This window comes from Hevea brasiliensis, chromosome 16, assembly GCF_030052815.1.
Source record: "Hevea brasiliensis isolate MT/VB/25A 57/8 chromosome 16, ASM3005281v1, whole genome shotgun sequence".
NCBI lineage: Eukaryota > Viridiplantae > Streptophyta > Magnoliopsida > Malpighiales > Euphorbiaceae > Hevea > Hevea brasiliensis.
Genome location: NC_079508.1, coordinates 62773092 through 62882064, shown reverse-complemented (window position 1 = coordinate 62882064; position 108973 = coordinate 62773092). Strand labels below are relative to the sequence as shown.

At 33.0% G+C, this 108973-nt stretch overlaps 8 protein-coding genes and 1 pseudogene across 11 annotated transcripts; 4 read left to right on the top strand and 5 right to left on the bottom strand.

Annotated features, from left to right (window-relative positions):
- Positions 1–932: 932 nt before the first annotated feature.
- Positions 933–2347, top strand: LOC110637881 (probable carboxylesterase 17). Its single transcript, XM_021788252.2, has one exon. The coding sequence runs from the start codon at positions 961–963 to the stop codon at positions 1984–1986; it is 1026 nt and encodes a 341-aa protein (XP_021643944.2). The 5' UTR covers positions 933–960; the 3' UTR covers positions 1987–2347.
- Positions 2348–5408: 3061 nt separating this feature from the next.
- LOC110637862 (protein SWEETIE) lies at positions 5409–52802 on the top strand. Of its 3 annotated transcripts, XM_058137407.1 has the most exons (48): positions 5409–5696; positions 5775–5982; positions 6296–6402; positions 7726–7962; positions 8133–8222; positions 8332–8419; positions 10451–10515; positions 11121–11225; positions 11585–11674; positions 11759–11839; positions 13078–13146; positions 13610–13735; positions 14370–14473; positions 15674–15806; positions 15884–15990; positions 16820–16930; positions 17125–17292; positions 17414–17500; positions 17734–17827; positions 18463–18531; positions 18619–18741; positions 18820–18888; positions 19045–19149; positions 19318–19406; positions 21397–21553; positions 22101–22250; positions 22469–22518; positions 22923–23022; positions 23114–23170; positions 23273–23340; positions 24093–24186; positions 24417–24643; positions 25287–25428; positions 25536–25604; positions 39763–39819; positions 40182–40268; positions 40361–40489; positions 40679–40882; positions 41001–41456; positions 42393–42458; positions 43343–43440; positions 43550–43640; positions 43764–43908; positions 49249–49556; positions 49654–49788; positions 49876–50040; positions 50131–50256; positions 51394–52802. In XM_058137407.1, the coding sequence occupies exons 1-48, from the start codon at positions 5532–5534 to the stop codon at positions 52222–52224; spliced, it is 6702 nt and encodes a 2233-aa protein (XP_057993390.1). In that variant the 5' UTR covers positions 5409–5531; the 3' UTR covers positions 52225–52802. The 3 variants fall into 3 exon arrangements, with proteins under 3 accessions (XP_057993390.1, XP_057993389.1, XP_057993388.1); XM_058137406.1 differs by lacking the exons at positions 5409–5696; positions 5775–5982; positions 6296–6402; positions 7726–7962; positions 8133–8222 and having other exon boundaries at positions 8284–8419; positions 43550–43658; positions 43770–43908; XM_058137405.1 differs by lacking the exons at positions 5409–5696; positions 5775–5982; positions 6296–6402; positions 7726–7962; positions 8133–8222 and having other exon boundaries at positions 8284–8419; positions 43550–43658.
- Positions 52803–53057: 255 nt separating this feature from the next.
- LOC110637863 (uncharacterized) lies at positions 53058–54065 on the bottom strand. The gene is made up of 2 exons (XM_021788224.2): positions 53885–54065; positions 53058–53573 (listed from the first exon to the last, which is right to left on the bottom strand). The coding sequence occupies exons 1-2, from the start codon at positions 53981–53983 to the stop codon at positions 53154–53156; spliced, it is 519 nt and encodes a 172-aa protein (XP_021643916.2). The 5' UTR covers positions 53984–54065; the 3' UTR covers positions 53058–53153.
- Positions 54066–54711: 646 nt separating this feature from the next.
- LOC110637877 (T-complex protein 1 subunit gamma-like) lies at positions 54712–60666 on the bottom strand (annotated as a pseudogene).
- Positions 60048–61969, top strand: LOC110637876 (30S ribosomal protein 3, chloroplastic). Its single transcript, XM_021788248.2, is given in 3 exon segments — positions 60048–61209; positions 61404–61559; positions 61562–61969. Coding segments are annotated over 3 exon segments (555 nt in total). The 5' UTR covers positions 60048–60983; the 3' UTR covers positions 61735–61969.
- A 2084-nt stretch (positions 61970–64053) lies between these two features.
- Positions 64054–66016, bottom strand: LOC110637875 (uncharacterized). The gene is made up of 5 exons (XM_021788246.2): positions 65720–66016; positions 65545–65648; positions 65292–65463; positions 65092–65214; positions 64054–64990 (listed from the first exon to the last, which is right to left on the bottom strand). The coding sequence occupies exons 1-5, from the start codon at positions 65903–65905 to the stop codon at positions 64334–64336; spliced, it is 1242 nt and encodes a 413-aa protein (XP_021643938.2). The 5' UTR covers positions 65906–66016; the 3' UTR covers positions 64054–64333.
- A 3209-nt stretch (positions 66017–69225) lies between these two features.
- LOC110637878 (uncharacterized) lies at positions 69226–71317 on the bottom strand. Of its 2 annotated transcripts, none has more exons than XM_058137999.1 (5): positions 70866–71317; positions 70678–70781; positions 70392–70563; positions 70227–70319; positions 69226–70139 (listed from the first exon to the last, which is right to left on the bottom strand). In XM_058137999.1, the coding sequence occupies exons 1-5, from the start codon at positions 71049–71051 to the stop codon at positions 69414–69416; spliced, it is 1281 nt and encodes a 426-aa protein (XP_057993982.1). In that variant the 5' UTR covers positions 71052–71317; the 3' UTR covers positions 69226–69413. The 2 variants fall into 2 exon arrangements, with proteins under 2 accessions (XP_057993982.1, XP_021643941.2); XM_021788249.2 differs by having other exon boundaries at positions 69226–70136; positions 70866–71313.
- A 2283-nt stretch (positions 71318–73600) lies between these two features.
- On the bottom strand, positions 73601–79328 carry LOC110637880 (ubiquitin receptor RAD23c). The gene is made up of 12 exons (XM_058137924.1): positions 79107–79328; positions 78104–78265; positions 77062–77115; positions 76482–76561; positions 76290–76337; positions 75877–76054; positions 75529–75672; positions 75384–75449; positions 75254–75301; positions 75041–75147; positions 74877–74955; positions 73601–73900 (listed from the first exon to the last, which is right to left on the bottom strand). Exons 1-12 carry the CDS (start codon positions 79170–79172, stop codon positions 73784–73786), a joined length of 1149 nt encoding a protein of 382 aa, XP_057993907.1. The 5' UTR covers positions 79173–79328; the 3' UTR covers positions 73601–73783.
- Positions 79329–94435: 15107 nt separating this feature from the next.
- On the top strand, positions 94436–97709 carry LOC110637847 (cytokinin hydroxylase). Its single transcript, XM_021788200.2, has 5 exons — positions 94436–94833; positions 94938–95164; positions 95530–95771; positions 95949–96330; positions 97084–97709. The coding sequence occupies exons 1-5, from the start codon at positions 94554–94556 to the stop codon at positions 97504–97506; spliced, it is 1554 nt and encodes a 517-aa protein (XP_021643892.2). The 5' UTR covers positions 94436–94553; the 3' UTR covers positions 97507–97709.
- Positions 97710–108973: the final 11264 nt, after the last annotated feature.

Here is a 108973-nt window from a genome sequence, read left to right as displayed (position 1 = left end):
CAGTATGGTAGATGTGTATCTATCTAGATCACTCATCTGTTTGTGTGCTTTTTCAGTAAATGCCAGAAACATGTCATTTCATAAGAAGGATGTGTATCAATCTCGTAAAGGTATTTTTTGAGAATCTTTATCGAAAAATGTCAACAAAATGTTTGAAGGAATAAAATAGGAAGAAATTGTTACTGAATTTCTTGTGTTGACTCTATGGTATGAATTGCTTGATCAGCATCTTTTCATGGAAACTTGGAGAATAAAATTCAAATGTATAATGGTTTTATTTTTACCATTGGTTATAGTGAAACCCACCAGAATCGACAACTAAAGTGTATCCATTATATTTATTATAAATTTAAGGAATTCTGCTTCGTATAAACATAAAATTTGAGCAAGATAATTACCAGCATCAACTGTGTAGAAAATGAGGAATTCAAAAATATTTACTTATGGCTATCCAATCATAAAAAGTAAATCATTGCAAGTTGTGTTGCTACATGCTTATCTTCCTCTGGCATATTAAGTGTTCTGAAAATGCTAATGGATAAGTATAAGATTTCCATGAAATGTAAATATATAAATAGATAGCTAATCACATGTCAAATGGATCGAGTAGAACAGCAAATTTCGGACTGAAAATTTTTTCTTGAACAGTATCTGTAAAAATGACTAAGGCTAACTACTTTTGTATATTAATGTTATAACCATGAGTTCACAAGTGATATAAAGAATTTGAAAAGTGATATATCCCACCTTACATGAGAATCTGTATGTGATGACATATGATGAAATCAACTGCCTACAGTCTACTTGTCAAATAAAGGAAAGGGATGCTTCCTTCCCCGTTGAAGCTTTTCCTTTAGCCTGGTCTTCTCAATCTCTATATAAAGACATCTTAAGTCATGACAAGCACACCAAAACATACCTTCCATGTCTCATCGATCCCACATATTATAGAGACGAAAAATGGCTACCATCTCTTGTGATCCAAGGCTTCACCTTCAAGTAGGCAGGGCCAATCATGGAGTTACAGTTGAAGAAATTGAAGGGCTCATTAGAATTTACAGAGACGGGTGCATTGAAAGACCTCCAATCATTCCTCACATTCCTTGCACTGGGGTTCCAGAAGATGGTGTCACGGCTAAGGATGTTGTTATTGATAAATTCACCAACTTATGGGCACGTTTTTACGTCCCAAGGTGCTCTGGCGGTCTGCCTTTGCTTGTTTACTTCCATGGAGGTGGATTTTGTGTTGGCTCAGCTGCTTGGAGTTGTTATCATGAGTTCTTGAACAATCTTGCTTCTAAAGCAGGTTGCATGATCATGTCTGTAAACTACCGTCTAGCCCCTGAAAATCGTCTCCCTGCTGCTTATGATGATGGCGTCAACACTCTTATGTGGCTGAAACAGTTGGTTGTAATTGGTTCTGCTGAGCATAAGTGGTGGTTAGGCCAGTGCAATTTCTCTAGATTGTTCCTGGCAGGTGACAGTGCGGGTGCCAACATAGCTTACAATGTGGCCACAAGGCTAGGATCCAACGTCACATCTGAATACAGTTTAAAACCATTGTCTCTCAGAGGTATCATCCTTATCCAACCTTTCTTTGGAGGAGAGGCACGAACTTCATCTGAAAAAAATATGATTCAACCAGCCAATTCAGCACTAACTCTATCAGCTTCTGATACATACTGGAGGTTGTCACTGCCCTCAGGGGCTAACCGCGATCATCCATACTGCAACCCTCTGGCAAATGGCACGAATAAATTGCGTAATTTGCAGCTTCCTCCCATAATGGTTTGCATATCAGAACAAGATATACTCAATGATAGGAACCTAGAATTTTGCACTGCCTTGGCTAGTGTTGGCAAGAGGGTGGTTAAAGTGATCTACAAAGGAGTTGGACATGCATTTCAAATCCTGCACCCTTCTCATTTCTCACAAGTCCGGGTTCAAGAAATGATGTCGCATCTCAGGTCTTTCATCGATCAATGATGAGTGGACTTCTTGGCATTTTGTTTTTCACTTTTTTCTTTATTGGTATCCTGCCGTACTTTTGTCAAAAAAATGTAGATTACATTAATTATGTTTATTCACAAGTCAGCTATTCAATAGGTGTATATGTATGCAGTCTTTTTCAATCTGCTATTGAAATGTGCTGTGTTTGAACTCCTCATTTTCTTTATTACCATAGCTTCTGCATGCTTTGCTGTTGTCCTTGCCTTTATATCTGAATTTTTCCCTGTTTAAGTCAGTTTATTCTACATTCTAAAACTTTTATCTTGATGGTCTCAGTATCAAAATAAAGCAAATAACAATAGCCTTGCTTCTTCTTTTGACCAAAGCATCACCCTTTTTTTTTTCACATATTTTAAACAAGTTATGGACCATATTTTTTAAGGATCCAAAGCAATGGCCCATATTTTGGACTGTCAACTCTTAAATGTGCTATGTATATATAAATAAATATATATGTAAAATAGTGAAGCCTTGAACGACCACCAATGTTGGAATATTATTAACACTAGGAGAAGTGGAGCATAATTTCATTACAACCTCAAAACACCAACATAAGCATATGTAGCAACTTTATTTATACTTTTAGACTACACAGGAACTAAAGAAGTGGGCAGTCAAAGAGTACATGGTAGTGAACCATTTTTTTTATTATTCTAATTAGAATTTAAATTCAAGAAGACGACTCTAAAACAGTAAAACTTATTAATTATTTAGTGGCTCAATTTAGTCTATTTGAATTTCACTTTATGATTTTACTAAACTAGTAAAATTGGGCTCAAGAAATCTCGCAGTGCCTCTCCGTACTTGAATCTATTAAAACTCAATCACAGTCCCATCTTGACCAAAAAAAAAAAGTTTATAAAGAGTTTGAATTTATATAAGGATAAATGGATTTTTATTAGGTTAAATTTTTATATATAAATTTATAAATTTTATATATATTTTAATATAAATATTTAATCTAATTATAATTAAACTCATTTTTATATATATTCAAAGTTTTATCAAATGCATAAAAAAAATAAATAAAGGCCTCGTTGACCGGCAGATGCACCTAAGTAGAATTGGACCGATTGTACTTGTCGACGCTACGATTGCGTGTTTTCATATTTGCTTTATTTAGTTCGTAGACAATAACAATCAATATAATTATATATATGTCTTGCAAGAAAAAAAAAAAATATATATATATATATATATTTTTTTTTTATATTTATATAATTATATATATGTATTCAAACAAGAACAAAATTTAATTATATGTATTATAAAAACAAAACACTGAATTTAATTATATTAAAAGAATTTAATTTAAATAAATTTATTATGCCACAACTCAATTTCTAAATCATATTGGCACTAGAATTTCGATCAGTATAAGACTCTTAAAATCCATAGTAAATCTAACTTTCTAAGCTTATAACTGTAGTCAAATTTTAAAAAAAATCAAATGAACAGAATTTAATCATAAATTAGACTATGAAATATTAACTCATCAAACCTGTAAACACAAAAATAACTCATTTTGGAAAGCTTATCTCACTCTCACAATTCTCAAAATAATAAATAATTAAATAAGAACTCAACTCCCTCATGCAAAGTGGATACTCATCTCATAGATTCTAATATATCTATATAATATATTTACAATTTCAAAATAAATAAATTATTACAATTTCAAAGAGACTAGAACACCACTAGCATATAAAAAGAGTTTACCTGTCACCTGAGGAAAAATAGTTGAATAAAGGTGAGTGTTCAACTCATAGAGTAAGATACTGATTTTAATTATAATTTATATAACTATCTAAAACTAATATATTACTTGGATATGAAATGCAACATAGTCCTATAGTATCAAACAATTCAAGCAATATTTGCACAAAAAATAATTTGGAGTACGCACACACTCGTGTATCTTATCAACATATATACGTATGGAAACTAGTCTCTTATATAACTTTTTTAATTCCAATACTCACCAGTGAGATCAACTCAAGTCGGACTCTCGCTCAATAATATAAGTGCGGGGGTCAGCGAGATCAATCAAAGCTATACTTACACTGACTTATCCATATATAAATATCGAGACCCAGCAAGTCAAGCTCCAGCCGCAATTATCCATCCTACTCATATCCATATCTACACCACACACACGTCGATATACGCATACAAGTGCAAGTTAACTTAAGGCGACATTCACAATAATTTCAACAAATAAATATGCAATAAAAGTTGTGTTTATAATTTAACTATATACATATATTTATAAGTGAATGTATGGGCATGCGTTGAATATATAATAATATTGAAGTTATAAATAAAATCAATATTTATTCACAGATTATTAAAATGTCACCAGGGAGGCTAAGAAGATGAGGGAGTTTGACTCGGATCACCTAAATAATCATATTTAAGAAATTTATCAATATTGACTCAAAATAAAGAATTAAAGAGTTTAAGACACCATAGGTTTACATTGAAAATTCGGTAGAGTTTTTCCTGTATTTAGAACCTACCCAACCTGTAAAATAACTCAATTAACACTTCTCAATCCAAAAGGCCTTGGATCTTATAACACAACAACTACATAATGACCCTCTTAGACCTTTTAAACCAGTCAATTCTCACATAAAATAATTATTTAAAAATTCAAGATATTACATATTGTGTATAAAATAATTTTTAAAGTAATAAAATTTATTTAAATTTAATTATTTATAATAATAGATGAATAAAATGAATTTCATTTATAAATTAAAGTATGAGTATTTGGAGTTTTTAATATAATATTTTTATTAGATAACTTTTTTTTGTAAATTTCATCACTTCATGACATATTTTTAACTGAAAAAATGTATTAATTTTAAACATTTTAAACATTTTTTTAAAAAAATTTTAAACTTCTCAAATACACTCACAAAGAATTATAAAACTTAAAAATAGATGAAAAAGTTGATTTTTTTTATAAATTGTTATCGTTTTATTTTTTTTTTCTTAAATTTGGCTGTGAATAGTAAATGAAAATATATTAATCATACTTTAAAAATAAATTATTATTTTGTTCATAAAATTTATTATTATGAACACTTTCGTTTATAAATTTTTACTATGGTTAACATTTTATTATTATCACCTTTTAGTCTCTTCTTTAATACTTAAGTGGATAATAAGAATAGAGGGACAAACTATATATAAGAATCAAAATTTAGAGAGGTGTTAATATATTTTCTAAAATTTTGGGATTTAGGTGTTAACTGTGGCATATTATAAGGATGAAAAAGTAATCTACCACAAACAAAACTGCTAAATCCCACGTTCGACCCGATTAACTACCCGGGCCCGATAATACGAAGGTCCAACTATAACGAATTTTATTAAGGAAGAAAGGGAAAAAAAACAAAAAAAAACTGATTCCGATTTCAGATCATTTGGTAGGATAAATCGAAACAAGAAAACAAGCCACTGTCCATTCTCTTCAACACTGGACTGCACTTTGCATTTGGAATATCAGTTCTTCAATGGCGAAGAACTATGTCAGAGAGAATGTGCCACTCTCGCGATTCGGCGTGCTGGTGGCGCAGCTTGAGTCCATTGTCGCGTCCTCCTCTCAACAATCCCCGGATCCTCTCCTCTGTTTTGATCTCCTCTCCGATCTCATCTCCGCCATAGACGAAGAACCCAAGGTCTTTCTGTGGATCTAATACGATGCGTTTTCGATTTGTTTCTTTGATTGATTAGGATTTTTTTTTTTTTGGTTTCAGGAGTCTATTTTGTTGTGGCAAAGAAAATGCGAGGATGCATTATATTCATTGCTTGTTCTTGGGGCGCGACGGCCGGTGCGCCATTTGGCGTCAGTAGCCATGGCGAGAATTATGTCTAAAGGGGATAATATTTCTATATACTCGAGAGCTAGCAGTCTCCAAGGGTTTCTTTCTGATGGGAAGAAGAGCGAACCCCAGAAAGTTGCTGGTCAGTAGACTGGCTTGCTTTTTAGCTACTTGCATATGTGTCCATGTTTTGCAAATCTTGTATGTGTGTGAATATGAGTTTTTGCTTGTGTTATATAACACTATATACCGAAGTTAATAGTAAAATGAGTTTCACAATGGATGCATTCGTTGTCCCTGGTTGAAAATCCTTGTGGCATATTAGAATGTGGCTACAAAACGGTATCATTTGATTGGAGTTCATTATTACTATGCACTGATTTCTCCTCTATTTTATTTTTTGGTATACATTTAGCTAGTTCGTCTTCAATTTATTATGACTTGAACAATTGCAGGTGCTGCACAATGCTTGGGAGAATTATATCAGCACTTTGGAAGAAGAATTACATCGGGATTGCTTGAAACAACTATTATTGCAACCAAACTTATGAAGTTTCATGAGGTAGTCCAATCCAATTACAAGTATTTTTATACTAATGCTTATCCAAATTCACACACACACATGAACACTAATTTTATGGAAAAGAGTGAGAACATAAGAAAAGGATTTTCCTTCTGTCAGGCCTAAGTGGAGACTAGTTGTTCTATTCCACCTTCGTTAGCATTTACTAACTAGATGGTGATTTTGCCCTACCTTGATGGTTACCCACATGCTTGCACAGTTTATTAATGGGAAAGGGGTGGGTATGAAAGTGTGTGTCTATATATATGTATATGTATATGTATGTATTATTTATGTAATATTTGTGCTTTTTTTTTTCTATTAAAAAAATTAAGGTAATAGCCAATCTGCCATGCCAGAACCTGCTGTTCCTCACCATGAAATTATATGGGGTGGGTATGTGTATGCCAGAATCTGCTCAACACTTGACATGTTCCCAAGTTGCTATTCCAATCCCTTCTACCACATGAACCATTATGGCAGCTGCTGCCTCCATTGATACTGTTGTTGAACTACTACACCCCCACAGGCACGGCTACCATACTCTCTGGGATCATATTTAAGAAAAAATCAAAATTCAATGTTGCAGATGTTACTTCCGCACTCCCATTTAAGTCCCGTATTAAATGCAACCTTAATTGAATAGTTGAAAGTTATAGAGAATACAAACAAAATTTAGCATCTTTTATGCTTTTCAGTGGAAAATGAGAATTGGAAATAGAAAGCAAAGCTGGAATTGGAAAATAGACAACTGTTTTTTCGTGACTAAACAAAGCCTTGATTTTCCATTTATAAACCCTTGTGAACATAGATAAGAACTTCCCTTTAAGGATATAACAACAGAAGTATGATATACATTTCCAATTTTCCATTACTTTGTATTTCTTAAATAGACATCCAAACAACAAAAATAAGTTTAATTAACTATCCCCTCCACACCCCCCCCTCTCTTTGCAGTAGAGGGTAATGCTTTATGTTGGCAAGAGTGCAGGGATGATAAATTGCAACTGAAATGTTATAGTTTTGAGGGTAGTTGATTGGAATGACTTTCATGCAGAAAACCATTGTGCTTAGTTCTTGGTTCAAGAACAACTGGTGGAAAATTGTTGAATATATTACTCCATTTGCAATTTGCTTGATAGGTGTGGATAATGCTTTTTCATTCATCTCAGTTCTTTGTTAATTTGAGGAATTTCTTGAACCATACTTGATTGAAAACTTTGTGGCTTATTGGCATTGCTTTGCGTATTTTTTCTTCCTTTCACTTTGTAACTTAATTTTCGTTTGTTGTTTAATCACCTGTTTGTATATAATAAATATCAGGAGTTTGTGAGACAAGAAGCTTTACTGATGCTCCAAAAAGCTTTGGAAGGTTGTGGTGGTAGTGCTGCTTCATCAGCATATATTGAAGCCTTTCGTCTCATCACACGTTTTGCTGTTGGGGATAAATCATTTGTTGTGAGAATAGCTGCTGCTCATTGTCTGAAGGCATTTGCCAGCATTGGAGGACCTGGTTTGGGACTTGGAGAACTTGAGAATTCAGCATCTTATTGTGTCAAGGTGTGTGTGTGTGTGTGGGTGTGTGTGTGTGTGTGTGTGTGTGTGTGTGTGTGTGTGTGTATTTGTTTTATAATATTTTCCACATTTCTTTTTTACTTGTTAGCTTTTTGAAATTTGAGACGATTACATCAGAAATACATAGAATTCCATATTATTGTTGCTCTGAATAGGCCCTTGAGGATCCTGTATCATCTGTCCGAGATGCATTTGCTGAAGCTTTAGGTTTGTTGCTAGCTCTTGGAATGGATCCTGAGGCACAGGTTATCTCTTATATGATTAATTTTTTTTCTCTGTTCCCCTTGTCATGCTTTTCCTTTTTCTTTGTCTAATCACTTTCTACATTCTCTCAAAATTTTCATCCTTTGCTAGGTTCAACCCAGGGGAAAGGGTCCTTTTTCTCCTGCAAAGAAACTAGAAGGTTGTTTGCAGAGGCATTTAGCTTTGCCCTTCACAAAAGGTATTTACTGGCTCATTAGTTATATGTTCAATGGTTTTTATTTTTCAATCTTCTTAGGAATGATTGTTTTTAAATCATAGCATTTATTTATTTTTTGGGAATGCTTCTTTAATGCGAGATAGTTTCAATATTAAGGACTGAGTGATATAGATCAAGTTATTTCTATGACAAGAAAAGTGCCCTGTATTTGTCCATTGTACTTGTGTATCATATATGAGTGTTACTTTATTTGAAGGAAGGAAATAACCAAAGCAAAGTGCAAATCAATACCTTAAGAAAGTATTGTTTCTTAATTACTCGAAAACATTCAAATTGCACGATATGTCACTCAAATATTTTTTAAACATGGCAACCATTTTCTTCCATTAACAATCTGTGAAAGATTCCATTAAAATGGTATGGTGGTTTATGTGCTTGTAACCAATCCTTGTAGATGTGAAAATGCATGGCCTAGGTTCATAGTCTTTACATTCTTCATTATTGTGCTGAATTGATGAAATTATAGCAATAAACTTTTTCCAAAATATAATATTTTATTCCTTTTTTTTTTTGTTGGGTGGGGGGGTTGGGTGGGGGGGGGGGGGGATGCGCCAGGATAGTAACTTTTTTTTTTTGGGTTTCTTTTTTCTAGAGTGGCTTATGGTCATGTGCACTATGCATGCAAAGTTAATTAAAACTCTGACAAATCGTTAATGGAGGGGCCCAATTGTTAGTTTGTTACATCCGGCGAAGTTTGAGGACAACGTGGTGCATTTGAAATTTTGGGATTTTGTAGCAAGATTTGGTTCAGGGATTGATTGGTGCATACTTTTTAATTTTGTTATGTGTGCATAGGTGCATTTTTATTAAAGAGAAGTATGCTTATGTGGGAGAAGAGTGGCAATAGGATTCTTGCACTAAGGGGCCTACAACCTGGATAATGCATATGTGCACTAGTATGAGCTTTTGGGCTTCCTCATTGCAGGTAGGCCTGTGCAGTTTTCAGTGTAAACTGAACCGAACCGAGCCATTTTGGTTCAATCGGTTCGGTTTTTTAGTTCTATAGGTGCAGTTCGGTTTGAAACTTTTAGTATTTTCGGTTTGGTTCGGTTCGATTTTTTATCGGTTAAAACCGATAAAACCGAATAGTAAAATAGTCCAAGTAATTTTTCAGCCCAAGATGCATAAGTGTCAAGGCCCTTATTCAGTCCAATGATCCATTCAAGCCCATCCCAGAGAATAGAAATTAACCTAAAATATTTTCGATTTAATGCACATTTCTGAGGATTTAACCCAAAATCGTTTAGAGTGGAGAAAGCGAATCCATATAGCCTACCCCAAATTTTTGGGATAAAGGTTTAGTTGAGTTGAGTTGAGTAGAATGCAATGGAACCGAACCGAATCGTTATTTTTCGATTTGGTTCAGTTCGGTTATTCTTAAATAATCGGTTTGGTTCGGTTTACTTTTTTAACTGATTAGATTTTTCAGTTTTTGGAGTTCGGTTTGGTTCAGAACTAAACCGATTGAATGCTCCCCCCTAATTGCAAGAAACAATGTAATAGCATATTCTTAAAGATACAACTATTCTGATGACTGAATTGAATTATTGAATGTATTCTCAATTTTTCACTTTCTTCTACAATCTTCAGTTAAAATTGCTAAAGCAATTAGCATCTCTCTAGCATTTTTACTTCTTGAACTTTCTGGGTAACCAAACATGTTTAATCCATGTGTTTCTTTTCTTTAATTTATTTAGCTTTTTAACTTTTTTAAGGTTTATTATAAGCTTGGCCATTTGACTTATGTGGCAAAAAAATTGATTATTTTTAATAATAATCGAGTCGTTAAAAGTTTTGGGCTTTGATTGAACGTAATTAAAAAGAAAAATGAAGGGCTCAATTGCCCATTTGGCAAAGCACATGGGTCTTTTCATACATTTGGGCTTTTTCTTTGTAATAGGTTGGATAGCTCATAATATTCATAGAATTGCTAGCGAATTTTCTCTTTGCTTATTGGTGTTTGTTACCTCTGACAATTGGTTCAAATTGCAGTGAGTGGAATTCGGTCGAAGGACATTAGAATGGGCATAACCTTATCTTGGGTATCCTTTTTACAGGTGAATACTAATATTCCTTGCCCCTCTCTCTAACTGCCATCTTTTTTGTCCCCTCTCCACCAATTTGTCTTCCCTATTCTCCTTTCTTTGGGCACTTCTAATGTTTGTGCTGCTTTCTCTATGTTATACTAAATAGTGTTATTGAAAGAAAATAAAGAAAGCAAAAAAGCGTACTTTTACCTTGAAATTCTGAAGAAGCCACTCGATCTAAAAGCTCTAGTTTGTAGTTGAGGGTCTCAGGAACAGTATTATATCTCTCACACGTACACACATGAAAGCCTTTCAGGCTTGAAGTGTGAACAAGTACAAGCTCACCTTAACTTATGCTGAAATTTTTTAATTAATAAATGGGGGCGTAAAAAATTCGAACTCTGGACCTTCTAGTTTGAGAGGGTTTGATACAGTGTCAAGAAAATAATTAACCTAAAAGCTCAAGCTTAATGGCCTCAATAATAGATTTATCTCTACCAAAAATATTTCTTTAGTGGTACTGGCTTAATTATCACTTGGAGATGGAATTTAACTTTGTTAAATTATTTTAAGTGGTTATCAGAGCCTTTTTTTTCGGGTTCTAATATTTCTTTTTAATCCGCTCATCCTTTCAGGCTATTCGTCATAAGCATCTACATCCAGATAGTGAGCTTCAAAACTATGCTGTGCAGATTATGGAAATGCTTCATGTAGATGCTTCTGTTGATGCCCATGCACTGGTAAGTCTTTGTCAAAATATTTGGTTTTTATTGCTTCTTATTGTGTTAGTAAGTTTGACGCACAAAAAGTTCTTTTTTGTGGCGGATAGTCATTTGAAACTTAGTTATGTGTATATTGTAGCCAACCTTTGTATTGAAGGCGGGTTTTAAACAACAATATTAGTCATAATTAAAAGCCCTTACAGCTGATGCAATTGTGATATCATAATTTATGGTGTTTTATGGTCTCACCACAGAAAACATAATTAGCAAAAATTTGAAGGTGCAAATGTGAATTTTCTATTCAACTTGAAAGCTTTGTATGTTGAGCATGAATGTAGCACTGAGATACTAACCAATTAATCTTTTATTGTTTGAAGGCATGCATTCTTTATATATTGCGCGTTGGTGTAACTGATCAGATGACTGAACCTACTCAAAGGGGCTTTCTGGTGTTCCTTGGAAAGCAGGTTTGTTTGCATAATTCAAATTAGGTCTGTCTCATCACCCTGTTTCAGGTACTGTATTGACACTACTCATATGGAAACCTGCAGCTTGAGTCTGCAGATGGCAGTCCTTCCATGAAAATTGCTGCTTTACGAACTTTGTCATACACATTGAAAACGTTGGGTGAGGTGAGGCATAGTTGTACTGTTCTTTTCAATATGGTTCCTCTTCGAGGTTTTGTACTCTGAAATATGTATTTTTTGCAATATGATGTTCATGGCTCCATGCTGAGATTCATGATGAACATGATTTAGACAATGAAAATCTTTTTATTCAATAAGCAAAAGATTAGGCGTAATTGGAAACAATGAATTTGATCTATGAGATATAACTTGCGCAAATAATTAAGCTTTATCTTATTTACTGGCTGATGGATGAGAGCGTTTGTGAAAGTATATGATGTGAAGTTGGGAAATGTGATCCATTTGAAAATCAGCTTGGTTCTTTATGAGATGTGTTAATGCTATAACCTCTTCTATACATTAGTATATGGAATAATGTAGCATAGATTGAGTTGATGCTCTTTCCTTTTTTCTTGTCCCTCTCTTTTTGATGTGTTGTTGATTATCCTTGTTTCTAGGATTTATGTAAGTGCCTTATGGCTCAAGCTTGTTTGCTGTGGGGCAATAACATTATTTATTATTATTTTCATCTGGAGTGAATGGTTTTAAATGGGATCATTTGGTCAACTGGGACCAGTTTTCAGGCCTACAGTTGATGGGGTTTAGGTCTTGGGAATTTGATATCTAAATTTGCAGCTCTTGTGGGTAAATGGTATGGTGATTTTGTTTGGCATAAGTTTATCAAATGTAAGAATGGCTTGCAATGAGAGGGGCACCTTGGCTATTGTTATTCAGGATGACTGGAGATTTTTTGAGTTTCTGTTCATGTTTCTTTGTCACTTGTCTTCTTGTGTTGATTGGTTTGGGAGTTTTATCCTGAAAAGTTGTTATTCTTTTTCTTTTCTTGGTATAATTTGTTCTGCTATCTTTTTTTCCTTGAGTTGTTTTAAGCCTCTTTGGTTAATCACTTTCAAACTTTGTGAAATAGATTTACTGATCTAGTTTTTCAGATATTAACTTTACCTTCCTGTGACAGTGTTTTAAGTTTATCATCTTGGGTCTGAATAGATTTACATCTTCTGTTTGCTTGAGTATATATATGTTGCTTATTATCAGTGGTTATTATTTGACTATCCACAGATTTTCAATTCAATTTGAGAATCCTAGCAGCATCACTTTTGCATGTTGTGGGTGGGCTTAATGCTTGTGTTGTCTGATAATTTTACAAGTCTTTTGTTTGTGATGTCATAGGATAGAGACTTGTGTTGTTTTACTAGGGTGGTGATTGACATGTCCATTTACAGGTTCCATCAGAATTCAAGGAAGTAATTGACGACACAGTTGTTGCTGCTGTTTCTCATTCTTCACAACTTGTAAGTACTTGAGCTTGTTATTCTTGATCATTTGAATGTTAAACGTCCTTGGCAATGTTAATATAGATCCTCCAATTGTTTTCTATGAACTTCTTGTGAGTTGAATTGAGAAAGACCTTTTGCTTTATGAAGGTGTGAAATACATGTTAAAGTCCTTGTACATTGTGATTTTAGTTGTCATCCATAACTCTGTAAATCTTCTAGTTTTGGTTATGAATGGTGATTCAAAATAATGGTTCAGAATACTGTTGAAAGTGATGAATTTGGATAGTGCTATCAGTGCTGAGGTAGCTATTCTTTAAGCAATTCAGGTTAAACGTATTTTATGTCAAAGGAAGTAAGGTTAGTATGGTATGTACACATTCATTGTGGTCATCCCATTCTTTCAGAATAATTGAACTGTGTTCATGATGCAGTGTTCTAACTCTTTTGTTATCTGCAATAATTGAAATTTTGTGGTTAGGTACGCATTGAGGCTGCTTTAACATTGCGTGTATTGGCTGAGGTTGATCCTACATGTGTTGGTGGTTTGATTTCCTACGGAGTAACCACACTAAGTGCTTTGAGAGAAAATGTTTCTTTTGAAAAGGTGCATTTAATATTCTTGGTGTGAGACTTCCGAGTTTTGCTGCGTTTATTTTAGTCATACTCTGTTTAAATTATAGCTCTCTTAATTAATCTGGAATATCTTTAATACTTTTTGTGAAAAGTGATGGGTAACCGTAATTACTAACTCATAGACATGACTGGCACATGAATTAATATGAAAATTAAGAATATCTTAATTCATGCAAGCCATACAACTATGCAAATAATTAATGCCTATATATATGTTTGCTGCATGTTCTCTGTTTCACTAAATTGTTTATGTTTACTTGTTACTAAATAGCAAGTATTTGCTTCACTAATGTTTTTCAAGTGTTTATAATTGAAATAACTGTTTACAATTACTTTGTTTATGACATATGGGAAGCTTTTGATTACTTTTTACTTTTCTGAATGGAAAATAAGGTTGCTCTTCTGTAACATAGTGGCCACGGATTTAGACCACTGAAACAACCGCCTTACAATATAAGGGGAATGCTGCATACATGTGACACCTTGTAGAACCCACATTTTGGAAAGCCCTGTGCACTGGAACACCCTTTTCTAGAAAGAGTTTTGTTTTGCACTTTCATTTTATTTCTAAATTCTTTTAACTAGTTAGCTCTTGTTGTCTATAGGGGAGCAATTTGAAAGTTGAGCTTGATTCTTTGCATGGACAAGCTACAGTCGTGGCAGCTTTGGTGTCCGTTTCACCCAAATTACCTCTTGGTTATCCAGCTAGGTAATGGCTATATTTTATTTGGTACCGTCAAGGAACTTACTATACGAGTTTGCTTATCAATCTCATGGTACAACACACTCTCTGTCATTTTGGGTTGAAAATGGGATATAGACTTAACAAGTCTTCGCTTAGGGTGAATCCTTTATAATAGGATGAATCCTTTATAATTGATTTGTTTTCTCTACATCCCACAAATATTGATTGCTTTTGGTGTTTGGTAGTCTATGGTGATCAAACATAATTCAATTTAATTACTAAAAAGATTTGGTATAATTCACACTTTGGTCCTCCCTTTTCTGACTTGTTCTAATTGCAAGAAACACTCCTCTTTCCATCCTTGTATTTCTGCATCTTGCTTTAAATTTAGAAAGACTTGAAAGAAAATTGCATGTTGCATAGGTCCAACCAAGAAAGGCATGGAGTCTTTGGGCATTACTTTGGCCAAGTTATGTAAAGATGGGCTATGTAGAAACTAAAGTACTCATGAAAGCTTCCCTCTTACTTAACAGCAATAAAAACTAATTTTTCTATTTTTCATTTTGTACTCTATCTGAGACTGTAGTTCTCAAGAATATATTAAAGCACTCCTTGGGAATGGAGTCCCTTTGAACACTATTTGTGCCATATTGGTGGTTGTGCTTTGCAATTGTGTATAGCTTTTCTAGTTACTTGCTTATGAGCAGTTGTTACTAAATCTGTTTACCTAGAATATTTGTGATCTCTATATTGTTCTGGATCTGTTTCTACGTCTGGGTTATTAATAAAACATTTTGGTTATTGAGTTTTCTAAAATTTGATACTTTAATCCTAAGTACATAATTTTATAACCAAATTTTGGTGTTTAAAGGACCAAATAATCATGCTATGCATGCACTGAAAATTTACCAGGTTGAAAGAAACTCATAATTTCACTTGCCTAAATATTAACTAATGTATTGCACTATTGATATCTGAACCATATCTTAATGCATCACCTGATAAAATGATTTTCTATACACAACTATATTAGGATTCTTCGACACCAAATATTTCATTCAAAACATAAGTTCTGGAAATTACTATAAAACGGTATTGCATGAGATAGTATTCAGCCCTTTGGTTGCTGAGCATACATTTGTATGGCCTTGGTTCTGTTGACTTGTATTTTTTCTCAGATATTGGCTGTTTTGCAAACCTGTATAATCATGTTCTTGTACTCAGATTGCCTAGATCAGTGCTTGAAGTTTCAAAGAAAATGTTAACAGAACCTAGTCGCAACCCTATGGCTGGAACAGTTGAAAAAGAAGCTGGATGGCTACTTCTATCGTCTTTATTATCTTCTATGCCAAAGGAGGTATACAATTATTTATATATTCATCAGTTGCTGTAGGCACTGTGTGTATGTCATGGTGCTATTATTGTTACTTGTAGGAGCTTGAAGACCAGGTCTTTGATATTCTTTCATTGTGGGCTCCACTCTTTGGTGGAAATCCAGAACAAGATATTAAGCAAATTGGGGATTTGACATCAAGAATTAGGTAAGCCAATATCTACAAGGATGGTTATTCTATAATTTTTTTGGTTTAGATTAGCATTACCAAATGCGAGTTTGGCCTTGCCTGGATGCTTGGATGAGGTAAATTGCTATAATAGTGTTTCTCAAGTTTCCGGGCAAGGCAAGTTAATCGAGGCACTTGGCTTTAGTGATTTGGCAATTGCCAGATGAAAAGGGCAAGGCTCTTGCCTCAATTGCCTTTGGTATGATTATGAAGCTATTTTGAGGCCTGCAGATTGAGTAAATAGTAATATTGTTCAGAAATTTACTTAAGCAGCCGTAGTGTACTTTTTGGGGCTATTGATCTAAAATATTATGAACTTTGCACACTTTGTTGATTGCATTGCTTACCAGGTGTTGAGAACTTGAGATGGAAGACAACATAGACATAACTTGCTATCTTGGAATAGAGGGACCAGACTTGAGCCCTAAGAGCCATCACACTATTATGTATTGCAAAATTTGCCTCTCTCATCTCATAAAGCTGCTTAAAATGTGTTTACACCCCTTTTGGAGGCTCTTTGAGCCTAGGAGGGACAGATATCATTCAAGTAAATAATTTTTATTTATATTGGAAATACTAATGAGTACCATATCAGCAATTGCTCACGACCCAAAACCTATTAGATACAATTGAAATAAAATCGGTCATTTATAAACCAAATTGAGAAGATTAAAATGCGGGTACAATTGAAGCACCACTCAAATTTGAGGATAAACAGGATCATTAGGATTTAGGACTACTTATAACTAAGCACATCTCAGTCTTTGATTTTTTGTTATTATTGATCTCTTCTTTTTGTCTTTTGTAGCGTGTGGTCTTCTGCTGTTCATGCACTTACAGCATTTATAAAATGCTTTATTTCTCCTAGTGCTGTGAACAATGGAGTCCTACTTCAACCAGTAATGGTATATCTGAATAGGTACAGTTATATCATGTCCACACCCCCATCTCCCCAACCCTGCCTGTGCTTTGTTATTGTTTTTAATCTCCTCATTCTTTTTTTTTTTTTTTTTGAAAATTTTATTCCCCCCATTCTTAATCTAACCATTATTATTTTGTAGCTTCAACAAATTGTTGGTCTCATTGTTGATTTTTACATATGTTTGAAATCAGTGCGCTGTCCTATATACTACTGCTGCAAAGCAAAGAACTAGCAAACATTAAGCCAGCATTTGACATATTCATGATCAGAACATTAATTGCTTATCAATCAATTCCTGATCCAATGGCATACAAAAGCGACCATCCCCGGATTATCCAATTATGTACAGTTCCATATAGGTAACTATTTCCTATACCTATGTTGTCTTCACATGCAAATTTGTACTTTTCATGCACACACGTGTGCACATGTGAGTCATGTATGACTGATCTCTGGCTTCATGTTTGGTTCTATAAAAAGGGATGCTTCTAGATGTGAGGAAAGCTCATGCTTGAGGTTGCTGCTTGACAAAAGAGACGCATGGTTGGGTCCTTGGATTCCTGGAAGGTGTCTGCTTTTCATTTCATTGGTCATTAATGATCTTCTTCACCTAATTATTCTGTCTTGTAATATCTGTTGATTGAGCATTATTAACATGTAGCTGACTCCAAATAGATTAGGATTGAGGCTTAATGTGTTTAATTGGTTTCTTTTTTTTGAGGCTCCAATTTTAGTATTTTTCTTTCTCCTTTTAAACCCTTTAAGTTAATTGACAAGTTTTTGTTATTGCCTTCAATCAGAGATTGGTTTGAAGATGAACTTCGTGCTTTTCAAGGCGGGAAAGATGGCCTTATGCCTTGTGTGTGGGAGAATGAACCCTCAAGTTTTCCTCAGGTTGTAACTGCTTCTAAGTTGATTTTTTTTTCAACAATTGAACTGGATATTGCAGTTTCCATTTTTCTCAATAATACAGTTGTTGGTTCATTGTCACTAGTTGGTGTAACAATTATTCGGAATTTTTTTTTTATTTCTCTCACCATACAGCCTTGCATTGCCATTGAGAAAAACACTTCCTTAATATGTTAGTTAGAGAGTATTAAAAATTAGTTTAAAGTTAAATTTGACATGTTTTAGTCATAAGAACTTCCAAACAATTAAATAACTTTTTCCATAGCATCTAAAATGGTGCTTTTTGAAAAAGCACTTTTGGGGCATTCCAATCTCAACCCTAAACGGGGCCGAAAACCACCGATTATCACAGCAAATTATGGACAGGTTCTTGTTTTTGGAAATTTGTGAATTCCTTTTTATTCAAATACGCCATAGCACCACAAAGAAGCCATATGTTTAAATAACTTTAGCCTTTTCTTTCTTCCACCCAAAGTCTTGATCTTGAACCTACAAAAGTTTTTAATGGCTCTGAAATATCTAGAGTTGCATTAAATTGCTGTATGCTTGCTGTTTCTCATTGTTAATCTACCAAAATCCTGTCCTGAGGATTACTTTTTTGTTATTTTTTTTGGTTGAAGCCTGAAACAATAAAAAAGACATTGGTGAACCAGATGCTCCTCTGCTTTGGAGTCATGTTTGCTTCTCAGGTTTGGAGGTTGGGTGTGTGTTTTTCATTGTTTCAGTCAAAAGTGGATTTCTAACAGTTGTTGCTGTATCCATGATTTTCTCTCCAGGATAGTGGTGGGATGCTGCAACTTCTTGGAATGGTTGAGCAGTGTATAAAAGCTGGAAAAAAGCAAACATGGCATGCAGCCAGTGTTACAAATATATGCGTGGGATTGCTTGCGGGGTTAAAGGTGCTCGCTAACCTTCTTTGCTCTGCTTAGAGTTCTGTATAGGGTTTAACATTATATCTGATTTCATGCTCCACTCAGGCTTTGATAGCTTTACGTCCTCAACCTTTAGGATCTGAGATATTAAATCCAGCACAAGCTATATTTCAGGTACTGAGTTTTCATTGGGATGCCATATTCTCCATGCTGTAATTGCTGTTTCTTTTCTGTAATAAAATATCCTTTTATATTAAAATACAATGTTACTGTTCGAGTTTGTCTTTTCCACTACCTGTTTTGTTTTCATTTATTATTTTAATTTTACAGAGCATTTTGGCAGAGGGAGATGTTTGTGCTTCCCAACGTAGAGCATCATCGGAAGGTCTTGGTCTTCTAGCTCGCCTCGGAAATGATGCTTTTACAGCCAGAATGGTTAGTTGCATATTGAGATGTCTGTGCAGCAGCTTGTTCTACGTTATATATTAAAAAGAAAATATTGTATTGTACTGCTCTGCTATTGTTCCTAAAACCTTTTCTAAGTTTGAGTAATTATTTGGTAGTTCTGACCCACACTTCTCTCTTGCTTATCATAATGAACAGACAAGATTGCTTCTTGGTGACCTTACTGGGGCGACAGATTCGAACTACGCTGGATCACTATCTTTTGCACTTGGATGCATTCATCGCAGGTGAATAGCAAATTCTGTGAATGTCTCTCTTTCCCTCTTTCTACACTACATATTCTCAGACTTTCTGAAATTTCTGCTGGTCATATCTGGTTGCTGCTGACTTTGTATATTCTTTTAGTTTTTTTCATTTAATGAGAGAGTAATTGGATGGTTTCTAATACAGAGAGTCATAATGCATATTGATAAATTGCTTTTCCGTAATACATCTGGTCTCCATTCCTATGACTATTTTCCATCTGTATTTACTAATGAAACATAAAAAAAGGACACTTGCATACTTCAATTCTTATGACCTAGTAATCAACCTAACTGAACTCAACCAAACATTAATCTTGAACTAATTGGGATTGGCTATACGAATTCTTTTCTTCCATACCACCTTGTTTAGGAGCATATTTTAGAAAAAATCCATAGATTGTATATGTTTCTCTATACATACTTCCCCTACCCTAGATCTATCCCATGTTTTCTTATGTCTACAACTTCAATGTGCTCAACCTTTATCATCAATCCTTCATGTGCCCATCTTAATCTCCCTTCTCTCAAATTTTCCTTATTAAGTATTTTTTACACCTTCCCATGAGTGAATTCATCCATTATTTGATCCACCATTGTATTTCTGCTCCTCCAGGTTAGCATTCTCCTTTTTGCATTGTTGATCTGCATAGATTTCTTTTTTTCACCGCTCAACACTCATTGCCATATACGTCATAGTTGGTTGAATTGCAGTCTTCCAAAACTTCCCCCTCAACATAACTGGCATTTTGTAATCAAATAGGATTCTCGTTGCACTTTGCTTCAATTTTCCTGTTTTAGTTCAATGGTTGACATCCTCCTCACTTCCCTTGTCCCTTGGTGTAATGGGACCTCTATGCCATCTAGGCTAATCCCATTTCAATAATTTCCCCGTCCATCATTAAAAGTGCAGTGTAGACAGTCTGTTTTAGTTCTACTTAGCTTGAAACCCTTAAGAGGTTATTGAAAATAGTGAAAATTTTGGATGCAACCAGGGTGGTATAAACCTATTAGACCACAGAACTGTACTGGGTACATGTTGATGACAGTTTAATCCATCAAAAAGAAATAATTAGTCAGATTTGGATGGGCAAAAGAGTTTCCTGCTCAAAATATTACTTTCATTCACGTTATATATATATCTAAGGATGTGTCCTATCAAGTTCTGCCATTCCTCTGATGATGGGGAATATGATGAATGCATGGCATATTTTTGGTGGAATTGGATGTACTGGTTGGGAAATTTTCCATTTTTGATTGCTAGGTACGTCGGCTGAGAACTCATGATAATATGGTATAATGGTAATCTGTAGAAAGCTCTTGTTTTGTAGGTCTTGGAGAACTAAAAAACAAACGTGTTAGATGAACTTCAAAATATTTTGTCCACTCAGATTCTTTCAAAAGTAAGCATTGATGATTAACTGATCTAGTAATCATGAACTGTGAACATCTTTTTCTTTATTGATTGTGTCAATGCATGTGTAAAAATAGATGTATCATTAGATTAAGAATAAGATTTGTCTTTGGTTGATGAAAAGGATATTTAATATAGTTCAATTTAAAACAAGTCTGGTTGTCATAAAGCTTTTATGGAGGTTGAGTTAGTGTAGTTTATCTGCACTTTGCCAACAACACTTCATGGGCTGAGATTGCAGCCTCTTTTTTAATAAGCTGCTTTCCTGGTAGAAATTATGTAAGTTTTAATAGCAGCATACGGTCAAATCATGTGGAATTTACATTGTTGATGAGAAGCTGTAAAATAATAGTGCTGGCTAGGTTTTTCATCATAAATTTTTACAGTTATCACTTTTAAATTGTCTTGGAATTTGGAATATAGTGCTATTTGTATAAGCTTTAAAATCTTATATTTGTCTTTTAAATTCCCTGTGATATTAATTGTTGGCTTTGTTTATGTGAACCTCAGACGTTGATTGCGTTTTATACTCCATTTCTTATTTAATTATCCTGCCTGCAGTGCAGGAGGAATGGCATTGTCAAGTTTAGTGCCCGCAACTGTGAGCTCAATATCATCACTGGCTAAAAGTACCACCACTGGTTTACAGATCTGGTCCCTGCATGGACTTCTTTTGACTATTGAAGCTGCTGGTTTCTCGTATGTATCTCATGTTCAGGTAATTTTTTCTTTCATTTGAATAATTACATAAAAGAAGGTTTAGGGTTGTACTGTGCAAGCTGGGAATAAAACTTTTCTTCTTTTTCTTTGAGTATTTACTTGTCTGTATAAAAGCATAAATAGAAACCCTAATTATGTGTTTTGAATATCGACATAGTTTGTTCAGTGTTTTTCGTAAAGTAAATGCATATCTGTTTGAATTATTAGATGATTTTGCTCGAGGGAACCTTTTGAAACTTTCAATGTGATGCGTATCAATCTTAAATTTTGGTTCTGGCTTTCAGGTGCTCTTATTTTGAATGCTTTATTTATTTTTTATTTTTTATTTTTTTACTTTCTATAGCAAAATATAAGTTTGTCTAAATTGTCCTGTGGTAATGTATCGCATTTGCATATAATTCTTGGAGTTTAAAGTGTTTTGCAGCAAAAATAATAATTTTTTGCTTTTTGTTAGTTACTTTTTTATTTGATTTTGCCATGCCACTTATTATTGATTGATTTTTCAATATCATGTTCTTTCCTGTTTATTTTCCTTTCATCTGCAGGCAACACTTGGCCTGGCTATGGACATTCTTTTTTCTGAAGAGAATGGATTGGTTGACCTTCAGCAAGGAGTTGGCCGTCTTATAAATGCTATTGTTGCTGTACTTGGTCCTGAACTTGCCCCTGGCAGCATTTTCTTTTCACGCTGCAAGGTGATTCTTACAGTTTCTGAACTACTCTATGTTTTGGACTTTTTTTTTTTTTTTTGACAAACTTATTATTCATCTGTCCCCCTGTAACTTATTTTTTTATGACATATTGATGAGAAGTACTCATTTCATAGTATGAAATGTATTGCCTTTATTCTTTCAAACTTTGGCATTCTATTTTATGATAGTGTATTAATTCAGATTATAAATTCTGTATCCAGTCTGTCATTGCAGAGATAAGCTCCTGGCAAGAAACTGCAACATTGCTCGAGTATGTCAACAAATAATTCATTCCTTTTCCACTTTTTGTTTATACTTTTTGATGCATCGTAACCGGAGGCGTTGCTTGTGAAAGAAGTAAATTTCATAATTCCTCAGTGTCATTGAAATTTTCTGAAGTCTGATAATGTGTTTTCAATTATGGCATGTTCTTTGAAAATGATTGATTTTAGCATATAATTGAGTCATGAGGTTCAATCATAGGTGGATAACCCCATGATTACAACTCATAATTGAATAATATGCTACAATTTATTGTTTTAAAAAGACATCCATGATTTTAAACTGTGATTAAGTACATGAATTTCTGGTGGATTAGCCCAAACTCCATTTGCGCCTATTTTTTCATCTATTTAACTATTATTTATTATTTATTTTTTTTAATCAATCTGGTAGGAGTGTCCGTTTTACTCAACAACTTGTTCTTTTTGCCCCACAAGCTGTTTCTGTGCATTCTCATGTGCAAACTCTCCTCTGGACTCTGTCCTCAAGACAGGTTTTGTCCTTTACATGATGAAATTTATTCCTGAACAAGTGGATATATTTGTTTCTTGTTCTTCTAATGCTAGTTGGTTTCATGGAAGCAGCCAACTTTACGGCACCTTGCTGTCTCCACCCTACGACATCTAATTGAAAAGGATCCGGTGAGTAGTTACGATATAGGTGTTATATATATCTATTGCATCTTCCAACCAACAACCTCATCCCAATGTGGCAGGTGCTTGTGCTGATGCTATTTGTAACAGGTCTCCGTTATTGATGAGCAAATAGAAGATAACTTGTTTCGCATGCTAGATGAGGAAACTGATTCTGAGTAAGTCAGCAATAACCCTGGTACCTTGGTGTTTGATCACTTCTTAGGTTGGAACATCCCTGAAAAGTGGATGTGCTTGAAGATTATACGTTTGCATGTTCCTTTTTCATTTCTTGAGTTAAAAATTATCCGCATGTTGTTGCCATCGCATTCACATTGCCCCTGCACTTTCCACATACTTGGTACATAATTTTTTTCTCCCCAATGTTAGAGTTGTGTTTCTTAAATAATTTGGATGAGCAAGTAGAATTCCATATTTAATCTACCAGAGGTCATTAGCCTTATAGACTGTCAAGCAATGACATTTAAAGCCCTTCTCTAAAGGATAGCTGTTTTACCTGTGCTGCAAAGACATCGGAAGGTGATGTTTCATTGCTTGGGTATTTGAATTGGAAAGGAAATTGAGGGGTAGCATTGCCAATTTGGGAAGATTATCATATAGAATTGACATGAATGGTATTTTGGTACAAAAAGTGTATTTTTGGTCTTAATGGATCAAAGTAATTGTGTTGTGAGTTGTGACCCATTACTTGTATATGTTTCTGATAGAATAACTTTTTTCCCTAGAATATTAATTAATTATCCCTGTTATTTTCCATATAAATGGATCCAATCTCTAAATGATGTGATGTCTTTGGCAAGACTTACTTAAAAGGTTCTTGTTATGTTTGGAGAGAGAGAGAGAGAAATTTTGGTATATTATTCATTTATTTTTGTTGTCCTTATGTTTTGAATTGCCTTCATTATCATAGGATTGGTAATCTGGTACGTGCCACAATTATGCGTTTGCTGTTTGCATCATGCCCTTCTCGTCCATCTCACTGGATATTGATATGTCGTAAAATGGTAAGCTTCTGATCCATGAAAATTGACATTTCTTTTGTACTGGATAGAGAATTCCTCATGAAAGACACCAAAGAATAGCATGCACCTTTGTTTTCCGAAACTTACAGATTCAGAACTTGCAAGGAAAGCTGTGAATTATTTGGATATTGGAAAAATAAGGGCACTGATTAAAATAATTATTGCATAGCAACAAGATAGCAAATTGAATGAATTCTGTAAGCCTTGTTCAGGTTCTCTCTACATTAGCAAGACAACTTACTGAAGACAATAGTGACACAGGAAATTATAATCTTAATGGTCCAGACAGTGACTCACAATTAAACTTTGGAGAAGATGATGAAAATATGGTCTCTGGATCTAAGGGCACACCAGTGCAAGGTTATGCATATGAAGCTTCCAACGTTAACCCTAGTAGAGATAAGCACCTCAGATACCGAACAAGAGTTTTTGCTGCTGAGTAAGTCTTTTTTCTTTTCCAATACATTTTCTATTGTTGCTATGATCTCTCTCTCCCTCTCTCTCCCTCCCACCCAACTTATGTTTCACTTCTTGGCGATACTGTCATAACCAAACTAATTGGTCTGAGGTTCTAAATTACTATTTTAGTTTTTCATTAGGTATATCATTTTTATGACTGTTTCTTATAAAATTTAAAGCTGAACTTCTGAATGATTTATAACCTCCAAAATGGAGACCTGTTCACCTGATTCACATACTTAATATAATGGTATTATTAAGTGATTGAGAATGCATATACACATGTTTAAGTGGAAATATATATGATGGTGGATACAATAAAATAATTTGTGAAAACACATTTATGTTATGGACACAAGGATACTTATGCTGACAAGGCTTGTTTGTCAAACTAGCTAGGCATTTTGATTGTAAATAACAAATTTGATCTCATGTGTATTCTCCATTAGGATGGAATTCAAGTGTTATGTGTTTTCTTAAAGAGGGAACGTTTGAACAGTTGCACAACTGAGACTTTGTGTGTGACCTGTTCTATTATTTTCAAAGTATTAATCACGAATTTATTTGAAACACAATTGGCATTTTAGTCCATCAGTTAATTTAACTAATTTGTTGGAATATAGGTGCTTGAGTCATCTGCCTACAGCTGTGGGAAACAATCCAACTCATTTTGACCTCTCTTTGGCAAGAAAAAGACCAACTGAAGTTATATCTGGAGATTGGTTGGTCCTCCATGTGCAAGAGCTGATTTCATTGGCTTATCAGGTTCTGGATTTAGAGTCAATATTTGGTCATTTTCTTTGTTCAATTACTGGTCAAAAGTCTGAACTATGGATTAGAATTGACATCCTTTTCATTCCTGCGTGTCATAGATAAGCACAATTCAGTTCGAAAACATGCGACCAATTGGTGTGGGACTTCTTACTACCATTGTGGATACGGTAGATTTTTGTGGGAAAATCTGTTGGTGCAATACTTTTTATTTATTTGTTTGTGTTTATTATTAATTAAATTTTTATGTTAACTTCTTACATCAGTTAGTATAATGGAGGTGGCATTCATGACGGACATTTCAAGTTCTAATTTCTCTGTTCCACCTTTCCTGATGTGGAAAAAAAATGTAGAAAGCAGACATTAACCTGATTCTTAATTACATGTCATTGCATTGCATTGGAGAGATTTATTTTCTCATTAAGTAGTTTTCCTACTCAAAAGTACGAAAATTGCATGTTAGGAATTTTTAGGTGAGTTTATTGGGGAAGTTCTTCTATGACCCTATGACGCAGCGTGAAGCTTGAAAACACAACACATACTCACACAAGAGTGAAAATTAGAGAGAAAAATCTCTGCAGAATTTTTATTAACTGAATTGTGAACTGAAAATATACAGATTATAGGGATTTTGGACTCCAAAACCTAATAGGAAAATAACTCGACTAACTAGGAAATTTAGATAAACTAATTTACAATGGGAAATCCTAAATAAAATAGGAATAGATTTAAATCCTACTTAGAATAAGAAAATTAAATAAATCCTAGATGAAATAGGAAACCAAGAAGAAATCCTATTTGAAATAGCAAAATAAAATAAACTAATTTTGGCAAGCTAAAACTCTCCCAAAACAAGTAGAAACTTTCCAAAAACAAGTAGGATAATGTTAGGACTGCTGAAAACACAACTGGAAACATGTTTGGGCTGAAAAACACATCTCCACAAGCTGCCACAGAGGGAAACACGAATTTCTGCCTCTGTTGTGCCCTGTGGAACACACATTGGGTGTGTTCTGGACTGCTGGAGCACACTAGGGCTGTGTTCTTTGCCGCGTGGAACTCCAAGGCCCACATCATACTCCCTCACTTGGAAAAAACTTGTCCTCGAGTTGGAATAGTTTTCAACAAACCAAGATAGCTCCTATATCATTCTTCCCCACTTGAAATAGACCCTTCCTCGAATTTTGAAGTGGAAGAGAATGACAATCTTCATTGGGGAAGGGTGCCATATATCCTTCTTTGATGAGGTAAGCAATGGAGAATTGAACAAGATCAACTTTACATTCGCCTTCGTCTCCACAAGAACACCTGGACAAATAAAACTACGAAAATAATAGGAATTAAAGAGTTAGAGAAGTCTTTAATATCCATCATATCCATAACTTGATTTTTCTCCAAGTACCAATATTGTCCCCAAAGATTGTTTTCTCTCAACTTCCATTGGAATCTCTAGGAGGTGATATTTGTCGTACCATTTAACGTATTCCTCAAGCTATTCATCTTCAATCATAGCAAAAGGAAACTCGGTTAAAGTTTCTGATTCTGATTTCTCAAACTTAGGCTTATTCTCGGCGTCTTCAACAATAGCGAGAGGCATTACATCTGAAGTCTGAAGTGCAGATTCTGTTAACTTGGATTTTTGCACTTCAAGTTGCCCTATTAAATACCAAAGCTCCCTTTATTCTTCACTTTCTTGTTTTTCAACCTCCAATGGCTTTGATTGGACCTCTTGTTGACAAAGTTGTTTATGTTGGAATAAAGCTTGCTCACAATCTAGAGGTAAAAATTCCTATTCTAACAAATATTTCATCATAAACCAAGTATGAACTGGCCTTTTTCCTTCTCATTTCCTCCTAGATTGTAGGCATTCCCACCAAATAGAAGCATCACTTTTCAACTGACAAGCCATCAATTGGACTTCTTTTTATGTGCTATATCCATATGATAGAAGAATCTGTCTACTTTCGCAATCGAATATGAGAATTCTTCTATGTTAAGATCCCTGTAAGAATTAGGAATATCAATTGTCAATTGATTTTTCCTTTCATGATTCCTGTTATGGAAAGTCAATCACTATATTATTTCTCTGTATATTCTGTATTCTGTATTCCTATTTAGGATTTTTTATTTAGGATTTCTTCCTAATTAGTAGAACACAATTATAGGAATTAATTGTATATATATACCTATGTACAGATTAATTGAAATTAAGGAGAATCATCTCTTTCTACATGGTATCAGAGCAAATCATCTATACAGGGTGACTATTTGTTCTCACTACCCAGCTCAGGAGAGACTTTGGCCGCCGACCGGCCGTTTCGACTCCGATCAACATCGCCGGCGTCGCCTCAACCCCCTCATTCCACCACTGTGTGCTGTTGCCTGATCCAGTATACCATTAAAGAACTTCTGAGGTTTGGCTCTCAGATTCTATTTCGGTATTTGCTTGATTTGTAATTTTGGGTTATTTTGCTGCTGTAAGCACTTTGGATTAGCGTTTCGGTTAGTTTTCTTTGTCTCAACTAATGGTAGACAATAAGAATGTTATTTCTGATGTGATTCCGGTGATGACTAAGATCACGGAACCCAAACTTAATGGTTCAAATTACCTGGAGTGGAGTAAGACTGTTAGGGTCTATTTGCGGAGCATTGATAAGGATGATCACCTTATTAAAAATCCACGTACGGATGATACACGACAAACTTGGCTAAGAGAGGATGCTCGGTTGTTTTTGCAGCTTCGGAACTTGATTCACAGTGAAGTAATTAGTTTAATTAATCACTGTGAATTTGTTAAGAAATTGATGGATTACTTAGATTTTCTGTATTCTGGTAAAGGGAATATCTCCCGTATTTATGATGTTTGTAAGGCATTCTACCGTGCTTAGAAAGAGGATAAGTCTCTCACGGCTTATTTTATGGATTTTAAACGTGTATATGAGGAACTTAATGTATTGTTGCTTTTTAATCCTGATGTGAAAGTTCAAGAGAGCCCAACGGAGCAACTGGTCATTATGAGTTTTCACGTGCCTTCCTTCAGAGTATGAGATTGCTAAATCTCAGATTCTCTCCAGTTCTCAGATTTCCTCTTTGCATGAAACGTTCACACGGGTCCTTCGTACAGAGAGTACCCAATCTTCACAGCCTGCCAGTAGTGCTCTTATTAGCCGTAATCCAAATGGACAACAGGGTAATAGAAGAGGAAGTAGAGGAGGAATTACAGGCAACAGAAGTAATCAGCGTAATGGAGAGACGAGTTCTAATAAGGACTCAAGAGGAGTCATTTGTTATTATTGCCATGAGCCTGGCCATACAAAATATAATTGTCCGCAACTTTAGAGGAAAAATTAGCGATCACAGATGGCAAATATGGCAGCAGAGGGTTCTACAGTATCTTCCTCTGAGAAAACTATTTTGGTATCTGCAGAGGATTTTGCACAGTTTTCCCAGTATCAGACATTTCTAAAGCCTACCAGTTCCCCTGTCATTGCGATCGCTGAGTTAGGTAAATCCACTACATGCCTTGTGTCTTCCTCATCCAAATGGGTTATTGATTCTGGTGCGACAAATCACATGACAAGTAATTATAGTCTTCTATGTGCTTTTCAGTCTAATCTCACTTCCTCTACTGTTACTTTAGCTGATGGTTTTACTTCTTGTGTCATGGGTTCTGGAACTGCGAACTCGACTTCGTCAATTTCTTTGTCATCTGTTTTGTGTCTACCAAAATTCTCTTTTAATTTATTTTCTGTTAGTAAACTTACTCGTACCTTAAATTATTCTGTTTTCTTTTTTCCTGACTAGTGTTTGTTTCAGGATCTTACGACGAAGCAGATTATTGGTAGAGGAGGTGAATCAAGTGGTCTCTACATTCTGGAAAATCATGTACCGTGGTCGCTTGTTTGCTCCAGTACCTTAACACCTCTTGAAGCTCATTGTAGATTGGGCCATCCTTCTTTGTCTAAAATGAAGAAGCTATGTCCTCAGTTTCAGTCTTTATTAATACTAGAATGTGAGTCGTGTCAGTTTACAAAACATCATCGTTTGCCTTCTGTGTCTAGAGTCAATAAACGGGCTTCATCGCCTTTTGAGTTAGTTCATTCTGATGTTTGTGGTCCTTGTTCTGTTACTTCTAAAACTGGATTTTGTTAATTTGTTACTTTTGTTGATGATTACTCACGTGTTACCTGGTTATATTTAATGAAGAATCGTTCTGAGTTGTTTTCTATCTTTTGTGCCTTTTGTAATGAAATCAAAACCCAATTTAATATTTCTGTGCGCATATTAAGAAGTGACAATGCCAAAGAATACTTTTCAGCACAATTTCAGTTTTATATGACACAAAATGACATTCTTCATCAGTCTTCCTGTGTGGATACCCCATCCCAAAATGGCGTGGCAGAAAGAAAAAATTGGCATCTTCTTGAGGTAACTCATGCTCCTCTTTTTCAGATGAAAGTTCCTAAACACTTTTGGGCTGATGCAGTTTCTACAGCATGTTTTTTGATCAATCGTCTGCCGTCTTCTGTCCTTAATGGGGATATTCCTTATATTGCTTTGTTTCCTACAAAATTTTTGTTCCCTATTGAACCCTGTATTTTTTGTTGTACCTGTTTTGTACGTGATGTTCGTCCACAGGTTACTAAATTGGATCCAAAGTCTCTCAAATGTGCCTTTCTTGGGTACTTCCTGCTGTAAAAAGAGTACCGCTGTTTCTCTCCTACTCTTAATTGTTATCTTGTTTCTGCAGATGTCACATTTTTGGAGTCCACTCCATTTTTTTCTCAATCATTTGTGTATGAGAGTCAGGGGGAGGAGGATGATCTCTTAATATGTACTATCTAACCAATGTCTAGTCCTCTCCCATAGCCTGTTCCTTCTGTCTCTAGGCCTACTCGACCTCTCATTGTTCATGTTTATTCCAGGAGATTGGAGATTCCTGACTCAGATCCTCCACCAGCTACTTCGTTGGGAGATCCTGTACCGTATACTGATCATGATTCTGATCTAGACTTACCCATTGCTCTTCATGTACTTACTCTATCTCTTCTTTTGTTTCTTATAATCAATTGTCTTCTTGTTCTCGGTGTTTTGTTACTTCTTTAGACTCTGTTCTTATCCCTAATACTGTTAGTGAGGCATTGTCTCATCCTGGCTGGTGTGCTGCTATGAAAGAGGAAATGGAGGCTTTAGATGCTAATGGTACATGGGAATTGTTGCTTTTGCCCACCGGTAAGAAAGCTATTGGTTGCAAATGGGTATTTACAGTAAAGGTAAATCATGATGGTTCTGTGGCTAGGTTAAAAGCACGTCTTGTAGCAAAAGGATATGCTTAGACATATGGGGTTGACTATGACACTTTTTCTCCTGTAGCTAAACTTACTTCTGTTCGCTTGTTTATCTCTTTAGCAGCTACATTTTATTGGCCCCTGCACCAATTGGATATCAAGAATGCTTTCCTTCATGGTGATCTTCTGGAGGAGCTGTATATGGAGCAACCACCTGGGTTTGTTGCTCAGGGGGAGTTGGGTAAAGTTTGTAGGCTTCGGAAGTGTCTTTACGACTTGAAACAAAGTCCTAGGGCTTGGTTTGTGAGATTTAGTGAAGCAGTACAGGAATTTGGTATGCAAAAGAGTAAGTGTGATCACGCAGTATTTTATAGGCTATCTGAGGCAGGTCTAATTCTCCTGGTAGTCTATGTGGATGACATTGTTATCACTGAGTGACTCTGTAGGTATATCATCTCTTAAAACCTTCCTCCAAACCCAGTTTCAGACCAAAGACTTGGAATTGTTAAAGTATTTCTTGGGTATTGAAGTTATGAGAAGTAAGAAGGGTATTTTCTTGTCTCAAAGAAAATATATCCTCGATTTATTGACAGAGACAGAAAAATTTGGTGCTAAGCCTTGTAGTGCACCAATGACTCCAAATTTACAACTGTTAGCAGGGGATAGTGAGTTGTTTGAAGATCCAGAGAGATATAGGAGATTGGTAGGAAAATTGAACTACCTTACAGTCACTCGTCCTGACATTGCTTATGCTGTTAGTGTGGTAAGTCAGTTTATGTCTTCCCCAACTGTTGCTCATTGAGAAGCCTTGGGACAAATTTTGTGTTATCTGAATGGCGCTCTAGGAAGAGGTTTGTTATATGGTAATCATGGGCATTTGAATGTTGAATGTTTTTCAGATGCTGACTAGGTTGGATCTAAGGGTGACAGGAGGTCAACTACTGGATATTGCGTTTTTGTTGGAGGAAATTTGGTGAATTCAAGAAGCAAGAAGCAGAGTGTAGTTTCTCGATTTAGTGCTGAATTCGAATACAGAGCCATGGCACAATCAGTATGTGAGGTTATGTCGATACTTCAATTACTAGATGAGACAGGTTTTAAGACCTCCCTGCCTGCGAAATTGTGGTGTGATAATCAAGCTGCTCTCCATATTTCTTCTAATTCGGTGTTTCATGAGCAGAGCAAATATATTGAGATTGATTGTCACTTTGTTCGTGAAAAGATTCAACAACAGATCATCTCAACAAGACACATCAAAACTGGAGAGCAGTTAGGAGATATTTTCATAAAAGCTCTGAATGGAGCTAGGATTGACTACATTTGTAACAAGTTGGGCATGATAAACATCTATGCTCCAACTTGAGGGGGAGTGTTATGGAAAGTCAATCATTATATTATTTCTCTGTATATTCTGTATTCTGTATTCCTATTTAGGATTTCTTATTTAGGATTTCTTCCTAATTAGTAGAACACAATTATAGGAATCAATTGTATATATATACCCATGTACAGATTAATTGAAATTAAGGAGAATCATCTCTTTCTACAATTCCCATACGCGCCGCTTCTCCTATCACTACCATACCGTCGATGCCTATTGAACTTGACTAGTTTATAGTTATCTTCCTCCTCCGAATCATTATAGTGTACATTTTGCATACGTGTAGATATTGGTCAATAAATAGGGTTACCATCTACTGGCCTTCTTTTGTTAGCCTAATTCCTGTTTGTTTTAGTTTCCAAAGCATCAGAACAGTCTACAATTTCTTTAAAGCGTCTCTTATTATGCTCAAATTTGAGATCCATCCAATGCCGCGGAAGTCATTCCCATTATTACAATGTTTCATCACTATAGTAATGGGTTCTTGCTCCCTGATCATCATTATGAGAACCACTACTATCACCAACTCCATTAAGGTTAGCTATCTTAATTGGGGTGATTTCCCTGCACTGATATCAGTTTACGCAGCGTGAAGCTTCAAAACACAATACTCACACAAGAGTGAAAATTAGAGAAAAATGTCTACAAAATTTTTATTAACTGAATTCTGAACTGAAAATACATAAGACTATAAGGATTTTGGACTCTAAAACCTAATAGGAAAATAACTCTACTAACTAGGAAGTTTAGATAGACTAAATTGTAATAAGAAATCCTAAATAAAATAGGAAGAAATCTAAATCCTACTTAGAATGGGAAAATTAAATAAACCCTAGATGAAATAGGAAACTGAGAAGAAAATCCTAATTGAAATAGGAAAATAAATTAGATTAATTTTGACAAACTCTCCCAAAACATTCAATAACTTTCCGAAAACAAGTAGGATAATGTTAGGACTGCTGAAAACACGCTTGGAAACCTGTTTGGATTGAAAAACACATCTTCACAAGCTGCCACATAAGAAAACACGAATTTCTGCTTTTGTTGTGCCCTGTGGAAGATGTGTTTCAGACTGCTGGAACACACTAGCGTTGTGTTCTTTGTTGTGTGGAACTCCAAGCCCCATGTCACCCTCGAGAGGTTCACTACAGCCTCTATGAGTTGTGCAATTGCTGTAGTTTTAGAATTGGGCACAATTTTTTTTACGCTTGTTACAAATAAGATAAGGGATGGTGTTGAGAAGGATTCTTGGAGAGAAGAATTTGTATTTCAGTGTGTATTTGCCTTGTGCACTCTTCCTATTTATATATAACAGTCCTAGATACGAAACAAATCTAGATATTCCAGGAAACTAATAAAAAAGGAAGAAGATAACTACAAGAAGAAAAGAAAAAATATAATCCCTTTAATTTAGTAATTTACAATCTGGTGGGATTCTAACACTCTCCCTCAAGTTGGTTCATGTGTGTTACGCATGCCCAACTTGCAAGCTAGAGTATGAAATATCTTGATGTTTAAACCTTTAGTAAACACATCGGTCACTTGTTCTTTGAAAGTCACATAAGAGACACTTAAAGACCCATCTACTATTTTCTCTTTTATGAAGTGTCGATCAATCTCTACATGTTTGGTCTGATCATGTTGAACTCGGTTATGAACTATACTGATAGCAGCTTTGTTATCGCAAAATAAGGACAAATTATTTGTTTTTGATAATCGCATTTCTTCCATCAATTTTCGCAGCCACAATAGCTTACACATACCCTGTGCCATGGCTTTATATTCTGCCTCTACACTAGATCTTGCTATTACATTCTGCTTCTTATTTCTCCAAATGACTAAATTGCCACCAACAAAGGTGCAATAATCTAATGTCGATCTTCTATCATCGAGAGATCCAACCCAATTTACATTTGTAAAAGCTTTATTTGGAGATAGCCATGCTTTGAAAAAAGAGGTCCCTTTCTAGGTGCAGATTTTAAATACCTCAACATACGAAAGACAACTTTTAAGTGAGGTTTTCGAGGATCATGCATATACTGTTTCACTAGGCTTACAATATAGGCTGTGTCAGGTCTAGTATAATAGAGATAAATTAATCTCCCAACTAACCTTTGACATCTTCCTATGTCAACGGCCTCCTCAATTCCAGCTTGCAGCCTGTGATTAGTTTAAATAGGAGATTCTGCCGGTTTACAGCCCAACATGCCTGTCTCATCTAAGAGGTATAATATGTACTTCATTTGAAAAATGAAAATCCCTCTGTCTAAGCTGACAATTTCTATTCCAAAGAAGTACCTTAATCTACCTAAATCTTTAATTTCAAATTCTTGAGCCAAGCACTCTTTTAGATGTGCGATCTCTTCCTTGTCATCTCTTGTCACTTCTATATCATCAACATAAACAACAAGCAATGTGATCTTACCTCTGTGGTGTTTCATGAATAGAGTATAATTGGTATTGCTTTGATAGAACCCAATGGAAATCATAGCTTTAATAAATCTGTCAAACAATGTTCTTGATAACTGCTTCAATCCATATAGTGTATTTTTCAATCTACAGGCTTTTTCTTTGGTCTTTTCACCCTCAAACCCTGGAGGGATTTCCATGTATACTTATTCTTCCAAATCTCCATGCAAAAAAAAAATTCTTCACATCAAACTACTGTAGGTCCCATTCAAGGTTTGCAGCACATGACAGCAAGATCCTAATTGTATTCATTTTAGCAATAGGTGCAAAAGTCTCTTGATAATCCACCCCATACGTCTGAGTAAATCTTTTGGCCACTAATTTGGCCTTATATCTTTTAATGGAATCATCTGCTTTATGCTTTAAAGTGAACACCCATTTGCATCCAACTAGTTTTTTCCCTAGAAGAAGAGTAACAAGAACCCATGTCTCATTTTTTGCTAAAGCTTTCATCTCTTCTATCATAGCTGCCTTCCATTTTGGATTAAGGTATGCTTTCTTCTAATCATGTGGGATAGAAACAGAAAAACAGACAAGACAAAAGCTTTATAGGAAGGAGATAAAGAATCATAGGAAACAAACTTGGATATAGGATGTTTAGTGCAAGTCCTAACTCCTTTTTTGAGAGCAATGGGTATATCAAGGTTATCAACAAAGTATTAGAAGGAGTATCAGAAGGAAGAGGCTCACCACATAATTATTCAGGCTCAGAATGTTCAAGAGTTGAATCTAGAGGTTTTGGCTAATCAATTATATCATGCTCAATGGTTGTATTTGCCTTGTTCTGACGAGTGTAGGTTCTTAAATCCAATCTATTCAATCTCCCTGCGATTTGAGGTTGGGGTTGAGGAATTGATGGTGATGGTTGGTCCTTATCCTCAATGTCCTTATCCTTAATGCTATGATTGGGTTCAAAAAACATCTCCTCCTAGAAAGGTTAAATAGTCGCCTCTTCCTTATTATGCTCCCTCTGAAGAGGTGGTTGGAAATAAGGTTCATATTCCCTAAAGGTGACATCTATACTTACAAAGTATTTTCTAGAGGGAGAATAATAACACTTGTAACCCTTTTGATTATTAGAATAACCCGTAAACACACATTTTTGGGTCCTAGATTCTATTTTCCCAACATTTGACCTATGAATAAAGCAAACACACCAAAAAACCTTTGGAGGAATAGTATAGAAATTCTTACCCTTAAGAACTTCCAAAGGACTCCTAAAGTTTTGTGTGTGAAGGGGCATTCAATTAATGAGATATGCTGCAAAAAGAATAGCATCCCCCCAATATGATGTGGGAAGATTCATTTTAAATATAGTTGATCGAGCCACTTCAAGTAAATGTCTATCTTTCTTTTCAGATACTCCATTTTGTGCACTTGTATTTACACAATTAGTTTGATGTAGGATCCCATGAGACTCCCTGTTCCATTGTCAGTTTTTAGAATCTTGACCTGTGCATTAAACTGGGTGTAAATCATTTTATGAAATTGTTGAAAACAAGAAAAAACTTTATGTTTAGCTCTCATAAAAAAAACCGAAGTCAACCTAGTGCAACAATTAATAAAAGTGACCAACCATCTATAACCGGATAAAGAAGTTGTTTGAGCGGGACCCCATACATCAAAATGGATAGTCATAAAAGGAACAAAAGCTTTATTTTTTTATTGAAGGATAAGAATGTCTTTTGTTTTTAGCAAGTTTACAAGCATCACAAACTAACAATTCTGATTTGCATTGTCTAAACAAAATGGGATATAACCTTTCTAAGGTTGAAAAAGAAGGATGTCTTAATCTTTTATGCCAATGAAAGATCTTTTGATCAGCTCTTATTGAATTTCCTACCAAAGCTTTGGGGTTTGAGAAAGCATTACTATCATCTAGCAAACAAAAGCCATCTTGCAATCTATCACTGCCAATCATTCACTCTGTTTTTAGTTCCTGAAATGTACAATGAGTAGGATAAAATTCAATTTTGCAATTAAGGGCTTTAGTAATATAGCTAACAGATAAAAGGTTAGTAAGAAAACTGTACATATGCAAAACTAAAGTAAGATTTATTATAGGAGTGCATTCAACAGAACCTATTCCAGAGAATTTGGCTAAAGATTTGTCTGTTGTGCAGAATTTTTCTTTTCCTGAACATGGAGAATAGGTTGTAAATTTATTTGAAGAGCTTGTCATGTACTTGTTTGCTCCAAAATCTATAACCAAAAGAGATTTTTCAAGATTAGCAAGAAAAACATTGCCTGATTTAATAAAATTAGAAGAGACAACTATGACAATTTGAGATTCCAGCTATGACAATAAACACCTTAGGGACTGTACTTCTTCATTGAAGAGGATCCCAGTGGTGGCAGTAGGAGCATTGTTTTCAAAAAAATCCACTGTCTCAGAAACATTTGCTTGTGGTCTTGCTGAACTCATTCGTTTACCTCCACGCCCTTTGGATGGGCGACCATGTGGCTTTCAGCAATATTCCTTTGTATGTCTTGATTTCCTACAGTAATCACAATGTAAATGATCCTTATCTGATGAACCATTAAGAAGGATATGTGACTGTTCTCAGGAAGAAGCAATTATTAACCTTGCCTTGTTAGAAGGTAAAGAGTGGATCATGACACTTCTCCTACTTTTCTCTTGTTGTACATATGAATAAGTTTGCCTTAGGGAAGGCATGGGATCCTCACCAAGCACTTGGACTCGAATATGATCATACTCTATGTTTAACCTAGCAAGGAAGTCATAGATATGTTCTTTTTCAAATTTTTTTTGGAATTTAACAGCATCAGTAGTACATGTGACTTGAAGGTCTTAGTAATAGTCTAGTTCCTGCCACAAACCACTCAGTTCAGTAAAATACTGAGCAATGGTCACCTCTCTTTGTTTCGTAATATGAACTTTATTTTGAAACTATGCATCATTGCCCATCTAAGAATAAGTTTGGGAAATTGCATTCCAAATAGCTGCTATGCTATTCAATAATAAATATTCACGGGCTATCTGAGATTGCATTAAATTTATAAGCCAAGGCATCACAAAGGAATTCTTCAATTCCCATTGACCATAAGTGGTACTAGTTGCTTTCCGTTTTGTTTATCCCTGGTGACATATCCTTGCAGTCCTCTAGCCTGAATAAACAATAAACAAGATCTTGACCATACAAGATAGTTAGTACCTTCAAGCTTTATGGGACTGATTTGTAAAGAAGGATTGTTAGTCATAGTACCCATCTTAGTTTCTGAAATATTTCTTTTTTCCCTCAGCCATTAAAAAAAATGAACAATGGAATAAGAATACCAGACAAAAAAAATGCAACAGTACAAGTTCAAACAAATCGGTTTAGGTATCAAGGAGCAAATTAGGCAAGAGGAATAGGTTGGGCAGAGGCACGACGGTCAGGGGAGAACACCGAAAGAAGATTCGGACGGAAAAAGTCACCGAAAGAGGGCTCACGCACTGGTGCATGGAAAACTAGCGAGATCTTGTGTCAGTGCATGAGTCCACGCACTTTGCCGGACGGTGATGAGTCTTTGGTGACAGACTGATCGGAGATTGGGCTTCCTTCTAGGGTTGGTGTTGACAACTCAATCACCTTCTACAGGTCGCTAGAAGCTTACCCACTTAAAAACCCTAGTTCTTTTAAAAAAAAAATTACGATGCTAAAAGGTGGCTGTGCTCTAATACCATGTTGAGAAGGATTCTTGGAGAGAAGAATTTGTATTTCAGTGTGTATTTGCCTTGTACACTCATCCTATTTATATGCAACAGTCCTAGATACAAAATAAATCTAGATATTCTAGGAAACTAATAAAAGAGGAAGAAGATAACTACGAGAAGGAAAGAAGAAATACAATCCCTTTGATTTAGGGATTTACAATCTGGTAGGATTCCAACAAGTAGAAAAAAAAATTTGAGGGGAGGAGGCACTAAAGAATGGAGCCAAATTTTCTTCAAAATTGCCTATTACATGATTGCAGGATGGAATTTGAACTGCAATTCATTTTTGTTCTTGCATTGTGATGATGAAGACTGGAATAAGTAAAGGCTTATTGACTTTTATTAGAGCCAATTCATTTTTGTTCTTGCATTGTGATGATGAAGACTGGAATAAGTAAAGGCTTATTGACTTTTATTAGAGCCTCAACTAAGTAGTCAGGGAGCTCGTCTTATATCAGATAAATATATCAGTTTGCATTATGTTATATGATGCTTTGGCAAGGTTATTTTCCTAGAGGAGGATGTTGATGAGGGTTTTGTTTCTGCCAGAATCTCCTTTCTGATGAACCTATACCTATTTCTCATTTGTTAAACATGTGAAAATTGGTTAAGTTAAAAAGGTGCATTCGAATTTCTGTCACATATGCAGGAGAGAAGAAAATACTGGATCATTCTTCATTATGTTGCTTACTTTCTTGGTTATCATTTGTGAGAGATTTGATGTCTATGTTGTTCATTGTGTATGCTAATGCTAGCAGTAGTGGTGGGCACGTTGATGAGTAGGGAAGGTTTCAAGGATAAGAAAATTATATAATTAAATGGACCCTGCTGCCTTATTCCTGTACTTCTTGTCCAAAATACTTAGAACAACCAAAATTTAGGCTATTGTTTTTGTGAGAAAAATGTTAAAATTAGATAAATCATAATCTATTTTTCTTTATGATCTTTTTTGTAGTTAGAGCTTTATAGGAGGATTTTTGATCCCTCATATTGTACACTTTTGGTTTCTTTCTTAATATTTTTTTCTTATAGAACAAAAATGGATTAATCATAATCTTTCTCCTTCCCATGTTATCTATCTGAATGACATAGATAATTGCTTTAGATATCTGATTCATGGCTTGACATGCCACTCAATCATTGAATTTCCTAGGTTGCGGAATAAATCTTTATGATGTTACTTGGCGTTTACTATGTTTTACCCTTATAAGCGGAAAAATACTATGCATAACTTGAATAATTTGTATGGTTAGATTGCTTTGACTTATGGGAGATAAAAATAGCTTGGTGGAAAATTAAACGTTGCTTTGCTGTAAGGTTATAATTGGCCGTTACTTCAATATTTCTTACTTTCTGATGTGAATAACGTCTATGGTTTGTTTGGGAAGGAATGACTTTGATATTCTCTGCTCGATACTTTTGATGTTTTGTCAAATATTAATTTGTTTCCATCTTTTTCTTTAAAAATACAGTTTGAAACAATACCTGACCCAGAGCTTCCAGGACACCTTCTTCTGGAACAGTACCAGGTATGTTTATGGTTGGTCGTCAAAACTGCTCAGCATATTCACCTATAAATGGCTGTTCAACTACTGTGCTAATTGGTGCAACGCAAGTCATATTATTGACCATTGTTTCTGACATTAATGGTTGCAGAAAATTATCAAAATGAGACAGATAATAAAAAATTATCAAATAAATTTCTAGGATACATTCTATGATATCAGAGCTGAATAATGGTTATTTCAATTTTTATAAAGATTATATATGCCTATGTGCTATAAAGTTTCTTATAGCTATACGTGCACACTCATATATTCTGACTTATGTGGTTAAATGACCACAGATTTGCCGACATGTCTTGATTAATTTAGGTTTTTTTGACATCTAGGCCCAGCTAGTATCTGCTGTCCGCACTTCCTTGGATACTTCTTCTGGCCCTATTCTTCTGGAGGCAGGTCTGCAGTTGGCTACTAAGGTTTGGAGTGCACTTATATGGTTGTTATTCCTTTCAGTTTCCAACAACACACTGCATATAGATGTAGATGAATTGACTGTTGGTTTTTTTAGATAATGACAAGTGGAATACTGGGTGGTGATCAAGTTGCTGTCAAACGAATATTTTCATTAATTTCTCGGCCACTGAATGAGTTTAATGATGTTTATTATCCTTCATTTGCAGAATGGGTCTCGTGCAAGGTAGTTTCTTTTTCTTTGATTGGCATTGTGGGGCTGGGGGAGTAATGAGGTAGAAAGGGTGGGGAGCACAGAGATTCTGATTCTATTTGTAGTTATCTACACTTTTAAAACAGCATAGTTGTTTATGTCCTCTTCTTCAAACATTAGCATTTTGTTTGGAGTTCTACTAATTTCTTGAATATGAAATAGATCAAAATAAGACTTTTGGCTGCTCATGCCTCTCTCAAATGTTACACATTTGCATTCTTGAGGAGACATCATAGTGGGGTTCCAGATGAGTATCTTGCACTATTACCATTGTTCTCAAAGAGTTCAAATATTCTGGGGAAGTACTGGATTGGTGTTCTGAAGGACTACAGTTACATTTGCTTGCACTTGAACCTCAAGAAAAATGTAAGCTTCACAGATTTGAAATTCCACTATTGACTATTGTCTTGTTTTCTGTGATGTGCCTATTTTTGTTTTGGAGAGCAGAAAGAAAATCTATTATTTAATGTTTCTCATTTTACAGTGGAAACCATTCCTTGATGGAATTCAATCACCTCTAGTTTCATCAAGATTGATTCCTAGTTTAGAAGAAGCATGGCCAGTAATTTTACAAGCACTTGCTTTGGATGCTGTTCCTTCAAATGTGGATGGAGGTTTTAGGACAGCTATTGAAAATACTTCACAAAATAGTTTAATATCTAATTATAGCATGGTTGAATTGGAATTGGAGGAATATCAATTTCTATGGAGCTTTGCTTTGCTTGTTCTATTTCAGCAACACCATCCAGCAATTAATAGACAAGTAATATGTCTAAACACGGCTGATGTTCGATATGGTGGAGATTCAACAATTGAAGAAACAAATTCCACAACGTTGAAGTTATATGAAATTGTGCTGCCCGTTTTCCAGTTTTTATCATCAGAAAGATTTTTCACTGCTGAGTTTCTTACTGCAGATATTTGTCAAGAGTTGCTGCAGGTGATAATCTATGTCTGTTCCTTCTGTTCTTAGAGCCTGTGTACAGATTTGTTTGCTCATTTAGATTCATTATACGTATCTTGTTTCTGTACATATTAGAAAGAATGTGTGGAGTAATTCACTTGGCACTAGCAGTGGAAATTCCTATGGAGCACACTTCATACTGTAATTAAAACAGAAGTGTAGAAAATACACCTGGCGCTTGTGGTAAAACATTCTGTTAATGGTGCATCTCAAATCCCAAAAAATCCATCTTTCCAACTTAAGTTTTGGGTATGCTATAATCTTACATGACAAAATTTCAAGTGGTTTTTTAAATAAAACAAAAGTGTGTTTCTGCCATGGTAGGACTCCTTGCTCCATGGGTTGTGAAGCGCCAAATGAGAGAAAGCAGAGAATGCAGCGAAGATTATTCAATTACTGTGAAAGGCCAAATGTTCCATCAAATTTTCAGCATGAACCCCATCATCCAAATAATAATAATGATATAATAATAATGAATTGTTATCTTGAACTCCCTCCAACCTGGTCTTTGTGGAGATATTTCAATTAAGACTCAATTTCTTAATTTATCGTTTTTGTGAAATGTTCTCCAGATTTATTGTTGGCCATTGTGATTTATTATGACTAAATGTAGATCTACACTTGTCTTGCTTATAGGCCAATGCCATGATTTATCCCTCATGAGGAAGATTTCAATCTTCTGTTCATTTCTACCATTGAATTATTGTTTTCATCACTAAAAATTGATTTTTGAACTCTACATTTCAAGGATGTGTATAAAAGGGTAATGCATGCAGTCCATGATTCAGCATCATCATTGCTAGTGATATGCTTTTACCTTGACCGTACTGCTAAGATGATTTTTCTTCTTTTGTTCAACACTGATAGCTATTTTCTTAAAACTCTGTTATTTATCATACTGAAACAATGCAGGTTTTCTCATACTCCATTTACATGGATAATTATTGGAATAGTCTGGCCATTTCAGTTCTATCACAGGTAATCTTCCAAAGTAATCCCAAGTTTATATTCTGAAATTTAAAGAGATTCAGTTTTCTTTTCTGAGGTTTCTGATTAAGAGGAATTAATTTTAGCGTCATGGCATTTTGTTGAACCTTGCATTTTACCATACCAATAGCAAAGAATTGAATGTTCTCAGCATCCCATTTGGAGAAGTCTTTTTCATTGGTTGGAATGCAAACAACCCATTGCAATATGTGTGTGAGATTGTGTAGCTACTGTAACATTTACTAAAACAGTAGGAGATGATTACATGTTATGTATACATGACTACTTAGTCAATATTTTGGTCTTAGTAAATTGCATATTCGTCCTTTTACAATTTATATTTATATCCATTTTATATGTATTCGTATTGGAGGCACTTAGTACTAGTAGTTTGTACTGTGAATTGCCATGTTCCTAAGTGAGATATTTTCAATCACCACTTAAACTTGGGGAAGTTTGTTTTTTGCCAATGACCTATTGTCCTTTGCTGATCAGCATTATCATCTGTTTTTCCTCTAAGACTTCTTCTTCTTCATCCTTTCTATAGTGCTCTGAAGTTCTGAGATGCAAGTTTTACCTATAACAAATGCTATCAAAGCAGTTCTGATCCATCCTTTAGCTCTTATTCTTCTTTGATATTTTTTTCTCGTTTCTTAATTCTTCGGATTTCTCAATCTTCATCTTTGCATCAGAAAATACAAGCCCCATATTCTAATTAATCATTTATGTATATGAATTTTATATCAAATTTTCCGCTTAAATACCTAATTATGGTTTGACGCCTATGCCTTATAGAGAATGATAGCATGATTATGAAGTGCCACATTATGTTTTGGATACATGAGCTGAGCTGAGTGAAATTATTGTCTGAACAGATTGTGCAGAATTGCCCTGATGAATTTCTTGAAGCAGAAAATTCTGGTTATCTGGTTGTAGAACTTCTTTTGGCTTATATCTTCAATGTTTTAGAGAGGTCACTGATTTTACATTGATATTGGAAATTCATTTAGTATAAAGCATTCAGATGGTTTGTATTCCTTCAAATACTGTTGGCTAATATTTCTATACTTTTTGGTGCTCAGCACTGATGAATCTGGTCACCCTAACTGGGAGGACTTGGCATCTCCACTATTTATCACGGCAAAGACAATTGTGAGGCGTTTTGAGCAAAAGGTGGGTTACATTTATCAGGTTCATGTTATTCTCATACCTTACTGGTATTTAGTATTTATCTTCCATGTTATCATTGTTAGCATCTTAAACATCTGAATAAGTTCTTTGAATTTGTGTCTTAAGATGCAGAAGAAATTAAAATCTGTAGCACTGGCCTTTCTATTAGTTGGCTACAAGTGCATGCGAGAAGCTTCAACTGAATTATGCTTTTCAGCAGTTAATGATTTTGTCAGATGCACCAACCCCTTGTTGAAGGAATTTGTTGACGGTGAGCATGTGGTACTTCATATTTGCATAATCACAACTGGATTCATTTTTTGCTACTTATTAGGGAGCTCATGGAAAACCGCCAATGGATTGGCAATTTTCATTTGGTCACCCTTTGGTTTTTGATGTAATGTGTGCATAACCCCTCGGGGTTTGCTTCATTCCTTGTCTGTTGAAATCAACTGAAAATGCAAATTTTAATCCTTAAACAAAATTTTTTTTTCTTGATCGTACAATGCATAAAGTTTCATGATGTAATTAAGTCTAAATTGTAGAAAGAGATGGTTCTCTTTAATTTCAATTAATCTGTACATGGGTATATATATACAATTGATTCCTATAATTGTGTTCTACTACTTAGGAAGAAATCCTAAATAAGAAATCCTAAATAGGAATACAGAATACAGAATATACAGAGAAATAATATAGTGATTAACTTTCCATAACACTCCCCCTCAAGTTGGAGCATAGATGTTAATCATGTCCAACTTGTTACAAATGTAGTCAATCCTAGCTCCATTCAGAACTTTTGTGAAAATATCTCCTAACTGCTCTCCAGTTTTGATGTGTCATGTTGACATGATCTGTTGTTGAATCTTTTCACAAACAAAGTGACAATCAATCTCAATATATTTGGTCCGCTCATGAAACACCGGATTAGAAGTAATATAGAGAGCAGCTTGATTATCACACCACAATTTCGCAGGCAGGGAGGTCTTAAAACCCGTCTCATCTAGTCATTGAAGTATCCACATTACCTCACATACTGATTGTGCCATGACTCTGTATTCGGATTCAGCACTAGATCGAGAAACTACACTCTGCTTCTTGCTTCTCTAAGACACCAAATTTCCTCCAATAAAAACGCAATATCCAGTAGTTGACCTCCTGTCAACCTTAGATCCAGTCTAGTCGGCATCTGAAAAACATTCAACATTCAAATGCCCATGATTACCATATAACAATGTCAAGACGAGTGACTGTAAGGTAGTTCAATTTTCCTACCAATCTCCTGTATCTCTCTGGATTTTCAAACAACTCACTATCCTCTGCTAGCAGTTGTAAATTTATAGTCATTGGTGCACTACAAGGCTTAACACCTAATTTTCCTGTCTCTGTCAATAGATCGAGGACATTTTCTTTGAGATAAGAAAATACCCTTATTACTTCTCATAACTTCAATACCCAAGAAATACTTTAATAATCCCAAGTCTTTGGTCTGAAATTGGGTTTGGAGGAAGGTTTTGAGAGATGAAATACTTGCAGAGTCACTCCCAGTGATGACAATGTCATCCACATAGACTACCGGGAGAATTAGACCAGCTTCAGATTGCCTATAAAATACTGAGTGATCACACTTACTCTTTTGCATACTAAATTCCTGTATTGCTTCACTGAATCTCCCAAACCAGGCCCTAGGACTTTGTTTCAAGCCATAAAGAGACTTCCAAAACTTACAAACTTTACCCAACTCCCCCTGAGCAACAAACCCAGGTGGTTGCTCCATATACAGCTCCTCCTGAAGATCACCATGAAGGAAAGCATTCTTGATATCCAATTGGTGCAGGGGCCAATCATATGTAGTTGCTAAAGAGATAAACAAGCGAACAGAAGTAAGTTTAGCTACAGGAGAAAAAGTGTCAGAGTAATCAACCCCATATGCCTGAGCATATCCTTTTGCTACAAGGCGTGCTTTTAACCTAATCACAGAACCATCATGATTTACCTTTACTGTAAATACCCATTTGCAATCAATAGCTTTCTTACCAGCGGGTAAAGGCAATAGTTTCCATGTGCCATTCGCATCTAAAGCCTCCATTTCCTCTTTCATAGCAGCACACCAGCCAGGATGAGACAATGCCTCACCAACAGTATTAGAGATAGGAACAGAGTCTAAAGAAGTAATAAAACAACGAGAATAAGAAGACAATTGATTATAAGAAACAAAAGAAGAGATAGGGTAAGTGCATGAACGCTTATCTTTACGAAGAGCAATGGGTAAGTCTAGGTCACAATTATGATCAGTATGAGGTACAGGATCTCCCAACGAAATAGCTGGTGGAGGATCTGAGTCAGGAATCTTCAATCTCCTGGAATAAACATGAACAACAGGAGGTCGAGTAGGTCTAGAGACAGAAGGAACAGGCTGTGGGAGAGGACTAGACATTGGTTGGACAGTATATATTAAGAGATCATCCTCCTTATCCTCCTGACTCTTATACACAGATAATTGAGGAAAGAATGGAGTGGACTAAAAAAAAATGACATCTGCAGAAACAATATAACGATTAAGAGTAGGAGAGAAACAGTGGCACCCTTTTTGGAGCCGGGAGTAACCAAGGAAGACACATTTGAGAGACTTCGGATCCAATTTAGTAACCTGTGGACGAACATTACGCACAAAACAGGTACAACAAAAAATACGGGGTTCAACAGGGAGTAAAGATTTTGTAGAAAACAAAGCAGTATAAGGAATATTCCAATTAAGGACAGAAGACGGCATACGATTGATCAAAAAACATGCTGTAGAAACTGCATCTGCCCAAAAGTGTTTTGAAAATTTCATATTAAAAAGAAGAGCACGAGTTACCTCAAGAAGATACCAATTTTTTCTTTCGGCCACGCTATTTTGGGATGAGGTATCCACACAGGAAGACAGATGAAGAATGCCATTTTGTGTCATATAAGACTGAAATTATGCTGAAAAATATTCTTTGGCATTATCACTTCTTAATATGCGCACAGAAATAATAAATTGAATTTTGATTTCATTACAAAAAGCATAAAAGATAGAAAACAATTTAGAACGATTCTTCATTAAATATAACTAGGTAACACGAGAGTAATCATCAACAAAAGTAACAACATAACGAAATCTAGTTTTAGAAGTAACAGAATAAGGATCCCAAATATCAGAATGAACTAATTCAAAAGGGGATTAAACCCATTTATTGACTCTAGACACAGAAGACAAATGATGATATTTTGTAAACTGACACGACTTACATTCTAGTACTGATAAAGACTGAAACTGAGGACACAGCTTCTTCGTGGTAGACAAAGAAGGATGGCCCAATCTATAATGAGCTTCAAGAGGTGTTAAGGTACTGGAGCAAATAAGCGACCGCAGTACATGATTTTTCAGAATGTAGAAACCACCTGACTCACGTCCTCTACCAATAATCTGCTTCGTCATAAGATCCTGAAACAAACACTAGTCAGGAAAAAAAGGAAACAGAACAATTTAATGTACGAGTAAGTTTACTAACAGAAGGTAGAATAAAAGAGAATTTTGGTAGACACAAAACATATGACAAAGAAATTGACGAAGTCGGGTTCGCAGTTTCAGAATCCTTGACACAAAATGTAGAACCATCAGCTAAAGTAACAGTAGAGGAAGTGAGATTAGACTGAAAAGCAGATAGAAGACTAGAATTACCTGTAATGTGATTTGTCGCACCAGAGTCAATAACCCATTTGGATGAGGAATACACAAGGCATGTAGTGGATTTACCTGACTTAGTGATCGCGGTGACAGGGGAACTAGTAGGCTTTAGAGATGCTTGATACTGGGAAAACTGTGCAAAATCCTCTGTAGATACCAAAACAGTTTTCTCAGAGGAAGATACTGTAGAATCCTTTGCTGCCATATTTGCCATCTGTGATCGCTGATTTTTCCTCTGAAGTTGTGGATAATTATATTTTGTATGGTCAGACTCATGGCAATAATAACAAATGACTCCTCTTGAGTCCTGATTAGAACTAGCCTCCCTATTACGCTGATTACCTCTGTTGCCTATAATTCCTCCTCTACTTCTTCTATTACCCTGTTGTCCATTTGGATTACAGCTAATAAGAGCACTATTGATAGGCTGTGAAGATTGAGTACTCTTTGTTCGAAGGACCCGTGTGAACGTTTCATACAAAGAAGAAATCTCAGAACTAGAGAGAATATGAGATTTAGCATTCTCATACTCTGAAGGAAGGCATGCAAGAAAACTCATAACAGCCAGTTGCTCCCGTTGGGCCTGCTGAACTTTCACATCAGAACTAAAAGGCAACAATATATTAAGTTTCTCATATACTCGTTTAAAATCCATAAAATAAGCTGTGAGAGACTTATCCTCTTTTTTAAGCACGGTAGAATGCCTTACAAACATTATAAATACGGGAGATATTCCCTTTATCAGAATACAGAAAATCTAAGTAATTCATCAATTTCTTAACAAATTCACAGTGATTAATTAAACTAATTACCTCACTGTGAATCGAGTTCCGAAGCTGCAAAAACAACCGAACATCCTTCCTTAGCCAAGTTTGCCGTGTATCATCAGTAGGTGGGTCTTTAGTAAGGTGATCATCCTTATCAATACTACGCAAATAGACCCTAACAGTCTTACTCCACTCCAGGTAATTCGAACCATTAAGTTTGTGTTCCGTGATCTTAGTCATCACCGGAATCACATCAGAAATAACATTCTTATTGTCTGTCATTTGTTGAGACAAAGAAAACTAACCGAAACGCTAATCCAAAGTGCTTACAGCCGCAAAATAACTCAAAATCACAAATCAAGCAAATACCGGAATAGGATCTGAGAGCCAAACCTCAGAAGTCCTTTAATGGTGTACTGGATCAGGCAACAGCACACAGTGGTGGAATGAGGGGGTTGAGGCGACGCCGGAGATGCTGGTAGGAGTTGAAACGGCCGGCAGACGCGCCTCCATGCGCCTACGAGTTAACAAACAGCGAGAACCTAAGTTGGGCGCGTGAGCCTTACGCTCTGGGATTCCGGCGACCGGATCAGAGGGGACGGCCCGTCGGCGGCCAAGGTCTTTCCTGAGCTGGGTGGTGAGAACAAATGGTTACCCTAGATAGATGACCTGCTCTGATACCATGTAGAAAGAGATGATTCTTCTTGATTTTAATTAATCTGTACATGGGTATATATATATACAATTGATTCCTATAATTATGTTCTACTAATTAGGAAGAAATCCTAAATAGAAATACAGAATATACAGAGAAATAATATAGTGATTGACTTTCCATAACAAAAATAAAAGAAGAAAACCAATCCTGAGGGTCCTGTTGAAGGATGGGATGAAAATTTGTACATATTCCTACCTTGCAGCATTTTTCCTTGGTGGTAGCTTTCATTGCTCAAATTTTCACCCTTTGGTTGCAAGCTTAATACGTTTGCCACTGCATCAATTTTTTACTAAAATTCATAGGAAGAGCAGAACTTTCAATTTGGAACTGTATAACCTATCGTAATTAGCAAAAGTGTTGTTTCAAGTAATAAAATGCTTCATAGGAAGCTAATTGATGTTTGTATTGTAGATTCTGAGCATGGTGATGATGGAAGTCCCCATCTGAGAGCAATCCTTGGAACTTGCCTGAATTTGATTGCTGATTTGACCAAGGATTGCATCAAGGGCATACATTTTGTGGAGAATAAAAGATCTGAGTCACGCAAGCTATTGCAATTAAAGCTTTCTTTCTCGCTTGAACAAACAATTTCATTGGCGAAGGTAGCTTGTCAAATGAAATGTCTCGGAGAAACCAAAAGCAGAAGCCCTTTCTGTTTTACTGTTTTCAAGTACTGCAGTAAATATTTCCAAGCTGTACTGAGCGACTCAAATCTACAGGTAAGCTGATCTACATATTTGAATCAAGGCTTGGTGCTTGGCACTTGGCTACTTATTGTTTACTAACCACTGAAAGATGTCTGGATAAACTTTACAGGTTCAAGCAATTGGATTGCAAGTTCTGAAAACCACATTACAGAGGAGCACCGACAAGGAAGACATTACTTTCCTCATATTCTTTTGTGGAGAGCTTGTTACAGATATCTTAACCATGATGCAGACAAAGTTGAAGGTTATCTGTTAACTGCTTGTTATATTACAACACTGCTGTTGAACATTAATGTTGTCATTCTCAACTATATTTCACTACTGGTGACAGAAACCTGCTAGTAAAGAATCTGTAGTTATTGCTGGCGAGGGCTTGAGATTCCTAGCACTTCTACAAACAGTTTCAAAGGCTAGTGAATGTCAGAGAGGTTTTATGACTCTGCTTCTCAATGCCATTGTCATGGTCTTCTTGGCATTGGATGATAACTCTTCACAGGTCAATGATTTTTTACTATCTTAAATAATATGGTGGCCACAGTTTTTTTTCCCTTTCATAAACTATTTTTGCAATGTAATTAAATAACAGGAAGTCATTGATTTAAGAAGCACTGCTGTAAGGCTTGTTTCTCATCTTGCTCAAGTTTCTTCCTCAGCTGTTCACTTCAAGGATGTCTTGTTATCAATGCCTCCAGCACATAGGCAACAGCTTCAGGTTCTTTCTTGCTATATTTTTCTTTGTGTAGAGTTCTTGCTAGATTGCTTTGTATGCATTTATAGATGGCAGGGAAAAAGAAGTACTAGTTGTTTTTGTCCTTTGTCATATTTGGTTACTGTTGTCATCATTTGGTCATCATCCAATAGATCCTGCATTTATATTGTCCTTTAATTTTTACCTTATCAAATTTTCATTGAAGGTCCATGTGTATACTCAAATGTGGGAAGGTGAGTTGGGCTTAATTGTTGACTTGTAAGAAAGGGAAGATGGGCTCATGTTGCATGAGACCAATTGGTTTGTGCTAGAGCCCTCATTTCCTAACTTGAAGCCACTCCACATCTTTGTATTTATTTCATTTATGACATTATTCTCAACACCACCCTTGTGTGTAACTAGGCCTGAATCAGTTGACGCTTGAACAAAGTTGACAAGAGATGGGGAAGAAGCACATATCCTGGAAACATGGGTATCCTTAAACCTGAAAAAAACACAAGCTAAACTGGCTTACCCAGGATGAATTTATTTTGCTATGATACCATATCAAATTTTCATTGATGGTCCATGGGTAGGCCTAAATGTGGAAAGAGGTGTTAGGCTTAATTGTGGACTTATAAGAGAGGAGAGATGGGCTCATGTTGCACAAAACTAATTGGCTTGTGCTAGAGCCCACACTTCCCGCTTGTAAGTCACTCCACATCTTCGTATTTATTCCATTTGGGACAAGATTCTCAACATACCTCAAGCATATATCATAATTTAAAAGGTTCATGCATCGCCCTATGTAGCTTAGACTTGGGGTGGCTTGTCCTCGCACGAGATTCTATATAAAAGCAGGGGGATGATTTTATTTCTAGCATTGTCTTTGTTGCTCATGGCTTAGCCATGTCAATTGATTCTAGCTTATGGCGATATTTTTTATTGGGAATTAGATCTACACATAGAGATCAGGAATTAGTCCAAGAACTTGTTATTATTATTATTATTATTATTTATGAGCTATTCTGCATTACTATTCTGGAAAATTTATTTTGTAGGAATACTCTTTCTTGATAAATGCTGTGCTTTAAATATGTAGTTTTCACTCTCTGCTTGACAAGAAATTTTCCCATTTTGGTCACTTATTTTCTACTTCAGGGGGTTATTCGTGCATCTGTAGCACAAGATTACAATGCAATGCTGATGAAACCTACAACACCTTTAGAAATAAAGTTACCAGTGCCAAAAGATTCCAGACCATTGGCTGTATCATCATTTCCCGCAGATGAGATTAAAGAAAAAAATTCTCCCCCATCAGCAGCTTCTACTAGTTCTGACAAGGATAGTGTGGATGAGGGACAAGATGATGAAGATGACTGGGATGCTTTCCAGTCTTTCCCTGCCTCTACAGATACAGCTGGAAATGATTCAAAAGTTGAGAGTGTTGCAGAAGAATCCGGAGTGGCCAAAACTTTTGTTTCGGAAATCAAATCTGGAATTGATGACATTCAGGAGTTTTCTACATCACAGCCTATAAACAAAGATGATATGGACGTAACAGAGCATCAAGAAGCTGGTGAAATGGAAGTAATTTCTGATAGCTCGGGAGACGAAAATAAGATGGAAGGAAACCATGATGTCTCTGCACAACTAAATGATCAACCTAAAAGAGAAGAGAAACTGGTGCGAAGCCAAGAGGGTGAAGGAGGAGCAGAATCAAGCCAAGGAAATATGAAGATCTCATCTGATCTTCAATCTGTTGCAGATGCAGAAGGATTGATTCAAGTGAATGTAGGGGAGGAGTATGAACAGTTAAAGGGGAGCCAAGGAAATGATATTGATCTTCTAGTATCATCCGGTGATCTTCAACCAGTTGAAGAAAGAGGATCAGTTGAAGTCAGTCTAGCTGAGGGCCATAATAAAAATGATATTCCAGCAACATCTGACAGTTTGCCTCCTGAAAAACCTTTTGATAGAGAAAGCCAATGAAAACAGACAATGAAGCCTACAGAAAAACTTTGTGGAGCAGTTTTTATACTCAAATTGAAGGATGAAAATAAAAATAATGACCGGCATCAAGAGAGAGGTGATTATCTGGAATTATCAAATGCTCAAGAAAATTAGTAAAACAGACAGTAATTTCCACATAGAACAGCATATATAAAAAGCTGATGAGGACGATGTGAACAGAACAATGGTTGTAAACAAGTCAGCGACAGAGTGTTGACCATTTGGAATTTGCCAAAGTGCCTAGAGTCACTCAGTTAGACAGATGATTTGTGTAATATGTTGTTAATGATGGGGGGTTTGTTATAAACTAGGTCTAAAAGGGCGATTGATTGTTATCCAATTAGTTTGTGCTTGAATTGTCTAGATATGTCAGTTCGATTCACGTGCTATTCTTCAGATCAATTTTTATCTATTCACTCAAATGTTTTTACCTGAAAATATTGGAGGCACGATTCTACATGGCTGTTCGATTTTGCTATCAGTCATGCTTTTATATTCCAAGTGTCTCAGCATTGTTATTGCCCTTGGGATCATAATGAAATTCTAAATTTTGTGCACATTTTCTCCATCAACGTATCATTTAAATTGAGCTGTTCAGGATTCTTAGAGGGCTTGATTTATATAAATGGGTGGCCAGTGCTCCTCCTTCCTCTTCCCTTACCTTTTATTGTTCCCAGTCCCAAACACATCAACGTATGAATTGAATTTGGTTATATTCAGGTGAATATAATTGGTTTTAATCAAATTGAAAATTTTCTTATGTGAAATTGTGAATTAAGAATCAGGACTATTTATGTTAAGCCAGACTAAAATTGAAATTGAAATGAAATGAAAGTTTTATGACGTAAGATGAAATTAAATTATAAGTTTAGTGACTGCTTATCATTTAAGTTTCAATGAAGTGGACATCATTCCTGCATATGCAGATCTACAAAGCCATTTGTACAACTCAATCTATACCCATATATCTTTTCCATCCATCTTAACATCATGTTGATATGTTGTTGTATGTCGTCGTCACATCTGCACACATTCGAAGGGAAAATTGATACTTGTATTATGTGTACCGGTTTCCAACCAGTGAAATCTACAGAGAGGCAGAAGATGGCAGTAATCCATATATATTGAATCGCATCTAACATGTGTTGTAGTAACCACAGCAACCTTGTAGTAACCACAGCAACCTTCAGGTCCCACTGAATTTCCAAGGTTGAGGTTTCCTGGCCATTTAGCTCTGTGGCCCTTTTAAAACACAAGTCACTAACACTTACTTGCTCAAATGAGTATTCCATAAGAAATTCTAATGTGTAACCCTGAAAACCTCTTTCCTGAAAGAAACACACCCACAAGGTTTAAGTTATGCTGGTTCTTAATTTGCGTATACATGCTAAAGGAGCTAACTCAACATCAGAGGATAAAGATCTAGAGATTAAGCTCTTATACCATTCGATGAAGCAAAAGAAAAATAAAATTTATGCACTTAATACGAAACTACACAAAGAAATGACAACCCCAAACAGACGGATAAAAGGGCAATAAACTGGGTATGCTTATGCATGATCAAAAGGCAAGGTTACGAAAATATTTAATTTTGGAGAAAGAGAGAAGAAATTAAGGTGACTTTTTGAAGGAAGATTACCTCATAATTTCTTATTTTCCATGCAAACACATTTCTGCTTTCTTTAACCTTTTCCTTATCTTCCCCTCCTTTTGCTGGTTTCAGAAAAGCAATCCTCATTTATATAAATGGAGATGAATGTGAAGAAAAGTAGGGCTTTCACTGAACCATTGTGATCTGTTGTGCCTCTATTTACAATGGCTGGGGGTGTTGGGGTGGTGGGGGCTGGGGCGAATATGAAAGGCCTTGTCTTCAAGGACGGTCATTGATTTTGAATCACACAACAGGAGATAGTCCTTTCTCTTTTCTAAATCACATCACATTGGGTCATATGTTATTGGCATTGATATTTAATTTCATAATAATATTTTCATACAAGAGCATTTAGCTTAGACAGCAGTAAAACTACTAATCAATGGGTTTGAAAGGAACTATAACTCAAATCCAATTAATAGAATACAAAGCAACATAAAAATAATGAATGATATATTTAACTTTGATGTTGAAATGTTGTCATTTTTATTTGAAATATATTTTAAAATGCACATGATTTGTGATTTTCGGAGATCTTTATATTGTTATGTGGTTTTCAGTCACAAATCCTTATCACCAATGGTCCTTTGTCATTTCCTTTCCTACGCGTTTATGGCTTCAGTTTTCCTGGATCTCAACTCCTTACTTCGGGCGGGCCCAACGACCCAACAGGTCCACGTGAACTAAGCTTTGTTTTGTTTGTACTCTTCTACGGATAAAGACATGATAAAGACAAACAACTATATATATATATATATATTAATTTTTTTAATGATCGACATTCATCACTTGTTATAAAAGAAGGAGACAATTAATAAGATTAATGGAATATTTACCTCATCATTATTCATAACAAAACGGTCAAATCATTCAAGCCCAAAACTCTCCATACTAGTTAGCACTAAAAAGAAAACCTGTAAACTTCAAGGAATCCTGGCTCTATGTCTTTTAGTCGGGAAGTATCTGCGCACCGCCTGCATGTCCTTCTGTCTCGATCTGAGGCTTGGTTGGAACTTGACCTGCTCCTGAGGCCCTCTTATAATGTCATCAATTCTCAGAAGCATGCATGCTGCTTTTATTGCTGTTTAGAAGGTTTGAGCTTTCACATTATAGGCATCCCAAATCTGATGATATAAACAAACAGTTATCAGATCAGATCACTCAAAATGCCAGGTTTCTCTGTCTGTTGCAACAGATCTAGTAGAATTTTAAACAAGAATTTGAGGAAAGAATCACAATGTGCATATGTTAAATAATAAGCTACAAGATGTGCCGTCAGTCCAGATACATATAAGAGGAGAGATCAGCTAAATGTCTCAACTGCATTGCACATTTTTCATATTATGTATATCAAAAAGAGAATGCCAATAATGGGAATTCTGACTGGGGAGATATGAAATGATATGATCATACCTTCCTCTCTTTCATATCAGTGATTTAACCAGTGTTCCACCTATGCCAACCCATGCATTATCACCATTTGCATACTGCAGTAACAGTTTGAGGCCAATAAACAGAAAACAGTTTAAAAATCATAGAAATTGAACCACCATTCTCCAAGATACTAACAAGATTAAAGGTTCACTCTTTTCCTTGGAGGGCAGTCATTGTACGAATCACATTAACACCGCAATTATGGGCCAAAGTTCGTGGTATAGCCTCAAAAGCCATAGCAGCAGCTTCATAAGGCTACTGTTTTACAATCATAAAACATAAACATAAATTATAACATTAAAATAATCATGTCAAGATACACAACTTTATTTACCCACAAATAATTTTAAAAGAATTATTGACAGCTAAAATCTTTATTTAACAGTGATCCTCGTTATTGAAAAGATCATTCACCTTTTCTAGTCCTTCAATTGCTGAACTCTTTTGCTTCAGAGTGGCAGAGACAGTTAACTCTGTAGCACCACCACCAGTAACAAGTTTTGGGTTCTTGAGTATATTCCCAGCCACAGACATGGCATCCTGTATTGAAAATAAGCTTCAGTAATTCTACGATCATCTATGCATACAACAGCCTTGAACATTAAACAACTGCATACCTGCAAATTCCTTTCCACTTCATTCAGGAGATCCTTACTGGTAGGGTTGAGCAGATTTCAGTCTAAACAGAAAAATCAAACCGAATCAAGTCAATTTGGTTCAATGGATTTGGTTTTAAAATTCAATCGATTCGGTTTGATTTATAAATTTTGATAATTTTGATTAATTAGTTCGGTTCGGTTATTTTCATAAAAAATAAAAAAAACAAACCGAACCAAAATTATATATATATATATACCAAGGAAACTCCAAGATTTTTGAGTTCTGATTTTTAAGTTTTTTTTATGTTTTTGTTATTGAGATTTAATGTTGAAAATATGAAATCTTACAAAATTTAGTTTAATCGGTTTAAAACCAAACCGAACCGAACTGATATTTATCGATTTAGTTTGATTCAGTTTCCTCTTAGTAATCGGTTTGGTTCGGTTTTCAAAATTCTTGATTTTTGATTTTCGGTTCTGTTCGGTTCGGAACGGAACCGACTGTTTGCACACCGCTACTTACTGGCACCTCTCAAGAGAACTGTACAAGCCTTTGGATCTTTGCAATCAACAATAAAAGAAAAGAACTAATCCCCAATTTTCTTAACCTCAAATAGCCCAGCTCCAGTAACAACATCAGACTCCTGCAATTCATCCAGTCTGTTCACAATGACAGCCCCACATGCCTTAGCAATTCTGTTATTGTCTGTCTTCCTCAACCTCCTGATTGCACCGACACCAGCCGTGCTCAGATAATGGCATGCCAAATCACTAAGCCCTTTCTCTGTGATGACTAGATCTGGTTTAAATTTTAGTATCTGCATACACATGCTCTCAATATATTCCTCTTCCATTTTCAGTAGGACTCCCCAGTCTTCTTTTCTAACCAACTCTGCATTTGTTTGGTTCTCAACTTTCTTGTATTCAAGGGGACAATCAAGAAGAATTATTCGTGGGTTGACAATCTTTCTCCTCATTTTGCCAGGGGCAACCACATCTTTGTTGAAAATAACTCCTTTAAGAACTTTAGAATCTTCCAACTGTTCACCAGGTACCTTCTCAACATTAATGTACTTCTTGATATCCACTTCTCGCAATCCTTGGCCAAGATCAACCCCGACTGTGGAGGTGGCATCAATTGCCAGACCCTGGAAGTAACCAAAGCCAACATTAAGGATACAAAATTAACCACCAATATAAAGGTTAAGATCAACTTACATATTGAAACAACTCTCAGTTGACTATTTAGAAGTGTTGCTTCAGACACTAAAATTTCATGTCTCATCAATGTTCAAAATGTTGAGTAAACTACAACCACTTGAATAACTGGAAAAACTCATTATAAAATGTTAAGGAATAACAAATGCGCAACCCCATAGAATTAGAAAGATGCTTACAGCAATTAAGTCCCCAAAATTACTAGTGAATTTTGCGCCAATTCAGCTCTTAACTAGCCCCAACATGGTTGCACCTGCCACCATATGCATATGTTACTAGTACAACAAATATCTTATGACCTTATAACCATTTGTTCCAATGAAATTTAAGTTACATGTTCCGTAAACTATCCAATACATAAACAGAAGAAATAAATAAATAAATTCACAGAGGATCTTAGCACTTGAGCATTGGAACTAATGGCAAATGTAGGGACATCTCAGAATTTGAAAAAAAAAAAGTGAATATTTCATTATGAAGAAATTAATGAACTAACTTGCAAAGTTCATGTGTATAACAGGATAAAAGATACAGCCAACCAAACTAATCAGGATGTGAAGAATAGTAAAGCTGATGAAACACTTAAGCAACTTACGGTCATTGACATCAATGGACATAGCAATTTTGTCAAGCACAGCAATAGCATCCTTCAAAGCTTTATTGTAGGCTGCAACCCAAATTAAAAATTTCATCAAAAGCAAAGTTATGATCCACAAGCAGAAAGAAGCATGCAATAAGCATTTGCAACATCACCTCGGCATATGACCGTAGTATGATAATTCTTGTCAATGAAAGCTTCAGCAACATGGAGCATCTCTCCAGCTGCAACAAAGCCATTCCACATAGACTTAAAGAAATGTAATAAAAACACAGGAAATTCTCTTAAAGCAGTTGTAAATAAAATTGTAACTTCCTATCTCAAGTCATACCCTCACAGTCAACCTACATGGTAAAGGTTGCAGAGTGTAGACCAACCATAATGCTAAAATTAGTGAAACAATTATTGAAAAGTTAACTACTCACTAATTACAACATAAAAGAACAATTCCATTGGTATATCTAAAGCAATAGTTTAAACTTAAACCATACCCCAAGAACAATGACAGATGTTGTCCCATCTCTTGTCCCATCTCCTACTTCTTCATCTTGTGTGCAGCTCAATTCAATCATTGACTGTCAAAGGAAAACATGTCAGAAAGATAGAAACAATTCAGTAATAAAATATCTTAGTGAAAAGTGATGGGAAATGTTCAGCTGAAATCAAACATTAAAAAAAAATTCCAAGTTATAATATAAATGATAATTACACTTCAATTAAGAGTTGCAACCGTGGCCAAAATTGACTTAGCATCTAGAATTCTAAGTTAAGAACAAGTTAAAATTGATCATCTTCAAAGAACAAACTGCAAATTCAGTCAAAGTTAGGGACATTTTCAGAAACCATCCCAAATAAAAATAGCTTCCCTTTCCAGTTGATGGGGAGGATTGCTTAGGGTAGTTTTTTTGATGTTGGGACTTGGGAGGCTGGAGATGGATCATACCTTTGCTGCTGGGTGTGCAAGATCTAGTTCACGCAGTATGGCATTCCCATCATTAGTAACAACAATTCCTGTTAACAAGCAGAAAAACAATAGAATCATCACCTTCATAGTTCATATGGAAATCTTCATTAAGGAAAAGCAATATCTTGAGTCATTGAATTTAATGATTTCAAGATCCTTTAATATGCGTATCAACCCTCCTTGTCAACCTAAAATGATAAACTTACAACTTTAACAAACTAATTTCATGGGACACTGGAACAACGATATTTCTTTTTAATTTAACAATTAACATATAGGTGAAGTGACAGAAACAAAAACATTATTAGTAATTTTCATTTACACATGGACCTATTCACATGTTTTTCATTTTAAAAATTTCTAAAGCAATATATTCCTAATATGCAAGTACATGAATTCCGACTTCTGTGATGAGGAACAAATCCCCCCCTCCCCAAAAAAAAAAAATCATTAAGTAACTCAATGTTAATAATTTAATAAATGATAAAAAGAAGACCCACCTCAACCCGCATCAAGTAACATCTTCAGCATGGATCGAGGACCCCAACTAGTGCAGATAATGTTAGCAACAGCCTATCAAGAGACAGAATGCAAAAACAAAAAGCTGAACAACAAAATCAAAAGAAAAAAAAAAGCTCAAATATCCAGGATGAACTAGCTTGCTTACATGTTGATGTAGGATTCTCACTCCTAGCCACAATTAGTGTATTAATTATAACCAAGAACAAAAAGGGCAATAAAATGCAATTTAAGGCTCTCCTATTGGAAGAAAATATTTTCAAAGAAGGCGGGTTCTTATCAGTTTAGGGAAGAAATGCAGCAAGGTGATCTAGAGTCATTTAATACATAATTGATATAAGAGCTAAATGGAGAGTTAAAGAGACACAAACCGTCCAACAATCGGTGCAATGTTACAAGGATCAAACACTGTCTAGAAGCAAAAAGGGATATCTTACGTTATTCAATTGTGAAATCATTGTCTCACATTCAACCAATTCATCTGTTATAATATATATATAGCAAAAGGAAAAGGATCCTTATTGGGAATTAAGACTCAGTTGGGTTGAGTATCATATAAAGCAAAATATTAACACAATGCAAAAAGCAAGCAGCAAGCACATAGTATTTAACTCCATTTAGAACCATGCTTACACATTTGAAACATCCAAAGGCATAACATTGAATAGGAGAAAACAAATAAAAACTTATAAAGCTTCTCTCAAGAAATGTTTTTTTAACCCTTTGTTTGTATTGAGAGAAATAAAAAGAAGAGAAAAGAAAAAAAATTTAATTTCTTTAAATTCCTTTGTTTGGACAATAAATAGAAGGGAGAATTGAAGATAAAGGAGAAGAAATGAAATGAAATTTTAACGCAAAATATTTCTCAATAAATTGATGAAAAACAGAAAGAAATGGAGAAAAATGTGAATAAAATACCTAAATATCCTTGTACTGTGAACGTAAGGAAGAAAATAAAAATATAATAACTATTTCTCTTATAAAAAAAATTATATTTATCTACTTTTCTAATAATTCATCCTAACAATATAAAGTAAATTTCATCTTTTTTCTTTTCTCTTCATTTCTCCTCTTTTATTTCTCTATTATTCCCCTGCTAAGTTAAGATCCGAGCAAAGGGTAACGGATTTAAGATAATGGTTCGAGCTGAAGGTTTACCTTAGAAGCCTGAATGTTGGAATGACGTACTTTGTTTCCAGACTCGCGTTTCAAAGAATCCCCTACTCATTTTTCGAGTAAATTCAAGCCCTATTAATTAGGTAAAAAAATAAAATCAAAATCAGGAGCAAAAAGGAACTTACTGAGAACAAGTACCGGAGCGTGCATCTTTTCTCTACTCGTCTTCTCGTATTAAAAGGCGGATGTTTGTATCAATCCAAGTAGAAAAGCAACTTCGTCGAAGGCTGCGGTAGTAGTGGTGATCGAAGGCGGTGGTCGGTGCTGGTAACGAAGTTGGTTGAGATCTCAGACGGCGGAGATAAAATGGCTAGGCGAGGCCAAGAATGAACTGGAAGCCTGGAACTGAAAAATGGAAGGAGACGAGGAATTTAAATTTATTGCCCTGTCTTACGGCGTCGCTTCGTGTACACCGTTTGGACGCTGGATTAGAGAAGTCGATCAGGACATTATTATTGTTACTGGAACAGTGCGTACAGTGTTTTCTCCTCTTTACCGTCTAGACATCGTTTCTTCGTCCAATTGCTTGGTTCCTATACCCTCCAGTCTCCTCTTCACTGGAACACACAGAAATAGAAGATGTCAGCATTCATGGTATTTCAATCTAAAATCAGTCCCTCTCTAAAACCCTCAAATTTCACTTCACAAAACCTCCTTAAGGCCCCAATCTTTTCTGTCAAACCCAAATCCTTATATTTGCACGTTAACTTGCCTTCTAGTCTCAAAGTTATTCAGACCACTGTAAAGCTCACCCTTTCAGCTTCAGCAGCTGACCCAATTTTCTCTGAGGAAGAAACACCCACAGGTAAAGAGGTTTTTACGTACATATTTGTGTTCAAGTCTGAATTTTGAGTTTTTTTTTTTTTAATTTGATTTTGCAAGTGGGTTAGCCATTTTTCCTTCTTCTTGACGAAATAACGAACCCAATCAACTCCATTTTACTTAATTTGTATTTTTTAATATATCATAGTAGGACTGTCTCTGAATTCTTACGCACAGAACCCTACTTCACGAATTCATGGTGGGGTACTGGCTTTTATTCTTGGAGGCTTGGAGTGGTGGTGAAGCCGATGGAGAAACCGAGGATAGCATTGAAGTTTATTTGGATGCATAAGGCAATTGATGTTGCGTTAGACCAAGTGATACAAGGGTTTGGCTAATGCCTTCGAGTCCCTGCTACTTCTGGTCCAAGGAAGATGCCTGGGCCTGGGACCAGCTTAAAATGTTGCTTGAAAGCAAGCCCCGGATATCCCGGAAGCAAATGCATATCCTTCTCAATCACGCTACTGATATCATCAACTTGTGGAAAGAAAGTAGTTGCAATTCATAGCAAGTTAAATATCCCGGAAAAAAAAAAAATGGAAGTTAGAAGCAGTGTGGACAGTTTGGTCCATATTGAAAAGGTCAGGAATTAAGATTGCCTTGTTGTAAGCTCTTAAATTAAAGTTGTTTCAAGTTTCGACTGCTTGCTTTCTTTCTTGTTGAAAGTATATGAAATGTCTGGTTTATATATACATTTGATAGGTGTGCATTGCATAATGTGTTAAGAGTTCATTTTTGAAGAATGCTGCTTGATGGCTGACATGGTTATCATAGTAATTATACAAATATGTAAGTGTGATATGATAGGATTTTGATTTCTTTCCCCTGACAACAATTTTATGTTGCATTGTGTTATTACTTCCATTAGTAATTGGAATTGCTGTTCAATACATAGCACAGATTTGGATATCTCAAAATATGTTGCAATAGGCTTGATTTCATCCAAGATGAATTTGCTCACTGAACTTCAATTTCTATTCATAAAATAACTAAGCTTTAATTTTGTTTCAATGAGATTATTGTTAGATTTTGATAGAACTTGTGCTGGATTTTTTATGTGATAACCAAGTAAAAAACAAAAAAATTCTAACTTCATTCTACAATTGTAGTTAGACTGTAAGAATTTCTTATACAAAATTTTGGTAAGAGCAATACGTTGTACTCTTTAGTCAATTTTATAATAGACTTAAGCATAGGAGTGATTGCCCAAGCCAATCCATCAGTATTTTCTCTCGTCTTGCAAGTCTATAGGTGCAGGAAAAATCCACGAATAACACCATGAATGATTTTGCTGATGCAAATTATAGTTCAGCAACTTCGTTGAAATTTACTGTTAAGTGACCATGGGTGAAATTAAACCCATTGCTATCCAAAATGCTAATGCTTCCAGATTGTCAGGACCAGTAGGAAAAGGTGACTTTGTACTCTCTCTGTATCCTATCATGACTGGCGTAGAAGATGTGCTGCCTTCTAAATCCAAACTTTGACATATGATGAGCTTCCCTTAACGTTCTGTTCTGAATTTGATAGATACTTGACTTATGCCTCTCTTTGGATGGTACAAACATCCAGGTTAAGGTCTTTTTCAGTGAGGGCATCCAGACTTTGGCCCTTGGGCCTTGGCTAAGTTGCTTTCAATAAATTATCAATATACTTGAAACACAAGCTGTTATAGACTCTCTTTAGTTTTTCTTGTGAATGGTTACCTATTGTATTTGGGTTTGCTTATTAAAATTGAGGGAAGCGACAAAGGTGTAATTCCCATAATCTAATGTTTGTAAATTGGTAATAAAGTTTTACCTTCGGTTCCCAAGCTTGTTGCAATCCTAACTGGGTAGATTTCCAAGATGGGTTGATTTTGGAAGTTCTTTATGGTATGTAGAGGATTACACTGTAGTTTCATGAGAAAAAGCCCTTTGCCTAAGTATGTATGTTTTGTCGTATTAATGTACAAAATGCAATTATCTCCTATTCTACATCTAGGGTATTGGTAAAGCGATAGACACATTTCCTAGACATTTTACATAAGATCATTTCGTGTAAAACACTTGTCAAGTATGAAAGAAAGATCAGTAGATCTTACTTTCCTATAAATGGTGTAAAATCCTTTGATGTTTGCTGTCAAAAATGGGGCTCCTTCAGTTTGTTTACTTTCTCAACTTGATTAAAAAAAATAATAAATAAAATCCTGTGTTTACACAAGGAAGAGGTATTATTATTATTATTATTATTATTATTATTATTATTATTATCTCCTGTAATACAATGAAATGCAATAAAATAAGGAGAGACAATTATGGTGACTTTTGAAGGTTCTTACCACGCATTCTTCACTTCAACTCTTCAAAACCAAGCAATGGGTGCATGGTCATCTTTTCTAATCATTACATGTATATTCCTAGTGGCCTGTAGCTATATTTCTTTCAATAGCTGCAAGACCAGAACCCCAAGATTAGAGCATAGTTTATTTATTTATTATTGTTTTTTTATTTGGTTGATACAGTAGGACTCTGAAACCTTGGATTTTTTATATCATGAGACATATTAGTCCTAATGACATATGCAAGAAATCGGTCTATGAGGATTAGACATGCAAAATTGATTAAATATATTTTAGAACAGGACTCCATGCTCAAGTATGTAATGCATTTTTAGGTCCTCAAGAGATTGGACATGTACAATAAATACATGTTAATAGAAGTGAACTAATACACAACTTCAAACATCAGTTTAAATATGAAACCAATGCTATGCATTCTTAAGATTAATTATTATAAACGTCTATATTTATTTTTGTCTACTTCAGCATCCATGTTTAATACCTGCGTAGAAAAATTTGAATCTTTATTTCATTATTCAACTACATGTCATCTGATTATTTTTATAAATAAAGAAATGTGTTTGATATTGAACCTCAGAAACCAAGAAAAAATAAATTGCACTTCTCATCATTTCTACTTTTCAGTCCCCCTGTACTTCCTAGTTCTCATTGATAGGGGCCTCCTGTCTAGTCTTGAGTGCTTTGAATTTAATTGCTCTGCCAAATTTGCCCTATGTGTGTCATTCAACTTAGATATTCCTTCCATGGGATTTACCATGGAATCAGATTAAGGCTTCCGTAGAATCCACTTTGGGGATCTGTATGGAGTCTTACTCCCATCCTTATCTGAACTATATTCCTCGCCATCTGCTTTGTACTGACCAATATTTTGGATCTCATTTGTGGGAAAACTAGGCTTTATATAAGAATCCAAGTCCTGGTGCTTTAGTGATGGAGTGTTTCTGTTAGAATCTGAACTTAAAGTATATGGTGTCCTGCCTATTAGCCCAGGCTTATTTTTGCTCCTTGACAAAGCTTTGAGATGATCTTCACCTTCTGATTCTGAACTAGTGTTGTCAATTGGATGGATTTTTTCAAAAATCGATGCATTATTCAAGTTTTTTCTGTCCTCTAGATCATGTTTGGTTCCCCCATGGCTACAACCACTGTGATAATCTTGATCAGTGTCCTGAGATTTGGATCTAGAGAGTTCAACAGCAGCTCTTGCAGCTGCTGCTGCATCAGCTGCTGATTCGAAGGCCTGTAGAGCAGCAGCAGCTACATCTCTATACTTCTTTCTTGCTTTCAATGATGCAGATAACTGCTCACCTGGGATCAACTCCTCAGGCAAAACGTGGGTTTCATCTTCAGGCTCAGTATCTTGCAATTTAACTGATTTATAAGATTCTTGCTGCTTTTGCTTTTGGTTGACATCCAATTTCTCCTGAAATAATCATCGATAGAGTTAACCATCAAAGTTTGTTATTTTATTTATTTTCTTTACAAATTGTATTTTTACTTGTTAGAGGTTCGACAAGTTCCTACCTCAACAACAAGAGAAGCATCTTCCACCAAATTCAGGACGATACCATTCTCAAAAGCAGTGTCCTTCAGGACTTTCAATCTACTTTCCAAGCTTGGCCGTCGTGTTGAAAGCTTTTGCATAATCTAAATAAAATAAATACCAATTGTGAGAAGAAAGATCACAAGCAAACTTCTATAAAATCTACACCTTAACACTTTACCTTAGAATTCACTCCACAGTTGTTGCGCAACTCAACAGCACAAGCAGCAAATTCTCTCCCGAATCTTGTAACAAAAATTGCACGAATTTTTTGCAGTTCTGGAAATTCCCCACATCTGGAAGATGCAAAGATCAAGCTTGAAATCGCCTCCTTGAGGTCATCATGACATTCCCTGCGTAAGAACAAGCCATCCATGGAATTAAAGAATCACCCACTATAGAAAATTGTAATTAAAAGAAGTCAGGAAACTAACTTGTCCTTCTTGAGGAGCATAACCCTATCTATAAGAAGGTAGCAATAGTCCTCTATCATAGCAAATGTATCCATCATATTTTGCTCCTTGATCACATGCTCAACCTGCCAAGTGAAAATGCATAAATATAAACAGAAAAAGAAGAAACTAATCGCAGAAGGGAACAGTGAGTTACACGAAGAAGAGCTTGTTCTTGATGGCCAAGGTTCAAGAGCTCAACAACATCAGACTTTGCATGGGAATACCGGACTTGTCTTTGGTTCCTGAGGATGGCAACCCTAGAGATTGCTAGTTTTGCTAGAATCTTGAATCGGGAGGTCTTGAACTTCCTTCCAAGAAAAGTATCTACAAGGGCCTCCATATCTTTTTGCTAACTGTGTTGCTTGGACCCGGTTTTAGTTAAGCAACACGAGAACCCTGAGGGAACAAAGTAAACCCTTTTTCCCAGGAATGTTAATACCTCAAGGAAGGAATACCATAAGAGACATTTTTATACATAAATTGTTAGTTTTGGAACCACCAAATTAATTAACCCGACACTGTGACCAGCTGGCTAGAAGCACCACGTGTCAGCATCTGATTGCGAGTAACCAGCAAAACCAAGACAGGAGGGTAACAGCAGTTTTGTTCCTCTAATTAATTTTGAATTGGCCAAATATTTTTGGTCAGTTAATGGTGGCGTCTTTGGTCTACAACAAGAAATCGTCCAAAGAACCTTTTAAAAGAAGCAGCAGATAAAATAATGAGTTTTGGATCCCTTGGGTTTGAGGGTGACAGGGCAAAGAAAAGTATAACACGTGGTTAACTAATTAATAGAAAATATCATATTACATATAGTTTTTCTGGGACTTCTAGTATTTCCTTTGGCGTCTTTGTTGCTAATTAATTAATAATAAATTTTATAAACAAGGATGAAAATGATGTATATATATATATGCACGCCAAATAAATAATTTTGATTTTTATGTCAGAAATTTTTGGTAAGTGATGGAGTGCTCTTTCACACACACAAACTTGCATAATGATGCGTCCATGCTATATTTTTTGTATTTGACTTCTCGTGAGACAAAAAAAAATAAGATATTCTAAGGATGAGCATTATTGATCAGAATTCGATTTTGGGATAAGATGAAGAAATCCTCCGGCCAGCTAGCTCTAGCGACATGTATTTACTGGTTTGAGAGAGTACGATGGATTTGTTAATTAGACTTAGACCTGTATTTTATTAGTCTCCTCATACTCATCTCATCCATTAATTTTTTTATCATTGTTTAGAGTGATTTATCATAAATTTAAAGCTTATTATGTATAATAAAATTCACATGTAAAATATGTAAGACTCATATATTTATGTGTTAAATTTATAATGAAACATATTTAAATTAATTTTTTCAATAAAAGATATTAATTTATCTCTCATTAAATAATTCTTGACGTAATTCTTTTTGTATTATGACTTCCTTAAATTATATATATATATATATATATATATATATATATATATATGAAAGTTCCCGTGATTAAAAATTCCTGCAAGACGCTAGCCTAGCTATCAAGAGGGTTTGAAATTTACAAACAATCTGATCATATATTCTTTGATCGATATGTGTTGTTTTCTTGGTAGTTTGATCTTGAACCTTCTGTTAAGGGGATGTGGTTTGAAGCTAGGCTATGGATTGACAATAACTTGAAAGATAATATGAAAGACCAGAAAATGATGGTGTAAAATTCAAAATGATTGAATATATTTGATTAATAATATTCAACATTAGAATGTTTATTTTAATTCTAGAAAGTAATGTATATACTAAGAGGCTTAAATTTTTTTGGAGGTAACATAAGAAAAAGGTTACTTGTGTACCATATGACCATGACTATGCTAATGGAAGGAATAGTCAATAGCAAACCATGACTATGCTAATGGAAGGAATAGTCAATAGCAAATTGAAATTTGAAAGGTCATTTGACATTTTAATGTTTGTGAAACTTTTCATTTTATAATTTTCAGGACAAAATGTTTTTGTAAGACATTTTCTCTGTAAGTTGCCCTAGCTAGCTAGGGCACGTACATTAGAAAACTTTAAAACTGCACTCAAGCCATTGTATGCATTATTTAATGAGATACACGACTTGACTTGTGGTTAACCTCTCTTGCAGTACTCCTTGCTATATATCTCACCTTGTATATTAAGAAAGGAAAAGCAAATTTTGGCTAATCAATCTGGGGTTTGAAAATGGCTTGCAAACTTTGTCAAATCCCTCCCAGTGGCATTTTGCTGGTTTAGAAAACAAAGAAAATGTATGTTACCTCAACATCTCTTTGATCATGTAGTCTTGTTTCAGTTTTTCTGAGCTGTTAGCCCCTTCTTTATATAGCCAGATCAAATATATTTCTCAAGTGAAGATGCAAAGCAAAACCAATCGGAGATCATATGGGCCCTAAAATTCATGGGTTTCGGTTAAGCCTTCGTATTGCCCTAGGCTCAGCCTATAGATAGTTATTCCTAGAAGTTTGGAGTACGGGGCCCAAAGCTCACTCTTCACTTAAGCTGAATAAACTTGCAGAACTCAAACTCATGGCAACCGTCGGGTTTTTGAGGTACACGAATCGACTGGACTTTAATAGAATATTTTAGAAATATAAAATTAGATTTAGGATAGATTTAAATTTAAAGTAAAATATTTATAATGAATTTGAATTTTGTATATTAAATATTTATTATATAAATTTATTTATATAAATACTTAATTAAATATATATTTTTTATAATAATATTTATAAATTTTATATTTTTTATTTTAAATAAAATAAAAATTAAATATTTTATAAAATTATTAAATTTTTAAAATATATTATTAATAAAAAAATATTTTTATGTAAATTATTAATTAAAATATATAAAATTAAACAAAGTATAGATAATTTTTAGATAAACTAAAATAAATTTTTAGATACTGTTTATTAAATTTCTAATGTAAAAAATTATAAAAAAAAAACAACTATAAACTCTATAAATTTTAACAAAAAAAAAAAAGAAAATGTGTTATGAATCGAATCGATTTTAGTTCAGAGCCGCTATTCAAACTAGTTAATTTCAATTTTAGTTAAGGAAATAGCCCTTAACCGGTTCCCTAACTTAATTTAGAACCGATTTAAAGTTTGAAACTATTAACTTGAACCAGTTCCAACCCGGTTCATAGCGAACCAGCTCTAAGCCGAGTCTATATGCATCTTCTTTGCGACTTGTCACTAGGTCAGCAGCCCCAAATGATCGAACATATGCCTTGTAGTTTACGAAAATATAAATTTAAACCTTGACAACCTTCATCTTTTAAAAATTTAGAATTATCAAAAAAAAAAAATGTCTTCTTTCCGACATTGACTAGTTAATAACTATGGTGACGTTTGACTGGTGAACAGAAGAGAAGAGAGTAGAAAGTTCATAAACTTCTCTCCACTCTGCTCCAAGAAAGGAAAGTTCAGGAATAAAATTTTGATTTCATCTATTTTCTTTCCTAATTTCCAAGCTTTCAAATCTTTTTTAACTCAGCAAGGTGTTGAAAGATACTTGAATTTCAAATACAACATCGTTAATAAAAATTTCAGTAGTGTACTTCTTGCTTAATGATTTGTGTGTAATGTACTAAAAAGAAAAAAAAAATTCTTATGAATCTCAGAAATTGGAAATTTATGAAGGGAAATCCATTTTCTCACCAAAAAGGCAAAAACAATACTAACAATCACACCATGAAAATTTAAAAAAATAAGAAACAAAAATGCCTGACTGCATATGAGTAAACAATCACACTGTATACATGAAAATCTCTGTAACAGGAATACTCTTAATGCCTATGCATTCTTCTGGCCCTCATGGAAAGTGGCCTCGTCCCTTCTTTTGTATAAGCAGGTTTTCCTTTGGAGATTTGTAGGTAAGGTCATCTTTATTCTCATAAGATAAACCTCTATCGAAGTCGGATTTTGTTCTCAGGCTAGATTCCCCACCAAAATAAGATTTTAACAGTGCTGTTTCATTGATCTGTTTCTTTCTAGCACCATCATCATTCTTAACAATGCCTCTCTCAAGTTCGGCTTTCTTCTTTCTATCTCCAGATTCTTCAAGATGGCCGCTGCATTTGTCTTCTGCAACTTTTTTACTTTTTGTTTTGGAGTTTAAGATATCACTATCCCCGATTTTCACAGAATCTAAACCATCATTCCTGTGCTTCTTCTCCTTCGAAACTGCTTTGGCATCAACATGAATTTCAGAGATCAAGAGAGATTCATCAAAATGGAAAGCATGCTTTCCATGAGTGGAACTGTTTTGGGATGCAGAATTTCCGTTGTGAGGCTTTGACAGCTCCACAGCGGCTCTAGCAGCAGCTGCCGCATGAGATGCAAATTGAAGAGCTGCTTGGGCTGCAGCCTCAGCATCTTTGTACTTCTTTCTTGCTTTTGCTGTTTCACAGAAGTTCTCATCCTGTTTTAGCCTCACAAGAAAATCTTGCATATCATCTTGCAGTTGAGGATCAGCTGATGATTCTCCTGATTCAATAGATTTGGGCTGCTCTTCCTGCTTGTCCACGTACAGCTTCTGCTGTAGTCATGTATCAAATCATACCAAAGTTAGGCATCAGAAATATGTCTCATAAGCATTAGTGATTGTAGATGCACTTCCCCTTACCTGCTGGCTGGTTTCATTTGCTGCAGTAATTTCTTTCAGTGCTTTCAATTTTCTATCCAAACTTGGTTGCCGGGTTGCCAGTTTCTTTGCAATCTAGAAGAAAAGAAAAGTTACACTTCTTGTGAAAAATTAGGACATTAAGAACTCTGAAGTGTCAAACTATACCTTAGGATTCACACCACAGTTGTTGCGTAATTCAACAGCACAAGTAGCAAATTCCTTCCCAAATCTTGATGTAAACAACTCACGAATCTTTTGCAGCTCTGGCAATTCTCCGCATCTCGATGCCGCAAATATCAGGCTTGAAATCGCTTCCTTGAGCTCATCAGGACATTTTCTACATAAGCACATGAAAATATACAAAGAAATCAATATTACTAGTTCAGAAACAAAACAAGAGGAACTGCTCCTCCGATGTTATCCTAGTGAAAATTCAAGAAATCCAACATACTTATTATTTTCAAGAAACACCACCCTTTCCAGCAGGAGATAGAAGTAATTTTCTATCATAGCATAAGCATCCAACATGTTCTGCTCCCTAAGCACATGCTCAACCTGGTGACAAATCTGAACAAATTTAGAAATCAAGGAGAAGAAAGGGACAGAAAGATTTTTTATGACAAAGAGCGCAAATGTTACCCGAAGAAGAGCACGTTCTTGCTGACCGATATTGAGGAGCTCAAGAACGTCTGCATGTGCTTGGGAACACCTGACTTTGTGCTCTTTCTCAATGTAAGCAATCCTTGAAATAGCAGAATTGGTCAGGTTTTTAAATTTGGAGGTCTTGAAGTTTTTTCCCAGCAAAGCTCTTAGTTTCTTTCCCATGTTGGGTATAACTGAGGAAGGATCTCTAATAATTGTAGCAGAAAATACAAATCAAAGAAGGGTAATTATGCTTTATATTCATCGATCAGCCAACAATATATACACAAGAAAAGGCGGCAATGCACCAATTGATGTTCAAGTCTCTGTTGATAAAGACCAATTAAGCACAATAGAGTAGCATATAAGCTGGTTAATTAAAGACCAAAATAATCTCCATTAAGCCACTCTGACTAGCAATTGCTTGTTTTCCCAATTTTCTTTGACGATGTAGCTGTCTAATGGTAACTTTTTTAATAAATAAAATAAAATAAAAAGTGAGGCTATACCTAATGTAATGAAAAGAAAGTCATTCTCTTCTGAATTTACGCATCATCTGTTTCGATATCTAAACATTGAGCCAAAAAAATACTTTGCACCTTCGTTTCCCTATTAGTTGTTTTCTAAATCATTAAGCAAAGGCAACAACATAAAGAATCATTTAAACGTGGGATGATGCCCTAATTCAACATTTTTTTTTCCAAAGCTCATTCAACATTGTTAACGTATGTGTTTAGATGGAGCCATGAAATTCAAAATCTCTCATCCCATCAATTTGACGGTTGAAAAAGTGAATGTCGCAATGGTTTTGAAACCTCCAAAATAATAGCTCCGTGAAGGTGAAGGAGGAGTAAACAGAAGTAAGGAAGAGTAAAAGAGTTATGTACATGAATTAAATTATAACTATTTTTATTTCTACGCTCTTAAGTTTACTATTTCTTTATCTCTTCTCAAATATAAAAAATATACATTATTTTTTTTTATCTTTTCATTTATTCACCCCTCTAAACATTAAAATTTTTTTATTATAACTCTCTTCATATTTTCTTATCATTATCGTTTCTTACCCTTCCATTGTTTATCATTTTTTCACCTTATCTAAACATATCCTAAATAATCTCTCTCTCTCAAACAAGTATAATATTTTAAAAACTCATGTTTTACCTTCAAGAACTTCCTCCCAAACAGGCTGGGCATTGGTATAAATGAGATGAAGAGTATCTGAGAAGCTTTGGGTGGGTAAATCCTGGCATTCATTGAATAAAAGACGATGGTTTTTGAACCCTGCGAGAACCATCGTTTGCTGTTCTAACTTCAACTACCCTTAATATGTCATTAAGAAAATCAATGAAATGAAGTTTAGCCAATCAAAATATCTCAATTGTTACATCTTAAATTATTTTAAAGATATGATTTTTATTTTTTTTTTAATAATCACAATAGAACTTGATAAATAATTGGATGAGAACGAGTAAAATTTGTCTCATAAAAGCAAGATATCTTAACAGTGATATTTTCTCCAGAGGTTCATCAATTCAGTTTCTCAATCGGATCAAGGTCCAAATAAAATATGATGGCTACATATAAATTTTACTTTAGTGATATCAATTTCTGGAAAAAAAAATATATATTTAAATTATAAAAGATTAAAAAAAAAACTGAATTTACTAAAATACGAATTAATTCGAAAAACACATGACAGTAAATAAGTTTAGAGAGGGAGGAAACACTTTAGGGCATACATTAGTGAAGCACATTATCAAATAATGGTGTTTAGATTACCATGGAATATTAGAGTTTATTTGATATTATTGTTAATTTTTTTTTATATTTTAAAACCGTTATCATAAAATTACTATTTTGAAAAATTATTTACTTATAATAAAATAAAAAATTTATTTAAAAAAAAATATGCATTTGAAATGCTATTAGGAATAAAATAATGAAAAGAAATGACAACTATAACACATACGTGCATGTATTCTATTTTTTTTTTTTTAAATAATGAAAATTATTAAAATTTCTGCCGAGTCATTATAAAACAGCGGTTTTGGATGCTTTTTCAAAACTTTGATTGAGTAGGCTAAATTCGGTTTCATGACCTAACCAAACACGTTTCAAAACTACTTTTTGGTCAAACTCTTTTTATTTTTTTTCATCATCTGAAACGCAACACCAAATGGGCCCAACTCTACGTGGAGTAAAAAGACCAGGGACCACAACCAGGCCCACGTTTGACAAGAGTGAAAAAGTGAGAGCTTAAAACACAATTTCTTCCTCCATGCTAAATCGGGACCACAACTTAACTAAAACCAACATTGAATAGGCAAATTTTGTCAAAGTCCCATTTTAATTATTATCATCTCACATTGGAAGGCTTGTATAAGCACTATATATATATATATATATATATATATATATATATATATTAATGACCAATATTAACTTCAGCAACTGGATGAGAGGTGGTACACAGCATAGAATCAACCACCAACATACATGAATCAAAAATTTTTTATGATTAAGGTCGCATTTTATCCTTAATTATTAAAACAGAAGTTCAGAAAGATGAACCCAATTTTCAAATCAACTTGGAGAAAGATTAGTAACCTTTATGTATATGACCAGACCACATCTTAGACATTATTAAATCAATACAGTTTACTCGTACATCCAATTTTAGTGAACAGATCCAGAGCGGCAAGTGAGGAAAAAGAAACCACATTAGCCCATATTCCAACACAATTTTGTATAAATAACATGGTAACCAATATTTAAACATAGAAAGGAGAATGCGCTATTGTTTGTCCAAGGATAAAGAGTCCCCACGAGACAAATAGTTGGGATAAGGTACATAAGAAAACCAAGTTCACCCAACACGGAAGAGTAAAAGATACTCTAGGACGCAATTTTGTTCATTCCTCAAATTCATGAATGTGATCTAATAGATAGTTGGCTGCCAGTTCTTCATTCTTGTTGCATGCAATGAATACCTCCAACACTAGGGCTCGATCAAAGCCCATTGCTTCAAGCTGCCAAATTCATCGAGTCAATGAAGATCAACAAAAATTTTAGAGCAAAACAAAGATAAAACCATAAAAAGCCCCTGAATGTTCTGAGTTTTTTGCTTTCAAGACCTCTAACTGAAAGTGTGTTTTCTTGACCCCCTGAATGTTCAATTTGGTGCTATTTTGTACTAATTTAACAGCATCAATTTTTGTTTTGTATTAAAAAACACCATCATCCAATCTCAGGTAATAAAATCTCTACATCTCTGTACAATGATATCAAAGACGCATGGTATTTACATTCTGTAAATAAAAAAAAATTAAAAAAAAAAAAATTTGTTTTACATGCAAGCATCAGGAATTCATATGAAGGGCTCAAAAACTTAAAATTGTTTGGTGTTTAGGCAGAATCATATCCGTTATAGTTAAATTTGTTCCGCAAAGCACCAAATTGAATAGTTCAGGGGCTTTTAATACGTTTTGATCCTTAAGGAGAAACCCTAAAGGTTAAAATTTGGGATTCCAAAGAGGTCTCATGTTAAAACAATCTGAATAATGAGAAAAAGATGATTAGCTCTCATATACCCCAAGCACTGGATTAAAAATAAATTAGCTTAAGCACATATGTGGACTTGCTTTTTTCTTTTTCAGTGTGCTGAGTGAATCCAACGAGAAAGGAGACTGATAATGTTCTGAATTCTGATGAAATTCATTTGTTCCTCTGAATATGAATGATTTAAATAGTATAAAAGCAAAAATTCCAATTTTATGTGTGATGCACACTCTGATTGATTTCAATGCACCATTGCCTATCTCCCCCTCAAAGGCAAAGATGTCAAAGGCATTAAACAAAGCAAGAACGAAAAATTCATGTAAGTACTGTTTCAAAATTGTGACCTGCAAAGAATGGTTACAAGCAGTTACAGTAATTTTTATGCAAACGACCATGCAAGACAAAAACAGCACCAAAACAACAAATCTCCAACAGTCTTAAACTTACACGCTCAATTGCCTCGCGCTCCTCAGGAGTAACAGTCACAGCCTGAGGCATTGCTGAAGCCAACTGACTAAGTGGGTTCCTAATTAAACATAGAATAAGTAAATTAGTACTTACACACAGGGAAAGCACAATAAAGCATCCCAAGTACCACAGATTCATCTCACCCTTCTCCTTCAACAGGTTCATTTATCAAGCGCAAGAAGTCAGCCTGATGCTCTTGAATGAGCCGCATAAGATGTGGGTTTTGTTTCCCAAGCTCCTGAATCATAGGCTGCAATGCATGACAACAGTATTCATCATCCAATAGGTTAGTCAGTACGAAACTCAACAGCTGCCACCAGAAGCAACAAGCAAATGAATCAAATGATAAGAAACACCTGCAGGATTTGAGGATTTGCTTGCACCATAGCCCGCAATGCTTGGAACTGCCCGAAGAGTTAAACAGTTGAAAAATCACCAAATCAATAATGATTGTTAAAATAAACACAGGTAGAACATTTTAAGTACCTGCTGACTGTTGCGCAAAAAATCCAAGGTGCCTGCACTGGCATTGGAACCCATACTAGGAAGGCCCTGATTCCATAAAAATTATATTCATCACTTATCGTTACAATACCATAACGAGGATCAAAGTTACAAATGAAGAACATGCCTGTGGAAATAGATCTAGAGGATTTGCATTTGGCCCACCACTGGTAGGTGCTGCAGGTTGTTCAGTATGGGCTGGTGGATTTGCAGCCTGCCCACTAGCAGGAACTCGGGCAACTGGTTGAACTTCAGCTTGCTCAGGAATTCCCTAGCATTACGTTTTGAAATACACATATGAGTACCATTAGAAAATAGATGATACATTGATCTGTGAATCAGAAAAATAAATTAAAAAAAAAAGTGAAATATTTGTCTTATTTTTATGCCTCCCCACAAGCATGGTGCAATTGAGAATAAGTTATATCCGGTCAATAGGCCACAATTACGGGCCAAGAATTGATCAATGACTTACAGAATAAAGATATTCAACAGCCCTTTCAGGGTTGTTATATGCAGCACGTAGAGCATGTACAACAGTTTTGCGATCCCAACTGCCTCCGCCCATGTCAAGTATCTGTTGAATGGTAGCCTCTAAATTACTTCCTGCAACAAGGTTTGATGCTGCGTGTCCATATATGTCTGATTCTGAACTGCTTAAACACCATGAAATGAGTAAAACAAATATAAAAGAAAATTGATTAAATTCAAGTGAAAGATGACTGCAGAATTGGGTTCTGAAGATCAAGGATCTTGACCAATGCAGACCCACATAAGAAAAATACTCCAGATCCATCATACAACAGATACTGACTGTCGCAAGTTCCATTTGGGATTGAGTATGGACTCACAATAGAACAGAATAAAACTAGCACAAGAAATACTCACGAAACAGGATTAACTACAGAAGGTGTAGATTCAGTGGAGGGTTGTAGTCTGCAAAATTCAAGAGTTCAGAGTCAGGATAGAAAATTAACAAAGTAGTATCATAAAGAATGCAATATTTATTAGTTTCACCATAAAAGAAGAAATCTAGCATAAAAGTAGAAAATAGATAAAGACAAATAATTCAAAACCCACGGTGCTGCGGTTGGAGCAGGAGCTTGAGTAGTTGTTGCTGGTTGTGTTGCACTAGTAGGCAAAGAACTTGCAGGTTGGGCCTGCATGTGGAAGCAGTTGTATTAAAAATTAACTTCAGATGTCAACTCAATAGCAGGATTTTGTGTCATATTTCCAACAGAGTAGGAATGCAAGTGGCTATATGAGTAATTTATCCTTTCTTTTAAAAGAATTGTAAAACAATCAAGGCATCAAAAATTTAATTACAATGAGGTATTCTTCTCCAGTTTGCCCAATTTAATTATAATAAGGTATCTTCCCCTGTCGGTTGTACAATCCGTAAAAGGAATCAACAGTCATTACTAAATGAATCCAGGTATCAATGGTATATCATTAAACAAAAATTCAGACATGAGGTTTGTGAAGTATACATGAACAAATAATTTTGCAGGCCAAAGCATGCCATCCTAAATTTCACCAAAAAAAAAAAAGCATTTTTGCACACTTGCTGTGATGCAACCAGCATCAACAGCAAAGTAGATTTAGATGTGCCAAACTAGATTGGGGATTAAGGCATATTTGAACTGCATATGATACTTACTTGGCTTGGAGGTGCAGCCGAAGCAGTTGATGCTCCACTTGATGAAACCTTGCTCTACAAATGTTCCAGCATGTGTATATGAGATAACATATTTTGTATAAACTCACACTGAACAATAGATTAGACTTAGTAATAACATAATTAATAATAAATAAAAACCCGAGTTGCACCTCCAGCTAGGCTCCATTATTATAATATTTTTGTAACGAAAATATTATATTTAAGATGCACAAGAAATATAATTTCTAATTTCACCCAAAATCATACAGATCATTAAAATAAGATCAGCGAATCATCTGCAGCATGAAAATCACATTCCACAACTTGAATTCATAACTAAATGAGAGACTTATGTTATGTGACAAAGGAACACCTTAATTCCTCTTGCAGATTTTCTTTTCCAGCAAAGACCAACTGTTAGGTGTAATAAAAGACTCATCAAACAGGCTGGGAGAGTATGTGGTAACAAAAATAACCAATAACAGCAAGCTTCCAACATCTCCCTAGGTACAAATCAATGACCTTCAAGCATATATCAGACCCCTGCAAGCATCATGTTACAACATTTTGCATTCAAATCAATTCAAGCCTGGAACGAAGATGGGTCAACATCTCCCTAGGTACAAATCAATGACCTTCAAGCATATATCAGACCCCTGCAAGCATCATGTTACAACATTTTGCATTCAAATCAATTCAAGCCTGGAACGAAGAAGGGTCATGGCAGCGTAGAGTTCATGTGGGATAACACTTAAATCAAAAGGTTGGGTTCATTAAGTGATCAACGTGGATTGGCTAACAAAACAAATATAAACAGGAATTGCATAAAAGGGAGAAGAAGCCAAAAAAATAAAGAAAGCCGTCTGCGCAAGACCAACATTCTAAAGCTTTCCATCCTATGCAAACCTTCAATTATGAGATTAGACCATTTCATGAGTATGAAAAATTAAGATATTAAACCATGACTCCCAACATTTTTCTTCCTCCTTTCATCGCTACCACAGTGAACAAAATAAAATAAAAGGGACACAGCTAAACTCACCTTGCTTAACATTATGACAATAAAACTATTTTCAGCAACTTTATTTTCTTCCAAAGTTGTGCCATCTTTAAGAACTTTCCCCTGATGAATCAGCATCTGCTGTGCAGCAGGGTAAATGTCTGCACCCTGTACCGTCTCTATGCTTTTCTTGACATCAGCGACCTGAATAATTTATCATCAACATCATTATTCTCAGTGAGCCAAAAATAATAACAATGAAAGCCCGCATCAAACAAGTGAACTTCCCAACAGGAGACCATCAAATCCACAAGCAAACAACTGTGCCAATAGTTCAACAGTGTGTAAATTAAGGGAAAATATTCAACTGATATATTAAAAAAGGAGTTTTCAAAGCTACAACAATGTAACAAACATGAACTAAAAAAAAAAAAAAATTTACAACCCAAAAGCATCACAATGTCACATGCATATACAAACCATTTGTCTCAAGGTAGCATTTTGTTTTATTTTAGGACGTGTACTTAATATCTACCTTTGGCCCCATCCCACCACTAATAAATTCCCAAGCTCCTATTGCGTAACATTCTTAGCTCAAGCTACACTAAAAACATTCGACCCAAACCCATAACACCTCTTCAAGAGAGATACACAGTCAATAATAGACCCATTAGCCCATCTACTTAACCAAACTCTATAAGGCACTGCAAAGTAGCAAAAATTTATAACTCCACAACTTCAATATGCAAATTACTAAGCAGAAACTTGATAAGGATAGATAACAAAACTAAAAACTTCCCCCTCCATTGACTCTCCACTATACGTTCACATATTCTGAATCAACTCTAATTACATAAATAACCAACTCTAATTAAATAAATAAGGCAAACAGAGTATGCACAATCAATACAAGCGCCAGGGGAAAAAAAGCAAACATTCAACTGCGAAACTAAATCCTAAACACGTTAAAATGAATTTATAATCAATATAACTAACATTAAATAGAAAATTTTGAAAAAATTTAGACATTAACAAGAAATTATACCGTGTCTTCAGGTTTTACTTCGATCTCGAAGTTTGTACCCTTCAAAGTCTTCACAAAAACCTTCATCTTGTCCCTTTAGTTTCCTCCACCAAACGATCCTCAATTCCCGGCTAGTCTACAATTCCCAGTAGCCGCCGGCTAAGCTTCACGGGAGAAGCACGCCTAGATGACGATAATACAAAACGCCGAAAAACGGAACAAAGCGACGGGCAATTTAAAGCCTGGGTTAAGAACAGCAAGGACGGAATGATCCAGTAGCAGCATGTTTAATCGCCGCAGAAGAATATCCAATTATATGTTGCCACATGGAAGAAGCAGTTTCTAAATATTGCACGCTTTACGCTATGATTGGTTGGTGAGATGCTACAGAAATTACCGTGAGGCTTGTTGGTACCGCAGGAGCAGGAGGTTAAAATTAAAAAGATTTTCTTCTTCGGATCATAAAAGAAAAAAAAGGACACTATCATATCATGCAAAAATGCTGTTAAATTTAAGAAATTTATGAATTGTCCTAAAAATTAGAAATTTTAAAAATTTTTCTATAATCTTTTGTTAAAATCAAATGATGACAGACGATTCTCATTTTATAAATAGAAAAATAAAACAAAAAATACAGTATAGCCATAAAATGTATATATTTGCTTTTCTCTTTTAATTTTTTTTTTATAATTTTCAATTCCATATTCCTTTTTCTTAATTCATTCCATTTTAATTGATTAAATGACATTATTATTCACCCTTCGATATATCAAGATAAAATAGCTTGGTCAGTTAATCAAATAACAAAGGATAAAAGTGAAGTGCATTAAAGAAATTTAGAATGTGAATTAACCACATCCTTTTCATTTATTTTTTTTAATTTTTTATTTTAAATTATCTTAATTCTTTAAGACATTTTTTAAATTGTTGTTTTATTATTTTTTTAATAAGAGAGTAGTGAGGTAGAAAGTTTTACTTTACATCTACTAAATGGATAATATTCTTTTAATTACTATACTAAATAAGTTAGTTAATTGTTTTATTATTATTCATGACGGTGAGAGCAATGGTGCTGATCCAATTTTATTAGATGTGAGATGGTAAAGGGTTAAATTTTTACAGGTACTCATCCAATCAAAACCCTAAAAAGACAGATTTAGTATTACATAATTAAATTTATTACGGATTTGAGTTTGAAAAATAATATTTGTGACGAATTCGAGTCAGGTTCAGATTTTGCATATTGAGTATCTACTATTCGAATCCGTTAATATAAATACCTAATTAAATATAAAAATATATATTTGTTATAATACAATTTATAATTTTTTATATATGTTATTTCATATAAAATATAATTAAATATTTTATGAAATTATTAAATTTTTAAAATATAAATTATTAATAAAAATAATTTTTTATATAAATTATTAATTAAAATATATAAAATTAAATAAATTTGAATATTTTTTAAATAGTAATAATAATTGAAATTGAAACAAATTTAAATTTTAAAAATATTAATTGAATTTGAATTGGGTAGAATAAACTTCGTAGATACCCTCTCTCCTCTCTGTCAAGAAGAGCAGAGCAATAGCGCTGTTGTCGAACGCACTGACTTTGATGTTATCAAGAAATTATAGGCTTCTGATGAAAAGTAATTGGCAATGCAGGGTATGATTTTAAAAGTTCTGGTTTTAACTCTGAAGCATATCAAAATCAACTAGGTGCTTGCAGATTCAAAATGGGCTATTGTTGGAAGTAATCGGTGCCATATGAGCTTCAGGTCAGAGGAGAAATTGCTGTTGTAAAAGCAAATTTTTCTGGAGGTTGTTGAGCATATGTTCTGATTTGCTGGTCAATTTTCTCGTGCCTTTCAGCGTGTACATATCGGGATATGCCACATTCATATTTTCTCTGGAAATCACGTAGTAATCATTTTGATGACTGACTTGGCCATTCTACCTATTCTTCTAACCTTTTTGGCCACATGTTTTTCAACTTCTTCCAAGTTCATATGGCCTCCTTTTCAAATTAGTGAGGCTATTACACCCACTGCAAGAGAGGGAGAGGGAGAATGGGAGAGATTTTTATAGTTCCTTGTTTCTTTTTGGTTTAGTTCAAAGTTGTGAGTATAGATATTCAATTTCGATTCTGGTTTGAGGTATATATATAAATTGAAATCGAATCGAAATTTTAATATATTTTCAATTCAATTTTTCATATTTCAGTTTTGATTTGATTTAATTTTTAATTCTTCAGTTGTAATTCAAGTTAAATACGGTTCAGATTCGAGTTTCGATTTTTAAAATAATTTTATGTAATTTTTTTATAAAAATTCTTAAAATTAATTATTAATACACAATATATCACATAATATACTTTTTAGTTATTTTTAAATTATATAATATTTAATTATAAGGTTTATGTGTAATTTAGAATTAATCATATTATATAATATTTGAAATTAAAGTTTAGTTGTTATATATAATATAAATTTTAATAATTTTTTAATTATATAATATTTAACTATAAAATACATATATAATTATGAATTAAGATTATATAATAAATATAATATTAACTTATAACTAAGAATTATAAGATAATTTAATATATTTATAATTAAAATTATTAAGAAATTGTAAATAAATGAAAAATAATATTATATATATATATATATAATACATTTAAAAAATTATAAAAAAATTGGTTCTTGGTTTGGTATAGATCCGATTAAATTTCAGTATGATTTTGATTCAGTTCTTAATAAATAACTAAAATCAACTAAATCATAAAAAAATTAATTTGGTACAATTATTCAGTTTAGTTCAAACACTAAGAATCATGCACAATCCTAATTTTAAGGCTAGGCATAACTATATCATCTTTCTCCGCTTGAATTTTTAGTTCTTATGTGTTGAATTATTATAAGTTTGATTATATATCCTTAGAATTTAAAATTTTATAAAAATTGAATTCAACTAATTTTTTATCAATTAATATATATTTTAAATAAAATAATTAAATTTCTTTTAGTTTAAAAATTTTTATTTTCAAAAAAAATAAAAATTAAACATATTAAGTCACAACCAATTAATGTTTTTATGGTAAATTATTTATTCCAAATAAAACCTATAAAAATAAGTGTAAATTAAATTAAATATTTAAATCGTTATTCATATATTTATCTTTAATTAATTTTACACAAATGCTTAATTTAAAAATGTTTAAACTTAAATAAAATTGACTTTATATTAAATGCACTTTCATACGTGCAGAGCCAATTTGACTGTATAGGTAAAAAACCTCGCTTTTTATTTTTTTTCAAATTTCTTTCCTAGACTGTCCCTCTAACCATGATCTGAAAAAAAATCCCAAAAGCTGGAGGGAAAGCAATGTTATTTATACGAGGATTATGCATAGTGAAGAATTAAATCAAAATAATCCTACATCTATTTTTCCTTTGTATGCACCCTCTTAGTTTTCTCAATCTTATGTAGGGATGGCAACGGGTCGGATTTTTACAGGTATCCGATTCAATCGAACTTTAATAAGACGAATTTGGGTATTACATAATCGGGTTGAGATGAATTCGAATTTGAAAAATAATACTCATAACGAATTCAGATTTGATTTGGGTTTTACATATTGAGTATTTATTACCTGAACTCGTTTATATAAATACGTAATTAAATATAAAATATATATTTTTTATAATAATATTTATAAATTTTATATATTTTATTTTATATAAAATGAAATTTAAATATTTTATAAAATTATTAAATTTTTAAAATTTAAATTATTAATCAAAATAATTTTTTATGTAAAATATTAATTAAAAAATATAAAATTAAATAAGTTCATTTTTTTTTAATAATAATAATCAAATTTGGGACGAATTCAGGTAATTGAAGTTAAATTTGGATAGGGTGATTTTGACGGTACCCTAACATTGTCATCCCTAATCTTATGGGTGCTTCTCATAGGTTCTCTTCTATCTTGCTTCTTTCGAGAGAGGGATATACGAGGATATGTGGCCAACTTTTGGTGCACCACTTCAATTCTCATTAAAAGGAAGAGATTATTTACAACACAATCACTGAAGTTTGTCAGCTTATTTGCCACCATATTAACCTGTCTACCTTCAATGATTGTAACAAATATTGGCTCCCAGCAGAAAAGATTTCCTTTATTGGCTGGTGAATAGTTCTTTCTCATTCTACTTATTTGCATTTCAAGGTAAGTAAAATATCCTTTCTTTTCTTCATTATTCTACGTTTGATTTATATCTTGTGTAGCAGACACCCGCATCACTGCTTTAAAATTTGCAGCGCATGAGTCCAAGCCTATTAGTTACAGAATTGCGTGGGCTGTTCAAGTTGTGGATGAATTATCCATTGTTTTTATGTTTCCACTTCTGGGTCGGGGCAAAATGATTGTTCCGTATACGGTTTTTATGCTCTCTTATGCCTTCTTTACTTTACATCCAGTGGAAGAAGAGATCCTAAGATTCATCATTCTGCCATTCTTACCTGCCTCACAATTACATTGACCTTTCTGTATCTGTTCTGTGCTTCCTCAATCTTAATGTAATTTACTTGAAGCAATAATTGTGCTTACCTGCTTTTCTCACTTCATGTTTGTTTTTTAACCAATGCACAGCAATGGATGTTTTCAAGACAACTTACATGGAAGGATAAAGAAAAGAAACTGAAATAACCTTTTTGTTCTGGAGATTAGTTTTGTGAAATTCATATTTAACATTTTGTTCTTGCGTTGGCCGGAACATTGACGTGAAAATTCATATGCAAGCATTTGTTAGCTAACCAATATGCAAATACTGAGAATTGCCTGCATGGTTCATGTTTATTTGCACCATTGACTGTGATTGTAAACTTTCTGGGTTAAATTTTCACAATTTCTTATGCTTATAAATTTTAATAATTTTAATATATAATATAAATTTTAATAATTTTTTAATTATATAATATTTAACTATAAAATACATATATAATTATGAATTAAGATTATATAATAAATATAATATTAACTTATAACTAAGAATTATAAGATAATTTAATATATTTATAATTAAAATTATTAAGAAATTGTAAATAAATGAAAAATAATATTATATATATATATATATAATACATTTAAAAAATTATAAAAAAATTGGTTCTTGGTTTGGTATAGATCCGATTAAATTTCAGTATGATTTTGATTCAGTTCTTAATAAATAACTAAAATCAACTAAATCATAAAAAAATTAATTTGGTACAATTATTCAGTTTAGTTCAAACACTAAGAATCATGCACAATCCTAATTTTAAGGCTAGGCATAACTATATCATCTTTCTCCGCTTGAATTTTTAGTTCTTATGTGTTGAATTATTATAAGTTTGATTATATATCCTTAGAATTTAAAATTTTATAAAAATTGAATTCAACTAATTTTTTATCAATTAATATATATTTTAAATAAAATAATTAAATTTCTTTTAGTTTAAAAATTTTTATTTTCAAAAAAAATAAAAATTAAACATATTAAGTCACAACCAATTAATGTTTTTATGGTAAATTATTTATTCCAAATAAAACCTATAAAAATAAGTGTAAATTAAATTAAATATTTAAATCGTTATTCATATATTTATCTTTAATTAATTTTACACAAATGCTTAATTTAAAAATGTTTAAACTTAAATAAAATTGACTTTATATTAAATGCACTTTCATACGTGCAGAGCCAATTTGACTGTATAGGTAAAAAACCTCGCTTTTTATTTTTTTTCAAATTTCTTTCCTAGACTGTCCCTCTAACCATGATCTGAAAAAAAATCCCAAAAGCTGGAGGGAAAGCAATGTTATTTATACGAGGATTATGCATAGTGAAGAATTAAATCAAAATAATCCTACATCTATTTTTCCTTTGTATGCACCCTCTTAGTTTTCTCAATCTTATGTAGGGATGGCAACGGGTCGGATTTTTACAGGTATCCGATTCAATCGAACTTTAATAAGGCAATTTGGGTATTACATAATCGGGTTGAGATGAATTCAATTTGAAAAATAATACTCATAACAATTGATTTGATTTGGGTTTTACATATTGTGTATCTGTTATTCGAAACCATTTATATAAATACTTAATTAAATATAAAATATAAATTTTTTATAATAATATTTATATATTTTATATATTTTATTTTATATAAAATGGAATGTAAATATTTCATAAAATTATTAAATTTTAAAAATATAAATTATTAATCAAAATAATTTTTTGTGCAAAATATTAATTAAAATATATAAAATTAAATTAGTTCGAATTTTTTTCAAGTAATAATAATCGGATTTGGGACAATTCAGGTAATTGAAGTTAAATTTGGATAGGGTGATTTTGACGGTACCCTAACATTGTCATCCCTAATCTTATGGGTGCTTCTCATAGGTTCTCTTCTATCTTGCTTCTTTCGAGAGAGGGATATACGAGGATATGTGGCCAACTTTTGGTGCACCACTTCAATTCTCATTAAAAGGAAGAGATTATTTACAACACAATCACTGAAGTTTGTCAGCTTATTTGCCACCATATTAACCTGTCTACCTTCAATGATTGTAACAAATATTGGCTCCCAGCAGAAAAGATTTCCTTTATTGGCTGGTGAATAGTTCTTTCTCATTCTACTTATTTGCATTTCAAGGTAAGTAAAATATCCTTTCTTTTCTTCATTATTCTACGTTTGATTTATATCTTGTGTAGCAGACACCCGCATCACTGCTTTAAAATTTGCAGCGCATGAGTCCAAGCCTATTAGTTACAGAATTGCGTGGGCTGTTCAAGTTGTGGATGAATTATCCATTGTTTTTATGTTTCCACTTCTGGGTCGGGGCAAAATGATTGTTCCGTATACGGTTTTTATGCTCTCTTATGCCTTCTTTACTTTACATCCAGTGGAAGAAGAGATCCTAAGATTCATCATTCTGCCATTCTTACCTGCCTCACAATTACATTGACCTTTCTGTATCTGTTCTGTGCTTCCTCAATCTTAATGTAATTTACTTGAAGCAATAATTGTGCTTACCTGCTTTTCTCACTTCATGTTTGTTTTTTAACCAATGCACAGCAATGGATGTTTTCAAGACAACTTACATGGAAGGATAAAGAAAAGAAACTGAAATAACCTTTTTGTTCTGGAGATTAGTTTTGTGAAATTCATATTTAACATTTTGTTCTTGCGTTGGCCGGAACATTGACGTGAAAATTCATATGCAAGCATTTGTTAGCTAACCAATATGCAAATACTGAGAATTGCCTGCATGGTTCATGTTTATTTGCACCATTGACTGTGATTGTAAACTTTCTGGGTTAAATTTTCACAATTTCTTATGCTTATGGCTAAGTTTTCTTTCAATTCTTCCGTTCTTCCCTTTTCTAAAATCGTAGTTGTAGTGAAATCTGACAGAAAATCTTTTGCAGTTGGGGTGTTCTGTGTATATATCTGAAGGAATGGTGATGAAAACAAGTGGCAGAACTGGCTTTAGGTGTGTCTCGGGAAAGTTAGGGAGCCATTTTAAGCAATGTCAACTTGTCAAGAGGAAAATAGTAGCCCATAGAAATCTTAGTGTCTTCGAAGAACTATTATAGGGCTTATTGTGTTACGTCTTGAGATTTGTAGTTATGGTGCTGGTGCGAGTCCACTGTTCAAGCTCGATGGTCAATGACCAATTCAAACTCTGATATACAATTGCAATATTATTTGTTGAGTTAGAGTTTAGCAGAGGATATTTGCTTTATTTAGCCAGGACGAAAATGCAATGGTGAAAACAAGTTTAAGCTCAAATGAAACATAGATGCTTATGCAGTTGAATTAATCAGAGAACTGAGGGAGAAATAAATCAGCTTAGGCTTAGCATGTCACATGGGCCACTTGGCGAATTGTGGAGACTAGAGACTTGCAAGATAACAATGTCGAGAAAAATTTCTAATTGGGCCTAGCTCGTGTAGCTAAGGAGATCATGACTTTGGGGAAAAGATTCACTATCTTTATGAAACCTAGGGCTTTTGGTTTTGGAACACAATCCGCTAGTCATCAAGTTAGCACTCCAAACTCCACTGACAAAGGAGTGAATGGGCAAAGAAAAGATCAAATCTTGTCGCCTGGAAAGTAAAATGATGCCCAGTTACTGACAGTGAAATTGGGAATTTAACATTTTGTAGAAAAACAAAGAATTATATCATTTCATTGCCAGATCGAAACGCGTTTGATACCTCTTAATTTATATATCTATTTGGTCCCCTTAGGTTCACTAGAGAAGAATACTTCTCAAATCTTGAGGTGCATTAGTGACAAGACTAAAGATTGTCCCCATCTTGGGGTCACTGTATATAGCACAATTTAATCTGTTAAATCAGGCTGGGTTTGATTACAACAGGCCTTACGTACCATGGCTGTAACCTGAATTGTACGAGGGATTCTTGAAGAATTAAATATCAATCAATCAATCTCAGAGCTCAAAAGTCAATAGCTCAAATGTGTGGTTGCTCTGAGACCAAATGAGGTTAAAAGTTTTTAAGAGAATTTTCTTTCTTTTTCTGTGTGCATGCCAATTCTGGTTTGGGAGAAATATGCCTCAATTTTAACCAAGAGCTCAAAGAAAATTGGGCCTAGCCTTGTGTCTATTGGTGGGGCAATGATTCGAAAGTGAGGCTCTGCTATAAAAATAAGTGGTTTTTGTGCTCATTCTTTTCAATAACATATTGAATAAAATTTGATGCTGTTATCGCCAACCTTAGCTTAGCACATGGTATATAAAAGTTAAGCCCTTTGGTTCTCAATCTCATATAGAATTGTGTTTCACTAAAAAAGAATCAGATTTTCCTAGGGCATAACTACACCAATGCATTTCTTAAGAGTAAATGTTCCTTTTATTTTTTGGTTTATTATTGGAAAAATGGGAAAAAATTTAGAAAAGGATGCTAGAAAATTCTGATAAATGAGGACATGTACATATAAACTGAATCAATGAAGTCCATTATCAAGTTAAAGCATTATTATTTCACATTTACTGTATTTTTAATCCAAAACCAATCCAATGGATGTACAAGGCACAAGCAAATGTGTCACATGGTTGAGTTTGCCTTGGTCAGGTCTAATTATTTTTCTGTCCTTTGTTCTAGGGAGGGCCAATCATTTTTTGCAACAAAAAGAAACAAAACCTTGCAATTTGCTAAACAATAAATTAAAATGTACTGAGCATTAGACAGCAAGTGGGTCCTTGATTCAAATATTTTCATGTTCAATTCCCACCTCAACAGTACAAAGGATTTATACTTTAGACATGATGTGGGGCTATGCTCTAACTTGTTCTCCACTTTGTGGCCCACTGCCTCTAACAAGGGCACCTAAAACACCCCCCATATGAGAATATGTTCCTATGCTATTATGAAAGAAAGGCCAATACACATACAAATATGTCCGCTCCCATCCTTTTTGACTGATACAGTCAACAATCCACTGTGCCTTTTCCTTCTCCTCTTAAGAAATTCATAAACGGTTTGTGTAGTTAATCATTAGCAGCTTAGGATTCTCTCAGCCTTTCCGCTTTTGATGACAAATTTTACTTTTTTTTTTTAACATGAGATTCAGGCATAAATATCATGTAATAATATTAATGCCCATCTTTTAGATAAAGTTTTCTATAATGATTGGGATAAGTTTTATGCACCGACTCTCCAATCCCTACCATTAATTAGATTAGTTATTAGTCTTTATTTTCTCATGGAACATATCCAAAGATGATCACAATTTGATGATAGACAGATTCTCGATGAAAATGATTCAAAATTCACCCCTTTATCATCCAAATTAGCAAGGGTAGCTAGATTAAAATTCTAAGTGTTGGAGATTTTTATTTTGTGTTGTTAGCTTTCGGTTGCATTTATCAATTATATATATATATATATATATATATATAGTGCATGATTCTTGATACCCTTTGGTAGATTTAGTATTGGTAGCTTTAGAATAGATGACTTTGGGATGATATGAGCAGGAATGTCAAAGAAGACTGGCAGTATAACTCTTTAATAATCCTTCTGTTCATATTAGCTTTGATTTTCTTTGCATGTGCATTGCATTGTAAAAAAATCTTTATTGGTTTCAGCGTTCCAATTCAGACTACGTAAAAGCACTTTCGGCTTGCTTATTCCAGAAAAATTAAACCTCAGATTAGTACTGTGTTGAATTAATATGAATAGTTGGAGGTCCACATTAGTATTTTTCATGGATTGTTTTGATTTGTAGTCATAGATTTTAAAAATAAGTATATGGAAAAGTTCTATAGTTTTTAATTTGTTTTTTATCTATTGAGTATTCTATTTTTTAATTAGATTTTGATAATCTTATTAAAATGTAAAAATATAAACGCATTCTATTAGTTTAACAATCAAATAATAAAAAATATTTTTTCATATATAAAGTTATTATATGCTAAATAAATAGAGTTTGAGGTTTCGTTTGTTTTATAAAAAATATTTTTTTGAAAAATATTTTTCTTATTTTTTAATGTTTAGGACACTCAGGAAATTAGTGAACGAAAAATATTTTCTTAGTTAAAGAGAAAATTAAGCCATATTTTAAGAAAAATGACATTCATTTTTTAGAAGATAAAATTATTTTTTATTTTTTAAATTTTAATAATCTTATTAAATGTAAAAATACTTATACATATATAAAATAAATATCTATTATTAATTTAACATTACATTCAAATAACAAAAAATATTTTTTGTGAAATAAACGAAGTCTTAATGATAAATTAAAAAAAATAGTGAAAATTTCATTAATTAATAGAAGCTAAAAAAAATTAAAAGAACATATAATTGTAGTTAAGAAAAAAATTAATGACAATTTCAAAAAATATTAAAACTATAAATTTTTTTTCCTATTTTTCATTCAAAAATTATAGGAAATACCAATACATGTATGAGCAGACAGTTATGGAAGCAGACAACAACGCATGGGTTAATCAACAGTAATGTAGTCTCACATTAAGGACATATTCTGAAAATATCATGTGCTTAGTTATATTCTTGCATGTTTTTTTTTATTTATTTAAATTATTTATTATGAACTCAAAATATAATATATCGTATATAGTAAAATTTATATATTTATATTCTAAATTTATTAATCAATCGAATTTAATTAAATTAAATTATTTTTTTTAAATAGAAATTCATGTATCTTCTTGTAAACGTAATCTGTTTTATTATTAAATTTTTACATAAGAATATTCAATCCGTGGTTGACTCTAAAATTTGTCTAAAGTTAAAAAAAAAAAAAGTGTCAAAGGCATCTTCTCTTTGCCTTTTGAAGGAATTGACCCCAAATGGGTTCTCACAGGTAGAGTCCTTTTTAATAAAATGATGCTGATAATTATTCGTTATATTCTCAATTTTTGATTGTTACAAATTAAATTTATATAATAGGTAGTTAAGCTTCAATATCCATTTTTACTGATTATGTTAACTGTCATTACCAAATCTGTATTATTTAGTGTTCTCCAATAGTAATATAATAATAAATAAGAATAATATGAATCATGATATGGGTAAGTAAAACAAAGGTTAATTTGCGGAAAAAGTTTACCGATGTTGAAAATATAAGTAATTAAGCTTTACTCGCAATGAATTAAGATAAAAATTGATAGACCTGTAACATCTTGTAAGTTCACTAGAAGAGTGATTCATTGTCTTAAAATTAAAGAAGAAGTAAGAATAAATCAAATTCCCCACATCAGAAAGGAGGAAAAAAAACTATTTATAAAAAGGATCACTTAATTGAATAGCATGCTTTTGAACCTCAAATAAAGAATTAAGTAATAAATTTATGATGTTACGCGGGTTAAAATGGACAATATTAATCATTTTGAATGAGTTGTCACAATTAATTACCTATTAAGACCGTAATTAATCTTAAACGGCAAGTGAATTACTAAATTTTTGTAAATATGGAAGGGATTATCTAAGCCGAAATCCTGCCAGATTGATGTACGCCATTTTAAACAGAGAAAAAGGCAAGCAATCACATATTACATATTGAAGATTTGTGTAATTATATATAAGGAAAATATTGGTATCGTTCATGTGGGTGGACAAAGAATGACACTAGCATTTCTTTATGCTAGCTACTTCTCCCAAACAAAGACAATCTAGCCCATGCTATTATTGCGTACTGCAGTGAAAACTTATATAACAATGATAATTAAATCTCAATTTTAAATTAATTAAAATAAATTATATGATTTTTTTTATTACTATTTAACTCTGTTTAAGGCTAATTCTTTATTAATATTCAAAAATTATAAATAAAAACAAAATGAGAGTCATTGATATTGAATTATTATTGGAGATACAATTTACTAATTGGTTAAACTTAAAGGCAATGTTGGTGTCGTGGAGATTTCTTTTAATTTCGTTAGCTTGTATTTAAAATAAATAAATAAATAAGATTGTAGCCTGTATTCACAATCAACCAATAAATATGATTTTAGTTAAATTTATAATAGATTCCACATATAAATATATAGTGGTAATTTTTTATTAATTAGGCATATAAACGCTCTAATGTACGTAAAAATTTTTTGCATTCAGAATTATGCAGTCTTGAATTTTAATTAAAATTAATTATAATAAAAAATAATTATCCTGGTTATAATTTATAGAATGAAAGAGAAAGGTTGGATTATATTTTTGTATTGTGTACATACAAATCCTTTTTTGAGAATAAACATGGAATTGATGCTTAAAAGGATTGGCAGGGACGTGTATGGCTAAATTTTGAACCCTATTGAATAAATGTGTGTTCGGAGACAACCTATGAAAATGAAACCACAGACTAATTCAATGGTTAATTATGCATGATTAAAATTATAATAATTAATTTTTAATAAACTACATAAAAAAAAAAAAAGATCTAATTTCATTATAAAAGTTAGCTAAAGGAAAGAGAGTTCTGTCAAGTCTTATATATTATAAAATTTTAAATTAAAATTGAAAATGATATATATTTTTTATAATTTTATTTAATTTTTTAAATAAAACAAAACAAATCTTTAAAATTTCATAATTAAAATTTCTAAAATAATTCAATCACAATCAATAAATTTGATTAATCATTTATTTCTTTTAAATTTTGCAGTTTTTCCTTTCTGTTCTTTGCTGTGGTTTCCAAATAAAACCGAAGGGATTTAATAAGTTGCCGTTTTAATTAAATTTAATTAACAAAACGAGAAAAATGAATCTAAAACTTCAGTGTCAGGATGCTGTTGAGTAGACTTGCCATATCAATTGATTTGCAATATACGAATGACAATTGAGAAGCGACGGTCAACCCTTTTCACTTCAATTTCATTTCCTTCCTCTCCAAACGCTCTGCTACACGTTTTCCACTCCTAAACGGCAAAGATTTTTATTCCATTTCTTTTTTTTTTTTTTTTTCCTGATGGGAAATTTATATAAACCCAATTTGCTAAACTTTATTTTTAAGAATCTGTTCCTATTTATTACTATTTAAAGAATCTTTCCTCTTTCATATTTGAGGGGAATAATTAACGATTTCCTTTTATATAATTTATTTTTTAATCAAATAAATATTATTAATAAATATTTTTTTCAGCTAAAATATTTAATTGAGTTATTGAAAAGTTAACTTTTGAAATTCTTAATTATTTTTTAAAAAATTTTTATTTAAACTTTGTTACATATAAACTAGATAAAATTTATGTATTTATATTTCGGATTTGTAATATAATAAATATAGATAAATTTTACACTTATACACAACTCATTTAGAGTAATAAATTCAGCAATTAACAGTATAAAATTATAAAATGAAATTTCTAATAGTTTTAACTCTTTCATTATTAATGATTAGCTATTACTATTTAGATCCTTATAAATTTCACAAATTAATTTTTATTTACTTGTCTATAATAAATAAATAATTCGTGTTATGATTAGAGGATTCACAAAAAAATCAATGGCAATAACTTAAGTATTTGAAGGTATCTGATTCCTCTAACCTTATCTCGATAGCTTAAGTAGTATGTAGTTAGATTTAGAAAAAGTTAAATTTTTATTTTTTTAAAGAAAAGCATTTGAAATCCTAGTCTGATTCATATTTTATATATTAGTTACTCAATTATATAAATAATTATACATATTTTTATAATAATATTTATAAATTTAATGTTTTACATTTTAAATAAATAAAATCTAAATATTTTGTGGAAATATTAAAATTTTAAAATATAAATTATTAATAAATATATATTTTATGTAAAATATTAATTAAAATATATAGATTTAAGTGAGTTCAGATGTTATTTAGATAATTATAATTTAATTTGGAACAAATAAAGATAATTTAGAATAAATTTTAATTAAATTTAAGATAAATTTAAATATTAAAAAATATCAATCTAAATTTAAATTTAGATGGTAATTAGCATATACCGCCTATTCATTGTCATCCCTAAAAACTACCATCCCCATCCCTAAAAACCTACCATCACCATCCCTAGGGGTGAGTATTATTCGGTTCAAATCGAATAAACCGAACCAACCTCTTTAATTTGGTAATTTGGTTTGGTTTTTAAAATAATTTAGTTTGGTTCGGTTTTATATTATAAAAATTTTAGTTATTTCGATTCGATTTGGTTTTAAAGAGAAAAAATCTGTTGAACCAAACTGAATAGTAATTTTATATATTCAAATCGAACCAAATCGAACCGAACTGATTTTTAAATTGATTTATTTTTATGGAGAATTTATGAATTATATGTAATTATATATATATATATTGTTTAATTTCATTGATTAATGGTTATTAAGTTCAAATTAAAGTTAAAATTAGACCAAATAACTTGAAAATCAAGTTTAAATTAAAAAATCAATAAAAAATCAAAGCCGATCGATTTGAACAGAACTGAATCAAAATAAAATGATTCGGTTCAATTTGATTTTTCATCTATTTCAGTTCGGTTCGGTTTCTAAAATATGTAATTCGATTTTTATAATTTAATTCGGTTCGATTTGGTTCGAACCAAATGCTCACCCTTGACCATCCCTTTCAAATAAAGTAGTTTTAGGAATTTATACAAATGGCAGGTATAATAAATTTTTAAGATATTCTTAGTCACTAATTCATATTTCATTTTAATTTAATTAATTACCTTAGAATCTCCATATATATATATATATATATATATATATATATATATATATATATATATATATATATATACACACACACACTTTGGCTTGCCATCTTATATATATAAATTGATGACCCCTCCCACACCTTTCACTAATAAAAACTAGCCATCTCTCCCTCTCCCGTAATCATAAAAACCAGCTTTCCTATTCTATTGGTATAGAGAGTAGAGAGAGGCATGGTGATGATGGCATTGACAAGTCTATTGTTTGTATTCTTCTCTTTATTCTTCAAAATTGCATATGACACCATCTCATGTTACTTCCTAATTCCAAGACGCATCAAGAAGATTATGGAGAAGCAAGGTGTACGTGGTCCTGAACCCCGGCCACTTACAGGCAACATCTTAGACGTGACCTCCTTCGTCTCCCACTCTACTTCCAAAGACATGGATTCTATTCATCATGACATCGTTCCTCGCCTCTTGCCACATTACATTGCCTGGTCTAAACAATATGGTGTGCACACTCTCATCATCATTTATTTTCTCCAGCAGGATCCGAACCTGATATCTTTTACCGGAAATTAAATTTTTTTTTCTTTATGGTTGTGTTGTTTGTAGGGAAAAGATTTATATATTGGAATGGGATTGAACCACGCATATGCTTAACAGAGACAGAATTGATCAAAGAACTTCTGACAAAGTACAGCATTAAAGCTGGTAAATCCTGGCTACAACAGCAAGGATCAAAACATTTTATCGGGGGTGGCTTGTTAATGGCAAACGGGGATAACTGGTATCATCAACGACATATCGTTGCGCCGGCATTCATGGGAGAGAGACTGAAAGTATAACTATTGGGAAAAGTTAAAAAATGTCTTGTAGTTTGGTTCAATTTTGAATTCCTATTTTTTGGATTTTGATAAATCAGTCTGCTATCTAAAAATTTCTAAACATGCTAACGCTATCAATGGCGGCTGATTGTGATTCTATATTTATACTCGTGACAATCAGCAGCAAGTAACAATATTTGAACAATCTGTAGTCATTAACAGAGTCGCAGATACTAAAATCACATGAGCCAAACTACATGTACTTTTATACTTTCCCCTTGTTTTTATTCTGCTTTCTTAGTTTGCAGAGTGTTTTTGACGATTTAATGGTTGGTCTGATATTGTTTTTCTTCTTCTTTTATTTATTTATTTTTTTTAAGAGCTACTCTGTGCACATGGTGGAATGCACTAAGAAGATGCTCCGATCACTGGAAAATGCCGTAGAATCAGGCCAAAATGAGTTTGAGATTGGTGAATGCATGACTAGACTGACTGCTGATATAATTTCGAGAACCGAATTCGATTGTAGCTATGAGAAAGGGAAGCAAATATTCCATCTCTTAACTGTTCTTCAACGTCTCTGTGCTCAAGCAAGCAGGCACCTGTGCTTTCCTGGAAGTCGGTCAGTCTTGATTATATTCACAGAATGAATGAATTTTTTTTTCCCTTTTTATGATTCTATATATCCGATAAAAAGTGGGTATTAATTTCTTTTGCCTGGTGTGTTTTTATTTAATAGATTCCATCTTTTTCTATAAGCTTCGTTGCTGATTATTCCTTGTCTATCACTCTCTTGCAGGTTCTTTCCTAGTAAATACAACAGAGAGATAAAATCGTTGAAGATGGAGGTAGAAAGACTACTAATGGAGATCATACAAAGCCGAAAAGATTGTGTGGAGATCGGTAGGAGCAGTTCTTATGGGAATGATTTGTTAGGAATGCTTCTGAATGAGATGCAGAAGAAGAAAGGAAATGGATCTTTCAGTTTGAACCTACAATTGATAATGGATGAATGCAAAACTTTCTTCTTTGCTGGACATGAAACTACTGCTCTATTGCTCACTTGGACAGTCATGCTTCTTGCTAGTAATCCTTCTTGGCAAGAAAAGGTTCGAGCTGAGGTCAAGCAGGTCTGCAATGGTGAAACCCCCTCGGTTGATCATCTTCCCAAACTCACCGTGGTAAGCAGGAAATTCTTTTTTTTTTTTTCCCACCCATTTTTTTGTTAATAAATTTTAGTGTGAATATACAAATATATAAAAGATAATTTAAATTTACAAGTTAATAAATATTTGTTTATACGAATATGGGTTTAACTATAACCTTTGTCCCTACTAGATCTTAATTCTTATAGCTAGCATGACAGCAATGACTCTTGTTGACAAAACCTCGAAGAAAATGCTGTCCTGTTAAATCCTTTTTTTTTTTTTAACCTAATTATGATAATGATAGTTGCTTAGAAGGATGTAGGATCTCGAAAAAGAATGAAATTGACACGAATCTAACAAGCGCACGGTTCATGGCTCTCCATTCCAAATTTTTTCACTTTTAATTTGCTTTTGAAGGAATAATTTAAAGGAAATAAGCTCAAGAATCCAATGATTATTCATTTAACAGCCTTGCTGCCTACCTTGGCAAAGATTATAATGCCATACAGTTGAGTCAAACAACTTTGGCATTGCTTAGATATGCACAACTATGTACCTACTTAGTATTGGAATGGTCGAGAAAAGTTCATGTGGTGGAATGGGAAAGTTTTGGGTTGGTACTCGAATACCTGTCCATTTAATTACTTCAGTATTAAAATGAATATTTTCATTATATAAACATGAGATAAAATGTGAAAAGTATAGCTTTGCTGTCTAATAATTAAATTAAATTAATTATAGTGTAAATAATTTTTAACAATTTATGTGTATATATTTGTTTTACAGCTCAATATGGTGATAAATGAATCACTAAGGCTGTATCCTCCAGCTACACTGCTTCCTAGAATGGCTTTTGAAGATTTTAAGCTAGGAGATCTTCACATACCAAAGGGGCTATCAATTTGGATTCCTGTTCTTGCAATTCATCATAGTGAAGAGTTATGGGGAAAAGATGCAAATGAGTTCAATCCTGACAGGTTTGCTTCCAAGTCATTTGCTCCTGGGAGGCATTTCATCCCTTTTGCTGCTGGGCCCAGGAATTGTATAGGCCAAACTTTTGCTATGATGGAAGCTAAAATCATATTAGCCATGTTGATTTCAAGTTTTAGCTTCACTATTTCAGACAGTTATCGCCATGCTCCTGTTATTGTCCTCACAATAAAACCCAAGTATGGAGTTCAAGTCTGTATGAAGCCCATCAATCCATAGGAATATATATATATAGAGAGAGAGGGGGAGAGAGAGAGAGATCTTTATCAGGGTTAAGTTTTTTGATAAATATTGTCATAATTTTCTTTTTCTTAATTTTTTGTGGTGGGAGTTGTATTCTAGTCAAGAGAGGAGGCATGAAATGATGCTTTAAGGATGTAAACAAATTAAGTGGTAGTTACTAATAAAATCAAAGAAGCATCGACAGTGAGCTTGTTTTTAGCTTGTGTGTGTGTGTATATATATATATATATATATATATATATACACATACACATACACACACACAAACTAATACATACTGCTTAATTATAAGACAAAAGATTAGATTATATGAGCCATAAGCCTGCTTAAGAGGTCAAAATCCTGTTTAACGAGTAATTGAGGGTAATGAAAAGCCAAGTGCTTTGGAGATAAAACCAAGATGCTCTAGAAAAGATTAAAGAAACCAAAAGTTGAACGGAGGTAAAAGGGTTTCCTCTTTAAATAGTTTTGGATGCTCAAAAACAATATGATAGCATTTAGCTTTGATTCTTCCATCTTTTCTCCCATTAAAACTTGAATTAGCTAAGTGCTCATCAGCTTTCAACATTGAAAAGAAAAGAAAATATAGGCAACTTGCATATATTTGACAAAGGGGTAGGGTCGAGATCTTTTTCTCTGCCAACCCATTATATATATATATATATATATATATATATATATATATATATATATACACACTTGCACACCGGTCCTTGATTCTGCTCTTTCCACTACTAATTTTCTCTAATTATTTCTTCATTCAGTTTCTATTTATTTATTTATTTTTCCTCTCTCTCATTGTCTTTTATAATATACACCAGAAATTCTCATTTCTTTAAATATATTATTGTACACCGTGAAAGTGTGTAAACTAAAAAAGAAAATAAAGCAAACACATAAAATATCAATAATTAAGTGATTCACCTTCTCAATATACAGCTAGATTTATGAGCATGTCATTTTTCTTTATCATCAATTATAAATCATCAATTACAAATTCAAAACTATACTACCCATTAATCCAATTACACCTAAGAAAAACCCTTACTATATAACTGCTTATAATAGTTAATCCTCTTAGTCTCTTATAGATATAAACTAATGTATTTACCACTTTAATAGGTGTTTTCAATTATATGGATAAAAACTCTCTCATAAATTGATTAAAATTTTTCATATTGAATTCTATATCCTTTCTCCACCTTAGGGGTAAAACTTTTTTCTTTCCAAAGAACTTGAATCTTAGGTCCAAACCTCTCTCCCCTTCCATAGGAATGTAATGGTAAAGACACTCCTCAATAATTGGCAAAACTCCTCTCTGCAATAGATGACAGTTCAACTCCATATGCTAAAAACTACTTTTTTCAATGGGTAAAGCCATTTTTCATATATAGATAAAGCCACTCCTTATAGATAAAGCATTTATCCTCAACAATTGACAAAGCAAATAACTTTTTTATAATACTTCTATTTATAGTGTTAATCTCCTTATTCTTAATTTAATTAGAAGTCTCACTCAATTTAGAAATAACACTAGAACAATAGTTTTAGCTAATCTGTATAGAAAATAATCCTCCATTATATTGAATAGTATTTCTTTCACTAAAATTAAGTATATTCAACTTTCACTAGAATTTTAAGTCACAAATTTAACATACATAAAAAGTAGGTATTAATAAAACTATCTTTACCATATACATTTACACGTTAGATATATATCTGAGATGAGTATAACATTGACTTGAATACTGTTTGACTATAATGACATAAACACTAAAAACAAAAGTCTAAATTTGCAAATGCGAACCAATAATATACATGTGTGTTAATTGAAAAGGGAAAATTAAAGCCGTGGCCAATTTTCACAAAGGCAGCCGTTGGCTTGAAAATATGAAAAATTGGAGAGGAGATGTTATGAAAAGCAAAGATAAAATCAAATAGCCGAAAGAAAATAAAACCCATTTCCCATGTATGGATATTTTATAATTTGTCAACATATACACACCTAGAAATTAGAAATTTTTTTTTATATAACGATTCATTATAAATTTAAGATACAAATTCAATTTGTGAAAAACATTTTGCACTAAGACTTATTTTGTATGTGTCTATAGAATTAAGTAATTAATATGGTCCGCAAGCTCAAAGATATATATGGTACACGTGAAGGAGAAAATGCATAATGAGTATGAAGAAAAATTAGAAAGAAAAAGGTGAAAATTACAAGACCTGTAGTTGCATATATATAATAGCCCTTCTTTCCACTACCTTTAAGTACGATTGTGAGAAAGAATTAAAGGCAAAATATTTTCATAAAAATATTTATCAATTTGCTTTGCCATCAAAAACTAGCCAGCAGTGCTCCAATAGGCAATATTTAGCCATTGGAGTCAAATTCAGCCAGGCCATAGATTCTGGGAGAAAATGAAGGGAAAGTGACTTGCTTCACCTCATGGGATATATGAATTTGCTAAATTTCCATTTAATGATCATGGTTCTAGTTTTTAAGGTCAGAGCATACAAGAAGCGATATTTTCTATTATTATACAGTTACATTTATGTGAAAAAATTAACACTACATACTTAAAGAGTTCCACAACTATTTAATTGGTTTTTCCTACACATCTGAGTCCTTAAATCTCAAATAGTTTTAATATCTCAAATTGCATTGGGTTTGGGATAAGAGTAATGTCTCGCTTATAAGGCTTTGGACACTCTTCTCCCATTGAGTTAGTTTTTAGGAGTAAGTTAAATTCAATTCATTCTCTTAAAATGCTATCAGAATCTCTCCAACTAATGTTTGGGCCTCTCATAAGTGCATCATGCTCCCAGTGTTTAATACTAAGCATTTTCTCCTTAAATTAACTTTTGGAAATGAGTTAGACCCATTCATTTTCTTAAAAAATAGGATTATTTTTAACTTATATTTGACAACATTTGGTTGATATTTTCATTCTAAAATTCATAGAACAAAAGTAATATGTAAATAAAATTCATAAGATTGAAAAGAACGGAATTCCTCAAGATTAAAGCCCCATAGAAAAAATGGCAAATGTTTGTTAGAATTATCGCTTTAATTAAGTACAGTTAGTAATGTATTAGTTATTAAATAAATAATTAAATGGTCACTAATAAGTTTTATTTCAATGGTACAAAAGTCATTCTTAAGACTTAAAAATCTCAAATTTAAATTTCAATTAGAGTTAATTATAAAAATAAAATAAAATAAAATAAAATGATCGAATTTCAATTAATAGTAGTTCAATGTTTTTTCCTGTAACGTCAATAAAACTTAAAATAAAGTTTCAATTAATAGTTTAAACTCTAAAATTTATTTTTTTAAAAAAATTTTTAAATAAAATTTTTATTATAAAATAATCACTTTAACTTTTTTTATAAAAATATAATTCAATCAATAAAATAGTGATAGGACATCTACAATCAGTTAAAAATTATAATATAAACCTCATTAAATTACATAGATCCCTAAAAATACTGCATAGGATCTCTTTTCCTGAGAACCTTATTATTTCTTTTTAGTAGAGTTTTCCATCACCATTATCATAATTTTTTGAGAAATCATTATTTAGTAAAAAAAAAATCAATCAATAATAATATTTGAAAATCAATAAATATTTTTCTATAAAAATATATGAAAATAAAATTCACAAAGGAGAAGAATATAATCATGTGGAAATCAATTCTACACAAAATAAAAATAAAAACTCAATAGAATGAGAGGAATAAAAGAATAACATGTCAATAGCATATTTATTATTCAAAAATATATTTAAATTTATTAAAAGTAAATAAAAAAATAAGGAATACTCTAATTAATTAATAATGGTAATTATAAATTAAACTTATAGCTAAAAAGTTTGTTAAAAGAAAAGGAAGAGAGGAAGTTGCAAAATTTAACTTGTGAGCTTTGTATAAAATATTATTATTATTATTATTATTATGCCTTTTGTTGACTATTGAGAAATGCGGAGTACATAAAATCTTCTTTAGTTGCAATTAAACCCTATTTCTAGGTTTTTTTTTTTATAAAGAAGAAAAAAAGCTTTTAGAGTATGATAGTCATTACCCTTTAGATTTTGAATATATAGTTAAATAGTTTTATAGCTTTTAATTTACGTATTTTATAAGAGATTTATCATTAAATTTAAGATGAATCTTAATTCAATATACATTAAATAATCTATCGCGCGGACTCTGATTTTAAACATAACTAATGTTTAGCCATCAATTTTAATGATGTAGAAGATAGAATTAAGGCTGCGACCATAGCATCACACCGGACTTATCACCATCGCACCACGCACGTGGTAACCCTATGTCTAGATTGCAGGATGAGTACAAACCAGGACTTAAATGTCTAGAGATTTCTTTAATGTCAAGAAAATCTAGGTCACAACTGGGCAAGACTATAGGTGGCAGATGTGTTTTGATCTTTTTTCTAAAGGTAGGAAGGTTGTGACGGGTTCTTTGGTAATTGGGTTGTGTATTTGAGTTGAGGCTATCCTTTATCTTAAACTTTTTTTTTATTATATATATATATATATAATTTAGCTTCTTTGAGAAATAATAGTTTTGATTCAAATAATAATAATAACAAATAATGATTAATTAAACCAATCGATTAATTTAGAGTTTTTAATCAATTTATTGTGTGTAAAATTTAAATTTTCTTTTTAAAAAAAAAAGGCAAGTAATGAAACCCAACAAACAAATGCTTATCATTGACGATATACCCACATATTCATTGAAAGTAATAAATTATTAATTTATAATGTCTTTTTAAGATTCAAGTAATAATGATCAGCTGTAAAGCTTTTTTATTTGTTTCATCTACTGCACGAGTGGGTCTAATCTAATTAAGTGGCTCGAGAAAGTTAGTGATGATTTATACTTCATATAATATATAGTTATTATCAAGTGGTGGGATATATATTTATGTCTTCCCTTCCAAAAAGAGCACAAGAGGATCAAAGTTTATTAGATATATACAAATTTTATATACATCAATATCAATATTAATTATATATTTATCAAAATTATTTTATCATATGCCCCACCATTAAATATTAAGCCTTCTCCACCACCATCTGCTTCTGCCCACCACCACCCTCTTTGTCTTATCAAAACATTATCTTTGTACCATTATTTTTTAATAGGTTAACCTACAATTTAGTCACTGGTTAAACATGTGATTTAATCTTTTTAATTTCAAAATCAAGTAATTTAATTTTTGATATTTTAATAAGCCGTTAAAATTTTAGTTAAGTTACTTTTAATTCTAGTAAAAATGATAAAAATATTCTTTAATTTTTTTATTTAAAAATAAGTTAGTCCTTGAAGTTTTATTTTATAAATAATTTAATCTCTGAAATTTAGTGAAACCTACCACTTAGTTTATATAGTTCTAAAATCTATTAATTTATTTTTTAATATTTTAATAAATCTACAAATTAGTTTCTACTATTAGAATCACCATTATTTCCTATTAATAAGCAAAAATAACTAAAATTTCTTTAACTTTATTTTTAATCTGAAAAAAATTTAGTCCCTAATATTTTATTTTATTCTTTACATCTAGATTCATATATATATATATATATATATATATATATATATATAGCACATAAAATATTATAAAATTATAAACGCTTATTTGTAAATAGTTATAATATTTAAGAATTAATTTATAAAACACATGAATTATCCAAAATTTTTAAGGAACTTAAAATAATTAATTCATATTTTTAATAATTATAATTTAAATTTAAAATTTTGAATTTAATAAGACCCATATTTTAAAAATATAGAAATTAAATTATTAATAAAATAAAATATCAGAAATTAAATTATTTTTAAATTAAAAATAAAATTAAGAGTATTTAAGTTACTTTACTGAAAGTTAATGATAATTTAATTAATATTTGAATGATAGAGATTAATTTATAAATTATTAAAATATCAATCACTAATTTATTTTATTTTAAAATAATAAAAATTTAATTATAAATTTAACTAAACTTTAAAAATTAAATTATAGTTAACCTTTTTAATATATTTCTTTGGGTTCTAACTTCTAATCACCACTTGTGCTTTTTTAGATGCTTAAAGACAAATGTCCCTATTCTCAAAAAGTGTGACTTAGGTTTATCAAATATATAATTCTACTTGTCTTTTCTTTAAATTTCAGGTTTAAGTGCCTGACCATTATTGCTACTTTATGTGATGACACGTGCTAATTATTAAATAAATTTTAATTTTTAAAAATATATTATAATATAATAAAAAAAATTTTATATTGTCTGACAGTATAAATTTAAAGATTTTAAAATTATTCATAGATGTATTAAAAAAATTAAATAACTTTTTTATATATTTAATTTGATAAATTAATTTTTTATAAAAAAAATAAAAATAACAATAAATTATATTACGTAATGATTTTTCAAGATTTTTTTATTATTTTTAAAAAAATAAATTATTTATAAGAAAATAATTTAATTAAATTTTCATATAATTATATTTATTTTTATTTTTTTAAATGAAAATTTTTTATATTAAAAATAATTAAATTCTTTCATTTGAAATATAAAAAATTAAATTTTTAAAATAAAAATTAATAAAAAAAATTAATTAATTAAATTCTTGTAAAATTTTAACTTTCAAACAAAGCAATTAAATTAAATGATTATATAGTCATTTTTAAGGTAATTTTATATATATATAGAGAGAGAGAGAGAGAGAGACAGAAAGAGAGAGATTACTAGTGGATAACTTGAGCATTTCAAAATCTTATAATTAATTGTGAGATTTTAAGTTAAGTTTGGTCAGAACTAAATTTAAAAAAAAAAAAAATTTCTTCTCTCACAAAATATATGTCCTGAAATCTGAAAGTCAACTAGACCTTGGGTGAAAATTTCAACATGCTTGAATCTAATCTGACGATCAAGGCAAAGTCATTATTGGCATAATTAATTTCAATTGACCTAAAAGTATGATTAGCTCAAAGTGCCTATAATAGCAATCAGATGTGGAAAACAAGAATTCCATTATCAGGTACAAGACTAGAGAATTTAAGCTTCCAGCTACCATCTCCCACTTCCAACACTTTCTTTATTTAATGCCCCATTTCTTAATAATAAACACATTCTTTCTCAGTGTTTTTAGACAAGACAATTTATGCTATTCAAAAATATGAGAGCATCTAATAAATCCTAAGAATATATATAAGCAAACTTCTTTAAAATCTTGTTTGAACAATGAAGATCTGCCGATATCTGCTCCAACCAAATCTGCAAGATTTTGTTTATGAATGGTCAAGGGACTAGATTAATATATAGTTACTTCATAAATTATAAAATCAATAATTCAAATCTTATCAACTCCTAATCCCATTAATTACTTTTGAAGTAAATATATATATATATCATGCAATGAAAAGAGATGAATATTTAAATTTATTTTAAGACATATACCAGACACGCATTGAACTTTTCTCTAATTCGATCAGTTACCCACAAAAGAAGAAGCTATTATGAAAGATGATAAGTGAAAATGGGAGTCCAATAGCTGAAAATGTGCAGGTAGTGCAAGGTGACCACTTAAAGCAATAGCATAGTTTCCATCTGTTATGGATTGAAATTGTTGCATCCAAGCATTGCCGACATCTTCATTCTTTTATTCTATCATGTCTTTGTTGTTGTTTGTTTACCATTTTATACCAAAAGTTTCATTATTTGTTCTTTGTGTCTACGTACAAATATTTTGAGGCCACTTTCCATGCAACTTGCCATATTAAAAGAAAATCATACATATCAGAAAAAAAAAAGAAAAAAAAGAAAAAATTCAATTGCGGTCTACCCTAATTAACAATATGAACAATATAGTTTCCTAAAAGAAAAATAACTAACCCTTTGAGATTTTATATGCATAATGTTTTTATGTATAGTGGCTAAGCTAAACTTGATAGGCACCTCCAATATTTTTACAAATCAATGGCGACTCACCAAATTGTTCGGCTAATTAATATCCTTGGCTCTCGCATGTATAATCAAATGTCTTAAAACTATATTTGGCTAATTGACTGCAGATTTGGCATGAATTGCTTCCTTGACTAATTTAAAGTGACTAAAGACAAGATTACCACAATAATATAATGTGATTAGCGAATGAAATGGTTCTATCAACTATAGGTAATCACTTGACATGAATGCTCCACAATGAATGTGAAAATGGGTGGGTGCAACCTAAAATGTAAAGAGATTTAGAATCGAATTCCACTTACAGGAATAGGAGGGAGGGAGGACAAGGTTAGCCGCCCCAATGCACAAGACTCCTCTGGGTTAATTTAATCTGCAATCATTAAATTCGTTATTAAATTTTATTAACGCCACTAAATATTAATCTATCACTTAAAAATTGTAGAGCTTTAATTCTTATTACTATAAAATCGCTAAAATATAGTCAAATTTGGAAGCAAATTTGACAACTATATTGAACTGTCTATTGAAGCACTAAAAATACCTCTCTTCTCCCGATCTCTCTTTTTTACCCAAATTAAAGGCGTGAAAAAATAAGCGACATTCTCCTCTTCGTTTCCTACTTTTTTAGGTGTGCAAAATAGGGATGGCAACGGATAGAGTACATGTGAAAATCACTTTATTCGAATCCGAATTTAATTAATATTATAATAATTAGAATCCATCCCAAATCCGATTAAAATTTATTTGGAACTATCCAAATCCATCACAAACTTAATTATTATTAGCCGAAAAAAAATCTGAACCCGTTTAATGTTTTATATTTTAATTAATATTTTGTATAAAAAATAATGTTGATTAATAATTTATATTTTAAAAATTTAATAATTTCATAAAATATTTAACTTCCATTTTATATAAAATAAAATGTATAAAAAAATTATAAATATTATTATAAAAAATATATTTTATATTTAATTAAGTATTTATATAAACGGATACGAATAACGAATACCCAACATGTAAAACTCAAACTCGATTTGAACCCGTCACTGTATTATTTTTCAAACCCGAACCCGTCTCAAATCCAATTATATAATATCCAAATATATTCTATTAGGGTTCGGTCAGATCGGATACCCGTAAAAATTTGATTCCTAACACAAAATATATATAAAAAGAAATATAATTGTCATGCCAAATTTATTTATTAGATTTAGGTTGGATTTTGATAGGTTTAGAGATTTTATTATCATAAAAATCAAAGCCCTCCGAGATAAAATAAAGAAAATTATGACTACACTTTTATTATATAAAATATATGCGCACAATTACTTGTATGCCTCGCGTCAAAGCTAACGCCTTCTAAAAAAGTAATCATTTTAAATATTATAAAAAATAATATTTCTTTTATTATTTTTATTATTTAAATATATTAATTTTAAACTAATTTTTAATACCTTTAACTAATATATTTAAAATTGTATTTTACTCAATAACTGTTTAAACTCACAAGTGAGAAACGAGGAATATTTAAGTAATTTCACATTTGCAAGCTATGATTTATTGCTCTAAAATAAAATTTACCACCCTTTGTTTAGTGAAAAATATTTTTTAAAATATTTTTTATATTTTTTAATATTTAGAAAATAAAAAAATAGGTCAATCAAAAATATTTTCTCAATAAAAAAGAAAATTAAGTCATTTTTAAGGAAAATAATTTTCTTTTTTCAAAAAAAGAAGTCAATTTTTAAATTTTTATATTCTTATTAAAATGTGAAAATACTTATATAAAATAAATATATATTATTAGTATAACATTACAATTAAATAATAAAAAATATTTTTATAAAAAACATTTAAAATAATTTTCATAAAAAATATTTTTTATATATAAGTTATTTTTTTTAAACAAACGCAAAAGCACAATAATCTAAATTATGAAATTCATTGATAAATTCAATGTTTGTAGATGAAACTACCCTCTAGTTACAAAGGCTTCGCACGCACTAGTCTAACTATATTTTGCGTGTAAAATACTATGGAAAAAAGAAAAAGGAAGAAAAAGAAGATTCTACGTCTATACTTGAATATTTATGTTGATAGTGTGTCTAAGGTGATCATGAGCCTGCACTGTGAATTGTGAACCTTGATGGGTGAGGACCAAAGAGCAGCACTAGGTTTTCATTCCAGAAGAAAGTCAAAAGCACACTGTTACTAGAGAAGGAGGTTTCAGGAAAAGCACATTGAAAGGGAATTGACTCAATTTCATTTTGTATTGCCTGTGATGATTATGACTGCATTTCTTGTAACAAAAACTCTCTACTTTCTAGTGCAGTATGTAGATCACTCATATTTCTAGTGGCCTGTATCCATTCCTTTATGAAGCTATCTTCATCAACAGGTTTACACCTTTTCTGCCAATGTGTGGATAACGTATGTACCTTTCAATGGTGGTATGGTAAATCCTTTTGGTACAAGGATCATTCTAATTCCTTTCACAAAGGATAGATGGCATATAAGCTACTTACTAATGAATGAAAATTGAAATAATGACATTATTTGGTTCTATAAAATGAAATTCTAAAGAGAATGTACATATAAAGCATTTAGGATGTCTTGATATGTACTATTCCCTCTAAATGCATTCTCTTTAAGCCGTAATAGAATGTGATGGAATATAATGAAATAAATTAATTAATCATAAATTTAGTACATTTTTATTTCATAAGCATTGCGTTACAGATAATAAAAAATATACCATCAGGTAGCAACAATAACCAAATATGATATGTTGCACTCTTTTATTTTTTACAAACCAATTTTATTAAAAGGAAACCAGGAAAAACTTAAACATTACAAGTCCAATCTAAACCCAAGGTTATTGTAGGAAACCCCAAACACCTAAATCCTTAGAGTTGCAATGTCAAGTGAGAAAACCTAAAGCAGGGATTCAATATTATATGTTGCTCTTTTGTTACAATTTTTCATTTTTTTTTCCCTGTAAAAGATCAACCCAAGGGAAAAGGCATGTGGATTACCATTCCAATTCCAATGCTCATTAGACATATTCATGACTCTTGCAGATTTAATCACACTGATTGATGCCCCTGGAAAGTTTTCAAGTGAATCCAAAGTGAAGTGCTGACAGCACCATCACCTCTACAGTTGATAACACTTGCTATAAACAAATTGGGCCTTTGTCAATTTGGGTTGGCGATGGGCACTCAAATACCTTGGACAAGTGGGGAATTGGATAAACAAAACCTTGAACTACTTTATGCAGACAAATTTGATTGCATGGAGTTATAGGGGCACTGAATTTAAAAATATTCAAGTTTCAATCAAAACATGGGATGGTGATGCTTCCTGTGGTGATGTAGGAACTAGATATGCTACTTTGTACTGACAGGATATATACAACCCAGCTGTACAAATCCTTCTGT

Bases quoted from the DNA above. Each gene is read 5' to 3' on its own strand.
- LOC110637881 (XM_021788252.2), top strand. From the start codon at position 961: ATGGCTACCATCTCTTGTGATCCAAGGCTTCACCTTCAAGTAGGCAGG.
- LOC110637847 (XM_021788200.2), top strand. From the start codon at position 94,554: ATGGTGATGATGGCATTGACAAGTCTATTGTTTGTATTCTTCTCTTTA. The intron at 94,834-94,937 runs GTGTGCACACTC...TGTTGTTTGTAG, and splicing joins TGCCTGGTCTAAACAATATG to GGAAAAGATTTATATATTGG. The intron at 95,165-95,529 runs GTATAACTATTG...ATTTTTTTTAAG, and splicing joins TCATGGGAGAGAGACTGAAA to AGCTACTCTGTGCACATGGT.
- LOC110637862 (XM_058137407.1), top strand. From the start codon at position 5,532: ATGGCGAAGAACTATGTCAGAGAGAATGTGCCACTCTCGCGATTCGGC. The intron at 22,519-22,922 runs GTATGTCAACAA...TCAATCTGGTAG, and splicing joins GAAACTGCAACATTGCTCGA to GAGTGTCCGTTTTACTCAAC. The intron at 40,883-41,000 runs GTAAGCTTCACA...CTCATTTTACAG, and splicing joins ACTTGAACCTCAAGAAAAAT to TGGAAACCATTCCTTGATGG.
- LOC110637875 (XM_021788246.2), bottom strand. From the start codon at position 65,905: ATGGAGGCCCTTGTAGATACTTTTCTTGGAAGGAAGTTCAAGACCTCC. The intron at 65,649-65,719 runs GTAACTCACTGT...TTCACTTGGCAG, and splicing joins AAGAACAAGCTCTTCTTCGT to GTTGAGCATGTGATCAAGGA. The intron at 65,464-65,544 runs GTTAGTTTCCTG...GTTCTTACGCAG, and splicing joins ATGCTCCTCAAGAAGGACAA to GGAATGTCATGATGACCTCA.
- LOC110637878 (XM_058137999.1), bottom strand. From the start codon at position 71,051: ATGGGAAAGAAACTAAGAGCTTTGCTGGGAAAAAACTTCAAGACCTCC. The intron at 70,782-70,865 runs GTAACATTTGCG...ATTTGTCACCAG, and splicing joins AAGAACGTGCTCTTCTTCGG to GTTGAGCATGTGCTTAGGGA. The intron at 70,564-70,677 runs GTATGTTGGATT...GTGCTTATGTAG, and splicing joins GTGTTTCTTGAAAATAATAA to AAAATGTCCTGATGAGCTCA.
- LOC110637880 (XM_058137924.1), bottom strand. From the start codon at position 79,172: ATGAAGGTTTTTGTGAAGACTTTGAAGGGTACAAACTTCGAGATCGAA. The intron at 78,266-79,106 runs GTATAATTTCTT...TAAATTATTCAG, and splicing joins AAGTAAAACCTGAAGACACG to GTCGCTGATGTCAAGAAAAG. The intron at 76,055-76,289 runs GTGAGTATTTCT...GTGTTTAAGCAG, and splicing joins TCTGTAGTTAATCCTGTTTC to TTCAGAATCAGACATATATG.
- LOC110637863 (XM_021788224.2), bottom strand. From the start codon at position 53,983: ATGAGGATTGCTTTTCTGAAACCAGCAAAAGGAGGGGAAGATAAGGAA. The intron at 53,574-53,884 runs GTAATCTTCCTT...TGTTTCTTTCAG, and splicing joins GGAAAATAAGAAATTATGAG to GAAAGAGGTTTTCAGGGTTA.